Source organism: Oryzias latipes, chromosome 14 (assembly GCF_002234675.1).
Source record: "Oryzias latipes chromosome 14, ASM223467v1".
In the NCBI taxonomy this organism is placed as follows: domain Eukaryota; kingdom Metazoa; phylum Chordata; class Actinopteri; order Beloniformes; family Adrianichthyidae; genus Oryzias; species Oryzias latipes.
In genome coordinates, this window is record NC_019872.2 from 18,666,138 (window position 1) to 18,810,316 (window position 144,179).

General features: G+C 38.4%; 5 protein-coding genes across 7 annotated transcripts; 3 read left to right on the forward strand and 2 right to left on the reverse strand.

Annotated features, from left to right (window-relative positions):
- Positions 1 to 3,584: 3,584 nt before the first annotated feature.
- LOC101164336 (histamine H2 receptor-like) lies at positions 3,585 to 7,472 on the forward strand. Its single transcript, XM_023962908.1, has 2 exons — positions 3,585 to 4,413; positions 5,794 to 7,472. The coding sequence occupies exons 1-2, from the start codon at positions 3,721 to 3,723 to the stop codon at positions 6,247 to 6,249; spliced, it is 1,149 nt and encodes a 382-aa protein (XP_023818676.1). The 5' UTR covers positions 3,585 to 3,720; the 3' UTR covers positions 6,250 to 7,472.
- A 12,820-nt stretch (positions 7,473 to 20,292) lies between these two features.
- LOC101158298 (Kv channel-interacting protein 1) lies at positions 20,293 to 50,765 on the forward strand. 3 transcript variants are annotated; one of them, XM_020709008.2, is made up of 9 exons: positions 20,293 to 20,453; positions 20,819 to 21,062; positions 45,480 to 45,604; positions 45,686 to 45,755; positions 45,828 to 45,898; positions 45,972 to 46,079; positions 46,172 to 46,276; positions 46,722 to 46,784; positions 49,276 to 50,765. In XM_020709008.2, exons 2-9 carry the CDS (start codon positions 20,975 to 20,977, stop codon positions 49,321 to 49,323), a joined length of 678 nt encoding a protein of 225 aa, XP_020564667.1. In that variant the 5' UTR covers positions 20,293 to 20,453; positions 20,819 to 20,974; the 3' UTR covers positions 49,324 to 50,765. The 3 variants fall into 3 exon arrangements, with proteins under 3 accessions (XP_020564667.1, XP_011482000.1, XP_004076617.1); XM_004076569.4 differs by lacking the exons at positions 20,293 to 20,453; positions 20,819 to 21,062 and adding an exon at positions 36,983 to 37,350; XM_011483698.3 differs by lacking the exons at positions 20,293 to 20,453; positions 20,819 to 21,062 and adding an exon at positions 36,971 to 37,350 and having other exon boundaries at positions 45,686 to 45,898.
- Positions 50,766 to 57,324: 6,559 nt separating this feature from the next.
- LOC101158550 (nucleophosmin) lies at positions 57,325 to 63,035 on the forward strand. Its single transcript, XM_004076570.3, has 11 exons — positions 57,325 to 57,488; positions 58,454 to 58,533; positions 59,586 to 59,705; positions 59,943 to 60,036; positions 60,124 to 60,233; positions 60,309 to 60,367; positions 61,589 to 61,640; positions 61,722 to 61,802; positions 61,891 to 61,998; positions 62,084 to 62,158; positions 62,270 to 63,035. Exons 1-11 carry the CDS (start codon positions 57,440 to 57,442, stop codon positions 62,318 to 62,320), a joined length of 879 nt encoding a protein of 292 aa, XP_004076618.1. The 5' UTR covers positions 57,325 to 57,439; the 3' UTR covers positions 62,321 to 63,035.
- A 2,558-nt stretch (positions 63,036 to 65,593) lies between these two features.
- On the reverse strand, positions 65,594 to 68,103 carry LOC101158790 (claudin-7-B). Its single transcript, XM_004076571.3, has 4 exons — positions 67,622 to 68,103; positions 66,625 to 66,789; positions 66,467 to 66,551; positions 65,594 to 66,393 (listed from the first exon to the last, which is right to left on the reverse strand). The coding sequence occupies exons 1-4, from the start codon at positions 67,842 to 67,844 to the stop codon at positions 66,228 to 66,230; spliced, it is 639 nt and encodes a 212-aa protein (XP_004076619.1). The 5' UTR covers positions 67,845 to 68,103; the 3' UTR covers positions 65,594 to 66,227.
- A 7,585-nt stretch (positions 68,104 to 75,688) lies between these two features.
- On the reverse strand, positions 75,689 to 116,867 carry LOC101164584 (fibroblast growth factor 11). The gene is made up of 5 exons (XM_023962578.1): positions 115,794 to 116,867; positions 93,003 to 93,113; positions 89,585 to 89,688; positions 80,669 to 80,867; positions 75,689 to 80,598 (listed from the first exon to the last, which is right to left on the reverse strand). The coding sequence occupies exons 1-5, from the start codon at positions 115,984 to 115,986 to the stop codon at positions 80,462 to 80,464; spliced, it is 744 nt and encodes a 247-aa protein (XP_023818346.1). The 5' UTR covers positions 115,987 to 116,867; the 3' UTR covers positions 75,689 to 80,461.
- Positions 116,868 to 144,179: the final 27,312 nt, after the last annotated feature.

Here is a 144,179-nt window from a genome sequence, read left to right on the forward strand (position 1 = left end):
GATATTTTTTTTTTTCTGTATTGAAAGGACAAAGACACTTCTGGCTGTTGCGGACGGACATCATCACATGAAATTAGCTGTCCTGGAAAATTAGTTTAGTTGCTCATGAACAAACAAGCCATAAAAACTGCTTTGTTTAGCGCAGGCCCTGGCTCTCTGACTTAAGGTTTTATAAAAGCACATCAAGGCAGATCAAAACTGTGATGCTTAGAGCTGGTTTTGGGGTTTCCTTTTTTTTTATTTTCGGCTTAATTTTTGCTCAAGTAAGCTTGTAAAACATCACCTGTGAGAAGCTGTATTTTCAATACAGACCATTATAGTTCATTTAAATGTGTAACTTTATCCCTTTTTGACAAGTTCCAGTTGAGTCTCATGGTATAAAAAACTTGTGAAGGCAAAATGTTAATTATTGTGACACGAGAACAGAAAGCAGAATTTGTATTTTTTCGGTTTGTTGGATCTGACTGTATTAAACTGCCACTCCAATCATATTTGGATTTATTGTAAAAGCGCTCACAATGGCTTTTTTGCTTACGATTATGCCAATTTTAACCAAAATAAAAAAAAGACTGACATTTTCTAAGACTTAGTTTCTGCAGAGCGGTAGTAGTCATAAATTTACCTCTGACTTGTGGTTGGAACTGTTGGCGCGGTGTCACAAGAACAGGCAGACATCTGGATCCAAATGCAGCAGGTTTATTAGCTCAGCTAAAAGTCCATAAAGCAAAATCGGGGTGAGGCAGGAGGGGGTCAATAAGAAGCATTAGAGCATAAGAGAAGTAACAGTGACAGGGGTAATCAGAATCAGAAGTTCTAAAGCAGAAGACCATTTTTGGAGTTAAATCGAAATACTGAATACTGAATTTCCCACTCTACCTGTGGAGTAAATATGGTATATCAGGTGGTCCAGTTTTCCAATCTCAAGTCAGTTATCACATCATTCTTTGTTGTGAGCATTAATACACTGACTAAGTCAGTCAAGATCAATAAAATCAGAATGAAACCCACAAATCCCTTCACATGAATTGCTATGCTTTTTAAGATGTAGATAGTTTTAGTTTCTCAGGAATATTAGGCAGAATCTGAATTCTTCCTTTATCCCTCGGGTTTATGCCTTTCCTTCCAATTGTATTGGCATTTGGAGGGATAAGGGTGTCCGAAATAGTTTTTGAAGGGGAAATCCTCACAGGGACAGAAAGCCCTTGTTGTGTTTAGCAGCGCAGGAAAAATGTTTTTTTTCACGTGAATGTGCTTTGAAGTGGAAAAATTTACATGTAAGTAATGACTTTTTGCTTTGGCATGACTTTTTAAAGTTATATCACTGATGTTGCACTGCAAATTTTGTCAATCTACCTAGGATTATTAATCTTAAAACTAGCTGTAAAATCTTATCGATCTTGATTTTAGATCAAAACAGCAGCACGTGTAAGATTATTAAACTTGTTTTAAGAAAAATATGCAATACCTTTCTTGATCAGTTTTTAAATTTAGATATTAGTCATTTTACATGCAAAACAAGAAAAAATACTGCAGGCCTGGTTTAAGCACAGGTTAAGGTCTTAATTTAAGTTTATTTTAGACGTTACCGAATATTATCTGATATCCAAAAATGTATTTGAATACTGATGTTCAATAGCTCATACAATATTAATAGGATAAACAAAAGATAAGTATTTTTTGTTTTTTACTGCAATATCATCATCAACCTTATATTTGATCAAACACTGATTTTGAAATGATATGATAACCAAGCATGTTTTCAGCATTTAAAAACGTAAGCAAGATTAGGTATAGCTATTTCATAAGCAAGAAGGTCTCTGTTAAAACAGTGTATCATAAACCTGGCTTCAATACATTGTTGTCTGCATAGTCAACAATACATTGTTACCACAAAATCTTTTGTGTAGGTCCAAAAGTAAGTATTGTTTTATTTGCAGAAATGGTCATTAGAGACCTTTCACAGCCATATTTGTAAAGATTGAGAACAAGCCATTTCACTCTAACAGCATGATGATCTGATTAAAATTAAAATTAAACAGTACTTTGCAATCCACAGATGACGCAATCATAATTCTACCGCCCTTGGTTTGGGCAATACCTACTCAAGATTTTGTGCAAAGACCTATTTTGAATCGAAAGATTGTACAAATCAAATAATGATTATCTTGCTTAATCAAATAAGTTATTTGTTATATCAACCAAGGTTTACGTAGAATAGTTGATCTTTTAAAATATGTATTTTTCATGTATTTTCGTAATTTTTTTTCAATGGAACATTCCGGTTCTGAGTGCTGGCAGCTACGTGCTAGCATGGATGACCGGCTAATATTGATGACATTATATTTTTCAACAACTCTCTTATTCTTATTCTGCCTTCAATCTTTAAAATATCACAATGATGTGAAGTTGTGTTGTACTCATGTGAACTGTTTTCATACCAGATTGTGGTTTTAGTTGAGCTATGTAACTAAACTACTACTTGACCTTGCTTTGGGATGACAATAACCAGGAGACTCATAACTTGGTACCAACTACAACATTTAATATTAAAAACAGCTATTTAAAGCCCATGGGGTGACTATGGCGCAGAGGTAGAGCGGTTGACCTGTGATCAGAGGATTGCAGGTTCTGTTCCCACCTGCCAAAATTTTGAGTCAACACATGTAAAGACTTAGAAGTTTAAAAAAAACAACAAATGCTGTTTGACCTATCTGTGTTGTTGGAAATAAATTTTTCCCTTGCAAAGAAAAGAAAAAAACAAACAAAGGGGATACACATTTTATTGGGTTAAAAAAGAAGAAACAGTTTCTTTGATAGGTAAATGTTGCCAGATTATTTGATGCCTATTGATGCATTTTTCTACTAATAGGAAAACAATGACTTTTTGATTTTTGTTTTTTCGTTCACACATTTGGCCAGGAAGCTAATCTGATCATTGCATAGAATTTTAAAAGTGTCCACAATAATTAAACACATTACAAGTGTAGATCGTTGAGAGCTTTTGTATTTTGTACGATAAAATCCATTGGTGAAAACCGATTTCTGAGGCAAACTTGTTACCAGAAAAATCAGGTTTTCACAGGCCCCTATGCAGAGCAAAAACCTGGTTTCCACACCTAAACTAACCTGCATTCGTTATGCAGGGTTTTTTTATTAGAAAAACTTTACATTGGTTCACGGATTATTTCCAAAACCAAGGTGATTGGGTAAAGCAGATTGTAACCAGGTTACTTCAATGTCTCTAAACATACCTACTGTTTCTGTTAAGTAAATGTTGCATTTGATGAAACTAAGTAAAACTGTGATTCATTGATTGCCTCAACTCACAGGTTTTCCTAATAAAACAAATTAATTTTTAAGACCCAACTGTTTTTTCTTCGTTTCAAATAAATGTTCTTTTTAAATGCAGTTTTGGTATCGAACTAGATGTTACATGGATTAACTAACTACATACAGAAATGAAATTTCCCCATTGTGGGATTAATAAAGTCATAAAGTCATCTATCTATACTTCAATAATGACGTGATTTATTTGAAGTGGTTAGCGTGTTTGTTAATTATTCATGTTGTTCTTTTAGCAGGTAGCCAATTGATTCAGAAGCAGCTGCTGTGGCACAATGGGAAAACACACGGCAGGGAAATCCTTTCCGCTTGATTAAGTTCCAAGATCCTGCAATGGCAAAGTGACATGGAAGCAGTGGAGAACATTCAGAAAAGTGAATGAACGACTCAAAACCTTTCCAACTGAAAAACCAGCTAAAATCAACAACAACAAAAACCAAGGAGGCAGCCATGGTGGTCACGGCTCTTCGTTGGCTGGTCCTCGTGTCCGTCATAATCATCACCATTGGCGGCAATGTGCTGGTGTGCTTGGCAGTGGGGCTGTGCAGACGACTTTGGAGATTATCGAACTGCTTTGTGGTGTCGCTGGCGGTGGCAGATCTCCTTCTCGGGCTGCTTGTGCTGCCCCTTTCAGCTGTAGTGGAGCTCCGCAACGGCAACTGGCCCTTTGGAGGAGCTTTGTGTAACATCTACATAGCCCTCGATGTCATGTTTTGTACCTCCTCTATCCTGACTCTCCTGGCAATCAGTGTGAACAGATACCTTGCTATCGCATCTCCTCTCAACCACTCGCGGATTGTTACCCCTCGAAGAGTGGCTTTGGCTATCATTTCCATTTGGGCTTTATCCCTTGCAGTGTCCTTTTTGCCCATCCACATGGGCTGGAATACAGCAGACTACAGGGTGCAGAACTTGGACTGGCTCATGGGAGATGAAGACCAGGAGGGGCACTACTGCCAGTTTGAATGGAACAATAACTATATTCTTATCTACGTCTTTGCCTCGTTTTACCTGCCACTGGTGCTCATGTGTGGAATGTATTTGTGCATTTTCAAGGTGGCGCGAGAACAGGTCAGTGTGTTTTCTGTTTTATGAGGTCACTGCTTAAGGTTTAGGTTACTATTGGGGAAATGGAATGCAACATTATTTCAAATTAATAATCTGCATTTCAGTACAAAGAAAGCTAAACTACATTTGCTGCTAAAGTTTGTAGACCTGTCTTCCAATCCTTTGCGATTTCTGTGTAAAAAAAAAGACTAAAGATGGTGCACTTGTATCTTATTTATATCTTAACATAATCTCACAATGAAAATCATGTATAGCCTATTACTTTGTATGATTACCTAAGATATTTTTGCGCACTATAAGGCACACATAAAAACCTTTTTTTAAAGATAGTGTGCCTCTGAGAGTTACACAGCATTCTGTCAAAATTTCTGGTTGTGTATTATTGTCAATACACTAACGCGGGTAACATGTAGCATTATCAGTGGCTTTTTTCAGTATTGAAAGTTAGCGTAGTCACAGTGACGTTTGTTTGAACGGCATCAGTTTGTTTTTTTAGGTGTAGAAAACAAGATTGGAAATATTGTAAATATGCTAATGTGGCTAACGCTTCTAACATGTAGCTTACTACATAATAGACCATTCATTGGTGGTGCGCCTTATAATCCCATACACCTTACGATGCAGTAAATACAATACTATTATTTAAAAATATAAACTATCAAATAAATACAAGGAAACCTGCCTTTCTGCAGCTTTTTGATCTTTTTGTATATTTTTCCCAGCCTCTGATGAACAGATCATGCAATCTAAAATGTTGTTGGTTTGCTGCTAAGAGGAATTCTCATGTGTCAAGAAAATGAGGAAGTAACAAAATTACAAACTGTAGAAAATCATTGGTCTAAAAAGACAGGATCTGAAACATTATCAAACTATTAAAAGCTCTGTGTTCTCCTTTAAATTTTAAATGTACATTTATTTCATCTGTTGGACATTGTATATTGTTTCCAGAACTGGAAAGTCCAGCAATTGCAAAAACAAACCTCTAAAGAGGCAACATTTACAAAAGTCAAAGTCCAGAACTCCGTTAAAATCTCTGCATAATTGACTTTCTAGAAACTGTGTTGAAATGAAGCAATGCTGTAAGTAAAACTAGGGCAATGATCCTCAACAAGAATGAAGGATAATGTTGCTGTCAAAGGTGGGTCATTCAACTGGGGCAGATACTTCCAACTGTTTACGTATATCTTTCTTGACATACAATTTGTTTTAATGAATAGAGGCGTAAAGAGTTAAAGATGAAAATGAGAATATACTGTACAAACTTTTGCACATGACAGTAAATGTGGCTGCTATGTTTATCTGTACTGGTCAGATCAATGCGGAAATTCAATTACAGTGAATAACCTCTTCTTCCTCCTCTTTCTGTCTCTCGCTGACCTTTAGGTGAGACGTATCCGTGCCACCACGCCATCATTTGCACGGTTAGCGAAAGCAACCATCGTCCGAGAGCACAAAGCCACAGTGACCCTGGCTGCTGTCCTGGGGGCATTTGTGATCTGCTGGTTTCCGTACTTTACCTTTTTCACCTGCGTGGGCTTGATGGAAAAGACGAACCCTCCCAACATAATTCATTCCGTTGTCCTGTGGTTGGGCTATTTTAATTCAACCCTTAATCCGATTTTGTATCCGGCGTTCAACAGGGATTTCCGTCGGGCCTATGCTCAGCTGCTGTTCTGCAGAGGTCCATGGCACAGAAAACAGAGCTTCAGTAACATTTCTGCGCACAAACTACTGTCCTTCATTAATGAAATACGAGGACCCCGAACCCCTGACACACCAACAGACTCTGCTAACATTGAACCCAAGGAGAAAACCCTCCCTGTATGTCAGGGGACATAAAGGCAAGAGGAACTGACAACCTATATAATGCAGCTATATAACATATGTTTGTACAGGACTTGTACAATTCAGAAAGAAAGGCAAAAAAACATGGTTTTAACATAGAGATTTTTCATAAAAATAAAACATCATATCTAAAAATCCAAAATGCAATCCTGTTAGTAAAAGAAAATGTGTTTTTTGTTTCTCATTGCCTTCTATTTTTTACCTAGTCCAGGTAGCTGAACAAATATATCATAAATAATGAAAAAGGTAGTTAAAAGTTTGCAAACTGTTTATCTTCTCTCCCTTCAAGCCTGGAAATGACAGTAAATGAGTTACCAGGAAAGTGATTTTCTATGCAAAATGTCTGTATGTTTGACTTGACCTGTGCAGAATGACCTGGAGAACTTCAGAACATTGAAGCACTCTAACTGAGGAAAACATCTTTTTATTTTCTTCAAAAAAAAGGAAATATATAAGATGTAAGATAGTGTAAATAGCCGTTAAATTACCATTGTAATAACCCTACATGCTACGAACCAAGACTTATGGATCTCAATTATAAACTGCCATTTAATGGAAGCCTATCTAGCTTTTCTAAAAAGATTTTGAAAAGAACATTGACATTAAAATGATTTGTAATTCTTTGTTTGCCTATTAGCCTCCAAAATAAAGATCTAAGCATTCAGTGATTAATTTCCTTGGGATATGCTTAATTTGATCATCACGATCATTTGAAGTCCGTGAACTATTCCTTCTGACGAAACACATGGATAACATGTTTGTAGAAGTATTTATTTTCTTTCTTCAGTTTTAAAAGTCTCTCTGCCTCAATGGAGATGACTGGAGATCACTGCCATTTCCTGAGTTTAGCTGCATAATCCTCCATTTAGAAAAATTATGCTAAACAATATTAAAGAATAGCTGTAACCTGAATAGCCTAAACCTTAACTGCACTTGATTTGCTGCCACTAGCGCCCTCTGCCATGAGGCACAAATACTGCGTGCCTCACCTGGTGTATTTTTAATGCGTAATTTTAGTGGATAAAAAAGACTGGGTCACAAATAGGCACTATAATCAGACAGTTGGTGGGAAATGGAAACATGAATTGATTAAAGATAAAGTGTGTATTTTATGATGACAGAAAGACTGAAACAGTAAAGCGTATGCATCAGCTGCTGCTCAGTCAGTGTGTGTGGCGCAGTCTGGGTGCAGGGAAGGCCCGTTTCTATTTTATCAAAGAAATGTTGAAAACCCACACAGAAAGAAGAAATCCTGTTATAGATAGTTAAGATTTGATTTTTATTTAAAATGACAATTTTTTTTAGCTTTGGAAAAAAAAACTTGAACAAGATGTGAAGACTATGTAGCTTAGTCTCCAAGTCATAACATTCCTTTTTAGCCACAACAGACTAATTGTTAATATAGTACATATATTATACATATATTAGTGAATTATTACTGATCTTATATAATGGGGGCAATTCTTATGTAATATCAGCTGAGGATAGGAACTCGCCATTAATTCTGAGTAGTGTGCGTCATTCTGTACTTCTGTACACCAAGGGTGCTAATACAATATTGTTGATGTAAAGCTGAATGTAAAGAGCAGCTTCCTCTGCTCTCTGTGATTATCTCCATTTATTTGAACACTCTCTGTGCCATAAAAATGAGTGAAATGACACCTGCTGCAGAAACACAAATGGTTTTTATCTGTCTGTCAACAAATGCATTATGAGGTTTAAACCTGCCTCTGACTTCAAAGTCATTTTAACTCATGAAACAAAGATAACAAACTAAGGCCCATAATATTCAGAACCTGAATTTAAAACCAAACATTTAAGATTAGCTAATGCCATAAAAAAAGCTGTATTTATGATTTTCATTTTCCAAAAACAGCAAATAATTAGTGAAAGAAACCATTGATCATTTTTTAAAATTTGAATTAGTATTTAATTAGATTATTTTTTACTTTTACAACAGTTTCAAGTGCACTTTTTAGATTTACTGTAGTTGTAGAAGCTCACTGGTAAAAGATGGGATTCTTGCAAACGGATGCACAGAAAATCCACTAGCAGTATATTCCCTATGAAGTGATACCTAGAAATAATATTTTAATGTATATTATTGTGCAGAAAATAAACCTTTGTTGCTAGTTTGGATTAAAGGAGGATGAGACTACCTTAGATTTATCCGCTCACACAAAAAACACCAAAATTCTGCTACAGTAAGGTAAAAGTGCTGACATTTCAGACAGAGAAGAAACATTTACCAAAGCAGATTTATCCGGTTGCTCATCAAAGTACTGGAAGATTTTTAAGCACCCTACTAGCATCACTTTCCCACCAGATGGCAGTAAAACCAAATGTAATTTCTTTTTATTTAATTAAATGAAATACAAATATGTTTGAATACCTTTTTTCTTGTATGAATGTTACACTAAATGTGATTTTAAGGAACTGTTTCATTCTTAGGGGTCTGCTTGAAAAAGATGAGAACACAACTCGTGATTGCTTGGAGGCCACTCAAGTCGTTAAACTCACAGCCTCAGAAATGTACATCAGGCAAAAAAGAAACAGCTTAGAGAATAGGAGCTTAAAAGCCTCTCATTTCTTTAATTAAGATGTGGTGTGAGGTATTCCAGTCCATAGAGACCCCCTTATTTTAATAATCTTGATGGGGGGGAAGCAAAATTTGGGGGATAGTTCAAATCAATTTCTTTTTATTTTGCCATTATCAATACCAAGCTCTTATTAGTTGCAAGTTATCTATTTATTGGCAAGAGAATGTGAAAGCACTTAAAGTCCTCATGCATTATGCAAGTGAGTGGGATGTAAGGTGGGTGGCGAGGAGCAAAATCTAAAATAAGATTCCTTTTCTCTTTTCTCCCTGGCTGTGTAAGCCAGTATTGTAGGGTCTTAAAGATTGCCAGTGCAAGCTTGTGTTTGTTAAGTCACATATTTTAATCATCCCCGGTAGAATTACATTGGACAGCAGTTGCCATGGATAATTAAAGAAATTTCTTCTGCAGGCTGCAGTGGGAGGATATTGCAAAGGTTTGCCAACTGGTCAGAACAGACACTTGAAAATGAAAGAAGACCTTCATGCACAGCAGATACTTTCGCTTCTTATGATGTGTCTATGTTCATCCCTACACTTGTGTGTTCTCTTAGAACTTCCCTTGAACCTCAAAGAATTGTTTGGTGCACCAAGAACAAATTATTTTTTAAAGAGTGACATTTTTCTATTTTTTTATTTATTTATTTACTTTCAAAACATGGGTTCTACTAAAATAACCTAAAACTTTGGTTAAAGTCCCACTTTGTTTATTTTTTGATCTATTCTAAAAGCATTCACAGTGGTATTTTAATTATGATTATGCCATTTTTAGCCAAAATTTTAAAAAAAAACCAACACGGTGCTGCAGTAGATAATTAGAATTTCACCATTGGGTTATGGGCAGGACTGTTGGTGTGGAGTATACATTGTCCTCACTTCCCATCATCCCTATACGATGCCAGATCTTCTTTTGGTTTGTCAGGGTCAGTTCTCCACTGGTTTTCCTCTTACTTATCTGGTCTGAGTTTCAGTGTCATGGCTAATGTCTAAGTCAGCAGACTTACTGTGTGGTGTTCCTCCGGGCTCTGTTCTGAGTCCTGTCCTGTTTCTGTTATACATGAGTTTCCTTGGAAAGACCATCAAGGAATTCAGTGGTGTCTCCTACCACTTCTTTGCTGATGATATCCAGCTAAATTTTTTAAGCCATCTGAGACACACAAGCTTGACTCTCTGAAGAACTGTTTGATGCGGATAAAACGATGGCTCTGTAAAAAAAACTGCAGCTAAACTCAGAGAAAACAGAAACATTGGTCAAGCCCCTTAACGTGTCTGGCATTTAATCGCTCCCCACAGACCATTTGTGCACTGAGGTCTGTGGATCAGAACCTGTTGGTTCCTCTTTTATGTTTTTATGTATTTTTAACTTTTGTTCTGTGAAAGGCGCTATGTAAATAAAACTTACTTACTTCAGTGTATCATATTGTTCATTCCTCACAAAAATCAACCCCAGCGTGGTATTTTGATCCATTCATGCATTTCTGAGTATTCCTCTAAAAACCTGAACTCTGAGCACCAGCCCCTCCCAACCAACTTACTTTGTGATGTAGATAAGTGAGGAACAGTCCCTTCCAGGAAGAGTCTGCACTGCACCCAGGCTAACACAAACACCCACTTTCTCAGTGGAGCTAGCAGTGACCGGCTAAAACACTTTTATTTTATATGCACAATATTCTCATCCATGTTTGCAAAAGTTTGGATGTTGTTTGAATTTTTAGAGATCGAGTCATCTTACTTCCAGGTAGGAAAATGAGCTGCGAAAATAACTCATACACTCATACACTCATACATTAATACTGTAATTAACATTACAGTTCCAACAAAATGGCGAATAATATTGGAGCTATCCAGCCATACAGTTTTGAGACTGATGTTAGTTTAGACGAGTAAAAAAAGACGTCAATGGATTTATTTGTGGATGCATCAGAATGGAGCAGAGCAGGGAGCTTAAGGCTCGCCGTAATATCTTCTGCGTCACTGCTACAGGTTTTTTCTAATTAAATCTTTTCATCTGCACTTGATTCATTACAATTTGAAAAAAAAATACTCATAAACGCAATTTTAAGCTTACTTTCTCTATAAATGTCCTCAATCATGGGAAATATGCCACATTTTAAAAACACAAAAAATAAGATTTTTTGTCGGAGTGGGTTTTTAAGATATATGTATTATTCACAACCCACGCTTAAGCTTGTCTTGTTTTTCTCCAATTTTCCTTTTTGCACATATAAACTTGATGTGTCTTGTGCATCTTAACAGAAAAAAACAGGTTGTTGTAAGTGCACATTGAATGTGTGAGGGCCTGTGTGTTTTTATGTGTGTGGGTTTAGTTATTTGCCCATTCTCCTAGGGCTCCCATCTCCATGGCTCCCTACAGATCCTGTCACTTCTTGTATATATGTGTACAGATGACTGCTAAAATCCTGTTTGCAAAGACAGAAACAGCTCTGTTGGAGCATACTCAGTGATGAGGTCTGGAAACCTTAACATCCGATTGCGTGAGGTAGAGCGGGGTTGCAGTGGGGAGTCAGCTGTTCTTACTTTTGCACCCAAAAGCAGATGGTTTTGTACTGACAGCACGGAACTAAAGTGCATGTCTGAGACTTCTCTCTATCATTTTTTGTAAATTAGCAGAAATCCTAAAATTAGTCATCCCTGTTCCTTCTCAGTTATTTGGTTATTACTGTCTTTCTTTTATTTCAAGTAGTGTCAAACCCAAAGATTGTAGAATAATGCATCAAAGTGGTTAACAGAGTATTAAGAGGCTGTGCCAAACCTGGAAGTAGTGTTACATTAAAAACAATTGGCATAGGTTTTTAATGCCAATAAATATATACACAGTACTCTGTAGTTTTTGCTGCAATTCCACTGAAACAGTCATCCATCTCTTCTGGTATTGTCCTTCTTCCGCCGAAACACTTCGGCGGTGATTTCATTAATGCTAAAATTGATTCTTGTTTTGTTTTATTCTGGAAAGATGTCTTGTATCAAAGATGTCTGATATAAAAAAAATATACAAAAGGACTCTGGTTTACTTTTAAATCTCTTGCTTATTTTGGCCAAATTTCATTTTTATAAATGTAAATTCTCTGGTTCGAAAACCCTGTTTCATTGTATTCTTTTCTGAGTTAAATCAGTATAGTAATAGTATTCGTAATTCTGAGAAGCAAAAAGCAATAAAAACCTTGTTTGTATGTTATAGATTCAATATTTTCTCGTAGAGTTTAGCCCCCTGGCTTATTTTCTATTTCTATTCTTGTTTTTTTTTATACATATGTGTATTTGATATTTGAAATTGTGTTATTATTGCATACCTAAAAGTGAATCCTACTAAAATGACATAATTCAATTCAATTCAGTTCAATTTTTTTACGTATAGCCCAAATTCACAACAACAGTCTACAACAGATGGGCTTCGTATCGGTATTTGAAAAAGTAAATCATAAAATCAAAAGGATCATGAATACATAGAATTCAATAGGAAAATACTAAATTGAACTGAGAAACTGACTAAACTAAACTGGACATCCCTGCCCTTAGACCCCCCCCTTCGCGGTAAGGAAAAACTTCTTAAAAAAACAGATTCCGGAAAAAAACAAAGAAACCACATGAAGGAGGGATCCTCCCCCAGGACGGACAGGCCATTACCAGAAGAATTAACTTATCCCTATCTAAAACTACATATTTAAAGTCCAGCAGATGAGCTTCATCCAAATGGAGTTGGGGGGACAGTCTGGGGCGCGAGTTGAGCCGGAGTCAGGATCCACAGCCAGGTGTAGGAGCAGGAGCAGAGACAAGGTTCACGGCCAAGTACAGCGCAGAGACGAGCCGGAGGCAGGATCCACAGCCAGGTGTAGGAGCAGTAGTAGAGGCGAGCCAGAGACGAGGTACACGGTCAGGTACAGGAGCACGGATGAGCCAACTGGAATCTGGAAGCACTCCCACTCCCCAGGGAGGGAGTGGGACAGAGGGAGAGTACATGAATCGCTTTGCACCAAACAGAGGCATGGAGAACTAAATAATGAATGATAATCAAGAATAGAGAAGAGAGGGAGGGTAGAAGTAGATGAGAAAAGAGGACAGAACCCCAATGCACCATAGCTACCCCAGCTTCAACTTCTCGCAGCCTACTAAAACTAATTGTTATTGTTATTAAGTTTAATTTAAACACATTAACATTAAGTTAAGTAATCTCAAAATACTAGCTAGTCTGACAATAAACCTGTCCAAAGAGGACTGTTTTCAGTCTAACTTTGAATGTAGAAACTGAGTCGGCCTCTCTTACATGAGCTGGGAGCTTATTCCATAAAACAGGGGCTTGGTGGCTAAACGCTCACAAGCAGTCCTGCATTTTGGGAGCAAAGTGCTCTATTTGGATGGTAAGGGACTAGGAGGTCTTTCCAAGGGGCAGTAACCGTCCACAAGCAATTTATAACTGGCTTGTGAATAGGATTAACAAATGCTAATAGATGTCTTTATAAGAAGCACAATACCACATTACTTATGCTTGTTAAGGTCTTACAAGTAGTTTATTAAGGATTATTTTGATGCATTTATGAACAGCTTATTTGAACTTGTAAGTCAGTTGTAAGACAGTTACAAATGCTGATTAATGTACTTATAAGCAGCTTACTAAAACATTACTAGTGCTTGTTAATGTCTTATAAAGAGTTTATTAAGGACTCTTATCATAAAGCATTACCAAAAATAATTTGTTTCTGTAATTTAATTTCAAAACTGAAGGAAAAAGTGATTATGAATTAGCAGTTTTATATTTCAAGCATTTATTTTGTGTTTAGTATTATAACGAACAGCTTAAACATTAATATACTTAGAAATAAAGATATCTGTTTAGACCAAAAAGTTGAAGTTCTGTTTTGTCGTCTGGCCTTAGTTCTAACTCTTGTTGCATGAATCCCTGCGGTGATGCGGCATAGCATGGAGACGATCTGTCTGTGACTCCGCTCAGCGATTAGACAGTTGCTATGATGGCTGCCTCCAGCTCCACTGTTGGGTCTGATGTCTTACATCTTTTTCTTCAAAACAATCTATAGATCAACTGTGTGCATTAATTTAGGTTAATTTAAGTTTGCTGGCCTAATAAGTCCAGAGATACCGACCTAAAACAAAAGTTGGTACAGTTGTCACTTTGGATAGCTGCCAAGAAACTAAGTTCTAAAATGTATTATTATCAAACTATCAGACTTGCAAAGATTTTAAACCTTGTTTTCAGACATATGAGATATTTTACCAAGTTTTAAGTTGTTTAGTTTATCTTTGCTCTACACTTTTCCAAGACCACGGTCGCATATCCCAAAATGCCACTGCGTGGTAACCTTAATGCAAGTTTTTCTGCAAATTCGGCAGGTGGCTGCACACGGTGGCACATGCAATCAGGAGGTGGCAGTCGCATTTTTACACGCCACGCGGCAACTGCACAGGTTTTAGGAAAAAGTTAAACTTTTATGGCAACTGGACAACTTTTTTGACATCGGTCAGTGGCCTCCCAGGCACATTTAGAAGTTGTGCAGTTGCAGTCAAGTCACAGGCAGGTGGCAGGAAGGCAGCAGCGCCATAGTTGACTGATGGGAGGGTCTCCAAGGTCCCCAAATTTGCCTGATTAGGCTTGCATTCATTGTCATTGTTATGAAAATAAATATTTTGATTTGTTTTCTAAGAATAAGTGCAAGTTTTAGATTTGATGAGGATTTGTCAAGATGGGCTAACTTATTGCACTAGTGACCCCAGATCCTCACCTTTCCAGCCAAAGTTTTTACGGTGGGTGACAAACTCATGAGCTATGCAAAGGAGTGTGAATCATTCCTGGAACAACGCAAAACTCTGGAAGAAAAGATAAGTAATATGAAAAAAAATCTTTGGAATGCTCCTTTTTACTGTTTTGTTGAGAACTTAAAACAAAAGATTGTTGTTTTCCCTGCTTTCTTGTTTCTCTTTAATTTGCCACATGTTACAAGAAGTAATCAGGCCAGAATTAGTTTTTACAATGCAGTTACTTCACCTTTTACCAGCAAGTTAGCATTGTCTCCTTTGGTAAGGTCAGAAGACCAAGTGTGTACCCACAGTGTATTGATGGACAGATGTTTTCCACTCATCTTTGTGTCAGAATTTCACCTTTGATGTAATATTTGTCTTTCCAGCAGATCTGGTATAAGTGTTACAGCTTAAAATAATAACTTATTCAAATCAGTACTTGTATCCCCCACTTTCTCACCTCTTTTCCTTTTACTCTCTTCCACCCCACCCCCTCACATTCTCCCCCTCTCCCTACCCACACACACTTAATGTGACAAATAAATAAAAAATAACACAACAAAAAGGGGTTTATACAAATCTACACCCTGGTTTCTCGAAGCTGTATAACCTCTTTTTGTGATAGTAAAACCTGTCCAACACAAAAAGCTTTCAGCTCTAATCTGTTTCCTCAGCTGTTGGACAGAACAAGTAAAAAAAAAAAAAAAAGAAGAAGAAGACCAAGTATGTATGTACACTGTACGGGAAGGTAATATGTGAACATACCCGGCATTTTGAAAGTACCAAGTAATAGAGTGGAAATAGGGCTGACTTTCTTTTACAGTCCAGTTTGATTGTACTTAAGGGGAAAGTAGCAAGTAATATTTAAGTGAACATACCCAGCATTTACTACTGAAAGTACCAAGTAATATTCATGTGAACATACCCAGCATTTACTCCTGAAAGTACCATGTAGTTGAGTGGAAATAGGGCTGACTTTCTTTTACAGTCCAGTTTCATTGTACTTAAGGGGAAAGTACCAAGTAATATTCATGTGAACATACCCAGCATTTACTCCTGAAAGTACCATGTAGTTGAGTGGAAATAGGGCTGACTTTCTTTTACAGTCCAGTTTCATTGTACTTAAGGGGAAAGTACCAAGTAATATTCATGTGAACATACCCAGCATTTAGTCCTGAAAGTACCATGTAGTTGAGTGGAAATAGGGCTGACTTTCTTTTACAGTCCAGTTTCATTGTACTTAAGGGGTAGTTTCTGTGGTAAATTCATGGTAAATACCATGAAACATACGAGGGCTGACCTAAAGGTCAAGGTACTTTATTTGTACTTACCTTGTTCTTACATGTGGTAAGTACCACAAAAGACACCTTTTTACAACATCTAAATACCCAGTAAGTATATTAAAGATACCTAGTATGTACCACAAAGGTATGAACCAAATAGTACCACACAAATACCCAGTAAGTACCATGTAAGTACAGAGTAGACACAAAAAAATACCAAACAAATACCCAGTTAGTCCCATAAAAAGTACCATGTAAACACCACTTAAGTACACTGTGAGTACTTTACTGTAAAAGAAAGCTAGTTCTGTAGTTACTGAGGCTTTAACTATGACTGCAGCTCTAGCAAAACAAATCAATGCACACTGGCAGGGCTCTTATGAAGAAGAAAAAATCATTCATGCCACAATTCTGCTTACTGGAAACACACCTGTTCAAAAAAACAACAACATTTAACTTGCTTCTATTCCAGGGTTGTGAACAGTGTGTGTGATTTTACTTTATATGTGCTCTCTCTGCATCTTTTCTTCCTCTAGCAGAGGTTGAGGAGCATAGGGCCCATAGGCCCATGAGCAGCTACAGTCAGCAGTCCTCTTTGCTCTTTATTTTCTCATCTTTTGAGATAGACTGTTTAATATTTTATTCATAAAAATGTACAGCTACTGTAGTTTCAGCGAAATGCACTTGAGCATGTACAGTAGATGCTGTCGATGTTGCAGGTAATGGGAGCCCACCTTAATTTATTCTGACCTGATGCAGCATACCGGATTGTGTGTGGCGCCTCAGATCCAAGACATTGTAGCATAAATGAAACATGAATATAGAACTGATGCGAAAACACGTGCTGCTTGTTGAAAATCAGTATCAATGTTGCTCTGACTGCAAATAAAAGTGTTTGCTATGCTGCCTTACTTAGTGCTTGTAAATTTACTCACATGATCATCTGTGTTTAATCAAGGTTTGCAAAAATAAAGATCACTTCTTTACTTTCCTAGAGGATGAAAATGAGATGATCCAAGGATTTGGCAGAAGGATGGTAAATATGGGTTTTGTTTGAAATGACTGAACTTCTGACATGGCTGCACAGTGGTCCAGTGGTTAGCGCTGACGGCTCACAGCGAGAAGGCCCTAATCCTTGCTGGGACCTTTTTATGTGGAGTTTGCATGTTCTCCTCATGCATGAGTGGGTTTTCTACGGTCACTCCGGATTCCTCCCACAGCCAAAAACATGGTTCACTGGTTGATTGGTTACCCTAAATTGTCCCTAGATATGCATGTGTGAGTGTGTGTGGCAGTGAATGTGTGCCCTGTGACAGACTGGCAACCTGTCAGTACCCCGCCTGAATCTTACAAATGCTTCATATTTTTCAATTTCAAAGAAATACCATGTATTCCATGCAGCTCTTCATTTTAAGATCAGGAAACAGGGCAAGAAAAAATAAGACCACTAGAAAATGTAAAATGATTTAACAAAAACTCAGGTTTATTTCCTCCAAGAGCAGCTGGAAACTGGCTATTTCTACAAACCAACAGTTTTATAGGGTTAAACAGAACTTTAACTTGACTTGAAATGACAAGACATTGAGATTATATGACTTTTAAACCCTTTTAAATTATTTTTGGGTTCATAACGCTTCTGCTGTTGGGCGAAGGCAGTGTATACCATGGATGGGTGTTGCAGGGCCACACAACCACACTCAACAATTTAGGGTTACACATTGACCTGACACACATATTTGGACTCTGCAGTGCCCAAAAAAAAGGCATGTCATCCTCATGCATGTCGGCACAGGACAGCACAGGAGTGTATATTTTACTGACTTTCAATGGATGACTCTGATTGTGCGAAATACATCTTTTACCAGAATAAGACCAGCTGTTCAAAGACTTACAATTCTAAAAGAAACGTGGTCATTTTCAGCGACAAAGGGACTATATATTTGCAGATCGAGTGTAAAATAAAACAAAGTACATTTTCTGGATGGTAATGGAAAAACATATACAACTGTCTGGCTTTTATTTAGCAGAGGTTGTCTTTGCCTCAGTGATTTCAATTTTCTCCTTGAGCTAAGTCACATTTGATTATTATTTTTTAGAGAGCCATGTTTTTGTGTCCTTTAGTAAAAATAAGAGTTCTTGGTTTAACAGCAGTGGGTGGAACTGTAACAGAACATAACGTTTTCAGAAGTTCTCCTGGAGCCAACTTTTTGTGTTAGTGTGGGTGGGTTTGTGCACACTTATGTGAGAAACATTCAAGATTGCAGTTCTCCTGCAGTAAATTAAGATGACATCATTTTTTTAAATGAACCACGAAAATATTCCGTTTGTAAGCTGAATGGTGTTGTTACTTTAATAAATAGCAGCATACCTGGAGATTTGCTCAGCTGTTCTGCAATCTCAAATCACAGAAGCAACTCCAAACAGTTGTTGTTTTTTGACTATGTGACATATCAAGCAGAGCCCTTAACAAACTGAGACCTGATCAAATATAGCTGTAGCTGAGAGGATAAATAGAATTTTTGAACATTAAATATAGACAAGAACGAAGGGAAGAAATGGACAGTGTTAGCACTGAATCATTTTCTCCAAGAGGGTTTCCAGAGTTCACTGAAGTGAGAAGCAAAAAGCTCTTCATCCAAAAGCAAATTTTAAGCTTACATAACCGGTTTCACTGTGCCTTTGACAAAAAGGCAGGAACCGTGTGTGATTCTTTGCTATTGCTGGTGAATGATTGATTTGCGTGACTTTCTATCACTTATCACATAGGGCAAAAACTTTTTGATCTTGTTTTGAAAAAGTTATGACGGCTGCCAAACCATGTGTCGATTTCAGCCATAGTTCGGTTGTTCCAAGGACCAGAAGGATGGGAGGTTAAATGAATGATTGAGAAGCATCAATGCACCAGTCTTCCTTATGACCCCTTTCCTTTGTCAAAAGTGTTAAGCTACAAATACCACTGTGGACATTTGATGCACATTTTTGAATGTGGATTTAGCCCACAGAGTTCATACTGAATGAGCAGTATGATTCTGTTTACTAGTGCATGTCCTCCACCTACAGTTGAAAAAGGCTTGGTGCAAAATGCTGAGGCGGTGCAAATCCCGTGAATCTTACGCTAGGCTTTTTCTTTCACAGCTCTATTCTGATATATGAAAGACTTGAAGTCATAGAATTCTGGCCAGGCACAAACCGCAAATATTCATTTCTCCTCACAGCAAGAAGGCTCTCGTTTAAATCCCAGCTAGGACCTTTTGGTGTAAAGTTTCATTGTTCTCCCAGTCTATGCATGGGTTTTCTCCAGGCACTCTGGCTTCCTCCCAATGTTAAAAAAACATGATGAATAGGTTGATCGATTACTATAAATTAGGTGCGACTGTGTGTGTATGGGTGTGTAATTGTGTGGCCCTGCGACAGATTGGTGACCAGGGTGTACCTCGTCTTCGTCAAACAGTAGCCAGAGTAGGCCCTGGCAGACTCGTGACGCAGAGAGGGATGAAGTGGGTTAAGAAAATGGATGATCAATTTTAGCCGCCAAAATTTGTTGGCACATCCATGAATTAAAAAGGACGCCAATGATACGTTACTACCAAATTCGATTCCCTGATTGGTCAAAGTTTAATCTGTGATTAATGACAGCACATTTTATAAATAGAGCCCAAAAAAGGTTGTAGAAACTTGCGTAGCCACACATGAACGCGAGAGTTTTGAACGCGGAAGTCAGAAACATGAATTTACCTGCGTTTACATAGATTTTTCATTGGAAGAGACCGTTTGCCGAGGATGGTGTGAACGAAGCTTTACTCTTCCCACCACTTTAAAAAAGCTTCTGTTCCCTCCCGATACTGTATCTTCCAAACTTGCTGAAATCTGAGTGAGCATCTCAAAGAAGATAAGAAATTACAGAATCCATGAAGACACAGGAACCAACGTGTACGGTAAATAAAACAGTTTCCTGTTTAAACACATCAGTTAGAACAAATGATTATATCAAAGAACAGGTTTAATCTTGATAAAGAAAGAGAGAGTTGCCCAAACTCCTCCTCCCAGTTTGCTATATTTGTTGCAGCGTTGGCCACAGCAATAAGACAGAGTGAAGCTGTGAAGGAAAACATATTTTAAAAACACCATGATGACTACTAAACCATTTCAGCCACAGTAATGGTTGTTGAAAGGAGCGGATGGATGGGAGGTCAAGCAAATGCTTGAGAAGCATCAAGGCTCCCGTGTTCCCTGTGACCTCCTTCCCATCTCAGAAGTGCTGCTGGATCATGCAGCTGCATTTGGGTATGGTAGGTTGAATAGCATCAGCCAGACTGAAAGTGAGGAAGAAGGCACGTAAAACAAGAGGAGGGAGCTTGGAGGAGGGAGGGCGGGAACAAGGGTGGCTGCGAGTGCTCTATGCAGCACAGATCTGCTGAGAGCACCAGGGCAGAGCTCCGTCACAGTCCACAGCTGCAGGGCTGCCACCGCAGTCCAGAGGAAATCCTTGTATACCCACCAAAGGCACACAATACTGCAAGATTAAAAAAGAACACAAAGAGGCTAAACAGGTGAGGAAAAAATGTTTCTTGCTGTCTTTTAACCAAAGAGAACTTCCCTAGGGAAGTGGCTCGCTACATTCTACTTATGGACTTCAATTAATAATTGATACTGTGCTTATTTTAACTTGTGGTACTTCACTTTTTTACTTTAAAAGTTGAATTGTTAGATTTTTTAAATATAATTTGACATCTAAACTAATTGTTTTGATATATGTATATCTGTTTCCTACTGGTTTAAAATTACACCAGGGTATCAAATATAACTAAATGTAAGATTATTTAGAGAATAAACAAAGCCTGATCATTTCTAACTTTTGTTACTAAATCTGTATTCTGCCATAAATGCATTATTTTTTGTTCTTTTCTCCACAAAGCCCACCCAATACATAATGGACCATTTTAAAAGACATTGAGGAAGATTCTACTTTGCAAGGAGGATTACACCCAACATCTGCCTCTGCTGTACTTTCTTTAACTTTTACGATAATTTGGGAAGAAAGCCGCCCCTTCTTTCCTGCTTCCACACAGACATGGCTGGCTGCACCAGGCGCTGCAGGCAGGGCATGCTTAAATTAATCCAGTCCCTGCAGAGACTGGTTTTTGGAACCCTCACAAAAGGTAAGCCTGCCTCAGTTGTAATCAGTTTCATTTTTTTAGATTTGATACTCTAAGAAGTCAACTCTTAGTCTCTCCTGTGCCAAAGGGAATTTACCCTTGATATTTAAAAAGTATCTAGTGCTGAAAAAAAGAAAGTTTACCTGTCCAAACAGTGTCGATTCCACTTCCCACTTCATTTTGTTAACATGGTTGTAAAATTTCTTTGGGAAGTGTCCCATTTGCCCAGTGTTTCCCAACCTTTTTCAGGCTATGGACCTTACAAATATTTTTTTAAAGGAAAATTTTGATGGACTGCCCTGTATGAGGCTATGGTCCGATTATATATGTATATATATATTTTTTTGTCTCCAATTTCCCTGTACATTTAAAGTTTACCTTCATCCTCTGTAATAATTTTTGCAGTTGGTATATTTTTTTCAGTTCACTAGATTTTGTGTAGGAACAATTAAAAAGTGATAGAATAGATAGATTAATAAATAGATTTTCCCTTAACACATAACTGTCAAAGTGGAAGCTAAAAAATTCAGTTGCCAATTTCCAACTTTTAAGGTGCGACTGGTAAATCCAACAATAAATAAATAAATAAATAAAAATAAAGTCACTGAAATTGTTATTTTCTTAATATGATATAAACATGAATCCACTGTTTGTGCATCTTTATTAGCAGCATCCTCGCAACATTATAACATTATATACATAGTATTCTGAAGGTGTGTGGTAACAACTGTCTCAAAAAATCCATATTTGGCGTAAAAATTCCTACTTTACTTCTGTTAAACTGCTTAACCATCTGTTAAATGCAGCTTTTTTTTCTATGAAGTCAAAGACTCTTTTTTCCCAATTGGCTCTTTCTTGTGAAAAGAGACTTTCTAAATATGTTTGTTGTTGGTCAACTTTGCTAGCTTGACGGTTTCCATTTAGTGATCGGAGCAGCTGCTTTAAGAAAGTAGCGGATGTATTTTCAAGATGTGGCTGAGGCATTTGAAATGCCTCAAGAATGTGGTGGAGAATCCAGTAGTTTTCCAAAATCAAACTTCCTTCAGAATCAGATTATAAATATTACAGAAAAAATGTAGGTTGTGTTTTTTTGCTCTGCGGACTGGTACTAACTGTCCCACGGACCGGACCGGTTTGAGTCCTGAAGGTTGGGATCAACTGCTGTAGCCTACGTATTTTGTGGCTTCAAAACCTTTTCAGCAAAGTGAACAGATATACAGAATTTGTGTAACCACAGTTAGATTTATAGCTTTCAATACTTTTCTCGAATTAAGGTCTTCAGCATTTGTTTAGTTGATTTTCTAGGATTAATGACAAACAGATACAGTTCGAAGATTTGAGGTTTTAAAAAATACGAAAAGTCCATGATTTCTGGAAAGGAAAGGGATCAATAAAGTAGTGAATTTGTGGTTTGCAAAATGATATTTTTCTTTCTAAATAAGATGCAACCTCAAAGAATTGTAAAGTATTGATAGAAACCTTAAAATAACCCTCACAATGAAGCTTTTTTTTCTAGCTTCTGTTTGCTTCTGACCATAAAGACTGGACTGTATAGCAACAGAAGATGATCATTTGATTTGATGACTTTTGATTAACCTGCCTCTACAGTTATTAAGCAACGTAAATTGATTCACTCCTTCCCAGTGGAACAAGGTGATTAACTGGTAATGCCCGCCTCCTGCCTTGCAGCCTGTGAGACGATGGTCTGGAAATAGTGGTGGAGTATCTGAGTCTCTAGTTTCAACTGTATAGCTTTAAGCTTATATAGTTTATATTTATCAAGCATCCCTTATTAAAAAGTAGTATATTTAGGTGTCCTACAAGTAGGCTTTACTTATTTTATACAAAAAGTGAGGTATTATACTTGAAGACTTTAAATTTTTCAATTTAGTCTGATGAAGTATTGAGTGAATATACTTCTTACAATGTACATAGTCTATAGTGTACTTGGTATACTTATCCTCAAGTATACTTGACAAAGTAAACTTCAATTTTACAACTTTTTGCTAAAGTAAGTGATAGTTATAAAAAGAGGAAGTCAAATTAAGTTTAATAGATCTCCACTAACATTTTTACTTTTTGGGATCAATAAAAGAGAGCAACTGGGGGGTTATTTAACAAGAAAACAGGCTATTTCCTAAATGAAAAGCCAAAATAACCTTTATGTACACTTTTTACAGTATATTGAGCAAACAACGGTGTTCTTTTATTTGTAGAGAGATATAAAACATGTATTTTATGCAAACTGCCTTTACCATGACTACACTAATAGAGCAACTCAGTTATGTTATTTTGATATTACCATTTTGATATTACCATTTTGATATTACGCATTTGATGGCTTTATGCATCAAATGCGTAATTTCTTTTGTCTAAGAAAAGCTTCTGAATGTTTAAATGTTCATTCCACCAACAGTAATTGAGAGTTAAAGTTTCAAAAAGATTGTCCATCTTTTGGGAAGTTGAATCAGCCTCTATTTGACTTTTCATACGGTCTGTTTACTCCATTTGAAAGTAAATGGTTAAGCTTGCATAAGCATTAGTCATGCTCTCCCCTCAGGCGACAGTTAGGATCTACTCTTAAAAGATCTGCTTCTTTACATTTTCAGAGCTTCTCCTGTCCCACAGTCGAAAGTTTCTTTTTAGCCCAAACCACACAATGTGTCTTAGAGTCAGCCTATAGCTGTAAATCAAAGCCAATAGAAGCAAATACACCTGCTTTTACTTCCAGAAAAGGAAATCTGCAGTCTAACATGGATATAGACTCACCGGCCACTTTGTTAGGTCCTCTTTGCTACCGGTTTGGACCCCATTTGCCTTCAGAACTGTCTTAATTCAGCAAGATTACATATTCAGAAAGGTACATACCTTAGAGAGTTTAGTCCATATTGACATGACAGCATCACACAGTTGCTGCAGATTTGTCTGTGGCAAATCTACCATGTTTTTTCAATCTCCCATTCCACCAGATCCCAAAGGTGATCTATTGGGTTGAGACCTGGTGACTGTGAAGGCCATTTGAGTCCAGTGAACTCATTGGCATATTCAAGAAACCAGATGATTCCAGCTTTACGACATACACACATCCTGCTTGAAGTAGCCTTAAGAAGGTGGTTATAAAGGAATAAACAGCGACAATATTCAGATAGGCTGTGGCATTGTACCCATGCTCAGTTGGTGCTAAGGACCTACACCACCACCACCAGTCTGCACTGTTGATACAAGGCAGGATGGATCCATGCTTTCATGTTGTTGACACCAAATTCTGACCCTACCATCCAAATGTCGCAGCATCCGAATGTCCAAATGTCTCATCAGACCAGACAATGTTTATCAAATCCACTATTGTCAACTTTTGGCAAGTTTGTGTGAATTGTAGCCTTAGTTTTCGGTCCTTAGCTGATGTGGCACCTGGTGTGGTCGCCTGCTGCTGTAACACATCTGCCTCAAGGTTGGATGTGTTGTACGTTCAGAGATGTTCTTCTGCAGACCTCGGTGGTAACCAGTGATTATTTGAGTTACTGTTGCTTTCCATCAGCTGGAAACAGTCTGTTCATTCTCCTCTGACCTCTGACATCAACAAGGCATTTCCACCCACAGAACTGCTGCTCACTGGATATTTTCTCGTTTTTGGAACATTCTCTGGAAACAACCATGCCACGTTCAAAGTCACTTAAATTTCTCAGAGTATTGCTGAGAGGGAAGCTGATCGAACCTATGGTGTAACCTCAGGGCTGCTCTGGAAATAACAGCTGAATGGGTTAATCATGCAAGTCATGCAATGCTTTTTTATGCTGAAACCATAATGTATTTCCCTAATGTTCATTTAAACAGTGTAATTAATTATTTGTAGGACTTGACTGAGAATTAATAAGATTCCTTTTCTTTTATTATTGTTGGCCTTTACTTACAGATGTGAGCAGTTCTGCTCTCTGTGCCCTCAAAGGATAAGCAGCTGAGGAAATGGAGCGTGAATTTTATCAAACATCTAGTCCCTTGATAATATGCCTCTGCTCCTGTTTGCTGCTTTTTCCCAAATGCTTATTTGTGCTTTACCAATCATGATCTGACCTGTTCTGACAGAAGTCTAAGATGCTTATGTGGTGAGCAACACAGAGGCTTGTTGTCTTCATTTAGTATCATAAGAGAACGCCACAAAGTCAATAAGAGTTATTAGTGAAAATCATAAACACGTATCTTTAAAAGAGATAGCTATAAAATTAACCCACACTGAAGACAACATTTAAAATGAAATGTTCAAGTTAATATAGATTTAGTTTTGACCTAATGGAAATGCAAAATTTAAGACTTAGCTTAGCTCACGTTACAGTTTAGTTAAAGACCCACTGCGATGGAAAAAATAATGTTTTTGGTGACATGTATTAAGTACATTAAATTCAGGACTGCATTTCTGGGTATTGCGATACCGCGGCCATCACGAAGATTCTCCCAGGGCTGCCTACTCAGAGTCAATCGGTGGTTGCCCTAACTTCTCGGCTGCCATGGTCCTATTCGTGCCCTACCATGGCTCTTCCAGGGGCGACGCTTGGGGGCGGGGGCATGGGCTTGCTCCTCGGAGCGGCTCTTTCTTGGCTCCTCTCTCTTTGTGTGGGGTGGGGGGCTGGGGGGTCAGCGATGGGACCCCTGGACTGTGGCTCAATGCTGGGGGACGGTTGTTTCACACTCCAACCAGGGGCCAGTCAAGCAGATCTCCCCGATTTATCCTCTTTCTCATATAATCCCTTATTACGGTGAGAGGGGGGAGGGCTCAGCCAGCGATGCACCTCCATGCAGGGAGAGGGATCCCTGAGTTTTCTGGCAAGACCAAGAGCCGAGGATCACATCACATCTGAGCCTGGGGGTGTCTGTGTCCCTGTGATGCGGGTTCTGATCCTTGCCCTTGAGCGCTGGCCTTCCAACAGTGGGTGAGCCTGGTCGGGACATATTTTCAACATTCCTTGGGAACTCCCACTTCTCTTAGCAACAGTTGTGATTTTTCATGTTTTTTTCATACGGCTGTGGTGCAGCGTTAGGGTGGTTGACCTCAGATCAGAAGATCACAGGTTCAATTCCCATCTTGCCCATCCATGTGCACCGCACATTGCCTCTGATGGTTAGAGTTTGGCCCTAGAGTTCGGCAGCAGAGCATCAGTGAGTAAATAGGATTGTAAAGCACTTTAGGTCTTCAAGGAAGGTGTTTTACCATTTCTTTATGATTTCTTTTAAATCCATTTTATTTTCTTAATTATCTGCAAGCAGTATTTAGTTCTGTGAATGTCTGTATTGTGCAACTTTTTTTTTTTAGAAACAAATTGTTTGATAAGATCTGCTTTGTAAATAAAATAAATTAAATTGGACAGAAAGCTGACCTTGACCCTGACTTTTCTGCTGCAGAATGGGCCAGAATTTTATGAATAGAACAGATTTGAAACATATAAGCTATAATATCATCCATACATAAAATCATATAAGTTTAAATTAAAAAATACAACCTTTCCCTCTACTCAAGGTTCTTCTCAGGATTCTTTTTGCAATGTTACCCATTGCCAGCTCAGACTTATATATTTTCTATTGTACAGTATGAAGGATATATTTTTGCCTATTCACCTTTAGAAAATGCATCGCTGTCAGATTCTGCTGCATGTATATTCATTAAAGACCTTTAAAAGCGGCCAGCTGAGAGTCCCACCGTCAGGAAAGTGAGGGTGGTGATGCGCCTCAGGTCTGCAGTAGACTGGCACACATTCTTAGTCACAGACCCCCATGTGTAGTGCTGTACGTTAAAACCTTGTTTCAGTTTGTTATGCATGCAAGAGGGATTTCGTTATGTGATGCTGTTCTTTTTGGAAGCAAGTTTAAAGCAAATGTTGGTTAAGAAAAGGAATCTATCAAATTGAAGGGCCAGCTAAAAGGCAGCTCTTGAAAGCACTGGATTTTATTTTTCTATTTCAGTGCTCTTTTTCCGTGTACTAAGAATGGCTGAATGGCTCAGTTAGCTGTGTGCAGGACGGGTTTATGGGAAACCAGGGTTTGATTTCCAAGGAGGGGATATGAGCTTCATCCAGTGTGGGCCCTTGGGCAAAACACTGTCTGCTGCTGCATAATTATGCACTTCCCACCCCCAAGTCTGCATCTCCCTGTGCCTGTCCCCAGCCCGGCAAAATACAGGATTGGCATCCTGTCTAAAAATCTCTGCCAAACTAAAAGTGCGTATCAGTGAAAGTTGAATCCCTGTGACAAAATCTGAAAGGATATACCGAAAAGTGAAAAACCTTTTTTTTTGTACTAATGCTTCAGTTTTTATATCTTTATGTGAATTAAAACAAAGTTGACAGTCCGGATTTCCAGTCAAGACTTTTCACTCTGAATAATCGAACCAACAAAAGATGAAATGTAGACAAACAAGTAATAAGTACGGTGGCCATGAAGTGCAAATCATATCTATAAATCAAAAAGATTTTGACGTTTGTCCACCATTTCAGGCAAAGGTTATTTGACATAAAGGGACACCGGACATCATCCAATCAGTGACCTCTCTACCTACCTTTTTCAGTCTGTTTCAGTTTTCTAACATTTCATTTTGTTTTATGGAAGTAACTGTTGTTTTCCAAATACTTTGGGTTTATTTTTAGCGTTTTTGTATCTTGAATTTTTTTTGTTTGTTTTCTAAAATGTAAAGCTGTGTTTGTTTATATTTATTTTGCTTTTTTAATTTTCTTTGTGATGTTTAAATTGTTTTTGCATCGTTTGATGTTTTAAGTGACTTGCACTTCAGGGCCACCTTAATTAAGGCTAATAATGTAATCAGATTTTTTTGTTTTATTATTTTGAACGATATCTTTTCATTTAAATCCAGCAGCGCACCATTTTAGGTTTCTTGAGTTTTAACTTATAGACCTGTAAAGTGTCAAGTAGTAATAGCTGGTGTTCCCGAATGTTAAAAAAATTCAATAAAACTTATGTTTTGAAACAACATTCCTCAAACCGGGAGGGTCACCGATTCATTTTGTGTTCTATGATGTCATCAGCTGTTTTTCGAAACTGTCATGTTTCCAGTTAGACTAATTTATTATCCCTAATCTAATTAGTATAAATTCAGTTAATGGAAACACAGCTTTAGATAAGTGATGGAATTATACAAGTTTATTTCTCAAAGACCACTGAAATTTTTAAATTAAATTATGAAATTCTTTGAGGACCTTAACGTTTTTGTAGAGCAGCATTTAAAACTTAGCTAAAATGAGTTATATGGCATGAGCTACAAATAAAGAAAGGAAATGTTTAAAAAAAAAAAGTACAATGTACAATATGGGAAAATTATAGAAGAAAAAAATATTTAAAACAACCTTGAAAAGTGCAAATCCTAATACTGGCATCTTTAGAGATAAGTATAAATAAACTTCTGAAGATAGTTCAGTTACGGGATAAACTATGCTGAAAAAGGGATCTTAGATCTTAAAGGTAAAATCCTTACTTAAAAAACGTAAATATATGGAAAGCTAGTTATCCCTTTCAGCAGTTTTAGAATAACGTTAGGTTTTACCCAATTTATTGTGATTAAAATGCAGATGATTTCAAAAATGTATTATATCCACACAATCAACATTCAGAATGTTTTGATACCAAAATATAGGCTATTTTGATTTTAAGCTGAAGGTTTGCCATGAAGAAGAATACAAAATCTCAAGTGTGAAGGCTGACTCAGTAATTACACAACCGTTTTTTTGGTAGTAAAAATATCAAACTGTTTCTGTCTGGAACGGTACTGACTAATTGCGCAGAATCAGGCACATTTATAAAGCAGTTTGAGTCCAGGTGAAGAAAGTCCTCTTCATTTTTTCTCTTATGCTGCAGCCATCCTTTGCTATTTCAAGTCACATGTGTCCTCTAAGTGCATAACCTTGCAGCACGACTCGCATCACTCAAGACTGCAGAGACAGATTTAGATCCATGATGCAACACTTCATATCTTAGCATGTGTTGACCAAAACGACAGAAGTATTAGCAGACATTACTCTGCATTTGTCAGCTGTGTCATCTAAAAACTTCTCCTTTTAGTTTCTCTCAGTCTAACCCTCTCTTCTCCTGTTGGCTAGATTAGAGCTGACAGTGTGTCTCTGCTTTTAATTTTTTACATCACCTCACTACATGCTTTTACGTAACTACCCCTCCGACATTTATTTTTATCTCTTGCTTTTGCAGCTTCTCTTTCTTATGTTAAAGGCATAATTCTGTCCAGTTACTTTTATTTTTAGGATATTTTTTATTCAAATCCCCAACAGACTGACAAGGGAGATTTATCTACATTGGATGGTGTTTGTGTTTATAGTTCTCACAATTAGCTCCTAATTTTTTTAGTAATGAATGATTCATAAGCAGGTTATCATTTGTTGTGAATTCAATAATAGAGAATGTGGCGGCCTTAACTCAGTCACTGGTCAGCATCAAAAACTCTTGCACTCTGCTGCCACCTGTTGTTCCATGATTGACACCACAGTACTATAGAAATAAAGCTCTTTTTTTTTTACAGGGGAATTAAATATACAGAATTAAAGGACATTTAAAGGGAACAAAATAGCTTTTTTATTAGTCTTTGTGTTGACTCACAATTACCAACACTTTTTGTTAAAAACATGTAAAAATACATAAAAGCAAAACAGTTTGGTTTATTAGTGCATGTTGTGTTTTTTTTAGTTGTTTAGATGCTATCCATGGTTTTATTACTTGTTCATGGTTTTATTTAATATCTTAATGATTTAGAGGATTCAATTATTCTAACACTCACTAACATCAGGCAAGGCACACTTCAGTACCAGACCCCAATATAGTTTATGTCTTACTTGTTGTAAGCACCATTTTATAATAATAATAATAATAATAATAATAATAATAATAGTAATAATAATAATAATAATAATGGATTGGATTTAACTGGGCTTTTCCAGATGCTCAAAGTGCTGCCATTGTGTCCATTATCCATTCACTCTTCATTCATACTTGGTGATGGCAGGGGCGTGGCTGCCAGTCCGCGCCTACGGTCCCTCTGACCATCATATATATATGAGTTACTGATTGTCTTGGACAACATGGAGGGTAGAAATCAAAGACTGTTGTTCCACGGCCCAATTTACACTGATGAGTACAACTTCTGACAGGTGTCAATCAGATCATCATCAAAGCTGCATCTCTTTGGAGGTGTTCTTGGTCTGCAATGGTGAACCAGCAACAAGGTCAGAAAACAAACTGGGTTCCATTTTAAACAGTTTTTGTGTTTGATTATAAAAGAGTATTCACTCGAGTTCAAAAATGGGTAAAATGACATAGATATACAAAAAAGCAAAACGTAAAGGCTAACAAACTGTCTTACTCTCTTTTTCATTTCATTATTAGAAGTGCTTACCTTAACATTCATTCCATAATGGTTAAAAAAATTACAAATGGACCGAGCAGTTTTCTTCTGGAAAAAATAGTTTCTGGTGCCCGTGGTGTGCGCACCAGAAACATATTTTTTCTTTTACTGTGATGTCTCTTTAGGGGCTCCGTATGGTTCAGACTCAGACTTTGAATTCAAAAGTCAGCATGTTTGCTTTCAAGAGATACAATCTTCATTCATTTTACTGGGCAATTTTTGCACTAAAGCCCAAGAAAAACCCTACCCCTCCAAATGCCCCTAGGGAGGGAAGAATTCGGATTCAGTCTAACTCTATCTGTTTTTTATTAGAAAGCTCAAGTCACCATTCATCCTTTCCTAAAAACAGATCCATCCTGTTCTCTTTGTAGAAAAGCATCACCAAACCATGATGTTTCCACCACCTTGCCTCACAGTTGGGTTGGTGTTCTTGGGACTTATCTTCCCCTCCAATCATGGCAAGTGGCGTTTATACCAAAGACTTTTGGACTATTTTGGTTTCATCAGACCACATGACACTCTGGATGAGATACTATCGTGGATGGCGCAAGATTTCTTTACATCTTGACCAAGCCTCTGTTTTTTGAAAAAGTACTAACACAGGTGAAACCAGCTCGATTGATTGTCTGATTTCCTTTTATTTTCAAACACAAAATAAAATTGTTACATAATGATAAATACTAAATAATAAAGGGCTTGAAAAAGGAGTGCGTAAAAGAAATATTTTGTAATTCTCAACCCATCATACAATATTTGAGACATTCATTTTTACATTGTAAACATATAATAATTATTCATATAAACACAAAAGAATTAAATAAATAAGAAAAACAAAGCAGTTAGGTACCAGAACAGCGTCCCGCACCAGCCAGAGTAAATGAGAACAACAGATTCATCATCACAGAGATGCAGCTGGCAGTCAAAATATGTCAGTGGAAATACACTGACATGCTGTGCAGAACCTTTTTCATTAGATCTGTGAGAACAGCTTATAAGGTACAGTAGTTTTGCGAGAACGTCCTGTTTTCACTCAGATACCACACTGCAAAAACAGGCTTCTTTGAAATAAGTCAAAAATTCTTACCCTGTTGGCAGATTTTCTTTAGCCCTTGTGCTATCCTAGGCACTTTAACATTGGGAGTTGGGTCATGTAGACCCACTAGACAGTGCGCTGAACCTTTTTTCGTCAATGATTTGTGATCTTCACTGGTGTCCATGACATGAAATCTTTCCACCTTTATCCACCCTTGTCATGGTAGGGAGAACACGTCAAAGTAAGGGTGGGCTCATCTAAGATAGCACAAGGGTTTTAAATAAGCAAAACAATCTGGCCATAGGATAAGAAAAATGGTCTTACCAGAAACTCTAAAAAGAATTCCAGTCATTAAAACATGTGTTCTCAAACCAAGATGATTTTGCTTTTGAACAACTTTTTTCATAAAATTATTTTTCTTACAACAGGGGGAAAAAAAGACAATTTTTAAAACAAGGGGGGCTTTTTCATATTTTACGATTCAATTTATGCAGCAGACAATTATGTAGAATAAATACAAAGCAAAAGAAAAGAACATTTAACCTGTAGTAACTAAAAATTAGAAATTGTACTTTATTCTATTTTGTTATATAGTGTCCACATGTATGAATGTGAATGGGGGTCATTATTGTGGGTTTTATCAGAGTGTTACTGATGGGATTGCACATCCAGAGGACCCCACTGAAAATTAAAAAGAAATCCTCCTACTAAGTAACAGTTCTGTTAATAATTCTCAGGTGGATTTTTTTATTTTTGATATGTTATCATAGTTTTGGAAACCATCCTGCGATTGCAGTGATCTTTTGGCTGCTTCCCCTTTTTTCCATGAAATCATCTTTCATGCTGATTTGTATGGAAGTGATTGTGTAGCATAAATAAAAAGAAAAGTCAAAACCAGAAATGCTTTTACATTTTCAAAATGAAGCTGCATTTTTTGACTCAAAATTGAGAAAAAATTGAGAAATGAAAAGGCAATCCACCAAAATGCTTTTTCATTTCCTTCCTCAACACAGCTTTTTCTGTCACTTAATTAAAATAATAATGAAAATGGTATTTGACATTTCATTTTTTTTAAGTTCTCTGGTAAATGTGTAGCATAATTCATTAGAAATGCCTAATTTGACAATTAAAATGGATTAATAGAAATGCTTTTTAATTTTCAAATTGAAGCTGCATCAAATGACTCAAAATTAAAATGAAAAAACAATACTTCAAAATGCTTTTTCCTTTTCTACTTCAACACAGCTTTTCTGTCACTTAATTAAAATGATAATGAAAATGGTATTTAATATTTCATTTTCAAAAAGTTATCAGGTAAATGTGTAGCAAAATTTAGAAATCAATTTAGAAATGTCTAATTTGACAATTAAAATGGATTAACAGAATTGCTTTTAAATTGTCAAAATGTAACTGCATCAAATGACTCAAAATTAAAATGAAAAAGCAATATTTAAAAATGCTTTTTCATTTTATACTTAAAACCGCTCAATGTGTGTCATACTTAAAACGAAAATGCAAAGTGAGGATTGCATTTGCATTTTAACATCCACCCTGCAAAATCTGTAGCAAAATTCATTAACAGTGAGCATTTCCAGAGGGCAGGCGGAGCGATGACGTCACTGCTTTCTCTGTGTGTCCGGCTGCTAAGAGACACAGACAGACTAGGAGCAGTGGAGCTTTCTGTTAGCGGCAGAGAAGACGGCTTTGTGTTGGTTGTGAACTTCTGATGAGTTTACACGGCTTCTAAGGACTACATAGCAGCATGTCCGCCTTTTGCGGTGCTCATTCGGACTCACCACGGACAAGCTTTTGTTCTTCGGACCGGCAGCTGCCTTCGCACAGCGGAGCGCGAAGCTCCCGATCATGATCGCCGAAGGTGGAAATGCTGTTATGATCTGAGAAACCATCATATGAATTTGTGTTTCCAGGGGTGTCCAGAACAAAAATAAAGACTGATGTAATTCCCACATATTTACAAATTTATTTGCAGCTTCGCGCTAAATTTGCTGTTTGATGACAGCTGGAGCCCCATCAACAGATAGCAGATTTCACCATGCTAAACGTTAGCTGGTTGGACCAAAAACACACACTCAGCGTGAAGCTGCAGGAGACTATCTTCATAATGTGCTTTTATCACACAGTTAAGATTATATTTAAGGGCCTGCTCGATCATATGTTTTTAAATCTGAGCAGTCAGACGACGCTGAAGTTGGCTTGCAATTCACAGCTTCTGATTCCCTAGGGCACTAAAGGAACATTCTGCTGCATTTTTTGCATTAAGATCACCTAAAACTTGGTCCTGTTCACAAACCGCTGGACATGGACTGCTCAAACCTGGATTCATGGATCTTAATGCGAAAAATGCAGTGGAATGTTCCTTTAGTGCCCTCGCGAATCAGAAGCTGTGAATCGCAAGCCAACTTCAGCGGCCGAACACATGGAGAAAGCAGTGACGTCATCGCCCCGCCTCCTCGCTGGAAATGCTTTTTCTAAATGAATATTGATTATCAAAAAAAAATGTCAAATACCATTTTCATTATCATTTTAATTAAGTGACAGAATAAGCAGTGTTGAGAAGGAAATGAAAAAGCATTTTGGTGGATTACTTTTTCATTTTAATTTTGAGTCAAAAAATGCAGCTTCATTTTGAAAATGAAAAAGTATTTCTGGTTTTGACTTTTCTTTTTATTTATGCAACACAATCGCTTCCATAGGTTTGGGAATAGACTTTGTACTGAACATTGTTCATAAGGCAACTGGAGTTTAGGTTCAAATGTGCTACTTGCTGTTTTATATTTAGTGCTGTACAGACCACTTAAAACGGTCCTACATCACCTGTGCTAAGGCATTTGACACTGCTGATACAACTGGCACTTTACTGTGCTGTTTATATGACGGAATTTGCAAAGTGGCTGTGGTGCAGAGGTAGAGGGATTGACCTCTGATCAGAAGATCGCAGAGGTCATCCCCTTCATTTTTTGAGGATGTAACTACTATTATTTTATATTTTTCTTGTTGTGGGTTTCTCTTATCTGAATCAATTCACCAAAATGTTGTCTGGCAGGTTATTAAAGAGGCATTGAGTTTTGTTTTTTGGTCACAATCTCTAAGGTGACTTTGTCTACATGTAATAAATGCTGAACTCAAATTTTAAAAGAGCAGGACAACCCATTTTTTTAAAAAAATATTTAAGAAATTTTATCAAGACAAATTCTACTAGTCCCATTGGCAGATTTTTTTCACTCCATACAAGGTAAAAAAAAATAACGTGTTCTATACTATTTCACTTGTTTTAAGAAGGACATGTTTTCCAGTGACCACAACTGGTCTTTTTACAGATGGTCTCCAGCTTCCCCCATGGTCTTAAATCTGCTGGAAGTTTACATGATTAAAGGAACAAGACCCTCTATTTTTTTCTGCTGCATGCTCCTGATCGCAAAATAGCTGAAAAGTCTATGCAGTCCGGTTGTTCCCTCTTTCTAAGATTGGCATTTGGTAGATATTATTGAATCCACCAATCCTCTAAAGAAATATCCCCAATCCCACTCAACACTGAAGTGAAGGAGCAGCAAAAAAAAAACAGCCGCCACAGTGATGGCGTGTAAGGGAAACAGATGTGACGACAGACTGGATCTGTGAGCACAGACGGCGGAGCTGTGTTAGCTACAGAGCAGAGAAGAGCTCTGAGAGACTAGCGTGAGGATTTTCGGATAAAACCCGTGCATTTTGACTACAGTCACCTTATTTTTTCTCATTTTTACAGTCACTTTATTTTCAGTGACTTTATAGTCATGTGAAAACATTGTAGAGATTGACAATAAAGTTTACTTTGACTCTGACTTTGATTTTCCAATGCAAAAAACCATTTTGCATTTTCATTTATGACCCCCCATGGTCCGCCATCATAGAAGGATCGGGCGGTTTTTGGTTGGGTCTGACAGTTTTCCGATGACTTTCAGGCTGGAAAACTGTGTCACTATCTAGCAATCCTGCACAGAGAACGAGAGTCTGGAGTATTTCAACAGGAACTTCAAGACGTGGACGACCTTAAAGAAAGCTCCTCTGTGATCCACATGAACCCTCTAGGGATCAGCCAATGTGCGTTTAGATCCCTCCCACTTTCACTGATTGACAGACAAACTCAATCTGCTGAAAAAGCTCTTCATGAAAGTCATTCTAAAAAACAGCAACATGAAATGAAAAGCTACTTTGGAAAATGTTGATTTTGAAATCCAAGGTTCTGAAAAAAGCCATAGAATTATAATAATATTCAACACAATTAAAATTAATATTTTAAAATGCTGTTGTTTTTTCTTTAAATTGACAGGTTTTTAAAGCCAAATGAAATATATTTAATAATATAATGGCTAATTTAAAATCTGTGTGCAGGTTTTCACAACTTCATGGTCTTTTTACATATTTATGAGAGATTGATTGGTTGATTGTGTATTTACACAAGGTCATATTTATTTATTTAATTATGAACAGTTTGGGACTCCATACTGAAAGGTACTCTACTTTCATTTAAGTAAACTTTAATGAATAGATTTTTTTTCTTTGTTAAAGCACATAAAACCATGAACCATGAATGAATCAGATCTCCTTTTTGGGAAACTGATGCCATATGAAAAACAGCTATTTCAAAAACATCGGTCTGCCAATTGATATTGACATACAAAATGCACGGCCACTGAACATGTCTTGAAAGTTGAACCAGTTGAAATCTAACCAATCAGGGGCTCAGATTTGGTAGGGACAAATGGATGACGTCTCTTTTAATTCACGGTAGTGCCAACTGTTTGAAAATTGATCATGGAAGAGAAAATTAATATTTCCAGTCTTTTTTACATTGGAATAGATCTGTAAAAGAAAAAGCCTGGAGCAAGACTCAAAAGATTTACATCGCATTGACATTTTTTTCCAAGTCTCTTCCAACTGTAGGTGGTGAACATGTGCAGGTAAACAGAAGAAAAGGAAACAAAAAAGAAGGCTCTCCCTGCTTGTCCAGTATAAAAACAGCATGGGTTAAATGCACATTGAGCGCGTTCTTCCACACATATCAAATGTCTTCATAGATATAATAATTTTGTTTAGAAGCATCTGCTAAATTTGAAACAATTTAAATCAACAGATTTATCTACAGTGTGAGGGTAATGCACTGATTCAAACTCACACAAGTAAAGCAGCAGCCTTCAGAGCTACAAATATCTACATGCTCATTAGGCTAAACACTGTGATCCAAGGGAGCAAAGTATCAATTTGAAGTGCTATTGAACAGAGGTCCTCATTAACCTCTGGGCTGAGATTCATGGCGTTCAAGATAGGAAGGCAGGATTAGATGGATCCAATGTGAGAAAAGCGATATGTGTCAATCCTAAGTGAATGATGTTCACCTGCCCCCATCTCCCATGTCAGGTAATGGCATCGCTAAATGCATCCATTTACAATCACACCAAGGGCAACGAGGAGGCAGAGAGCTGGAGAGACTGGAGGGGAGGCTGATGGATGAGTATAGAGTGAAGCACAGAAAAGAGGGAGTGGTGCAGAAAGGCGGGAGCTGCCGGTGTCTGTGTTTTGTGATGGGGAGGGGATAGTCAGAAATTCAAGAGTCTGCTTAAGGAAGATAGCTGTGCCCTGGTGAGACATCCAAAGATCCAGTGGAAAGACAGAAGAAACCCGTGAGGAAAAGGGCAGCGAAGGAAGCAAGAGATTGAACAACAGGCTGACGGGGAATAAAACGGAAGACCATTACTCTGCATTGTTTGAACGGGCTGGTTTCCACAGTGACAACATGGGTGCAGTGGTGGGCACTTTGACCATGCAAACCAAACAGCGAAGACCATCAAGAGGTATGTCAACACTAGAAGGAAAGGAAAGATATGTTATACTCAATGCATTTCAGTTTTTGCTTTGTTCAGAAGCAATTAGTAAGTAATTAGGCAAGGAAGTTAGTCTGCCAACTGTTAGAGTTTATTTTTGTAAACATTGTATACATCTGATCAAATTGAAAAGTTCAATAACCTGCTTAGACTAATCAATTTTTCTAAAAAGATAAAATATTGACTATTAAAATTTTTTAATGAAAATTGCAGATGTATTTGTTTTACAGAAACAAGGGTTATGGAGAAATTAACATACAGTTGTATTGAATTGGACTGACAGGACGTGCAATGAAAATAGAACCCTGAATTTAAACATTTGTTTTCTCTGCGGTTTGGACGTGTGACTGAGCGCGTGATGGGTGAAAGGGAAAAGCACCGCAAACGAGGGTTTTGGAGCGAGAGCATGTGAATTAACACGCAGCTCACATATCATACCGTTCCCTGGCCTTACGCTTGAGAAGCCAGTTGTCATGGAGACTGGGTTGTAGGGGCATAAAATGCAAACACATATTCCATGAGGGTGAGCGCGGGGCTTTATGAAAATAAAGGGAGAGATTAGAGGAAAAAGTAGAGAAAAGCAGCACATACATAACGATCAGATAAGAAAAAAATATATTTTCCCATCTCCTTTTACATAAAATCTTTGCGTCAAAATAGAACTTCAGTAGCCTGTAAAGATCCAGGTTGGCTTGTTTAGGTTGGATGTGGAAAAAGCACCCTATAGGACCAGCTGTGCACCATTTACAAAAGATAAAATGCAAGAGATCAAGCTTTCCCCTTGGGGAGAAATTAATATTGGAGCAGCATTAGAAGATAACTGTTTGCCTAAATGTCCATCCAGAAAGCCATCAAACATTTTAACTGCAAAGAGACCTCATCCGTGGGATCTAATTTGCCAGAAATTGCACATAATTAAAAAAAAAAAAGTCAAATCCCTGATTACATTAGAAGGCTAAATGAATTCTAAGAATAAGCAAACAGTTGCATAACAATAAACCTAAATGATATTACAATTTTTTTACCATATTACAGACAGAAAATCCGGTAATTTGCAAGAAGGCAAAATTGCTTTGAATCTTCAAAAAAGTACATCATAAAACTACATTTAAAGTAGTCCAAGTTCAATGACTTTAATAAGTGAAAAGAAATTTGACAGGTACAGTAAGAATTTTAGTTATTCAAGCATAGGAGAATGACTTTCAAGTACCATATGTTTGCGGTATATGCTGTGTTTTTTTGCACAATTTTGCCAGGGGAGCAGCTTATACTCAAGAGTGACTTGTAAATTATAAAAAAAATATATATATATATATATATATATATATATATATATATATATATATATATATATATATATATATATATATATATATATATATATATATATATATACACATACATATACATTTGTACATGCTCATCTACTAAGGGTGCAAATTTGACGCCTGAATGGCGTTTAGTGTGAACGCAGCATTATACCTGGCACTTCTCAATCAAAAAATGTGACTAATACTCCATAGCAACTCAAATAGGTTTTTTATTTATTGTTATTATGCATTTATTGGCTCCTGCAACGCAGGTGGAACTTTTTCTCTGGTACATTAAACATCGACCCTATTGCCAAATTAAAACCCCAGAAAGCTGGCAGCTTTTTTAATTTTGGTCTGCAGGAGTTCTCAGAATTCAGATCTGCCATATTAAACTGTGAAAGTCTATTATTTGAGGGAAAGACGGCAGAGATTTCTAAAGCTTTGAAGTCCTGCTTTTGTAATCTGTCCTTTTAAATACAGATTTTGAGTGAAAGTGTCACACAATGTATCCATTCGCCTCATATCCTGAGCGCTTATGCTGCGACTAACCAAGTGCTTTGATCCTAAAGACACATGTGATGAGTAAAATGTCGTATTTGTATTAAAATAGACCCCTCGTTGTTCATCTCCAGAAAATCCCAGACATGGACAAAATTTGCTTGGCCTTAAAGTAAAGTGTTAACATTTTTTTTTTCTTTAATATTTTTAAATATCAAAGAGATCCTGATGTGATTCAACATGAGGTTACCATTTTCTTGCTCTGCACTTTAGCATTTACAGAAAGGCCAGAAGGTTTCTGGGTTAAAAAGCCACAATTTGTTAAGAAGTAGATCTTAAAGTAGCTTAATGAACATTTAAGCTTGTGAAAGAGAAAAGCAGTCAAACTAATCTCACTTCTGCTCCTAATGTTAAATAAAAGCAGACTCTAAAATGAAATGAACATAAACTTGAACTATTAAAGTATTATTTCTTGGCAAAAGATAAAAGTGTATGCAAATAACATTTGGGGGGAATTCATTAACATAAAAGGATTACTTTTAGCTGATTACTTTTATAAGATTTAACAGGAAGTTGAAGGGTGAAGGGATTTAATGTTAAAGCTACAACATTAATTGCAAACCATGTATTTTTTACACTGCAGTTTAATATTTATAGTTTTCTATTTGGCTTTTTACAAAATGTTGCATTAATTACCATGTGCTTGGGTTTGGAAATGTTTTTAACAATAAAATGTTTCATATATCCTGTGTGTGTATTTTTAAGATAATGGTTTTGTGAACCAGAAAAAGATTATTTTTCTTCATGTTTGTCTAATTTCTAATAGAACAATTATAAAATCCAAATTTGCACCAATAACTATAAGGAAAATTGTAGCAACTGTCAGCAACAATGCAGAAACAGGTTTTCATGGGGGTGTAGCTGTGAGAATTCAACCTGCAGCATCTTTTTAACATTCGGTTTGAACCTGTTGTGAAAGCAGAGTTGAATAAATCATTTATTATGGAATCACAGAACTTGTTGTTGGGTTCCTGCTGGCTCCAAGAAGCCAAAATCCCACAGACATCTTTTAAGAAATAAACAGCTATCACTCAGTTATCCTATAAATCACAATAATCATTCTTACTCTGATATTTGATTTTTTACTTTTTTTCCTAATCATAATTTTTTTAAGATATTTTTTTCTTTATTGCAAGTTTTTCAAGATATAAACTGACCAACCAGATGCCTCAATAAAGGTATGTGGTCTCATGTTGAACGTCCAAAATGTTTGATTGACAGATTCTCCTGAAGACACTTTCAAGTGGTAGGGGTGTGGACTTCCATCAAGCTCCATCCTGATTGAAGAGAGTGGTTGCCATAGAAATGATGACTCAGACCGACTTGGACCAATCACTGTTTACTGACATTATCTGGCCACAACAATATCATGAAAAAAATGGTGACTGGATTGGCTTCATTTGGCTGGATGTTAGCCATTTTCAATGAATGACATCAGACTCACTCAGTCCAGTTCTCGTACACAGTCAATGGTTCAGACAGGCTTTGAATTTGTAACAGTTTTAAATGTCCTCTATACTCAGTCGGGCTCCATTTATTTTTCAAACTAAGTTCCGTAATCTGAATCCAAGTTGTAGAGATTTTTCCTGTATAGATGGTCATTGCATGGTCATTTACCAGCATTTCTTGCATAATTTATTGGAGTGATCACTACTGATGGTGAAACTGGTATTGCAGTAGAAAATGTCGTTTTGGCTTACAGCCCACACTGGAAATATGTGAAGAAATGAGAAAAATCCTTGCTTTGCTGGTGGGTAGTACATCCCAGGATGGCAGTCTTTTGTCTCTAAAGATTCACCTCACATTGATTTCAAGGTGAATGCACCACATGGGACTTGCAGGCACTTCTTTTCAAGGGAAACATGTGATGCCATCCAGAAAGCGCTGCAGGAGCTGAGATGCATGACAGAGCAGTTAACCACCACTAATTATCTCCATCGTGTCATCATGTTACACATCCTCATACTAGGTGCTGGTAAAGTGTAGGGCAGCTGTCACACTATTTATAACAGAAATTTTCTGACACCTCTCTGTGTGTAAGAATGAATTGTCTTGTTTTCATGCTGAGATTTTGCCATCTGGTCAGATTTTTGTATCACTGAATAGTCCCTCTTCTTCATCAGCCTTTGAGAATCAGCACTGCATGTTTGTCATTCATCAAATCTCAGTGTAACAGGTGTTGTTCTTCCTCTCATCACAGCTTTTTTTTCCATCTTGCAGTCTCCCTTCTTCCTTTTTTTTTCCAAAGTCTGAATCTAATCAATCCCTCTGCCTGCTTCCTCTTTTCAAGCTCATTATGTTCCATCTGTTACATTTGACAGGGATCAAAGTAATGAGACAAAAAGGAATAGAAATCCAGCTACACCTTTACTTGTGGTTATGAAATGAACTGTCTTATCTTAAAGACCCAATCCGATTAAAAATCTTGTTTTTAAATTCTTGTGAATCTTGTAAATCAACACAATTTGAAAAAAGAGGGTATTTGTAGAAAAAACACTGGGCAGGGCCACAAGCTCCCTACTCTGCTCCATTGTGATGCATCCACTTGTAGACAACTACATCCATGTATGTCTTTGTTTTCCTCATCTGAGCCGAAATCTGGCTCAAAACTACGGATGGATAGCTCCAATATTGCTCACCATTTTTTTTTTGCACCGCTATAGTTAGGTTTGGTTTGTCAGGGGCTGTAAGCTAGCAGGAGAGCACGTAAACAGAGAGCTGTAGCGACGGGGAGGGGAAGGGGGACCACACCAACAGTCCCGCCCACATTTTAGAGGTGAATTTCTAATGAACTACTGCCGCACTGCAGAAGCTGTCCTAGAAAACGACACAGGTGTTTTGATTTTGGCTGCAAAAAAAAAAAGATCAGGCTAAATTAAGCCATTTTTTTAATTTGAGCTGTTCTAAATCATCAGTGTGATAACTGCATAATAAATTATAATTGCAAGTCAAGTAAATGTGGTGCAGAATAAGTAATTGGCCCTCTTCACGGCGCTCCTGCCACATTTATTTGTTCTGCTCTGCAGTATTTGAGTCACATTCACTTCATAGTAAACAGAAGCAGAGAAGCTATGCCGTAGGCAACAGTATATGCTCTGGACAGTCACAGCTGTTGCGTGCATGACATGAAGACCGATCATCTCTTTTCTAAAAGCACTGGAGCGATGACGAGCAATTGATATAAAGCAATGAAGAGTAGTGAGCACGCAGACACCCTCTAATTAATACTGACGTACATCACAATATAATTTATGTTTGCTTTTTAGTGCGTATTTCTTCTAATGAAGACAAGAAAAGGGCAGTTTAATATGTTTTTTGGTAAAGGTTCCATTCTTTAGTGACAATATTATCAAATAACAAATAGTTTCATTGGCAGCCAAGTAAAGTAACAGAGGAGCCTTTGGCGCAAACCACTGCAACAAGCAAGGGTTACCAGGGAAACAGTCAATTTTATCAGAGGTGGTATTTATTCTGCATGTTTATTCTTCTTATATAAACGTTTTATTGGAGGGGATTAATATTTTCAAAGCTTCAATAGAGTATTTCAGCCTGCTGCAGGTGAATTTTAAAACACATCCTGTTCTGGCTCAACCGTAATGTTATTTAGATGCAAATGTTGACTGTATTTGTGAGCGTGTTTGTAATTACGTCCCCGTCTCAACCTGAATGTCTCTTTGTCTCAACCACAGCAACCATTAGCTGAACTTGATAGGATTTAAACAAAACAGCACCAAAGGGCTGTTGTTAAGAAATGAAACATAGGATTGAAGTAAAAGACTTTGAACATGATTTAATTAGAATTTCCTAAATCCATCTATAAAGACAGATATTAGAGAGAACCACAATATTGTTGTAACAGCAGCTATTTATCTAACAATTTTATTTAAAGGATGGATGGATGAAATTTTAAATTTTGCGTTTGGAGAGTTTATCCCCGAACCAAAATATTATTCTAAAAGAAATAAAATTTTCTGAATGAGACCTAAACTAGACTTGATTTACAATCCAAGTTTTAATATACAATTTTGAATTTTATGGTCAAGTAAAGTCTTGTACAGTAGTACAAAAACCTTAATTCTCATGCACCTTTTTTTTGTTTGTTTTACAAAAAGCCTTCTGCAGTTTCCTGCAAATATGTTAACAGTTGCACCACTTGAAAAGAGGGATTAATGCATCTGACCAGCTCAGACTGAATCCATGCATTTAAAAAAATAGATATTTATTATATAAAACTGTTTGGATCATTATAAAACATATGGGTAAAAAAAAAGCCTTGGTGTGTCACTTTTGTCTACACCAGGGATGTCAAACTCATTTTCACTGAGGGCCACATCAGCATAGTGGCTGTCCTCAAAGGGCCATATGTAACATATATATAACTAAATGTACTGAAAAATAAATGCAACTAGTCCTTAATGATAAATAACTTATTATTTATTTATCATAACTTTTTAAAGTGACAATTACAGTTGCATAGAAAACATATGTTTGCTTGTTATTTTAGCATAAATCCTTTTACATTTGATTCTGTCAGGTTAGGTTATATGACAGTGTTTCGGTCCTAATGTATAGCTGCCCAATCTGATATTTTAAGTCAGATTCCCCCTAGATATGAATTAATACACACCAATTTTTTATTTTATTTTAAGAAATTAAAAACTTTGATGCTCTCGCGGGCCACATAAAATGACATGTTCACGCGCCGTGAACATGAGATGCAAGTTTTTTTTATGTAAGTTTTTCAGTCCCATCGCAGCCCATAGGTACAAATCGGGTGTTCATTGATTGCGCACTGGAAGTTCAACCAGTTGAAATTTTGACTGCTAAATAGCAAAAACGCGTTCAGGGACTCGGATCTGGTAGTGACGTGTGGGTTGCGTCCTTTTCAAAACACGGAAGTGCCAACCACTGTAAATATGACCACGAAGGAGAAATTAGTCATTACGGTTAGCGCATGGCCAGAATTCTATGACACCAAGTCTTTCATATGACGGAATAGAGCTGTGAAAGTAAAAACCTATGGCAAGGTTCCTGAGATTTGCACCGATTTGACCTTTAATACCAAGCCTCTTCCAACTGTTAGTACTTGCGCTAGTATCAGGTAGCGACAGTCCTGTGTGAACACTGTATGCTAAATGTGCGTTCAAGAACCTGCAGTCTGCATATTTTGAAATCTATTAGTAAAACCTTTGGTAAGATGTATTTCTGTGAAGGATCTCACATCACAATCATACCATCTGATTGAGCTTTGAGTCTTCATCCACACATATCATCATCAACAAATGGCCATTTGTACTTTTTCCCCTCTTGCAATGCTCTATAAGTAACTTGTGGACTTTTGTTCAGTTCTCACTAAAATATTGTATGTCACATTTTACAACAGCAAAGAAAATGATTTTCCAAATGTGTGGGAAATTACATAGACAGTTATGGGTAAATAGATATATTGGCATAAGGGCTACAGTCAGAGATCCTTAATGTTGAAGATTAGTTCACATATAGTTTTGGCTTAAATAAATAGTTTTCATCACTTAGTAGGCAACAGAGTAGAATTCATTGAATTTTTTGTCTGAATTATGTATCTAGTTTTGACTAGAACTTGTTAATTTTTCATATAGGAGATTGCTTATGTAAATACATCGCATATCATTTGTCTGCTCCATCGTTTCACATCTCCATGCCCTAAAAGAAATCATCCGTTTTTGTTTGGATCAGCTGCTTGGTTGTGGCTGTTTGCTTGTGTTTGTGAACTCATTGGTGGGCCACTGCTGGATGTTTGGCTGTTAGCACTGTCTTTTCTCCCAGGACAGTGACAAACACTACCCCACAGCAAAGACCTTGCCATGCTCATTTAACTCCATCAGTCTCTACAGAGGCCGATACTGAGCACCACGATGACATTAATAAAACGCTCCGACCCCTGGGGGGCAAACTCGTTTGTCAAATGTGTGCAATTCTGCTCAAATCTTTCTTTCTTTTTTTCTTCGTCGATGCTGTTTTATATATTGTCTGCTTCCCTCTACCTCGGGGAACTGTTTTTTTTTTCCTGTTTTCTGCTGTCTAATCATATTTCAGAAATATTTTCAACTGACTTTACATTTTCCAGCTTCGCTGGGCTATCTTTTTCAGGGATTTTACTCTCTTCATCAAAAAATAAAAAGGAAAGCATGCTAAGCATTGCACACGACAGTGAACACACATGTCTCTCTATGTTGTTTGTCCTTTAAGATAAAACAGAGGATGAGCTGGAGATGACCACGGTGTGCCACAGACCAGAAGGTCTGGATCAACTGGAGGCTCAAACCAACTTCACCAAACAGGAACTGCAGATCCTCTATCGAGGCTTTAAGAATGTAAGTTCAGATTTCAGCTCCAGAAAGCAAAACCCATGTGATCTAGGCGGAGTAATGCAACAGAGTTGTGTTTTTGCACAGGAATGTCCCAGTGGTGTCGTAAACGAAGAGACCTTCAAACATATTTATGCACAGTTCTTCCCGCATGGAGGTAGATTTTATTTTTTGTGCAATTTTTTACTCAATGATTTGTTTGTTAACAGACTGATTGCTGTTGTTGCAGATGCGAGCACGTATGCACACTATCTCTTCAATGCATTTGACACTACAAACAATGGCTCCATCAAGTTTAAGGTAAACAAGGACAAAGACAGAATATCTTGACTGTAATTCAGGTTTCTCCTAAAGATTTACTCCTTTTTGACAGGACTTTGTGATGGGTTTGTCAACTCTGCTGAGAGGCACACTGAGGGAGAAGCTGGAGTGGACATTTCATCTTTATGACATCAACAGAGATGGATACATAAACAGAGAGGTGAGATGGAGCTCCCACTGTTTGAACAGCGTCTCATGTGTTATGTCAACCCTTTGTGCCGCCACACCATGAACAACGGCCCTTTTTTGCAGGAAATGACAGAGATTGTGAGGGCCATTTACGACATGATGGGCAAATACACCTACCCAGCAATAAAGGGAGACGTCCCACAGCAGCACGTGGATGCCTTTTTTCAGGTTCATTTGTGGGAAACGCTGTTAAAATGAATACATTTGAACCTTTTTTTCTACCCAATACCAGTTTGTTTATAGCAAATATTTTCTTTTGACATTTTCCGTACTGTATTTTCCGCACTATAGGGCGGATTATTGGATTATAAAGCGCACCATCACGAATTGTCTATTTTCGACATGGGGCCCCGAACTATAAGGCAAATTAGGCAAGACAGAAACGTTAGAGTTAAACCCGCACGTCCGCACTTGTTTGTAACATGCTACTCATTAGCCACATTAAAAGTGTTAGCTGTGTTGGCGTATTCACAATACCTGTTACTCCCAACCTTGTTTGCATCTATAAAGTTTTTTAGTGTGCCTTGTAGTACGGAAAATACGGTATTTTTTCGGTTAACATTGTTGCAAGTTGCCTTAAAAATATGCTAGTTACTGATGTTTTTTTCAACAGAAAATGGATAAAAATAAAGATGGAGTGGTGACTTTGGAGGAGTTTGTTGTAGCCTGTCAGGAGGTACGTTGCTGCTTATTTATAAAACTATTAAAAATGCGGGAAGAATAACATAAAAGCTTTATCTAGCTTGGAATATGTCATTGTTTTAAAGTTGCAGCACGTTAGAATATTGTATAAAATCGCACGATTTAGTCTATGAACCCATTAAACGGACACATATGTCATCCCTTAAAACTGTGCAAAATTTGAACAATACTGTAACTATGCTGTAACCTTTTCATAGCTGTGTGGAGGCAGCTGCAGGGTGAGTAGGTGCTGGGCTTAAGAAATCCTTAGGACATTTTTTGTTTTTGCAGTTAACTCTCTAAAATATTTTATGTTTTACATTTACATCAAGTCCCCACTCCAATCATCTTCTGATTTATAGTAAAAGAGTTCTCAGTGGTCTTTTAAATATGATTATGCTGTTTTAGCCAAAAATAATTTTTACCCCTTGTGCTATCCTATGACCCCCACCCTTACATTGACATGTTCTCCCTACCATGACAAAGGTGGATAAAGGTGAAGGGGATTTCATGTAATCCATGGACACCAGTGAAGATCACAAATCATTGAAGAAAATGGTTCAGCGCACTGTCTAGTGAGTCTAGATGACCCAACTCCCAATGTTAAAGTGCCTAGGATAGCACAAGGGTTAAAAACTGTTGTTTTCTAGAACATAGTTTCTGCAGAGCAGCAGTAGTTCATCAGAAATTCACATCTGAGTTTTAGGCGGAAACGTTGGTACATGACAACCCCCTTGCCTGACCCCCTCCCTGCTGCTGAAAGCTCTCTGTTTACATACTCTAAGGCTACATTCACACTGCAGGCTGAAACGACCCAATTCTGATTTTTTTGCCCCTACGTGACCTGTATCTGATCTTTTCATGACAGTCTGAATGACACAGATCCGATCCAGGCCAGATCTATTAACTTATTTATTATTACCGTTCTCCTTCCTTCATAACACACAACACGAATGCGTGCACCCGACACACTTCCGCTGCCCCCCCCCCCCCACACACACACACACACTCACTCTCTCTACAAGCTCTCTCCTCTCTCTTACAGACACGCGTGCTGCCCCAACACTTACACATCCCCATTCCACAACAGTGGATACAGGCGATCCCGGCTCCAATGCCTTCTTAAAATGAAAACATTGTAATTGTGCTGGCTCCTTTGTGAAAATAAATGTAATAATACAAAAAGAGCTCCGCCATTGACAACACTGTTGTTGACATCCATTGTTAACGTTAGCTTCTTCCGCAAACAACAATGACGTCGTTCACCGTTGATTACTCTTCTGCACATGCAGGTCACTTCTGGGTCATTTCACGTTTGGATTTAATTGAAAATGGGAACCGCCTTGCAAAAACATCAGATTTTTTCAAAAAATTGGAATTGAGCATTAAGCCCTGCAGTGTGAACGTAGCCTAACACTCACCTGCAGCCCCTCACAACCCAAACCTAACATTACTGGTTCAACAAAAATGGCGAGCAATACCAGAGCTATCCAACCGCAGAGTTTCAGTTTAAAGGCCATCTAACGAAGACAAAAAACAAAGACGTACATGACGTGCATTTGTCTGCAAATGGATGTATCAGAATAGAGCAGAGCAGGAAGCTTTTGGTCCGTCCAATTTGGTTGATACAGATCAACTAGCTTTGCCAATGGCATTTTTTTTATTCGTTTGCTGCTGATTAACCACAATTTCAATAAAGAAATACTCAGAAATGCAATTTTAAGCTTAAATTTCTTTATGCATGTCCTCCGTCATTAGAAAAAAATGCTACACAAACATGTTGAGAACAACAAAAATACAATGTTCTTTAACAAAGACATATACTCTTTTGAAGATGTCTCATCTTAATTATACACATTTATACTGGGGCTTTCTGTTGCATCTGTTCAGAAGGCTCAATTATATCGGAAAACAATCTTTTTCACTTTACACCTCTCAACCCATGTCCAACAATAGTAGGTTTTGGGCAACAAAGTAAAGGGCAGCTTCACGATAGCTGTTTCACTGTGATTTCAGTTACAGATCACCAAGATCCCCCACACTTTTTTTTTTTCTTCAAAATTCCAACTCTATGACTTAGCTTAAAAATGACAAATGACAAATAAAAAAGAATTTGTTTCTTCTTTGTAGTGTTGCACAAGCTGCATAAGAAGTACCAAATAATTAAACTGTTTAATATAAATCAAAATTTCTTCAAAACAATTTTCTTTGCAAATAAAAAATCTTGTACATTTGCCACAATTTAATACTAAATCATGTTTCTCAATAAGGGAACAAAATAGTATATTTTGACTTGTTTGGTGTTTTTCTTTCAATTACTTTTGCAGAATGGTAATGTTTTTCAAGATGACATTTGTACAATAACTTAGGTAAAGCTACTGTTTTTATGCGTCTCTTTATTTCTGCAGCTAAACATGTAAAGGTGCAGAACAGCAGCCACTTTAATTCTTCATTTCAATTTAATTGGATCCCTGTTCTCTCCCCAGGATGAAACCATGATGAGATCCATGCAGCTGTTTGAAAACGTGATGTAGGACGAGTGGAAATGAAGGTGACATGGACATGTAAAATAGGAGGGCTCTTTGTGAGTGCATGTGTGTGGGTGCATCCGTGCTGTACCTCCTCTTCCTCCTCTACCCATCCCATCCCACTGAGATCTGGATCAACCCGGAATCTCCCGCGATGACTCAGATGGGGGGACCAGAGAGGAAAGCTTTTAGCCTTCCTGTCAGGGTTTGACGCACAGTGAGAGAGTCATGTGACAGCCTTGGACTTTTTAACGCTTTTAGCCCTGTCACGATAGACATATAAACTAAGAAAGCCCTGCATTACAAGGCTCCTCCTGACCTTTTAAAAAAGCCATGACTTTCAGGAACTGAACTATTTATTTTTTTGAATCCTTCTTTATCCAACTGTAATTGCATGTGTTTGAAAGTCTTTTTCAATTCAAACATTTGCTAGAAGTGTTTTGGGTGTTCTGTTTCATGCATCTAATATATTGACAGATTTTATTGTCATGTGCTGGATTTATTGATGCAGTGACCCCTGTGATTTGGCTGCCTATTTCTTTTAAGTCTGTCTGAAAACAATATCATTTTCTAGGTGTCTTTTTTGTTTGTTTTTTTAAAACCAGACTGGAGCTCAACTTTTAAAGCAGAAAAATATTTTTTTTCATGCTTCTTTTAGGCAAATGTGTGCGCTTTCAAAGCGATAACATCTGCATTCATTTTGGTCAGTCAAAAATGATGAATCATATTAAAATAAACTGGTACCAGTTATTGAATGATGTAAGTTGATGTAAATGAGGAAAGCCCAACAAACTACAACAATTGTGTCACTCACCAAAGCCTTCTCTGCAGTTTTGGTGGTTTTCTGCAAGTGTGTTCTAAAGCTCCACCATCAACAAAAACTCACCAGGATTAAGTGACTGCATCGCTAAAATATTAAACATTGTTCTTTTTGCAGACAGTGGAGCAGTTTTTTGGCTGTGTGGTTCATCTGCTAAAGATTTAGTTTGAATCTGAAGTGTTGTATCCCTTAAAGAAAACAAAATCATAAGAATAAATGTATACGGTTTTGTTTTTTTTTAAAGTTCAGGTTTTTTATTCTTTTTTTGTAAGAGTCGTACAAAAGTTTTTTCTGGAATGTTTCATGGGTTTCCCCTATAACTGCATTGCTGAAAAGACTGCAGTCTTCTGAAAAAAAAACAAAAAAAACAACACTTGACGAATGAATTATGTATGTACAGTAGCTACAGGGGCATGGATGCCATGCACCAAAGTCCTAAAAGATTTTCATTCATACAATCACATATGAGCAGCAGACTGTATTATGCAGCAGCTCCTGCTTGTTGTAAGTCTCAAAATGTCTGAAGGGGAGATTACTGCAGGTCTTTTCTCGCTGCTGATGTCAGACTTTACAATCACTATGAAGAACTGCATGGTTGCACTCATAGTGCAATTAAACCTAAAACTGTATGTTTTTGATACAGATTCTTTGATGAAATAAATAAATAAATAAATATATATATATATATATATATATATATATATATATATATATATATATATATATATATATATATATATATATATATATATATATATAAAGGAAAAACAGGTAAGATGAAGTGTGGTTAAATAAGCGGCTCTGAAAATGATCATTATCTGTTGATGCAATGAAAGAAATATCTTTTTTTATTCCACTCCAGGGTTAACTGTTTTGTTCCATCATACAAGTATATTTGTTTCTTTTGCCTTCTTTAGAAAAACTTGACAAATTAAAAAAAAGACAGGAGACCCTCCTTGGTTCCTACAGTGAGTGAGCACAATCAATAAATTCCTTGTTTTAGGGTTCATTCAAGATGGAAAACTCTGTTGGTCTGGACCAAATCCACATAATTTGGTCTGGATCGAATTCTGAACTTTGTGCTACGGGAACTTCTGAGAAAGGTTTGAGGAGAAGCCGCCAAGTAGCCGAAAGTTGGCTTCTTGGCTGGCTGCTAACAAATATTTAACAGCGAGGAAGAGCTGGTTCCACCAGTTCCTGAATCAATATGACCAAAGTATGTGCCCCTGCATGGAGAAAAGACATCAGCTGACTCAGAAGCAGCCGGAAAATATCCCGATAAGGATTCTATTTTCAGAGAATAATTATAATCCGGATGAATGGAGGAAACTGCAGTAACGCATTGCATTGAAGTAAAAAAAACAAAAAAAAAACCACAGATGATCTTTGTTCTAATTTTTTCGTGATTTTCGTTCATATATTTTAAGAACTCACTGATTCTTGAGAGTCGGTAAAAAAGACCTATAGAAAAACTGAATCAATTCTATTTGCTCTTCATACAGTTCGAAAAAAATGTTTATATTTTCATGATATTTATTGTTTCATACATTTTTAACCCTCATCTTTAATTTGATATAAATGTTTTCATAATTATAAAGAGTTAATGTTTTTCAATGCTGGTGACTTTTGTGACCTCATGCAGAGGACAAGGGAAATAATAGGATGCCTAACCACTAGTTATGCATTTGAGCAAATATATCTTTAAAAAATGATCTAGGCCAAATCACAACACCAGTATTCACAAGTCCTTTTCTAACATAGTGAGTAAGACAATACATTTTAAATGAATGATTTTTAGACTTTTTTATGTCCCGACTTTCACCAATCAGCGAACTACTTTTACGGTTTTAGTTTCTTTGCTTTTGTGCTTTGAGTTCCCTTCCTGTTTTATTTTGAAAGGTTCCTGTTTTGTATCTTGGTTCAACTATTGGTTTCGAGTTTTACTTTTTCCCCTCTGCCCTCATTGTTTCCACCTGTGTCTCATTTGTCTGTATGCATTTAAGTCTTGTCTTTCCCTTTCTTTTGTGCTGGTCCATATTATGTGTTTCCCCTGTTTTGAGTGCTTCGTGATTTGAGTTTTGGTTTGCCTGCTAGCAGTGGTTTTTTTTGTTTGTAGTTTTGTGACATTAATAAATCTCCTGTTCTCCTGGAACTCTTGCCTCCTCCTCTCTGCACCTGGGCACCCACAATCCCCTTCGTGACAACGACAAAAGCAAAGGACTACAAAACAACCTCATCTCCTCATGAAAAATATAAGATGAGCTGCGATCAAAAGTTAAAAAGTCACAATGTGTCTTTGTGTCAAAGACATGATCCGTTCTGTTAATGTGCTCATCACGGTATCACCAGTCTGTTCTTCCTACTTAGCTTATCCAAAAACATTGCAGAGCAAAACATTGGATGTAGTTGTATTGACCAGTATGAACCGTTTATTTGTGTCTGTGTTGATGCAGAAAATGACTTAGAGCCAGAGTTTGCCTTGATGTGACGCTGCAGAGGCAGACACAGACTGTCAATAAAGTACAAAGACAAACAACAGAGGTTTCTCAATAACTCACCATAAATAATCTCAAAAATATCACAAGTACTTATTAGACTTTTGTTAAAACAAACTCCACAGAAACCCTTAGTATTATTCCTCTTTCTCTTATAGTGAGCCAGCACGTTAAAGTAAAGCAAGTTGTAGACGTGCCCTTATGTCCTTGCTTTAGGAGTATGACTGTCATAGTCCTAAAAGATGTTAAAGTGAATTCTGACAAAAATTATAGCACAAATCAGAAAAAATGATAGCAAAGTTGACCACACTCAACACATGGGGTCCTCAAATCCAGGCCTTGAGGTCCGGTGTCCTGCTGGTTTTACAGAAACCCTGCCTTATTTGCTGCTGATTACCTGGATCAGGTGGATTTAGCCAATAAGGAGCTTCAATGGCAGGTTGGTTGGAAAACATGTAGAACACAAGCCCTTGAGGCCTGGATTTGGGGACCCCTGATCTAGCAGGTTACCCACTGTCATAAATCATATCAGAACTCAGACCAAATCAAAACTCTGTCTCCCCCTCTGGTCACCAGTGGGAACCATCTCCAGAGTTCTAACCACACATCCTGAATGCTGCACATCTGACTCTTAGTCTTATCTACTCAATCGACCACAGCACACTTAAGCACTGCACTGAGCCTCTCAGTGTGTAGTATTGTTTTTGCCACTCTGCTTTCATTACTGAGCGTCATATCTGGGCCTGATCTTCTGTCTTTTGTCGCTGTTTGCCTGCTGCCTACCACCACCCTGGCCTGTATTTTGACCATGCTGTCTCTCCTCTTATGAACTTTTGGCTGTTATCAACCCCTACCTGCCTGACCCTGATTTACCTTTGTGTACTTTTAGCTGAGCTAATAAACCTGCTGCATTTGGATCCAGCCGTCCGTTCCATAGTAACGGTGTCATTACCTTCTCTCTGAACGACTGGCTTCTGCAGCGTTTGACAGTTGTCCCTTTTCATGAGGCTCACCAGGCCCGCTTCTCTCATGCTGCTTCGTTTGAAAGACTTGGAGCAAAGTCTGCATTTTGCATGTTGCTGGTGCAAAATGCAGTAGCGTATGGCAGGCCATTTTAACATTTAAAAGCTAAAGTGATGTCATTTATCCTAGGAATAATATCTTTGAGGATATCTGAAATTACGATTACGGATAGGAAGAATGTAGTTGCAGATATCTTAAAACGTTCTTTTTGACCAGGCAAAACTCAAATAAAGATATTTGCAACACACATCCAGTCTAGCTTTTAAATGTTAAAATGGCTTGCCATAGTAGCCACAGTTGATAAACTACAGTTGGTGGTTCTACACTAACTAACTCCCTGGGCGAGTAACCCCACCACCCCTCCCCTTCCTTCTGACAAACGCGGCTCCGTCTCTATGACAGGAGCGCGCAGCTGCGGCCTAGAGATGATTGTTAGACTGAAAAAGACTCCCAATTACCTGTGTTAGTGTGATTCACCCAGTCTTTGACTTTCTTAGATATATCATTGCGATCATGGAAAATGCCGCCCCCTGTTATGTGCCGCCCTGGGCAACCACCCACCTTGCCCACATCATAAACTGCCACTGATAACTACATTTCCCCAGCATTTGGCTGAGAGCGCCATGCGCTGAACTGATGACAACTCAAACTGCTTTACGGTGTAGGTACCATAACCGTTTGGCCTGGAACTATGGAAGTTTTTCTGGAGCATAATTAAAAATAAAAGTCAAAACCAGAAATGCTAAATGAAGCTGCATCAAATGACTCAAAATTAAAATTAAAAAGCAATCCTTCAAAATGCTTTTTCCTTTTCTACTTTAACACCGCTTATTCTGTCACTAAATTAAAATGATAACAAAAGTGGTATTTAACATTTCATTTTCAAAATGTTTTCTAGTAAATGTGCAGCAAAATTCAATTAGAAATATCTAATTTGATCATTAAAAAGGATTAACAGAAATGCTTTTTCATTTCCACAATGTAAAATGCATCAAATGACTCAAAAATAAAATTGAATGTTACTCCTTTAAAATGCTTTTTCTTTTTCTTCTTTAACATCGCTCTTTCTGTGACATCGTTAAAGCAAAAATGCAAAGAGGGGATTGCATTTTCGTTTTCAAATTCACCCCGCAAAAAGTGTAGCACAAGTCAACACCAGTGAGCATTTCCACTGGGGAGGCGGGGCGATGACGTCAGTGCTCACTGTTCTTCTGCGCTCTTTGTTGCCTAATTGGTCAGTTTTGGTTCTAAATTTTCGGGTAAAAATGGCTTTAGAGGAGTAGGCAAAATTTAGGTGATTTTAGGGTCAGTTTGGCAGTTCTTATTTTCTCATGAAAATATATTACCGGACTGTGTGGCTGTTGGAGTTCTGCGAAGCTTCTATGTACCAGAGCTCCGTGAACGCACCAGGCCGAGTGTGGGAGGAGCTACCAGCTAATTTTTTTAGCCGGATCGCTACATGGAGCGGTGTCTGTGTCACTCACTATCTCATTTACAATGCATGGAAGACACTGAGATTATTGAGAAATCAGGTTTAGTTATTTGGAAAGGTTCTTCATGGCTATAATGTTTCTGTGTTCGAGTTCATCCCAGATAGTCTCTGCTTCAGCTTCCAGCCATGATGGCCACTGGAGGCTGCGGTTTTCCATCTCCCTCTCTGACCGAGTCTGAAAGCTTGCTGTTCTGCGTTAACCCGAGAGGGAAAAAATTAAAACCAGATTTATAATTAGTGTATCGATGAAAATAAAAGAAAATATCATAAAATTCAGGAGAAGTGTTTAGGATCAGGCTAATATGTGTCAACAACAACATTTAGCTTCGGATGCATTTAAAGTCCTTACCGCGGGCAGTGCCACAATGTGCATCTTGGCTGTAAATGTGTGGGAAAAACTTCAGCCTTTATTTTGTCTGGACACGATTTGAAACACAAATTCACATGATTGCATGGTTTCTCAGGACTGCCCGAAGCGGCACTTCCGCCTTCAAAAGACGCCTCAAAGCTACTCTTCGGCTCAGAGACTCGGTTCTCCCGGGAGACATGGTCAGATTGAGGTCTGAAGCGTCCTCCGGAGCGTTGTTCATTACAAAGCACCCTTCCCACGAAGACTCCTGCTGCACTGATCAGACATGCTTGGCTCGCACAGAGCATGTAGCCACACCGAGTGAGCACTGACGTCATCGCCCCGCCTCCCCCCTGGAAATGCTCACTGGTATTGACTTGTACTACTTGCGACATCTGTGGCATTGTGCTGTGTGATACAACTTAAGATTTCAGAGTGGCCTTTTCTTGTGGCCAGTGACACTCTAAGGCACACCTGTGCAATAATCATGCTGTCTAATCAGATATGGCACACCTGTGAGGTGGGATGGATTGTCTTGGCAAAGGAGAAGTGCTCACTATCACAGATTCAGACAGATTTGTGAACAAAATTTCAGAGAACTGGTTATTTTGGGTATGTGGAAAATGTTTCACATCTTTTAGTTCATACTAGAGCCCTGCGCGGGACTATTTTCTTCATCCCGCTCCCGCCCGCGCCCGCTGAATTTTTGACCAATCCCGCCCGCTCCCGCAACGTATGCGTTACACTCCCGCCCGCTCCCGCAATATGTATGTCCACTCCCGCCCGCACCCGCAAAACTCATAGAATTTAGTCCCGCACAGTAATAGAGATGCATTGATTTTGTATCGTCTCCCGTCCCGCAGGAACAAAACACGTATTTGTATTGATATTATTACTAAAGAGATTCATGACCTCCTCCAGACTCATCTTTTGATGCATTCCTCTTTTGTGTAATGTGCAACTTAATTATTAAATATATTTTCACAAATCCTGTTCGGTTAAAAGTGTGCGTGTGTGCGCGCGCAGACAGACGGCCTGAAGCGCGCTCTTAGTAAGAGGCGGGGCGGGGCGCACCCCCAACAACAGGTTAGATGACAGAAGCCATTGGGCGTCTCTACCTGGTGCCTTCACGGAGCTTCAGTACATAAGAATCAAACAGCCGCACAGCCTAACGTAGTCCGCTAATATATATTCATGAGATATTCATGGCAGCACTGATCCCGCGGGGTTTATTTTTTGCCGCCCGCTCCCGCCCGCAGCACAATTCAAACCGCCCAATCCCGCGAGATTTGGGTTGGGTCCCGCGGGACCCGGCGGGACCCGATCCCAATGCAGCCCTCTAGTTCATACCATAAAAAATGGGAGCAATAACAAATGTGTTGCGTTCATATTTTTGGTCAGTGTAATTATGCTCCAGAAAAACTTATATGGAACTTCCGTTCAGAAAGTGAGGTTGAACTTTTGTCACAATTTAAATTCGAATCTCATGTAAAACCTTTTTATTAATGTTTTTTTAATCAAAAATATTAACATTCCATGACTTTTCCAAAACTTTCCAGAAGATTTCGTTTTTCACAAACTGTTCAAGAACTTAAAACATTGCATTTTCAATTTCCAAAACTTTTCTAGGTTTTTCATGACCGTATGAACCCTGTATCAAACGCCTCACAAAATCTGGGAAGAAAATGAAGCTTTCGTCAGTAATAACGTCTGAATAATCAATAAAATCAGAAACTAGCTTTAGATTGTTTTAAATGCATCTGTCTTTCAATATGAATTTCTAACACCCCCTAAGCACTAACTTCCGCCGAGCTGTAGGAGGCGCTCTCACCCACTGGATCACTTCCGTTTCAGCAGAGTAGAAGAACAGCCCCATCAGTCCTTCCATCCACGATCAGTGATTGTTCCCGTGCAGATCAGCGGCGGTCGTGTCAGTCAGCAAAATGAACGGTTTGGACGAAGAATCGTTGGCACCACAGACATTTTTATATGGTAAGAGAAGTTGGTAGGTTTGCTTTTCTTCTTCGTGCACGTTGGACACACGTGTGTGTATAGCTCGTGCGAGGAGGTGGAGCGGCCGCTGAGGCGCGCGCGGTCCATTTTTGAATAAAATTGAATGTGTAACGTTAAAGAAAGGGACATAAAATGTGTAGTCTGTTTTTATTTTATGACTTATGTGTTTTATTGACTGGATCATGACTGGAAATACGGCGTCAGACTTATTACGCACATGCTCCTTGAATATATCAACATGGCGGTCGCCGTGCTTTTTTTCTCCCCAAATGAAAACTACGTTTCTGACAAATACAGCTCATATTAATATTGCTTTTTAATTTACCCTAGCATAAGATATTCGTTGTGAAAAAATAAATAGATAAAAAGCTTTAAATTAAATTGCAAGACCATGAACTAATTTCTAGAAAATTCGACAACGTGGTTTCCAGCGTGCCGTTAGGCCCCTCCCCCTTTAAAGCTGACCTAATTAATTCCCTTTAGAAATATACTTACGTTTATATTTATTCACATTTGTTTATAATACAATTGCATATATTTTCTTTTGTTCTTCATTTCGTGATGTTATACGTTTTAGTCCTTTTATTGTAATCTGTTTCGTTTGCCACGTGGTGCAGAGAAAAAAAAGATTCTTTTTCTTTCATAAAGATTTATTTTAGATGGTGAAACAGTTGTTTAGAAATGAAGTCAAAATAGTTTTTATCTTCCAGTAAGTCATTACAAATTTGAAATTTACTCCTGCCAACACTTAAAAAAAACTATTTAGAGTCTCTAGAGTTTGTTTTTATTTTAAATAAATTATATCCAAGATAAAATATGGGAACTTTAAAACTGTTAAGCGGAAATCAAATACTTTTTTCTCCCACGTGGTGCATCGTTTAGAGCGCCCTCTAGTGTTGAGTTTGATATTTTCTCTCATTTTAAAACCGTTTTTTGTCTTTTAGGATGCACATTGGAGGCTGGGAAGGAAGTGCTCTTCAGTCCTGAAGATGATGAGCTGGAGCATCAGTTAGATCTCAAACTGGTAATTATAATGAAATGAAGACTACAGTTCTGTGATATTCTTGCGTTTGAGCTCTCATGTCGAATAAATTTTTAGGCACATCAATGGAAATATTTTGGATTTTAGCTTGAAGTCCTGTTTGTGGGTTTAAATGAGCGGATTTTTATCATTTTAAACTGCGTTTAAATTTCAGGCTTTATTTAATGAATTTAAATGTATTGAATTATAATGCATTAAAAGTCCCACTTGATCTTTTGTCAAAGTGTTCCCAGTGGCTTTTAAGCATGATAATGCCAATTTATGCCAAAAAAAAGTATTAAAAAGTGGTCTTGTAGGACATAGTTTCTGCAGGCCGCCAGGAAAAATGTGCCTCCGCCCCCTAACTTCATGTTTGAGCAGCCTAACTCAGTAAAACTATGTAAATGTTTTTCGCGCTTCTACTGGAATCTAGGCAGTCAGGGGCTCGGAGTAGCTGGTTTACCAAATGAACCCAGACACTAGGACAGGCCTGATGGTGCCTGCGTTTGTCTTTCAAATAACGAAACACTCTCCTAGCATGGTGGTTATCAGTTTCAATCATTGCAAGGGTGTTGGCAACGAACCAAAATGTTATCGTTTTGTGCCCAAATTGTGAGATTTGCACCGTTTTGACATTTGGCACCAAGCCTCTTCCAGCTATAGGTTTGGACGTGTTGGTGGTCTCTCCTTGCTTGTCCACAATGGGCTATGTGAATCTAGCTCAACATTAGCAGTGCAATAAAATGGTGAGCAATGTTGAAGCTATTCAGCCGTTCAGTTTGCAACAAATCAGCTCAGACGAGGAAGACGTGGATCTAGTAGTCAACAAGTCGACGCAGGATGGACCGGAGCAGGGAACGTTTGGCACGTTCATTGTAGCACCAGCGCCACAAATAGAATTACATTTCTTTCATCTGCTCCTCATTCGTGACTTAAAATAGACTCAAAAATTCAGGTTTAAGCTCAGTTTTCTTTAAATATGTCCTTCATTGTGAGAAGAATGCTACAAGAATGTTTAAAACGTAGCTCAGACCTTGTCTTGTTTGCCCCTTCAGGCTTGTGTTGACCCCAGCACCAAAGACGAGCTTAACATGGTGGAGGTGGAAGGACAGAACGCAGAGGGGCAGAAAATCAAGGCAGCTCTGGTGTCACTCAAACCCTCCACCCTTCCAAGTGTAAGTACACACAGTTCTCCTTCACTCACCTGAAAGGATATTTTACAGTTAGCCTTTGTATGGAGGACTGTACTGACAGATCTCAAATTTCGGAATAATTTTTTTTTTCTGAAGAAAAGATCTGTGACGTTGATGTGTTGTAGGTTAAGTTCCTGAAGCCCATTCTGTTTGTTTCGGCGCATTTAAATATGGATCTTTAAAGCCAGCTTGTGTGACCTTGCATGCTTGATTTCGTAGGTGTGTCTCGGCGGGTTCACGATCACACCCCCAGCAGTGTTCCGTCTGAAGGCGGGTTCCGGTCCGATCCATCTGAGCGGACAGCACCTCGTCAGTAAGTGTTTTTCTGAAGATGGTTCTTTTATCTGCCCTTCTGTGGGTCTGCATTCATCACACCATCTGCTGTCTAATCTGCTTTCAGTGATGGAGGCGGATCAATCCTTTGAAGAGGAAGACGACGAGGAGGAAGAGGAGGAGGAGGTGAAAACATCAAAGAAGAGGCCTGCTTCATCCCCTGCTGCCAAATCTCAGGTTTGACTTAAAAACTTTAACAAATGCCATAAAATGTGATGTGCTGGTTTTTACCTTCTTCTGATCTGCTGACAGAAAAAGATGAAAATGGACTTGGATGATGATGAAGATGAAGACGATGAGGATGATGATGAGTGAGTATTAACATTCTGACGGCAAATGTTTTCTTTTGTGTCTTGGTGTTGTCAGAAATCCAAATGGTGTTTGGGCCCAAAGTGGCGGGTCCTGGATCAGGTGTTTGTCTCTGAGGTCATTCCCAAAACTACATTCATATTTAGAAATTTGACTTTTTTCCTTTTAACATATCAGACTGTGGAGAATACTGCATGTGATCAACTTAAGCTGTTAATTCGGTGGAAATCCAATTCATGAATCCAGATCCACGATTATCAGATCAAACTACAATAAACATTTTACCGTTTGCACACGTCTATTTACTGGATGTAAGAACATTAAAGTATGCATTTAAAATCATGTAAACGGTACTTTTTTTATTTAAAACGGCAGATAAGAATCAATAAATGAGAAAAAAATAAATGATTTTTATCACTCTAAACGCCAAAGTTTTCTTTTTGTCAACTTCCTGGTTAACTTCAGAAGTAAGCAGCGCATAAACATCACTGTTTTGGATAATTCTGTATCAAATCCTGAAAATGTTTACACCTTCTGACCATTAAAGTTTTACTGACAGTTCCAGTAGATGAATGAAGACACAACACCTAAATAATGATCCTGTAAGAGTTAGAAAGCGCACAGTCCTTTTAAGAGTTTCCTAACTAACACTTTTCATTTGTGGGGGAAATGTCAAAACTTTAGATTTCACACGTTCCAGTGTGTCTTCCCCACAGTGCTAGCAGGCTGTGTATGACATCCCATAATTCATGACAATTTGTGATATTTGAGGAAATATATATATATATATATATATATTTTCACATATATACAGATATAAAAGTAAATTGTTCACTATAGTTAAAACAAAATTACAATGTATATATATCTTTTAAAGCTTTGTTTTTAATAAATGGGTAGTTTACCTGCTCATCTAATGGAATGAGGTGTTTACTTCTTTCCATCTGTTCACCAGCAGAGGGCGCTGCAGCCATATGTTTGCATTTATATATTACATGTAATTATTGTTAAATGAGGCATAATCCTTAAGATAACCCAGATATAATTTAGACGCATGATTAAACACCCAGAGAACGTTCAACCAAAAATAAGAGCCTGGAAATCGAGCAAGAAACAAAATATGTTAAACAATGATTCAGGGATCTATTTTACAAAGTAATTGTAAAAATAATTGGTATTTTCCGTGGTATTAAACTCTTCCTTCTTAAAATTTTTCTTTGTAGGGATGATGATGAAGATGATGAGGAGAGTGAGGCAGAGGAATCTCCTGTTAAGGTAAAGCAGCTTCTGCATCCTTGGTTATATCTTTGTCTCTACTGTTAAATATGTTTTATTTATTGACTGGTTTCTTTGCAGGTCAAACAAACTCCAAACAAGCAGAAGGCCCAGACTCAAAACGGAAAGAGTTCTGCGCCCTCCACTCCTGCGACCAAGCAGGTGATGACAGAGTCCTTCCTCCAGCAATAGGTGCTCTGCGGGGGGCTAAAGCTGCTAACCTTTTACTCACCTTTTTTTTCACATCCAGGACAAGACGCCTAAAGGCAAAGGTGCTAAATCACCTAAAGCCCAGACTCCTAAACCAAACCTAACTCTGCCTGAGATCAAGGCCAAGATTATGGAGTCTGTAAAGAAGGTGGGCGGAGTCTGCTCCATGGAACCTTTATGGAAGACGCTTCAGTTTGTGGGGGAAGTTTGACTTTTGTTGTGTACGTTTGCAGGGCGTGGCGCTTCCTAAAGTCCAGGCCAAGTTTGAAAACTTCATGAAGCATGGACAAAATGTCACAGATGCTAAGGTAACAGGGTCTAGAATCTGGGTTTTCCTGTCTGGAGTTGAAAAGAAATCACTACAAGATTAAAAAAAATGTTTACAATCTTAACAGCTGGATCTTATTTCTTCCCTGCAGGTGATTTCAGAGCTGTGGAAGTGGAGACAGACGATCAAGGAGGAGAAATAGCCCACTAGAGTTTTAACTATTTTATAACTTGTTAATGTCTGTAACGCCTCGCAATCCCGTTGAATTCAGTCTGTGCCTCACCTAAAGTTTTCCTCCACCCGTCCGTCTGTGAAGACTTCATCTGACATCTCCATCTTGTTAAAAGAAAAAAAAACAGCATTTGACTTAATAAAGAAATAACAAGGGAATGCAATATAATGGAAATGCAAGTTTTGGGTAAATTCATTCCTTTGGTTGTCAGCTGTAAGCCCCTGACCACACCCTTTCTTTCTTCATTTACCTTTTAAGTTTCTTTTTGTCTACAAAATAAAGCGTGTTGGATTAGGCATCAACACCTGTTTTTAGTCCTACAGTGTGTTGCTATGGCAACAGTTGGCCCCACAGTCCAAAGGTTTATAGTGAAGTTTGTGAGGACTTCATGCATGAGGATGCAAGTTTTGTGTAATGATTCTAAGAATGAGCCGTCCCCCCTCAAGGTTAAGCGTATCCCGCAGTCTTCAGTTTGCAGTTCCTGTCGGTGCATGAGGCCTGTGGACGAGGACCATTCTATGTCGACTGAATACTGATGGAATTATCATTTCCGCTTTATTAAAAAAGGTGAAAAAACATCTCAAAGTTTATGCTGGTGAATTAATTCACTTTTTAGAACTATGCTTTGTTTTCAAGTAAATTCCTCTTTGTTTTGCGTTAATTTACCAATAAAATTTCCTCAATACCTTTTTGTTTTGTTGTCCTTTGTAAAGATTTGAAACTTTACATTGTGGGCTTGTGTTAAACCACTAGAGGGCGCTTTGAGCTTACAAAGCTCTTGAAATGGGTCACAAAAGAGCAGACGGATCCCTCTGAATGCAGAATCCACTGTGACGTAGTGGTCTGTGCTCAAGTGTTGGTGGCTTTTAGTGAAAACCTGAAATGTGTGGGAGGACATTTTACCCTAAAGCAGGGAGTGCCGGTACAGTCAACGGTCACATGCGCTTTATGAGGAAATGTTTTTAACTGGCTTCCTTTCTCTGCTTCTTTACAAGTGGAAACACGATTGTTGTTGGGAGTTCAGAGACTGGGCATTTCCAAATAATCAATTTTTCATTTATAAGATTGTTATTCTAAAACTGGAAAAGCAGTTCATTCCAATCTGATGTCTCATTTGTATAAGTTTGCTTTTTTTTTTTTTTTTTTAAATTTAAACCAGCCATATATGTTGTTGGCATTTTATTTATTCTCTTGCCGATCACAAAGCTTCCCACCAATGTTTAACGAAGCTCAGTAAAACGAATGACTTTATGATTACAAATCCTTGCAACATTGCAAAGAGATTGAAAGAGTTTCACAGGCCTCATGACTTCTGACCTCAGTTTAGTGACACAGTAACATCCATTTGTTTATGTCAGGGGTCGGTCGGCTAACAGAAAGCTTCTGCAACTGTAATTGACAGAAAAATAATTACCAATTTATTATCTAAACCATCACCCTTTTATTTAAAGTTTTTTTGATTGTTTGCTAAAATATCGTTGCCTATTCTATTTACTGGAGCGAAAAAACTTCCTAATTCACATCTTGTTCTGCAAATACAATCCTTTGCCTTCAACTAAAGTGCTTGGATCAGTTTGATTAGATCATGTGAAAACACTGTCCTGTAATGCTGGAGTGAACCTGGAAATTTGGTACAACTTGGATTGCCAAGAAAACAAAACTGAAACGTCTCAGTGACATCAGTCATAACATACTTACTCAAACTCAAGAATAAGTAAGGATACTGTAGTATAAATTATCCTTACTTAAACTAAAGTATGAATAAGGTTATTTTTAATGATACTCAGAACTTTTTGTCTGTCATGTTGGTTTGTGACTTTTGTCTCCTGAGTTAAAGGAGGATTTGTTGACTTCTGATAAACTTTTCTCTATCAACTCCGGCTCTGTTTTTTAGGACTAAGAGTCTCAATTTATTGATTAGATTAGAGCAGCATCATGTGGTTAAACTGACTCCACAGGCTGTGGCTTCCTAGGAAATGAATCAACAGAGGAAATTAGTCCTTCTGCTTTTAACACAGGAACTGTACTTATAAAGTCTTTTCTTTATATTTACTTTTTTTTTATCATGGTAAAATTCCAAAAGGGTTAAAAATATAGTTGAACATTTGGTCCAACAAGAGTCCCACTTCAAAGTTTAGATATGTTTTTGTGACCATTAAGCCATTTATTTATTAAATATAGGCTAAAATGTTCACAAAAGATGAATTATAACTGTTATACTTTCCTATATTTAACTTTTTTTATTTTACTTTTGAAAGCAGAACATACAAGTTCCTTTTAGAATAAAAAATACATCCTGCCAAAATCTAAACCTAAATGACAAAACTTACAAATGAACAAAAATAATTAAAAAAAAAACATTCAAATTATTAGCATTTTTCTTCAAAGCCAAAGAGCCACAAAAGGATATTAGCATGTGGCTATGGAGCCTCAGATCACAAAAATGTGAGTCAATCTCGTGCTTTTCAGGTTGTAATGATTTTCCAAAAGGGGAAAACACAGACGGAAGAACCACAGCAAGACACGGATGCCAGAGAGAATCACACCTCGCTGTTCAGCAGTGGCATGCATGTGGAGGAGGAGTGGCCGCCTTCAAGTTCCTGGGAACCATCATCTGCCAACCACAGCAGCTTCACTTCCTTTGAGTGCCACACAGAAACCACCTGGAGGAGAACGGCTGAAAGATTCGCCCGCAGCTTTCATTGTTGGGATTCTAAATACACTTTGACATGATGGCATAATTCTCTTCCCTTGTAACATGACAAGAAAGCATTCTACTCTAAAACAATAAGTTAAAAAAAAATTACTAATTACTACTAAATTCATTGAATGAACAGTCACTTGTATGGTATTAGTATAAACAAAGAAATCTGGCCAAAATATCCAACCAGGCAGCATCAAAAACCCAATTTGTCATTTTGGTGCAGAAGTAGTTTACCTCCAATCAGGACCTTACAGGTTTGGTTTCCTGCCCATTTGTTGTTGAGCAAGGCACAGAACACACAACTGCTCCTGGTGGTTTTCAGCGAGTGTGAATACGACTGATGTTTGAGTGTTTTGGGCTTTTCTAAAGTAAATATCAGGTTGTGTCCATATTAAAATGAGGGATCATGGGTAATAAGGATGCCACGATGTCTCCAGGGTCCAATATTCTCTACGCATCTGTTTTTTATATATATATAAAAAAAGCCTTTACCTTTATTGAAGCAATTTGAATCACAAAAACAAAATGATTCAAAATTATTCCTTTCAATTTGATTTTTCACTCTTTATTATATACACAAATTTAAAAGTATAAAAAAGGATAAAATCACAAGCAACTTTATGCAGAACATTGATGAAATTTTAGCCAATCCTCTAAACCCAACAACAGCATTAAATGTGGTTTGAGGCTTGGAAGGCTCGACTTAATGTACATTTGGAAACAATCATAACTTTGTTAGATATAGGGGTACGTCTTCACTGATTATGACAATAGCACATCGTTTAGGCTGTTACAATCTGATCTTTTCAGTGCGCTCCATGCTCAGACAATAGCAACACAATGCCACAGTGGGGAAAAAAACTAAAATTGAAAGGATCTGCATTGGTTTCACTGAAGGTGTGCTTTGCAGATATGCCCACAACATGATACAGGGGTATAAAACAAGACGGGGCCCCAAAAACAAAACATTAACAGTAAACTGACATTTAAAAACTTTAATGAGTTCCTTAAGATATACAGTAACATGACAAGAGGAGCCCTGCAGAAACTAAAATGCAGCATTTAAAATCGACTGCATGAGTATTTTCCATTCTCCCCATCGCAGAGCTAAAACTAATACAAAAAAACAAAACAAAAAAAACAGTATTTTAGTTAAAACAAAGTCCGGGTGGTTCAAACATGACTCTTGAGTGGTATGGAGGATGCTGTTGATTGAGGATATCTGCCTTTAGCAGGAATTGATGTCTGTCTTGGGCACGATGCAGCCAACATGCACCCCCCAATGAGACCCAAGAAGGCACCGGCCCAGGTGATGAAGATAGCGGCGCCAAACTCATACCTACAGGAAAAGCAGATTGACCCGTCAGAATGCTGCAAACCTCGACTTTTAGCCAGAAAAGGACGCTACTCACTTTGAATTGACGGGAGTGAAAGGGTTGTAGAAAGCTTGGACGATGTCGTTCGTGTACCAGCCGCAGGCCACGATGGCGCACAGAGCTATGACAGGAAAAGATTTTAGTAACACACCGAGGGGGGGAGGGGCAAGTAAATCAACTAAAAGGCGTCTCACCTCCAACCAGCATGATGATGCCTCCAGCCATGGCAATGCGACTCTTTTTGACTTTGTCGTCTCCACCACAGGTGGTGCACTTCATTCCCATGCAAGCTACACCCAGACCAGCCACAGAGACCACAATGCTCAACACCATGAGGGCGCGTGTTGCCTGGAGAGCACCTGAAGGAAGAGGTAATTGAGGAATTGATCATCACAACGTCACACAGTCTGCACATGCTGGAATCTTTAAGTCAAACGTGGGGAGGAAGTTGGGAAAACGACTTTTGTGGGGCAGGAAAGCGTGAAAAGGCGGTTGAGGGGGGGGGGTCGGATGTGCTCTGGTGCGTTTAAGCAAATCTACAAAAACAGGTTTAACCAGGTTTCAGGTTACAATGTTCCAAGAGGACACTCCCTGTACCTGTTCCTGGGAGACGACCTATAGCAGCATTAACCCTCATCTTTGAATCTAGCCACCACTCCGAAAACTCACAAATCCAACCCATTCAATAAAATCTGTCATTCCTAAAAAAAAAAAAAAAGTCAAAAACCAACAGAATCGAAAATGTATTATTTTTCCTGCACACTTATCATATTTAGGACCCATGCGTCGATAACCTTTAAGGGGAAAATGTTTGCCCAACAGTTCCTCATAAGGGTGTTTAACCTTTAACCACACCTGCTGTGCCAAACCATGGGCCTTCGTTCATAATGGAGGTTTTAACTCTAAAAGGAAAACACAGGGGGGCGGAGCTTAAACTATATCCACTTTCGTAATTATTTAAATGTTAAAAATAAGGTAATAGTTGGATGCCTCATTAAACGTAAGCAAAACTCGAAGAATTTGTACTTTTGTCGAATGAAAAACTGGAATTGGGACCAAAGACAGAGGAAAGGAGGGGATTTCAAGGGTACACAGGTGTTTAACTTTTAAGGGCGTAGGGGTAAATAAAAGGAGAACAAGGAACTCAGGGGGTGAAAGGGAGGGAGAGGGGAGTTTCGGTGGTTTACTCACCGTTGAGCTGCAGGATGGAGTCGTACACTTTGCACTGGATCTGGCCCGTGCTCTGGAACGCGCAGGACATCCATAATCCGTCGTACATGGACACCGCCGTGATGATGTTCGAGCCAACAAAGGCGGACATCTTCCACTGGGGCAAAATGGTTCCAATGATGAGTCCAAACACCGCAAGGAGGCCGAGAGCGAACCCCAAAATCTGCATACCGGAGTGGGCCATCGTTCCCCCCACTTGCTTTTACGAATTAAATATATATGTAAAAAAAAGTAAAAATAAAAAGCAGCTGTTTTCGATTTAAAAAAAACAAAACACGACGTTTCTTTGACAAAAGTTCAATAAAATCACTCCTCTGACAAAATATCTGCTTGTATTCCTTGGTTTAGCGAGAAGAAAGTCACACAACGCCGGTAGTTGGAGTGAATTTAAACTGGGTCGCTGCTCTTGCTCGCACCTGTTCACCTGCCGCACCTTAAATGGGGCGGGAACGGCGGGAGCGAGCTTTTTCAGGCGGTTTCTGCTGCAGGTGGGGGGCGGGTACGCGCACGCAGTTTCGACCCAGGAGTTGTCTGAACGAACACCTGAAGTTTCGTGATGACGTCACTGTTTTTCTTTTTTTTCTACGACGCCGCATACCGGAAATGATTTGGTATCAACAACAGCACTGTTTAAGTTTCATCAATCAGCAAAGTAAATACAAGAATTAAAGTCAAATCCTTTATGCATCCGCTACACATAAACTTCTAATATTTGTAGATTCATATTACTTCTGTTCATAAATTATATTGTTCTTTAAACTGCCAGAAAAATGGCATGCTAGCATTATACAACATTTTATATGTACAACATTATTTTTTATCACACTAGTCAAATGCAGTTTTTTGTTTTGTAAGAAAAATTCAAGCCAGAAAAATATCTTCAAAAACAAATAACTCAGTCAAATAAGTCAAATAACTAAACAAAACAGCCCCTGGCAAAAACCAGTCAATTTAAAGTACTACAATTATACCTACTGAATATGAGCTTACTTTTTATATAATTTCGTAAAATAAAAATGTTTTAGTCTGAAGGAGTACTCAGTTTGTATTCTACACATGCATGGTCCATAATATTATTTTACTTATATTTTTTCAATTCAATTTAAGCCACTTTATTTATCCCTGAGGGGCAGATGAAAAAAAAATGACATCACAAAGGTGCATTAGGAAAAACGAAACTAAACCAAACTAAAACCACAATATTATACAGCACTATAATTCCTCGATATGAGGAGAGGCATAATAGTACACAGGTATACTTATGTACACATAAATATACTGAAGTATAATTAATAAGCAAACGTATTTAACAAAATAAACTTCAAGTGTACTACCATTTGCTAAGGGAGTAACAGCCATTTTAATTCATAAACCTTAGTAAAACAAACTTTTAGTGTACTTTTTGCTAAGTATGCTTCAGTAAAAGTATAAAAAGTATGCTATATTGGCTATTTGCATGTAATGTTGGAAGTATACTGACTGAATACTCCTTCAGACTAAATTGAAAGTTTGCAATATATGGTTAGTACATAAAAGTATACCATCTCACTTTTAGTATAGACATTGTATACTTGTTGCACACTTTAATAGGGAACCCCACAATTTTGTGAGATTTCTAGAACACAGAAAAGATTCAAAAACAATTTTTTAAATAAAAGATTTTGGAAATTGCTTATTAATTAAGACTGAATAATATTATTTGGTTATAATTCCAATTTATTTAAAAAAAAAGGAGGATAGAATAGAATGGCCAAAGTTCATCAGATGTTAATTCAATAAATCTCTTAAGAAGCATTCTATTAGACTTATGAGCTTATCTTTTGTATTTTTATAAGCATTATTTATAAGCATTATTTTAGCGTAAAGCTACTTTTCAAATTAAAAATATTTTTCAGTATCAATTTCTAAAATACGATTGTTTTTCATTTTGTAAACAAAGTTTTTTTTTCCTTTTTCTTTCAATAAATGAGAAAAATTAAAGTCTCACACAGTGTTTCAATATGTATTATGCCTGTGTAATACATTTGTAGTATGCCAAAGATGTTTTTTGTAATATTCATTATTAATATTTATTTTTCTAGTTTTTGTAAACAGGCATCAAGTGAGAAAATCGTTAAAGCCTTGTCTTTTATTCTCTTCTTCTTCTTAAATGTGAGCAGAAGTGGCTTCCCGGAAGGATGTTCTTCATGAATATTTTAAGCCCAAAGTTGAATAAAAGACATTTTCTTTTGCACTTTTACCCACTGTATTACATTATCCAGTGCTCCAGACACCCAAGTCTTTGGGAAATATCAGTGATGTAAAAACGTGGGATTACAAAGTATCTTTATTGTGAAACTAAAAATTAAGGTGGGGATGTAGGGAAGAATGCGGAACTGAGCTGGCAGTTTGTTCTCATAACCACAGAAGCCAACAAACTGTAATCTATGCTTTGAGACCTAAAGAGAAAGTCATCTTGCTCACATTTAGTTGGTTAGTTAGTTAGTTTAGTTTTAAGTAAAATAGATTTTAAATGTAAAACATGGGGAAAAATGATCTCCTGACTGCTCTATGTGTCAAATTTCTGCGTTATTTTTAATGCATAAACTTAAACCGTTGTGGGACTTTGGTGAGCAACGGAAGTAGTCCAACCGGTTGTGTCGTGTACTTGTTGTGGCCTGACCTTTCCTGGAAAAAAAGAACATGGTAGCGAGCAAAAACGATAGGGCTGAAAACAAATTTCAGTAAAAAAGTAAATATCTGTGAATGTCTTTTCTGAATACGAGCCGCCATGAGTGGGTTTCAGAATCTTGCCAAAGTGAAACTTCACAGGCTGATACTGACGGTTGTCGCTGAGTCATGTCAAACCAATTCTGCACACAACATTTCCAATTTCAGGTAAGTTTTTTCACTAGTCACATGACTCATCTCAAGAAAAAAGAAGAGACACTTCCAAAACAGGACATGTTAAAGCTATTTATATTCCACAGGGTGTGTCTACTGTCACTGTTCAAGTGTTGTTTTTGACTGTAATCAGGATCAGGATCCAGCCTTTTCTAGTTTTTCTAATGGGATCTGTGTGATTTAACTCCAATTACATCCCTTTGTGAGTCACTTTAAATGTGTTAATCCTGTGAAAAACACCTGAAATCTTCCTTGTTGCATGCTTTTGATGTTCTAAAGAATTGTTTTTGCCTTTATAAACTTTGAAACCAATATATATATAGAAATATCTGGGGATGAAAAATTGACACTCCTGTAGTCTCACCACAGTGAGTCAATATCCTGTTACCCTGTGGCAAAGTTTTTTTCAAAACATTAGCACAAACCAAATGGAAGGTAACTCTGAAGCGAGAGGCTGCCATCTAGTGGTTAATGTGGTAACACCAAGAAAAGGTACTGTTGCTCCTCATTGGTCTCCACACCACAATGCTTGCTTTTATGTTATCAATTATACCCTTAATAAATAAAGCCTTCTATTGTGTCAAAATAGGAGATTTAATTTTTATTAATTAAAAAAAGAACATAATTCATAATGCTGTAAGAAACTATACCATAGATGGAAGGAACTAAAACTCTTGCCTCAGTCATATTCTCATCTGTGAGTCAGACATCCTTAAAGTTTCCAGGTTGTGAATTTGTCATGAACTTCCTGAGACGCAAGGAAACTTCAAAGGGACTCAAGCACAGTAGGATAGAATATTTTTGCTCAGATACCTGTCAGTTTGGTATGTGTCCAGTGTGAACACCACGGGCTAAATCAAGGATGGGCACACTTTTTGACTTGTGGGCCACAAACGTTTTTTAAATTTGACCAGGAGAAGATGAATGACGTGTTTTGGTAACCCACCTCATAAAAAAAGAGAAGAAAAAAAAAACATGTAATCTGGACGAACACAAGCTTTAATTTCGATTGAAGATAAATATATATCTTTTTAAACAGAACATTTTGGAGTTTTTATTTATTTCAAAACTGTGGCTTTTCTTTTGCTCTCGTTTCAGTACCGGTGCACCAATGGGTTGATGTCCACCAGAGAAAAAGCAAACTTAGAGAATTGCAGCGTTCATGTGCTGTTCAAATGATCGAAAAAATGGCTGTCTGACTCAGAAAACCCACATCATCAACAAATCTTTTCCAGCGAAAGTCAATGTATGTGTAGTGAGATGCCTATGGCCTCCGGGCTGCAGTTTGCCCACCTCTGGGCACCTTTTGCGCGTTCTTGAACACATGTTACATGCCCGGTGTGTCTGTAGCTTCAAGGGTGAATGTTAGTGTTAGAGGAGGTCTAGGCAATTGCACAAAACAGGACATACCTGTCTTGTCATTTCTGGGCCCTTTTCAGGTTTACTTTATCAGTCATATTAACCCTTGTGCTGTCTTAGATGAGCCCACCCTTACATTGACGTTTTCTCCCTACCCTGACAAAGGTGGATAAAGGTGGAAAGATTTCATGTAATCCATGGACACCAGTGAAGATCACAAATCATTGAAGAAAAAAGGTTCAGAGCACTGTCTAGTGGGTCTAGATGACCCAATTCCCAATGTTAAAGTGCCTAGGATAGCACAAAGGTTAATTAGCTAAAATGTTTTAAAGCTTACAAACATTTTAATATTTACATAAAAGAAACCCCAAATGCACCTGTTTTTCAGCAGTTTTTTTCCTGAAATGAATTTTGTTTTAGTTGTATTATGAGCTGAAAAGCTACCACTGCGTTTTTATATTTCTATATTTGTGAGGAGACATTGAGCCCAGTCACCTGAAACCTGCAAAAGAAAGCCATTCACATTAGAAGTCCTGCAGCTGTCTGTGGTGCAAAGCAGAGGTAAAAGAAAGGAGTCACTGTTTTAGCAGAAAGAATGGGATGCCTGTTCTTTCAAAAACTTCTGCAGTTTTCCAGGTTGAAACTACAACTAGAAATCTGACCGGTCAATAAAAATCTACATTCATAGAAAAAAAAAACTGGATAAAAGACACAATGAGTTTATAATTTGTGGGACATTTTTGCATGTTTTTGACAACTACGTTTTTGGGATTTGTTCATTCGCGCAATGACCCACAGATTAAACAAGTCGGAAAACTTCAAATGAAGGATAATTCGCTGAAATGATCTTGAAACGGAGGATTTGATTTAATTGCATCTTTTGTTTCATCGGAAGCACCGTAATGAAAGCCATTTGTCATGTTTGTCACCATCCTCATCTGCGCCCTGGGAACTTTAATCCAGTTCTGCAAAAAAAGGTAATTAACGTAAGATGTAGCCTCTTCTGCCCACATTCAATGGAAACATGAAGATGCTGAGAGTAATTGGTTGACGCAGTTTTCACAAGAACTATATTTGGCTTAATGCCTTAATCTGCATTTGCTGCATTAAGAAACGTAAAGCTCTGTTTAGTCGGCGTGTGTTTACTGCGGTTAGTCCTAAATAAATGCAGCTTTCATGCTTTGCGTGAGTTTTGAAAGGCTGCAGTGAAGCATAAGAAGGATCAGAGAGGGGAAAGAAGGCTGTGTGACCCTGACCGCGACCACGTCTCCACGTCGTAAAAGCAGTGACAGCCCAGAGCTCACAATAATCTGCCAGATCAGATTCGGCTCAGCTAGTTCTGAAGGATCATTTGAAGCCTAATTACCAAGCCTGTCAAACATTAACCAACCACAGTTGTTACAGAGAGATTTAATGAGCTTCAGAGAACTAAAAGCTGCCGTTTACTTGCTGATACTTTTCTAGTAAAAATGCTCTGGTTCCGGGAAACGATTTACGACTCTACAGAGATGCACTCATAAACTTTGCATCTTGTTTCAGCTTTTGCTTCCTTTTGAACTACAAATGAGTTTATTTCTCTATGCATGATTGACTTATGCATCATGCGTACATACTCACTGTCCTCTTTTGAAGCACTTATTGTAAAATAAATGTATTTCTTTCTTTTTCTACAGAGAAATAAATAAAGGATGTGAAACATTAGAAAATCTTACTGTTACAAAACCTTTTGTTCAGTTTATTGTTCAGACTCTATTCAGTAAAATATTTTATATTTCAGTGCAACCAAAAAACATTTCCCAAAAGCCTAAAGGCAAGTATACATACTTTTTGGGATGAGTATACATACTTTTTGGGATGAACTTGGTCAAAAGTTAAAATCCAAACTGATCAAGTTTTCATGTATTTCCTGAAAGAATTCTCCTGCTGCTCCTTTAAATCCAGTCTATTGTTGAAAGGATGATTTCTGAAATGTATGGAAATCAGGTAATGTTATAACTGTAAAGGACCCTGATGCTAAACAATTGAGTTTATGTATCATCTATGCCTGTATGAGCATCAATTTGTTTGGGACAACATTCTGCTTTATTTACTTGTGCAATAAGTAACTTTTGTAACATGTGTAACTTACTTTGTGTGTGTGTGTGAATTTTTAGTTCCTACAGAGGTCAAGGTTCACCATTGTTGCTGACTCCGCCTCTTGTAGAGCTGATTTTGAGGCTTCCAGTTCTCCCAATGACCAGGCTGGGAGCAGGGTTTAAAAACTCCCACAACACACTGCTCCAGAGCGCAACTGAATTCCTGAGAGGAATCTGCTGTCTGTCTGGAACTAGGAAGTGTTTCTCTCTTTTCCTTGGATCAGGGACATGGCACACGTGGGGGCTCGTCCGGGATATTTGTCACCCTTGTGCTATCCTAGGCACTTTAACGTTGGGAGTTGGGTCATCTAGACCCACTAGACAGTGCTCTGAACCTTTTTTCTTCAATGATTTGTGATCTTCACTGGTGTACATGGATTACATGAAATCTTTCCACCTTTATCCACCTTTGTCATGGTAAGAATAACACATCAATGCAAGGGTGGGGTCATCTAAGATAGCACAATGGTTAAGGGGTTTAATGCTCGGTTGAGATCTGCTGTTAACTTGGGTGAAGCCTGAGCAGAGAATAACATCAAAATGCTATTTGCTACATGCTATTTTGGTGTAAGTTGGACAGAAGCAGAACCGTAGTGGTTTAATCTTCCAAACATACTCGTTGCAGCTCATCTCATGAGAGGCTTTCACATAAGCTACAGAAACTGCAGTGCCACCCAAGCACTCAGATAACTAAAAAACACAACAGTTTGACCCCACAAGACAGCGCGCTGAAACTTTTTTCTTTAATGAATTGTGATCTTCACTGGTGTCCATGGATTACATGAAATCCTCTTCACCTTTATCCACCTTTGTCATGGTAGGGAGAACATGTCAATGTAAGGGTAGGGTCATAGGATAGCACAAGGGTTAATACAATCCTGTTCAAAATCTGCAGTTAAGAGTAAAGATGTTTCAGTTTAGATCATTTACATTCATGAAGCCTGTAAGGTAATAGGCCCAGCTCGCACTTTAACGCATTACAACCCACAATCCACTTGAGTCTCAGCGCATTAAAAAAAATTACCATTCAGGCTTCATCTAATTTTCATAAAAGCAGAATTCTTTACAGACTTTCTGTGCCATGGAGTGTTGTTATATGTTTACCTTTTTTTTCTAAAGAAAAAAACCTTTAGGCTGAGTGAACTATGAATGTTGAAGATGTCGCACAATCCTGCATGGAGTCTGATAAACAAGAAGACATTAACACCTGGGACAAACCATTTATCTATCTATCTATCTATCTATCTATCTATCTATCTATCTATCTATCTATCTATCTATCTATCTATCTATCTATCTATCTATCTATCTATCTATCTATCTATCTATCTATCTATCTATCTATCTATCTATCTATCTATCTATCTATCTATCTATCTATCTATCTATCTATCTATCTATCTATCTATCTATCTATCTATCTATCTATCTATCTATCTATCTATCTATCTATCTATCTATCTATCTATCTATCTATCTATCTATCTATCTATCTATCTATCTATCTATCTATCTATCTATCTATCCATGCAGGGGTGAATGAAGGTGAAAAGAAAATAAGATGATGACCTTTTATGATGCCTGGAGAAAAAAGCACTACATTTAAAATGAAAGAAACTGAAAAAAAGAAGAAAAAAGCATCAGGGCCACATTTTACAATCATAGAAATATATGTTTGTTTATTGAATAATATTCCAGAATAGGACTCCTCCGTTGATTCATAGGAGTTGTAGTAGAAATGTACACGTTAAATGACAGACATGAAGAGAGGGCGAATCAAGGGCTTGTCTCTTGAGAGAGAGAGTCAACCTTGAGGAGTCACAAGTGCATGCTTCAAGAAAAAAGAAAAAGATTACAATAGTTGCCTGCAGATTTCGATTGAAGTGAGCCTTGTAGGTTTGTTTTCCCTCCTTGAGTCTGGACTGCTAGGTCTCGTTGCATATTGCTGGCTTTTGTCTTGCTGCTTTTTGGAGTGTTCAGAAAAGCTGCAACCATGTGATCTTCTGTTCAATATTGAGGAGTCCAGCATGTCTTTAAATCCCTGCCATCACTCGTGAAGGCGGGGACTGGGGAGTCAGGCCAGCTCTCAGTGGCTGACCAGTACCAAGGCTCACTTTACTTATGGCTTCTTCTTTTTTTCTTCCTTCAAAAACAGAAAACAATTTTTGTGTCTGGAAGACGAGAGGATTGTTTAGAGAGATGGAGAAGTCAACAGTCTGAAAGAGCAAGAGATAAGCCTTTGTGGAACAACCCTGGAAGACTTGCATGACCACCAAGGCACAAGCACAACTAAGTTATTCTGCTGTTTTCACAGGAATTCATTGCATCTGTCACCAAAAACACAGCGGAGCTGCACAGTGGCATTCTGGCTGGAAGAATTTCACTTAGGATTCGTATGAGAGTGGATATGTTTTGGTGCAGACTAAAGGACATACGGTACTACAGGAGAAAAATAAATATGCATAATCCACTTCCTATAAGGTTTGACACAAACAGTGCACAAATACACTATTAACACAAATGCAAACAGGCAGATTTGAGATAATGAAAGTCCATCTGCAGTTTTTCTCTGGAATTATGGAACTCTCAACCATTTTCTCTATTTGGATTCCATTCCTGAACTGATTGATTGGAAACACAACAGAGTTCCCAGGATGTAAAAGTAAAACTCTTTCCATTCCCTACAAAAGCCCTCTCTTTTCTGTACATCAAACAAGAAAAATAAAAACAGCAATTCAGCAACATACAAACATGAAAAAAACAAAAAAAAACATTTAAATTTTGCGCCACATGATGCAATTATAAGTAAATTTCCATGTATTAAGGTTGTATAAGATTGTAGTTGTATGAAGGAGTCACCACAATGATGAAATTCTTTAAAAGAAAATTAGTAAAGCAATAGAAACTTTTATTTCTCCTCCAACTAATATGAAACCAGTTTGGTGGATTTTCTTAGAAAACTCTCAGAGCACACTTTAACGAAAAAACTACAAAAGAAACAAAGCATAGCTCTTTTTTTCATTGCAGGTTATAAAAACGCCCGTTAAAGTTGTTTGCAGTGACTTATTTGTTAAAGTCGACTCTAAAACACGTTAGGTTGTACTTATTGTAATGTATCTTTGGGTTCTTTAACATTTGGGATGAAATGACGATGCCTAAAATTTGCTAAGACCACCTCAATCCTATTGACTCAACGTTCAAAAGCCTGTCTAAACCCTTTCTCAGGTGACTGCCTGAACACCTGGAGGGTGGAACATTTTTCCAGTTTTTCAAGTTTATGAAAATGTTTTTGTTCCGTCTAAAACTTTTGTATTTTCTTACAAATACGTGTGGGTGCTCTTTTTAATTAATTTGTTTTTTCAAACTATATTTTTGAGTCCAGATATGTTCATAGAGTCTAAAATGGACTTTTAAATGTCTTTTGTTTTTTGCAGCAATAGCAGGGTGGAAGTTTGACTTTTAGTATTGATATTTACTTTTGTTTGAGTCATGTGCTTTTTTTTTTGATTCACACATGCAACTGTAGAGGGTAACAATAAGTGCTGGAAATTAAACCCATTGCAGATTTTGGACCAGAATAACAACTTTAAAAGTCAATTTTGGGTTTTTGACCTCCTACGACAAGACAGCTGCACTTTCCACCTGTTTCACATTGCTTTTGAGTTTTACGCTTCTTATTCTAAATCTTTTTCAAAAGAAATCATTCCTTTTTTCCCCCACATGATTCAATATTTACAGCTTTCCCTGTTCTTGCCTTATCTACTTGCAAAATCAACATGAAACAACTTGCTGTTGCATTCCTTCAGACTGACACAAAATACAGTAAGGCCCGGCAGCTTTCATGTGCGGAAAAACCTGTATTTGACATTAAGTTACATCCAACTCAGGATTACTTTGAAATATGTGCACTTTATTATACGAAAAAAAAGATGAATATTTTTGGTTCAATCTGCACCTTGAAATTCCTGTAAGGGTTTTTGAAAAATGTATATGCAGATTCTTTGATTACAGAACTGGAAAATTTAGATTTTATTTGTCTACAACTTGCCATTAGAATTGGAATATTCTCCCGGCCACAAAAGTGTGCCGAGCCTCACCTTCATGATCCTATCCACACGTTGCCTCCCAACTGCTGAACCTCTTCTCCTGTGTACCTTCCTTATCAACATTCCTGAAGAATTCACCTGCTAATCCCTCACTCTTTCCAAACAACCGCCTTCAAGCCGTAGCCTCTTTGCAATTCTGCTCACAAATTCTGACTTTCTTTCACCCTCGACACATTTGGATAGCCCTCGTTTCACATCCGGTTACCATCACCTCTTTGGGACACAGTTACAAATTCAAATGCAATTCATGGTAACCCCTATTTTTCAACTTTTCTAGGGTTACAGTTTTGGATGTAACAATGAATCGATAAATTGAATAATTGATTTTTGTTTGTCCGATCCAACCAAATTGATCTGTCTGAGACAAGTTAATGAAATCGTATTGACCTTAACCATTATAAAATTGTTTCACAATGAAATAAATTGATTATAATCAATATTGAAAAATACCATTTTCCAATATTCCAATATTTTCCAATAGGCACGGTGGGTAAAAATGACCAACACACATGTCATGACAGCAAAAAATGTTTAAGCCATCATTCCAGTCCAAACACTTTGAATTTAGAAAAGACATGTGACCATACAGTGTGGTAGAATGTTCAAATAATGTTCCTTTTGGATTGTTTTGATTTACACTTGAATATCTTGCAAAAAATACAAGGGAAACTTCTCTTGCACTGTTCAGTAGCCAGGTATTTATCTCTGAGTCACACTGCTGGAATATTAGGCTAAAGATGTCCTGGATCAATTTTTGGTCAGTGAAAAATCAACCAAAATCGACTATGAATCGGATCGGTAACCACAAATCATGATATGAATCGAGTCATTGTTAAAATGAATCGTTACACCCCTAGTTCCAGTGTTATAATTCCTGACAGACAGAAAGAAAGGGGCCTAGTTGCAGTCTTTTTTAATGGTGTCCATGCATGCTCTTTGTTTAATGGGGGAACTGAGTTTTTTTAGTGGTTTTCATATGTGCAGCTCTCACAAACTCTGTCTGACCTGGAATCCCGCCTCATGCTGCACTAAAGCTTTCCAAAAGAAAAAAAGAAAAATAGATGCCCACATTAGAAGAAATTTGTTGTTTCTTTGACTGAAGGGCAAACAGGGAGCGATCTCCTCTTCTTAGTTACTTTCAAGCGAGCACAGACTCTGAATGCACGGCCACAGACACCCACTCACACGAGGTTAAGCACACCCAGACATTCATTCAGATGACTCCATTCTTCATAGCAATTCTTCCAAGGTGATTTAATAAAGCCAGTGAGTGGATAAGCTAGTAGACATTATCAGAATAACAAGTGCAGCAGCTCACAGGCTCTCTGGCTTTGATGTGGGGCTTCAAGCTCGCCTTTATGCTGACAGCAGATGCTGAGTGAAGTAAATGTTGCTGTTCCCTTCAGGTTTCTCAGCTCAGATCCGTCCCGGGCTTGACTTTAGTCCCAGTTGCTTATTTGCACCCTTTATCAAGTCAGCACACACACTCACTGATCTCTTTTCTCCTATTTGAATTGACCTTTTGGAATTGCTTTGAAAAATCCTCCTTATTAAGATGTTTGTTGACATGAATTTACTTGAACCATTTGTAATTCTATTTCTACTTTTTCGTCATTTTTTTGTGAAGAAAATAATCCTCATTTTTAGTGTCATCGTAAGGCATTTTCATGCTCATGCTTTTAGTCATATTGTCATAAAAAAGTCTCCTTTTGAGCATCGTTCTTATCAAATCATAATCAAGGACACAGATGAAAATCAAAACCCAACTGATTGGTTTTAGTTCTAATGCGATTAACTGTAAAAGATCGAGTCTGACTGCAAATTGCTTTGCAGCCTAATCTGGTTCATCTGACTTTGAACTTCACTTGACCCTGATGGTTTGCTTTTGCTGGTAGGTGGATGCTGACAGCTTGGCCACAGGGTCTCCACCTTCTGTGCAGATAAAGGGCCTCGTGGTTAGGGGGGATGATGCAGCAAAGAAATCAATTCATCTGACAGACAAAAATCCAAGATGGGGGAAAAAGGAGCATTAAAAAGTCACAGAAGACACTGAAATAATAAAATGGACTACAGGGGGTGTGGTCCTGGTTGTGATGCTAGGCTGCTTCAGATGAGGGCGGGGTCTCCCTTCCTGCTGATGGACTGCTGACCCTTTTGCTCCTCAATGAATTGCAGTGCACTTGTGGGATGTGGCGTTGGGGATGGGGGGTGGGGGGTTGGAGCACCCTTTCGTGCCATCCTCACTGCCTCGTGGACAGCTGTGTTTCCAGTGTCACTGCTGCCCTTCATCCCAGCCTCCTCCTCCTCCTCCTCCTGTGCTAGGAAGCATCCGCCCTGGGAGCTTCTTTCTGTCCGTTCTTTAGGGTTGGTGAATCTGACGTCCTCACTGTCTTCCGAGGAGGACTCACTGGCTCGGTGGTGAGCTCGTGGAGAGATGGCTCCTTATACATCGCAACTGTATGAGAAAGAGGAAGCCGGTTACCATGGTGATGGTAACCGGAAAACACCCCACAAAGGACGCAAACCTTCTATGACTTTAGGCACAAAGTGTGCCGCTCCCTTGGTCTTCTTTACCCGATTGCCCTTCATGATTTGACCATCTCGGTTGATACCAATATACCAGGAGCGGCCAGACTGGGTCTGACGATAGAGCATGGATGAGTACGTGACATAGTAGTTCTCAAACACGCTCTCTTTGAACTTACACTCGGGGGTGAAGTTCTCCTGGAAGAAAATATTAAAAGAGGAAACAAAGACAAATTATTCTTCAAAAATCCATCTTAAAAGAGCGTTAAGAGCACAAAGATGCTTGTGGTAATAAGGACATAGAAATAACATGAGCTTTTATCAAAGGAAAAAAAAACCTGCAGACAAAATAACTGTTCAATGTCATGTAGGATTTACTGTATAAAAATGCTTTTTTTGGGCTCAAAACAGATTCAAACAGAACATCAACAACTTAGAGAAGCCAAAACAAGAAAGAATTGATTAAGAGAAGCAGAGACCTGCTGAGACAACCAAAATACTGGATTTTCAAAAGTAAAAGGCACATTTAAAAGTCTTCATTTAAAAAATAAATAAAAATAAATAAAACTATACAGCTTGTCTGTGAAGACTCTCATTCATCCAGGTTGATTCCATCACTGTAGTAGGTTTAAAAGTTGTCATCTGGACTTGGTTTTTAAAGTTGATAAAGGCTTTGTCAATCCTGAAATAGCTCTTTTACCAGCTATTTCAGATTTAACAAAGCCTTTTGGATAAGAGGTGAAATGTTTTCAACTTTACAAACCAAGTCCAGATGACAAATTTTAAACCCACTACTGTAACTATACACCTTAAATTCCAAAGCACCTTATACATGGATTCAATCTAGTTGCTGATATTAAAGAGATTTTGAGAGGTAAAAGGCGCTCTATCAAAATTTTTGGTGGGGTGTTTTTGTAAATATACGTTTATTTTAGCTGTATCAGTCTGGTGTTTTACGTGTATGTAGCACTAACTACGGAAGAGGATTAGGGCCGTGGAGAGAAAAAAAAAAGGGCACAAAAAATTCTGACTCTAATCTCAGAATTCTGCCTTTAAACTCAGAATTCTGATTTTATTCTGACTTTAATTTTAAAGTCAGAATTCTAACTTTAATCTCAGAATTCTGGGCTACTGGCGCATGTGAGCCACATCCACCAGCACTGCAGAGTCTGAGGAGCTGCAGGAGTTAAACCAACAAAATTGACATCTGTACATGTCTTTTTACATGATCAAGGTTTACCAGAGGAGGTCATTTCGCTACTGGAAGAACCGAGGGTAAGTAAAAAAAAAATTGTTTTAAACTGGTTCTTGTAAATGAACGGGCAGCAGGCTATGCTAGCATTTTGCATCAGCCATGCAGGGCTTTGCATAGCTGGTGCAAAAAAGGCTTTGTGATATGTTAGCACCCCCATTGTCGTGCCCGTTTATATCAACAACTACCTTATAAGTTCGTTTTTTTATAGCCTTCAGAAAATACTCTCTACATATGTCTAACAGATTGTCGTGTTTTACTATGCATGATACCCACCGATCTTTAGTTTAAACTTTAACATTCAGTTTTCAGCCTTCTCTTCACGTGACACGTTCTCTCTTTTATTATCCCATTGTCAAACAAACACTCTGCAAACGACGGTCCCCCGTCACTGAATCATACCCTTTCATAACATTTAATACAATATAGTTTTTGTTATTCTGTATATGCTTTGTGTGGTGCTATCACTGCTGTCAAGCGATCTTCATTTTTTTTTTTTTGTCTTTTTTTCTTGTTTATAGGTGCGATAGTACATATCTGAGAATACCTGCAGATAACTGACATACCTTTTCCTTCTAATTTGACTTTATTTCTTATTTTCTATTCATCTTCGGAACCCGTTTTGTCCCAAAATGGGTCACAGGGCTGCTGGAGCCTATCCCAGCCTCTTATTTCATATGTGAAATTTAAAGAAATATGTATAATTAAACACATTTTTTCTCATTATTTTGTTACTTACTTTTAATTTTCAGTATTTCCATAACAGATGCATCAAATGATAGTAACCTAAGATCAAAAGTATTAAATCAACTAAAATTCAGTCCCTTGCATTACATGTGTTAGTTCTGCCCTTGTAAACAATGTTGGCAACTCCTGTTTAACTCACCCATATGGTAAAAAAAAAGGTGTTATGGTGCCAACTGAAGGAAGTAGCTCACAGGCCTCCATAGTTCTGGGATTAAAGACAGAATTCTGACTTTTTTCTCAGAATTCTGAGATTAAAGTCAGAATTCTGAGTTTAAAGTCAGAATTTTCTATGCCTTTTTTTTTCTTTGTCCATGGCCCTAATCCTCTTCCGTACACTAACACACACAGCAACCACATCATTCCAAACCTGGATTCTCCTTTAAAGCTCAACACTTTCTATTTTGTGTTCTTGCATACATTACTGAAGGCAATAATGGAGTCTTCTACTTTTTGAGTTTTCTACAATACAAATAACAACACACATGTAGGGTAAAAAGTGCTAAAAGAAAAGTAGTTTTTTTCTATAACACAGAGAATGCAACTTTTGATTAAGTACTGAGACAAATTGAGCTCAAAACAGTCGGAAGGACTCTCCAATCTATCGAAGGACTGATTTGCATTTGTTTGGGCTGTTTAGAATCCAAGTTAACTCTTGTGCTATCCTAGGCACTTTAACGTTGGGAGTTGGGTCATCTAGACCCACTAGACAGTGCTCTGAACCTTTTTTCTTCAATGATTTGTGATCTTCACTGGTGTCCATGGATTACATGAAATCTTTCCACCTTTATCCACCTTTGTCATGGTAGGGAGAACACGTCAATGTAAGGGTGGGGTCATAGGATAGCACAAGGGTTAATCAAACTAAAACCCTTTTTCCTGAAATGTTCTTAAAAAAAGGAACATTTTGGCTGAAGCAGCCGCGTTTTCTGACAGTTATCTATGACTGATTAAATCTGAAATAACACAGTCAAATGAAATGAATTTGATTAAATCCATTACTTAAGACAGGCCTTGTAAATGACCATGCCCCAGCCACACCTTCCTCCCCTCTGTCCAGAGCATTTATTGAGCTCTGCTCAACTGCTGAAATTAACCAGTGGAGACAGATATACATCTCTTGGTGTGCATCAGGGTCTGGTCTCGACAGGTTCCTTCCCCTGTCAGGAAGCAGAGACAATCTCCTGGATTGATTGAGTCAGTGCAGCAGGGCAGAAATGGCTGAGTGCCGAATTTCTCAGGGAGCCAGGAATTCAGAGCTAGGTCCAAGTTTAGTGGAGACTGAACGGTGCAACAGACTTCCAGTTTCACACATACAAGTCATGATTTTATTCATCACAGCGTCCTTCTTAAGCTCAGATGGTGTCAAAGGTACAGTGGCCCTAAATTTAATAAAATTCAATTTTATTTATATAGCCCAATACTACAAGAATAGTCGTCTCAGTGGGCTTCATACCGGTGATTGTATAGTAACCATGAAATAAGTCACAAAATTCAACAGGTAATGGCTAAACTAAACTTAACAGACTAAGCTAAACTCGGCATCCCTGCCCTTAGACCCTCATCTCAGTCAGGAAAAACTCCTATAAAAAATGGATTGGGGAAAGAAACAAAAAAAAGAAAAAACCTCAGGGATGTCCACATGAAGGAGGGATCCTCTCCCCGGATGGACAGACGATGTAGCAGAACTGTTGGAGAAGAATTAGCTTATCTAACTCTACAACTACATGTTTGAATTGTGTAATAGATGGGCTTCATCCAGCCCCAAGCTGAAGTGCAAATCAAACCAACAAATCATTCAATACAAAAACACATTAAAAATAACAACGACAATAAAAAAGCAAAACGCAATTCCAAAACAAGTAGAATAAAAATTTAACATTTCGGAAAACTAAATTAAATTAAAAAAATTAAAGCGAAATATATAAAAACCAAAACACAACAAGAAATGGTTTCTTTTTGTGCTTCATTCTTTAACATTTTATTTTGATATCTGGAAATCAACTTTGCTTTCCAAAATATTTTTTTATGTAGGTACTATAGAACATCAAAGACCGGATCATGTTTGAGCATAATTTTAACTGAAAGTTATTTGGCATGAAGTGACTGGATGTGCTCCGTACTAATCATAAAACTTTTATTCGTAAGCAGACATTAAAGACTTATTTGAAAAAACTCAAATGTTATCATCTAATCAGTAATGCCTCCTAGTACCTACATTTTCTTTATATTTCTTGTATTTTGTTATTTTATTTAGATTTCTTGAAATAACTACAACTTTCTGAAAATTTTCCTTTTTTCTTCATTTAATTGTTTTGGAATTGTGTTTTGGTTTCTAGAATTTTGTTTTAATATCTAGAAAGTTTTTTGGTTTGTTATTATTTTTTTTGTTGTTGTTGTTCTGATCTTTGATTTGTTTTTGCATTGCATGATTTGTTGGTGTGATTTGCACTTCAGGGCCACCGTTCGCAGGACTTTCTTTGTCATCTATGAATGCCCAATTGCTCCTTGCAGCCAATGTTTGTTCCACAAATGTTTTCCCACCCTTTGGGAAAAAAAAAAAAACGTGCCTAAAAAAAAGCACAACACATTCCATCCCGCCAGGCGGGGTTATTTTAAGATCTACTGACAGGTTTGATATCTTCTGCTGCGCTAAGGCAGAGGACGGGATCGATAGATGATCCGTGTCATTCATTATTAATCAGGCCAGAAAGTAAGAAGGGTGGGAAGCGTGGGTGACAGAAGAAGGGAAAGTGGGGAAGACAGGAAGGAGAGCAGGGATCACTCAGAGAGGACACAGGAGTTGCCGGATAATAAAGCCGATTGAGGGGAGAGCAAAAAAGGTGAGGCCTCTCCCGACCTTAAGCTTCAAGGCTGACACTTTTGTCCCTCTTGAAAGAGGAGCCATCACTTCAGCAAAACATCCTTCAGCCACACATCTGACGTGACACCGCAGATAACCCCTCTCCCAAGTCCTCCTATAATTGCCCTTCATAATAACTCTCCTGAAATTAGTCTAAAGATAGACAGATTTGATATTTCACTCCAGGAGTCTCCGAAGGGCTGGAGAGGAAAATCAAAACATTTTGCAAGCATGGAAAAGATAGTAAAATAAATCATTCTTATGATATAGAGCAGACTTTTCGACGTTTCCACCACGCTCACTTGCACAGATGAATAATGGCTGTCGATGTGGGGCACATTTTTGAGATGAGGGACGAGGGAATATTTCCATCCAAACAGTGGACTCTAGGCCTGGAAGTTAATCAAAACCTCCCTCTTTACCCATGTTCTGAGATTCAGGGTAAATGATTTTATTCCCTTCTGCTTGCCTCAAGCCAGAAATTTGAATGACAGTAGATGAGAGAGGTAATGTGTAACGTCCGTGCCGAGAATCCCTAAGACGGGAAAAACCTTTTTGTGATGCAGAGTATTATCTCAATCCTGCCTCCCCACACGCATCAGCTCCCTCTTCATCCCTGGTGCCTGATTACATCTATTCTGCTTCAGGAAGCTTCATGCAGCCATGCACTGGAAGTGTACTTACTGCAAAACAGACAGAAAAGCTCCTAAATTACAGGCAAGGAGCTCCCTGAAGTAACTAACATCTTCAACTAATAAGAGTTTAATGAACAGAAATAAATGTTGTGGCTCTGACTAATGTTCTATATCTTGTTTATTTTCATTTTGAAATGCACTCCCCTGCATGAAATCTAAGCTCCTGAGCGAAAATGTTGACATCCTTGCAAGAATTGGCACGCAGTACCCAATGTGGACAGCAGGGGTCATGGGTTTTCCACGTCTTGCGACTGTCCCATCAGCACACAGTGTGATCTGTGAACTGCTGTGAAATCTGCCCAGCTGCAGTGAAGCCACCACACTCCCAGAGCACGGAGTCACTGCTGCAGCAATCCACAGGGCGACGGGAAGCCTATTCAGTCCTGTCAGTGAAAGGTGGTTGATGTGGCTGCGGAGCCACACGTAAATGCACAATTACATAAGTCAGACAGGCACAGATGTGCTTATGAAGACGGCTTTACCCCGGCTGACACCGGCAATTAATACTGTCTGGCAGAACACATGTATGGTCTGTCCACAGTGCTCTCAAACACGCCATGAAGCTCACATGACAAGGACACAGTGGATGATGATGATGATGAGGTGCAAGTACTTATGGCTTTGCTGAGCTGATGGACAACATGAGGGCTGTGTCAATACAAGGCCTTAGTACCACTTCAGCTCTTAAACATCTCATTTTGTCAACTCTAACAGAGAAATCCTGAAGGAAATGAATTAGATTGATTATTAAAATCATTTATATACTGTAGTAAATAAAACACAACAAGACACAATATTGATCTGACATGGGGACCATTTAGAAAAGTTCAAAGATTTGATGCAAAAATAAAATATACAGAAAAATAATAATTTATCAATAATTATTATTTTCAGAATTTGCCAACATGCTGTTTTAAAAAATTATTTTTCCAATGCCCCCCTTTACTAAAAGTAAGGGCAGAAGACATTAAACATTTAGAAATAAAAGAAAAAAAACAAAGTATATGAACAAAACCTAAATTACTATCTATTTTGTCATGAGTTCTTTCTTTCCGATGATGTTTGCTGTTATTAATTTCTTGTTTCTCACAAATATATATATATATATATATATTTTTTTTTACTGAAAGGAAATATTGTGCTTTATTCATTCAGTCTGTCACAGGGTCACACATATCACACACCCATGCACACTCACATTCACACCTGTGGACAATTTGGAGTGACCAATTAACCTATGAAGCATGTTTTTGGACGGTGGGAGAAAGCCGGAGTCCCCGGAGAAAACCCACGCATGCATGGGGAGAACAGCCAAACTCCACACAGAAAGGTCAGTGTGAGGCAAGAGCGCTAACCACGGCGCCACCGTGCAGACAATACTGTGCTTAAAAAAGTCAAATAATGGGTCAGTTAAGAACGCCGTTCTTTAAAAAAAAAGTTTTACTAAAACCAAATTAACCCGCTATTACTGTCTATGTAGCAAAATGCTATAGCAAAAGAAAATACTTTTTTTTGTAACAACCCATCAAGGACATCTGTACTGTGTTTGGCATGATATTAGTGCTGTTTTTTTCAAGAAAAATATGATGGAAAACACAAAAACTGCCATGAATGGAGTGCACTGTCCTGTGATAGCAAAGTGACATGAGTTCTTATCCAGAGTGCTGATGGGTTTTATTTGATTTAAGCTTTACATTGAAAGAAATTTAAACCTGCAAAGGCTTGTAAAATGTATTTTGAAAGCAATTTTACTATTGACCTTTTTACACCATATGTTCTGCACTATAAAGCGCACTATAAAGCCTTATTTTTAATTCTAAAAAGGGGAGAGGGCCTTTTAATCTGGAGCGCATAATCAGGGCGGTGGCAGCAGACTGGCAACAGCTCTGATTGGACAATATGTAAATGTCTCCGGACATTGGCTGTCCACATAGTGCCACCGGGCGGCTGGGGGGTATATAAAAAGTGGGCCATTCTGCACCAGTGGTCATTCACACCTCATATTTTGAGAACACATTATAATCTTGTCCAGTTATAACTTTACACATTTTTTGACATGCCTCCCATGAAACCCAGCAAGGACAAAGCCCAAGCATCCAAAACGAAGGTCCAAGCGGTCCAAGCACCGCAGGGGTCTTCATCGGATGAAGAGCGTTAATGCATCAATGCTGTCTCACCATTTATATGCAGGACCCACAGTGGCAGGGGATCACCTTTGTCAACAGCCCTCATTGGTGCAGGGGGGCGATATAAAATCGGCCCATCATCAGGCGATTTTGGGGACTTTGGAGACCCTCCAATTAGTCAATTATTGCACTGCTGCCTTCCTGCCACCGACCTGTCACTGGACTGCCATCACACAACTTCAAAAGGTGCCCCGGACGGTCAAAGAATTATCCAGTTGCCGTAAAATTGTACCTTTTTCTTAATACCTCCGAGGCCACCAAGCAGCTTGTGCCTGCGGCCTCCTGGTTACCAATGCCGCCAAATTGGCTAAAAAACTTGTATGTAGGTCACAGCGCTATGGCATTTTGGGATGTGTGACCGTAGCCTTGTCTCTGACTTTTGTCTCACTTAATGTGCCTTATAGTTTGGTGCGTCTTATATTTGACACAAGTTCAAAGACAGCGTATTCATAGTGCGGAAAATAGGCTATACATCGACAGGCACTGCTCTTAAAATGAGCTTTAGTACACATGCCACTGTTTAACAGACTCTGAGGCAGTAGCCAGGGATACTTGTTTTCTGTTTACCATCTGCCAATAAATAAGAACAGAGCCATTTATTGTTATAGGGATTGAATCTTCCATCCTCTGTTTTACCGAGCGTATGACATGTCTTACCTCTGGTCTCTGGAATAATACTGAGCTTTGTTCAGCAATAGAGTTTAGTTGACTGCACCTAAGCGATCACACTAGCAGCTCTTTATCGATCGAACATTATTGGATATGACACTAATGGCCATTAACTGTTATCCTTATAATTTTACAAATATAGTCCTAAGGCTATTAGACATTCATATTCAAATTTATATCAAAATATTTTGTAGACTGAGGCTGATAATAAAACTTCCACAATGAGGATCACTGTGGAAGCTCAAATACATTTAATCTTTTGAAACATTATGACAGAGACATACAAATGAAAAACAAAAGGCCACCTGTAAAGAAAAACATCACTTCTAACATGTCAGCATCTGTCTTCAAAGTCTGTCCAGCCCTGTCCATGCACAGACAGAAGTTTTCTCCGCGAGGACGCTGAACATCAGAACTTTTCCTGCAGAAATGATGAAGCACCAGCATGTTTTTGGACTAGCTTCACTGCCTTATGTGGGTTTGTTTGGTCCATGAGGAACACTTACCGAGGTATAGAGGTATCCTTCACCGTTCATGGCAAGGTACAGCCCTGTTTTTGTCCCTTGAATTGCAACAATCCGCAGTCCCACAGGAATTAAGTTGAACTGAGCTAAATCGGGGAGTAAAGCAGAAGAAGATAACGCAAAGACAGGCATTATTAAGGGAAAGCCAGTTGACTGGGAAATCAAACATATTCTGCCATTTCCGTTGCATTGTCAATGATGTTCTCTCAGAATTAACATTCCCAAAAGTGTCTCACCTTTGTTGTGCTTCCTGGTGTCTCAATATTTGGATAATAAATACAGAGGATGCTAAAGCATGGCTAAAAGAATGGCAGCAAATGTGCGTAGATCCATTATGCCCTTTTATTAAAATAGGATCGTACCACCTGATTTAAGGGACAAGGGCTCAATGGGAAAATATTTAACAATTCTTTTTGGGAAAAAGCCCAGTATCTGAAGGTCAAAACAAATTACACATATTCTCAGCTGATACAAATGATTCCTTTAAATGACTTTTAGATATTGAGTTGGAGTTTGAACTAGAATCAAACTTTAAGATCCAATTATTTCTTCTCTAGAGAGAAAAAAACACTTAATTGCCAAACTTTGACAGCCAGTTTGACAAGAAGTCCCGTCCCATTTCCAACACAAAAATAGCCATGTTAATTCAGGCAAATTTGACAGGTGAGCTGAGAAAGTTTTTACATTGTTCTTGACTCTTCCGCCTCCGTGCTCCATATAAGACTTTAGTTTGGTTTAGTTAAGGCCTTAAATTGCAGGGCTGACTTCACCAAAAGATGGAAGATTTTAGCTAATTTTTAAGGTTTGGTAAAAGTTGCATATCTTTTTTTGTTTTTTCTAGAGGAAACATTCAGTAAGGTATCTAGTCCAGGAGTCTGCAACCTTCAAAACTTAGTCATTTGGTTTAATTTCTCTGTGACCACAACCCAGAAGGTTCACCCTTTAGAAAAATAAGACGCTAATTTGTATTTAGGTTACTGTGACTATTATCATAACTATGAACAAACTACCAGTTTTTTTATGAAAAACATTAATAAGGATAATTATTTTATAATATGAAATAGTTTTGGCAGGGGTTCCCATGACTTCCTTTCAAAATAAATAAAAGACATCCTATACCACTAAGAACATCTCAATGCAGCGAAAGTAATAGCAGGTAGTGTGATGTAAGTAGTGATTAACCCTTGTGCTATCTTAGATGACCCCACACTTACATTGACGTGTTCTCCCTACCATGACAAAGGTGGATAAAGGTGGAAAGATTTCATGTAATCCATGGACACCAGTGAAGATCTCAAATCATTGAAGAAAAAAGGTTCAGCGCACTGTCTAGTGGGTCTAGATGACCCAACTCGCAATGGTAACGTGCCTAGGATAGCACAAGGGTTACAAAGAGAAAAAAAACAATGCACAGTTTATTCTATTTCTGCTGGTGCATCTCAGTCAGAAATTCATAAATTTAACAAATTAAAATCAAATTAGAGCTATTTAAGTTAGCCTTACTGTATCTTTCAGACTATATGGCTCCCTTAAAATCCTTGAATTTTGTTCAATAATATAATGGCTCAAGTATGAATTCTGGTTTTGCTTACTGACCTCAATTTAATTGGAAATCTGTCAAGAAGTTAAACTTTGGTAAACGATAAAGCTGTACCACGATGGACTGTTGGAGCATTATGGCTACTGTAGTCAGGAGCCTGGAGGTGTAGTACATTTTGTGCTTCAACTGTTTTGTTTTGTAGATTAGCCAAAAAAATATGTTAATGTTTAAAATAAAAAAGCATTTTCTTTTTCGTCAACCAGAGAGCAACAAGGGGGGGGGGGGGGGGGGGGGGGCACAAAGAGCCACATGTGGCTCCGGAGCATAAGGTTGCAGACCCCTGATCCGGGCCATACCTCATCTTAACCCTTGTGCTATCCTAGACACTTTACAATAGGGAGTTGGGTCATCTAGACCCACTAGACAGTGCGCTGAACCTTTTTTCTTCAATGATTTGTGATCTTCACTGGTGTCCATGGATTACATGAAATCTTTCCACCTTTATCCACCTTTGTCATGGTAGGGAGAACACGTCAATGTAAGGGTGGGGTCATAGGATAGCACAAGGGTTATAGATGAAAGCTACACCGTTTATACACCTGTAAAGTTGTTTTGTCATTTCTATATTTTTAAGCCTTTTTTTCCCCATTGCCCATGATGTAAGGAAGAAAGAGGCAGCGTACAAGTCATAAGAGCATCACAGGACCACACAACGAGATACCAGCAAGAATTCTAAAACTTGGTCTTAAAAATACATTATTTTATTATGTTCACATTTTTAGGGCACAAAAAGGAGAAAATTTAGAAAAATGCCAAATAACCTCAGCATAAATTTGAATATAAACTCTGAAACTGAATGGTAAATTCTATAAGTAGGACAACATGGAGCATCGTTGAAGGTTGCAAAACCTGCATGTCGACTGATTCAAAATTTTCTTGAGAAAAAACGTCCTTTAGAAAGGCTACTTTTGGCAAAAACCAACTGAACGTATTGAGAACAGACATGTCAGTGCTGATAACTGAGTTAGGTTTTGGTTCAGGGTTAGGGGTATTGGGAGCTAAAGGAATATTGGAACTTTACAGTTACCTAAATTAAGTGTCACAATCCTCAGAGTATAAACAATCCTTTAACCCTTGTGCTATCCTATGGGGTTAAGATGACCATTGAGGTGTTCTCCCTACCATGACAAAGGTGGATAAAGGTGGAAAGATTTCATGTCATCCATGGACACCAGTGAAGATCACAAATGATTAAAGAAAAGAGTTCAGCTTTGTGGGGTTGTTGTTGTTGTTGTTGTGGGGTCTAGATGACCTCACTCCCAATGTCAAAGTACCTAGGATAGCACAAGGGTTAAATCAAGAAAGAAGTTACAATGTATCTCCCCCAAAAAGGAGATGCTGGTAATGAATACACTCAAGCAGTTTTTGGAACATAACCTGTATGTTCAACAACTAAGGTTTTGACATTTACCTGCCATAAAAACAGAAAAGACAAGGTCCTGTTTGAGCTTAATTTAAATATAAATTCAAATCCAAATATAAAACAATATTAGGGCATACAGATATTAGAAATGTAAAGTTAAACCTTTTTACTTTGAAGAGACTAGGAATTGACTTGCAAGTTTAACACATGATTTATTTCATTCAACAGTCAGTTTATTATGTTTTGTTATTATTATTATTTTTTTTGGGAAGAGTAGCTGCATTGTTTTATTTTGAAATTCTATATTGCTTTATTTTGAAACTTTTCAACTTTTTTTTCACCCACTCTTGACATAACTGTTGCCACACCAATCTAACAAGGCATTTTGTTGCTATCTTATATAAGTGTGTCGTCTCAGGGGGGTGAAAATAACTTACAGAAAGAGCTGCCTTCATCCTTTGTGCTGCCAATGGAGCCATCAGGAAGCATCTGCAGGTAGAAGCCATGCTGACTGAAGAGCCGGGTAACAATGCCTTTCAGCTGTGGCTCTGCATGGGTGCACAGAAAAGCAACATTTCATCAGACACATGCTGCTGCCAGAGAACGACAACTTCCAATGATGTACAGAGGCTACAAAACAAAGGTGCATGTAAGTTAAAAACCATTAACTATAAATATAATGTGCTAAATATTATATTCAATAGTGCCCCCTAACCCTATATTTGCGTCAATATAAACATAAAATGCTCAACCAAAAACAAGATCCAGAGAATAGATACAGAATAAATAATATCAACTCAATTGAAGAAAGCTCATGGAGTTCAAGTTTACATTTACCGTAATTTGGTTTTCGACAGATGGTAGAAAAATATTTGTTTTAATCAACATTGAACAACATAGAGCAGGGGTGTCAAACTCATTTTCACTGAGGGCCACATCAGCGTAGTAGCTGTCCTCAAAGGGCCAGATATAACTTACACATGTAACTAAATGGAATGAAAAATAAATAAAACTACTCTTTAATGTTAAATTACTCAATATTTATGAATTATAACTTTTTAAAGTGACAATTACAGTTGCATAAAAACACAGCTTTTTACTGTAGCAACCCTTTTCAATTTTGTCCGCTAATTAAAACCCACATAACTCCATTAATGAAGGATCAAACTGTCCAAGTGAATAACGAAAAATAACATAAAACTGAACTGAAAAGAACATGTCTTACAAGTGTAACATTTACACGTGTAACATTTTACAAAAAAGGCTGCACACAGCCTTGCATTCAATTGATGGTTTGATGACAACAATTTGTCTGCGTACACACACATAAGACCTGCAAATATTGAATAATTACAACAGTAACTACACATAAATAATATGTAATCAACAAAAAAATATATTTCAAGGAATTAAAAACGTTTATGCTCTCGTGGGCCACATGCAATGACATGGTGGGCCACATTTGGCCCGCAGGCCTTGAGTTTGACACATGTGCCATAGAGTATAGCCCAGTGGCTTATGCAGAAGTAAAACTGACAATCCTATGAAAACAAAACAAAAATAAATAACAAAGAACAACATTTTTCCAAAAATTTGGACCCAAAGATTTAAAATTCATGAGATGTTTTGTAATATAAAAATTGATGGAAATTTTCCAAAGATCTTTAGTTTAAATCAATTTAAATTAAATAAACAAACATATAAACTGGCTTGAGGGTTAAGGCAGTTGGAGGGGATTCATGTTTCGAGGCTGTTTGTGGGTTTCTGGCTTTTTCCTGCAGGGGAAGCTTCTGCTTTAACAGCTCTGGGAAAAAAAGGCTGTTCCTTAATGGGTCAAACTACTACATAAGGTGAAGAAAATGAAAGTGGCCACAAGTATTTATTAGACATTACCGGTTTCTGGACTGTTAAGCTACGTTCATGTCACTCTTGTCAATGCCTGTTGCAGCAACCACTTCAAATGAAAAGTCTATGTAAACACATGTAAATCCCCACATCAGGCTTCTGGGTACAAAACTCGCACGTTAATTTGTTGCCACGTACGTTTGTACGACCATTTTCGTGTTTTAAGTACAAAACATGCACATCAACGTGGGTTGAAAGGTAAGCCAGGACTCTGATTTGGTAGTGACATAGATGGATGGTATCATTTTTCTGTAACGGAAGTGCCAACTGTTTGAAAATTGATCATGGAGGAGAAGTGAATAATTGCAGTTTGTGCCCCACTGGAATTTTATGACACCAAGTCTTTTATTTATTGGAATGGAGCAGTGAGAGGAAAAAGTCTGGTGCAAGATTCAAGAGATTTGCACCGCTTTGACATTTCGCACCAAGCCCTTCTGAACTGTAGGTGGTGAACATACACTATTAAACAGTAGAAAAAGAACCTGTCTAAAGACGCGTTCAAGAATGCGTGTCACATGCCTGCTTGAACGTAGCATTACAGCTGTCAAAGTCACCAATGGTCACATGTACTCTCAAAAGTCCCATTTTCACTTTCAGTGGGGAACAAGGCTTACCAGTAAATAAAATAAAATAAAATAAAATACCCCCCTCACCTAGTTTTTGCAAAAAAGACATAGTTTAAAAATTATGTGTTTAACTTTCCACAACTCTAAAACAACATTGCCATGAGGCTCTTCTTTTGTTTTTGGTCTTAAAATAATCTCTGTCATGCACAGGAGCTCCTTTGCACGCCGTTACATCTGTGTACAGAATTTTCCCAGAACACCGCTGGCATGTTAATTAATACCGCTGCCATAATAAAACACACAACACACAATAGTCAGAAGTGTGTTTGCCTTCCACTGCAAAAAAGATACATGAAGAAGTGGACTAAATGAGAGTCATTGGAGCTTACTGTACTTTCAGTGACGTGACTTCAAAATTCGAACAAAGAGGCGTAAAGATTTGGCTTTTTCTTTTATCGACTCCTTCAACTTAATTTTCTTGTAAAAGGTCTAATGAGTATAATGAAAAAGGTCCATCAGCTTCTCTTGGTCTCACCTCACAGTTAGAAGGCCAAATCCCAGAAGGTTCAAATCCCAGCTAGAGGAACTCTGTGTGGAGTTTGCATGTTCTCCATGTGCATGAGTTTGCACTCCGGCTTCCTCCCACAGTCCAAAAACATGCTTCAAAGGTGAATCGATAAGACTAAATTGTCACTAAGGTTTGCAAGTGAATGTGTGGTGTGGCCCTGCGACAGACTGGCGACCTGTCCAGAGTGTACTCTGCCTTTTTGGGTCAACTGAGGCTGGGAAAGCCCAAATCCTGACCCCCAGGTTTGCAAGAAATCCAATTGTTTTATCCCTTGTGCTATCCTAGGCACTTTAGCATTGGGAGTTGGGTCATCTAGACCCACTAGACAGTGCTCTGAACCTTTTTTCTTTAATGATTTGTGATCTTCACTGGTGTCCATGGATTACATGAAATCTTTCCACCTTTGTCATGGTAGGGAGAACACGTCAATGTAAGGGTGGGGTCATCTAAGGTAGCACAAGGGTTAAAAAAGAAAATATGAAAATCGCTTTTTTTCATTTGTGTGAATGAAAAAAAAACAAAAAACAAGGCTGAATCTGAATTCTTTTGAGTTTACATGTAAATGTAAATGTAAATACTGACTTTTAGTTTTAGCATGACTCTTTAAAGATCTAAAACTGATGTTGTTACTCATTTTCCGAGCGCTGGCAGCCACTTGCTGTGGATGACCGGCGACTATTTATGACGTCATCGAGTGGGCGTGACGGCAGAATGAGAAGACACTCTTTTTCCAAAACTTTGTTTTGTTTGGAGGGCTAAATGTAGGGGTAGGGATAAGCTGTAGGGAATGGGGGAAGAATTCGGATTTGGCCTATGTCACAGTGGAAATACATCAAAACTATGATTTTGCACACAAGCCACAACTCCCTTATGTCACCAAGAAGTTTAAGCAACCAATATAAAACCACACTTGTTAGTCACATTGTACTTACACTACACAATAAACTGTTGATTTAATGAGCAATTTTCTGCAGTGTTTAGCTTGATAAAAAATTTTAACTGGTGAAAATTGTTAATTAGCATATACTTATAAAGTGCTATTCTGCGTTCTTTGAAGGTCTGGCACTTTATTGTCCCATTCCCCCATGCACACGGAAATTCACACACTGATGGCAGCTCCGGGAAACTCTGGCGCCAACCTCTAACCACCTAAAGTAATTTGGGGTTCAGTATCTTTCCTAAAGACACCTCGACACATGGACTGGCAAAGCGGGATCCGAACCTGTGATTTTCCAATCAGAGGTCAACCGCTCTGCCCTGGACCAAGGCTGGCCCACTTGGCAAAAAATGTCTTACGTTTTTCTGTCTGTTACAGAATATATTACATCCACATGAAGGTTTGTTATCCTTGGAAGCCAGAACACCAATTTTTGAGCATCTTGATACATTCAAATCTACAGGAAGCACAGCAGACACACTTAAAAATGTCACCAGGTGAGAGCAAAAACAACTAAGCTGTTGGATCAGCCTTGTGCTTTGCTTGGCTTATCACACTCCAGTATTTTATCACAGTAGATGTTCAGAAAGTCTTTTAGAAAAAAAAAATGTGAAGACGTGTATTTTAGAAAAAACATGACTTAAATCTCACATAATCAAATATAGTTCCCTTTAAAGGATAAAGCTCGTGGAAGATTGTAGATCGTTTTCCCTTAACCTCCTTTAAACTCATAAACTTACGTATAACATCTCTCTGCAGGGAGTTAGAATGAGCCACAACATCAGTAGAACTATGACCTACTCCACTTGTTACAGGGATCCATCTGCAGTCCCTGCTGTCCTGTCAAAACATCTCTCTTTATTCTCTATCTCCTCTTTTCTAAAGAATTCTCTTTGAATCGTGTTCACTTTCACCTCACATAATAAATCAATTCATCATTCAATCAGGTCGTTAAAGTCATTCATTACTTGTTCACAAAGATACCAGAGAATAAAGGAGTGATGGCAGAGGCTGGGACAAGGCTAGGACTGACGGGGAACACCAGAGAAGCCCAGAGAATTAGATAATAATGTCAATACAGTTAGTATGAATGTGTTTAAAGATGGTTTTACAGATGATAGATATTTGTTTTCATGTAATACTCCTCTAATTAATACTCTAGGTTATTTTATTAGGATCAATGAAGCCACTGTAAAAGTCCTCACCTGAATGTCCAAAAGAAACATAACCATAACTTACTTCCAACAAACAAAAAAAGTTAGTTAAATCCTTCCTAAAAAGATTGAATTCAACAATTTTTAAAACACGTGTTCAAAATTTAGTAGTTATGTGTCTACAGTCATTTTTTAATATGACAGTTGGCTAAATAAAGGTTGTATAGCTGCAGGGAAATGTAAAACTGGGTTTTGTTACTGTGCAGGGGCGCAGCTAGAACTTGGGGGCAGAAGACTCTGGAAGGGTGGCAAATGAGAACAGAAGAGTGGACGGACATTGCAAATGAAAGGATCCAAACTACGTATTTCAAACAGTTGTGTTTTTCTTTAGCAGTTCTTCAAGATGAGGGTCTGTAACTGATGTAAAGTTGTAGCAGAAAAAGGAAAACTTGTAGAAATTCTTGAAAGATGAATATGGACCTCTAGTATGGAATTCAAGCACAATAAATGATGAGATATTTCCACATACTAAACCCTCACAACAACAGGAACAACATAATTTAAATGTCCGAATATTACACAGTTCTTTTAAATACAAACTTCAGCATTCATTTGCAAGATGGAGTTCAAGTATAATGCTTAAAGAAGCTTGAATCGATGATTTCTATATATAAATATGTTATACCTTTGGCACACTAAAGAACAATCTTTTAAATAAAATATTTGTTGTTTTTGCTGCTCCATTCAGAACCCGAAAGCAAGACCACCGCCTTTCGCTCCTTGTGGGTGCCGTCCGTTTCATGACATCATCATCATCAACAACATTGAAACTTTTGCAAAGATGGATGTGCATATTGCGCATAGAAAATGAAAGCATTTTTTTCCAAAACCGCAAGCTCCGCTGAGAAAGTGGATGTGGCGGGGGCGCTGCTGTCATCGTAGAGTATTCCTGGAAAGGGCAGTTCCTCACTTTCATATGTGAGAATGTGAGGACCCGCTCGTTTTTGTGGATTGGGAGGGGCTGTTGCTCAGAGCGAAGGTTTTTAGAGGAAAACTCACAAATGCGTGAAACAGATAAAAAAACACTTTGAAGTTGTTTTTTGTAAGGGATGAACATTATAAAACACTTAAGAGTTTTAAAAAGTTGTATGTAGGCCGTTTAATCTTTGACTCAAAAGCTAAAGGGGGGGAACCTTTTTGGTGAGTGGCAGCTGCTCCCCCTTGCCCCCTGGTAGCTCCGCCCCTGTAACTGCCTTTCAATAATGAAGCCATTTCACTCACCGACAGTAGTTCTAACCATTATGACCTTTACATCCATTAAACTCTCATTTCAAGAAGGTGAATTGGAATGTTCCAAATCATTGCCATTTATTTTGCCGACCAAAAAATCTGTTTTAATCTTTTTTCACCTCTTTTGCTTAATTCCATTTTCACCATCAAGAGAAGCAGTAAAACTGACCAAAATAATTTTGTCAACCATAAAAACATTGTTTTTCCATATTCAAATGTTCACACAACAACCAGCTTCGAAGGTTTTCCAGTTTTTTCCCCACTTCTGTGGCCGCGTGACGTGTGTGACTGACGCAAAGCCTTCTCTAAACCGGGTCAGTCGGCTGTGGGTCAAAGAGCCCCCTGCGTTTTGTACAGACGAGTGTTATCATCTCACTCAACGGTATGTTGACTCACCAGCAGGCCCACGTCCAACTGACCTCTTCACACATAAGAGGGAAAATCTGATTAGCAGTGGATGCATAGAAGGGTGTGTAAGAAGTATGTGCATGGTGCAGAAAATGATCTTCCCGTGGCAGGAAAAATTGCATTAGGAATAAAACAATTACAAATGCACTTCAACATCTGCATTTTGACTAGATGTAATTATCATTCCAAGAATAGATACAGATGAACAAAAATGGAGATTTTCACAAATATGAAATGACTGCAGAATGTTTTGTTAAAGATCAGAGTCGTGGGGGCGTTTTGTTTTATTAAACCGATCCAGTCCCAGCAGGAAACGGCTGCGGGGTTTACACAGGGATGCCCCTCATCAATTTACAGTCGACACCGATAATCGTTTGGAAAATCACCTGGGGGGGAGAATGGCGCCTAGCCCTTCAGTACAACTGTTCACATAGCAATTATGTGTGTTTCTGTGTAAATGAGGTCAGTGCACATGAAACCCAAGGTAATCACCTCATGCCTTACAGCTGCTATCAAGGACACTTAAACCTCTCCGCGTGGTGTAATTGCTCTGGAAAATAAGCAGTGGTTTTAATGCTAATCAGCATGATGTAAAGCTCGGTGTTGGTTATCACACACTGATGTGTTTATATGGCTTGATTTGAGCGCAATTTGCTGATCTCCGTGTACCTGAGCTCTGCTTGACAACCTGCATTTTAGCAGCCAAGGGCATTTCCTTTATATCAGCTGCAACCGACCCATACATTCAGGTTTTCCTTTTTTTTTTTTGTCTCCAGGATTCCCCTTTTACCTCCCTCCTCTCCTCCTCCAGCTCTCCTTCAGCTGCTCCCCTTTGGCACACATGCACAGGCAAGATTTGTTTGAATTAACATGCATGCATTTTCAGTTTTACCATTCTCTGCTGCAGCATTTTTGTGTCAAATAAAAGTAGAAAGTGGTCCCTCCTTGATTTTCTCTCTTTTTCCTAACTGGGCCATGAGCTCCATAGTGCTGCGATTAATTATCAGGCTTTTTTTTTTTTTTTAAATATAGAGAAAAGCAAGACGCAAATGAAACAGCTAAAGAATAAAGATGGTAAGGTAGGGAGGGCAGGAGTAAATTGCCGTGACGAAGGAATGGAACATCCCTGTATCAGGCTTTGGAGGTAGGTGAAAAAAAAAGATGTAGAGGAGCTAAATGAGGAACCGACATATAGAGTGGGGTTTTGGAAAGAAAGGAAAGAAACAAGGTGCATAGCGTTCCTTCCAGCTTCAACAGTGACCTCCTAATTTGAATTCAAGGCTTCATAAATCATTTAATGGGACAAAGGCAGCGGTTCACATGAGTGAGGTGGAGTTATGGCAGCTTATTAATGGTGCTGACAAGAGCATGTCAAACACAAGCAGGAGCAAATGGGGCTCATGCTGCTTCCCTGACACACATTCAATAATCATATGTGCTTCATTAGCATTATGAAAGGAACATATCAATGACAGCTCACACGGTGAAGAGAGTCCCCAGAGCAGAAATCTTGTCTCCTCCCACTTTTCACGTCTCTCCCTCAAGGACACACATGTTTTGCAAGAGGGTTCAGACCTCTGTCAAAAAGAAGTGATCTGTGTTTACTGAGCACAGCGACGGACAAGAAAGGACTCAGATTGTGACTTTGCATTGATTTACTCCCAAGAGCATCCCCCATACAGCCGCGACACGCTGTGCTTTCCTCACACAGAGCAAGAAAACCCTCAGTTTACGTGCTTAAGGGTAACCGCAGAAGAAATCCATTATTGATTTTTAAAGAGACGTTATCTGAGATTAAGTTTCACTGATGCAGTTTTCACACATCTGCAGCCCATTCTGGATGGAAGCACAGACACACAGAAGTTTAGCTTAACACAAATCAAAAGAATTATTTAAATAAAAGTCTGCTCGTAAACCAAGTCAAGTGGTCAGTTTTACTCTTGCCTGCAGCCCCTTTTAAAAATGTGGTGCAGAGGAAGAGTGGACAGCCTCTGATTGGAAGATCGCATGTTCAGTTCCAATGAAACTATTTTATTTTTACCAAAAGTTGACAGCATAGCTGCAGCAGTACTTCAAAGGCTTGGTCGCACTCAAAGGATTTGGTTCATCCATAGTGGTTTATATATATATATATATATATATTTTTTTTTTTTTTTTCAGCTTCGTCCCACCAAAAACATGCTTCATAGGTTAATTGGTTACTGTAAATTGTCCCTAGGTGTGAGTTTGCATGGGTGTGTGACGTGTGGCCCTGCGACAGACTGAGGACCTGTCCAGGATGTCGCCTGCCTTCACCCACGAGTTGCCGGGATAGGCTCCAGCAGCCCAGTGACCCGGAAAAGGCACAAAATGGGTTTAGAACAGTGTTTTTCAACCTTTTTTGAGCCACGGCACACTTTAACCATGACAAAAATCCCACGGCACACCAGCATCCGAAAATGAAAAAAAAAAAGGAGATCTACAGTCCCTCTGCAATCTCACAGGCATTTTTGTGATCATTTTGCCAGAAAAAGCTGGAAGTTACAGCTGTTTTTTTTTTTAAAGTTGTAATAAAAGTTAAGTTAGAAGATTTAAAAACTGTTTGATGTGTTCGTTGTGGTTTCAAGACGTTAAGAGGAGAGACTCATTGTGCGCTGAGACGCTCTCATTTTATGGGAGATGTACTGTGAAAACTGCCGCAAAAGGGCAGTCAGACTGGCGTCTCTGAGCTTCATTGTTTTGTTCACTTTTTCCACGGTCTGATACCAGATTCTGTGGAAAGCTTCGCCGCAAAAGACGAGGTTAAGCTGGTATTTTTGTTGGAACTGAGAGACTTTATGGGCAGAATCGGAACAAGGAAGTGAAGACTTTAACCACTTCTGATTGGTCAGACTTATGAGGTGTGATTAAGCCACCAAGAATGATTGGCGGAGACGGTTAAAGGGGCGGGACTTTTCAGCAAACAGCTTTAGCTGCAGCTAAATTGCAGTACCGTCATTCTTATCAAATGTCTTTAATAGAATATAATAAACACACAGAAAAAAGTGTTTTATGATCTTTCATATTTATAACTACTCAGTGTTTTATCAGGGCCTGTTTTGGATGAACACAGAGCTGATATCCTGGAGATGGTAAATGTTTTTAGATCAGTGAATGAGGGCAATTTCCTACGGCACACCTGACCATCTCCCACGGCGCACTCGTGTGCCGCGGCACACTGGTTGAAAACCACGGGTTTAGAAGATGAATGAATGAATGAATGAATGAATGAATGAATGAATGAATGAATGAATGAATGAATGAATGAATGAATGAATGAATGAATAAATGAATGAATGAAAGATGAGCACACCATCTGCTGCACACGGGTCACAATTTTATCCTGATGCATTTTAACTCATTTTACTGATATTAGTAAACCCCTTTCTCCATCTAGTGATGTGCTTTCCTTTCTTAAGGACTTCTCTCTAACATTCTTATTTTCACCTTCTCATCCTCTCACTGCTGCCTAAGTGTCCTCGTCCCCACTGTCTCTCTCTTGTTAGAGGCAAATTCAATCTACTTTTGTATACTTTAATCAAAGCAGCCACAGATTGAATTTAGCAGTGTGTGTAGGAGTTTAAAGTGGAATCTTCCAGAGGTCGGGATATGAGGGGGTGTTCTCTGCACAGACTTCTCTTCACATGCAGGACTTTGGATGAAAGACTCTGAACAGTTCAATACATATCTTTTAAATGGAAAATTAATCTATTAGTCCAGTTCCAGTTCCCCAATCTGCAACTGTCCACAGACTTATTTCACTAAAGACGGATAAAGCTTTAAAATGAATCGATGGGGTTTATCTGATCCGCTTTGGGGTTGATCTTAGTTTTAATCTGATGTTTACATCATGATCAACTCGATGATTCATACACAAACATCCCGGTTGATCAGCATCACATATTTTACACCCGTGTGGTAGAAACAATTTTCTTAAATTATCCTTCATTTTATAATCTTTCCATTTTAATGTGATCTTGTCGTTTTAACTCTTTCCAACTTAATGACTTGACTCTATAAATAAGATTTCTAAAAAATATAAATAAACCTGTTTTTAAATTAATACATTTTTGTGAGGAAAATAATATGTTCCTCTCCTGCTGATTTTGTCCTCTGAGAGAGAAATAATCCCTTTGTAATTTAAATGGCAGCTTTATTTGAACAGTGAGAGACTTTTCACAAAAGAAAACATTTTTTTCTATAAATTCATGAACTGATTTGCATTTTGATGACAGAAAAGAGAAGCAAGATTTCTGGCACCCCGCTGTCTTCTATATGGGCAGCGAGCTGGGAGTAGGAGCATCCGTTACTTTTATAGGACACTCGTCTATGGAGGGATTGTCAAGTGTAGTTTGAAATCTGATTGATCCGACTCTTCACCAAAGTTGTCCAAAATGTCAGGGACAAGACTGAAGACGTAGTCTGGAAATTGGTTATCACCAATCAGCTGTGGTGGGAACATTCTCCCAGTTTGTGAGATTATTTCCAAATGGGAAAAGAAAAATCACATAAATACCTGTCAGTCTCCCTCAGTCTGGGGCTCCATGCAAAACCTCACCTCATGGACTGTCGAACTCTAACCACATGGAAACATTTGGTTGATGATTTTAAGGCAGCTAAAACCATAGCTGCATAACAAACAGATGCAAACACTAAACGGCATAGAAATTCTCCATCTAATGCAAGGTCCTCCCGCTCAAATGAGCCCATTAGAAGTTTGATAAGAACATCAAAGTGATTCAGAGGAGAACTGAGTGAAAAAGTTTCACCCTGATGAAACAAAAATCAAGCTCTTTGGCATTAACCCAACAAAAAGGTTGCCTTTGACCCATAAAAGAACTGGATTGACTGAATCTGCCCCCCCTCGCGTTCCAAGCAGCACCTGCTGGCTCAAAGAAGACAAAATCCCATAGACTTCTGTATAGAAATAAAAAGCTTTTATTCAGGCATTCTATTGGTCAGAATAACCTTTCTTGTTCTGATACATTTTTTATAACGTTCTTGCTAATTGTGATTTATTTTCGTTATATTTTATCTGTGGTGCAAGTTATTCAAGTTCTAAACTGACTGATCCGATGTCTCAATAAAACCATGCTGTCTTGTGTGAATGTTCAATGCGTTTGATTGACAGATCCGGTTCTAAATGGTAGGGGTGTGGCCTTCCAGCAAGCCCACTCCTGATTGGTAAGAGTGGTTGCCATAGAAATCTGTACTTAATTCGACTCAGACCAGACAGTGGCACAAACATGACAACGTCTGTATTGCAATAAAATGTCAACTGAATTGACTTAATTTTCTTTATGTGACATCACACTCACTTTGTCCAGTTCTCATTTACAGTCAATGATTTGACCCCAAGAAACACCATCCACATGGTCAAACATGGAAGTCAAAACAAATTGGGATTTTTTTTTACAAATGAAGCGGAACAACTGCACTCCATCAAAGGGAAAACTTAAGGAGCCAAGTCTCATTAAATATTTGGTGAGAACTTAAAAAAAATCATTAAAAATTGAGTATTGTGGGGTTTTCGTCATGCCTAAAAATGCTTACAGAAAGTGTCTCACAGAGTCTTACTAACTTGTAAAATCAGAGTTCCTAAGCCTCATTTCCACTGAGCGGTATGGCCTGGTCTGGTATGGAATGGTACGTCAGTTAATTCTGGACCGCACTGAGTTTCCACTCAGTTAAGCCTCGCTTCCTATGTCTTGGAGCTGCTGCTGTGCTGCATCCCCTATCATTCTGATCACCTGGCAGGTGTGGCCAATGATCTTGATCAGCACCTGCCAGGTATTTAAGTCAGAGGAGCCCTCGACCAGGGAGGCATGCAGAGAGAACAGAGCTGCGCAGGAGGCTGAGGAGCAGTTGGGGTTTGAGCTTGAGTTGGAGCGCTGCTGGTTGGTTTGTTTTTCCTTTTCACCTCTTGGTCCTCAGCAGTCTTATACTGCTGGGTTTTGTTGTTTTAGTTTGGGTTTGGACTTTAGTAGCCTATATTTGCGGGCTTTGTTTATTTGTTTTGAACAGTTAAACCTTGTTAGGCAGCCTTGGGAGCTGCTGACTACGGTGGTCAATGTGGCTAGGTCAGTTGTCTCCCTGACTTTTTTTATGTTTGACCAAGGTTCCAATCCTTCCATTTTGTCTTTTTGTTTGAATCAGCACAGTGATTTCTTTCTGCTTTACAGGACATGGTTTTTTTTTTTTTTGTTTTCCCTAAACTATTCCGCAATTTCCTGGTGTCCAGTTTTCATATGTCATGGCCCCTCTGTGATCCATTACCCTAAACTGAGGCAGGTTTGCGATAAGTCGTTCAAAACTGTGATGGATGAAAACAAGTATTGTTTTAATTTGACAAAAGGGGGAAATTAGATGTCGCTGCACGCCTGTGGTGCAGCTAGACCATTGATAATTCTTTATACTGAGCCAGACTCAAAGATGCATGTCAGAAGACTTTTAAGCAGCATCAAACAAAATAAACATTCTAAAAAGTAAGCAGTTCTACCCTTTTTGAGAAACACATGATGTATTCATGATACAATGTGACATGATCTGTTCATTTCTGAGTATTCCTCTGAAAACCTGCTCTCTGAGCACCAACCCAACTCGCGCAAATGAGCAGGTTCTCACAAGCTGACGTAGAGAACAGCCCCTTCCAGGAACTGTCTGCCGTTAGCCCTGCCCCCAGGCTAAGGCACACACCCACTTCCTCCATAGAGCTGGTGGTGATCAGCAAAATGCTTTCTACATGTACAATCTGCATATCCATCTTTACAAAAGTATTATTTTCTTGGACGACACGCTGCTGAGGCCGACTCCAGGCTGACATGAAATTGGCAGCGCCCGTTTCAGAGATCGAGTCGCCATACTTCCGGGTTTGAAAATGAACTTAGAAAAATAACATTTAATAAAAAACGTGTTCTTTTGTGTGCCAAAGGTATTTTATTGACATACCAAGATAAATGTATACATTTTTGGTGTTTTTTGTTAAAAACAAACTCAAGCCTACTCAGTAAAGCCTATTTATTTTATGTGTTTTGACATAAGTGTCAGCAACCTGCTGTGAAACAAAGCTTGGAAACCACATTATGCCTAATTTTTGTATTATTCTTTCCAGGTGCATGCTGTAGGCAATATGGGGTTGTGCATGGGTAAAAACAAGTACACAAAGAAGCACAATGGTCTCTAATTGAAGACAAAACAGAAAAATAATTCCATTGGTCATATAAGTTAAAAAAATAATCTTTTATCATTGGTCTTTCAGGGCTGTGGATCGTACTTGGGTGGCATTTTTTTCATCTGCTTCTGATTCACAAAACAAAAAATAAACAAGTACTCAAATGAACTTTTGATCTTTATATATGTCTTCCATCAGAAAAATGCCACTAGAACATGTTAAAAACACCAAAAATATAATTAATAGAGTGGATCTTTAAAGCCATAGTATAATTCTCTGAAGTATTTTTTTACTTTACTATGTTTACATTAAATATATGCCAAATCAATGATTTCAGGCACCACAAATATTCATACTTTTTTTTTGTTCTGGAACAGATGACATAAATCACAGTATTCAGATGCTGGTTACAGTCCCAAAACAAGGCTTCGCCTTTTCTACTTGCTGGCACTCAAAGTACTTTCAAATTGCTTTAAAGCTCATTCACACACCCACGAGGGAGCAGCCATGCAGCTTAACCTAATCCATTGGAGGCAACTGAGGGTTCAGTGCCTTGCCCAAGGACACTCAGACATGTGACTGCGCTAGCCAAAATTCAAACCACCAATTCTTCAGCTGGGAGACGATTGCTCTTTGAGCCCCAGCCACCAAACAGTCAGCTAAACTTTCAAAGGCGAGGCGATCTTGTAACGTGTTTACAGGGTTGGTAGCTGCTTTCATTGACTGTAAATGAGAACTGAACTGAGTGACACCTCCCTCCTGGCACTCCACATAGAAGGCACCCTATGCCCAATCTATAGAGAAAGAAAAAGCTATGTTATTCTATTTGCCAAAATCACCATTCTTGCTCTGATACTGACCAGATGCATCAATAAAAGCACAGTGGGGCAAAAAAGTATTTAGTCATCCATTAATTCTGCAAGTTATCCCACTTAAAAAGATGAGAGAGGCCTGTAATTTTAATTATAGATATACCTCAACTATGAGAAACAAAGTAAAACAAAAATTCCAGAAAATCACAAATTGATTTATAAAGAATTTATTTGTAAATTATGGTGAAAAATAAGTATTTATAACAAAAGTCGAACTCAATGCCCTTTGTTAGCAATGACAGCAGTCAAACATTTTCTGTAAGTCTTCACAAGGTTTTCACAAACTGTTGCTGGTATTTTGGCCCATTCCTCCATGCAGATCTCCTCTAGAGCAGTGATGTTTTGAGGGTGTCGCTGGGCAACACAGACTTTCAACTCCCTCCAAAGTTGTTCGATGGGGTTGAGATCTGGAGACTGGTTAGGCCACTAGGACTTTAAAATTACCTCTTACAAAGCCTCTCCTTCGTTACACGGGCAGTGTGTTTGGGATTGTTGTCATAGAGAAAGACCCAGCCATGTTTCATCTTTCATGCCATTGCTGATGGAAGAAGGTTTTTCACTTAAAATTTGCCTTTACTGAAAAACAGCCCCAAATCAGGATGTTTCCACCCCCATGCTTTGCAGTAGGTATGGTGTTCTTTGGATGGAACTCAGCATTCTTTCTCCTCCAAACACGACAATTAGAGTTCTTACCAAAAAGTTCTATTTTGGGTTCATCCAACCACAGGACATTCTTCCAATCCTCCTCTGGATCATCCAAATGTTCTCTAGAAAACTTTAGACGGGCCTGCATATGTACTGGCTTTAGCAAGGGGACACGTCTGGAACTGCAGGATTTGGGTCCCTGGTGGTGTAGTGTGTTGCTGATGGTAGCCTTTGCTACCCGTCTCTCTGCACGTCATTCACCAGGTCCCCATTCTTGTGAACATTTTGACCCTATTGGGTGAGCTCTTGCAGGGAGCCCCAGATGGAGAGAGATTATCAGTGGTCTTGTATGTCTTCCATTTCCTAAAAATTGCTCCCACAGTTGATTTCTTCACACCAAGCTGCTTACTTATTGCAGATTCAGTCTTCCAGCCTGGTGCAGGTCAACAATTTAGTTTCTGGTGTCCTTAGACAGCTCTTTGGTCTTGGCCATAGTGGAGTTTGGAGTGTGACTGTTTGAGGTTGTGGACAGGGAACTTTTATATAGATAATGAGATCTTGCAGGTGTCATTAATACAGGTCACGAGTAAAGAACAGAGGATCCTCTTACAGAAGATATAATGTACAAATAGATTCTTTAAAAATCAGACAATGTGACAATGTGTATTTTTCTCACTTTGTCTCATAGTTGAGATTTTCATATGATAAAAATTATAGGCCTCTCTAATCTTTTTAAGAGGGAGAACTTGCAAAATTGGTGGCTGATGTGGTCTCACATCAAATATTCAAAACATTTGATTGACTGATTCTTCCAAGCCTGCTTTCAAGTGGTAGGGGTGTGACTTTCCAACAATCCCACTCCTGATTGGTTAGAGTGGTTGCCATAAAAATGTTGATTTAGAATGACCTGGACCAATACGTTACTGATGTCATCTGGTTCCAACTTTGCAACATCTATATCGCAAAGAAATTGTGACTGAATTGACTTTATTTAGCTGGAGCCGTAAGTCATTTTTATGTCACACTCACTACCTCACATTCGATCAGTCCAGGTCTCTTATACAGTCAATGGGTGCTACACAATAATGGACAAACTACGCCCGTCACACAACTGTATATTTTAACAAACACGTTTCACTAGTCTTCCATTTAAAATTAAATAAAATGGCCAAAACATTAAATGGTGAAACCCCGCCCACCTCTCTTTTAGTTCCAACAACACTCCTCCTTCCTTTGACATAGTTCTGGTCACTTCTTACACCTCTCTCCGTGAAACATGTACCCACCCTTTGATCCATTTTTTTCCCCTGACATCAATAATGAGCTATATATTTTACCTTGTGTTTACCTTCACAGATAACTGCCTCTGTCTCCTTCTCCCTGTCTCCCTATGTTTCTCTGACCCCTGTCACAGTCAGTAAAGTTCTGATGAGAAGCTACATAACACTGCATTGTCTGATCGGGTGTTGTTGAGTAAGCAGGTTTGCTGCCCTGATCTCTTGGGGTCAGCTTAATGCTATCCTGGCTGGGTCTCTCCTTGTAACCTGGTCTTCTGGAGGCCAGCTGGGGCCTCCGCTCTGCTCCGAGCGTTATCTGGCCTTCTGGCTTACTCCTACAACATACTACTGCTCCCCTATGCCAAAAAGGACACTCAGTTCTGTCACTTCATATGACACGTCACTTGATCTGGCCACGAATTGTTTGTCAGATTTCCTCTTCGTGAAGGGACATGGTTGAAAATATGGAGTGTTCTCAAGTTAAAAGTAATTTTTTTTATCTTTCATGTGCTTTTAATGCATGCTCCTTCTGTGAAACAAGAAAACACATAAAAGGTGATACACAGGGACAGGCAGTTCAATATCTTTCCCCTTTCAAGTCAGATTCCACCTTGAACAAACTAAAGGGTGGTTATTGATTAATTGATGTCCACTAATGAGCTGAATTGATCAGTGGAGCAGATCACTAGCTGTGAAAGGGTCACCCCTTTAAATGGCATGTCTCATCGTAAAGGACTATAGATAAAGGGATGAAGGGAAGGTGGGTGGAAGGAAGTCAAATCAAAAGCAAACTTGGGTTTGTCATTTATCCCCAATTTAAGCTATGTGCCAAGAACACGCAACAGAGTTGAATTACTATTTTGTTGCATAAGAAAACTGTTCAGTGTTCCAAACGTGGCTTAATATGATGAGTAGAACATTCAAAAAACCACTCAGAGCCAAGATTTCTGTCAGGGGTCAAGAGTGTCGCACAAATATAAACACACATAATCTCATATGAAAGGTATTAACTATCTGGTGTTCATGTTACACAGGATGTGTGCCTGTGTTGCATAATATGCTAAAGTAATCTCCTTTCCACATGATCTAATCTCTAAGCTGTTTTGAAATGGTTTACTGTTTAAAGTATAAATAACATCATTCATGTTCTGTCTTTTATGCAATCCTGTAGAAATACGTTTTTTCTGGAAACTAATGACTGTCAAAGCTAAAAGTCGCTAAAGTTTTGATGAAAATGGACAATTTGACCACAATTTTGACAATTTGGACATTCTTTAGGGGGTGTTGTTTAGTGCTTTTAATATGTTTTAACTAGCACAAAGAAGAAAGCCCACATCACTCCTGTCTTGAGTCTCTACACTGGCTGCCTGTCAGCTTGAGGGTTGATTTTAAGATTAATCTTCTAGTCTTAATGGTTTGGGACCCTCCTACCTCTCCTACCTTTTCAGTCCTAACAAAACTTTCAGAACTCTAAGATCTTTAGGTTCTTTCCTTTTATTTCGTCCCACTGTGGGAATCATGCAGAACTCATGGTGAGGCTTCCTTTCAGTATCGTGGTCCTCATTTGTGGAATAGTTTACCTGAGGACGTCAGAGTTTCTGTCCTTGTGGAGATTTTCAAAAGCAAATCAAAGACAAATCTTTTCAATTTAGCTTTTACATAACTCATTTATTCAACGTATCTATTTATGTGCTGGGCTTTTTAAGTATTTTATGGCTTTTATGGTTTTATTGTTTTTGTGTTTTTTACCTTATCTGTCTTTTAATCTATGCAGTGCTTCCTCAACTTTCTGGCCACAGTGATCCCTTCATTTTCTACTTTTATGTCTGTTTTACTGTTGTTGCTGTTATCTGATGCATCTTATTTTATATAGAGTTTTAACTAATGTTAAAACAACAACTAACTAATGTAACTAATGCATTTTTTAGACCACTGTGATACTCAGAAATGTAACTTTAAGCTTGATTTTCTTTACATGTGACCATAATTCTTTATTGTCATTGTCACAGGTGTATGTATGCCGGACTGGACACCATTCTACTATCAATTTATCTAACTTATCTAACTGTACTCTGTTGACAGAAATATTAGTGTAATTTCCCTTTAGTTACTTCAGATTTAGTGTATCATTCTTCTATTGGGGGTTTGTGTCCCTTCTCAACCATAGAAGCTTCTGCTCATCTTAAAAAGCTTTGGACAAGATGTTTGAGTAGGAATTTGTGCTCCTAATGAGGATTTAGTGGTGTGAAAACGAGTTAGATTAGATCCCCTCCTGGAATAATTTAGTCAAACATGTCTTTTGCTGGGTGCACTTCGAGAATGTTAAAGGACTTTGTCCAAATAAAGATTGACTTTCTATTAAGTTGCAGGTCTAAACAGTAAAAAAAAAAAAAAACTCCCATATCATCATTCCTCCCCCATCAAATTGCACATTTTTCACAAAGCAGCACTGTAGAGGCAGTGCATTCGAAAGGCTCACACGCCCCACAGCATGTTTCCAGCGCTCCACACTCCAGTGAGGGTGTCCTATAAGCATTTTCATCCTTCTGTTAGCTTTGAACTCATTTATCTAAAGCTTGCAGCTATTTATCCATTGAAACCCACACCATAAAGCTCCTACCTACAGTTTATGTGAGTCATTGTGTTTAGAGGTAGGTTTCACCGGCTGATTCCTTCAGGGGGGCAAAAGGAGATTTGTAAGTTCACTCATCGTCCACTGTAATTACAGGCCACCCCTAAAGCAGTTCCCACTCTTTGAAAATATCAGGTTCAAATTAAAAGTAACACAATTATCTTTTGTCAGAACATTTTACAAAACCTTTTAACCAAATGTAACAATTTAAGCAAATAAAAAAAATACTTAAATAAAGGGCATGCATGGGGCTTGCTTTTTTTTTTTTGGGGGGGGGGGGGGGGGGTACAGTTTAAACTTCTAAGCCTTAGAAGTATGAGTGCAGCTAAAAACAAGCCTATTAGGTTAAAATAATTTACACCAAGTTTAAATATAATATAAATAATTGTGCAATCTTTAAAATAATTCAATTTCGTCATCACCTTTACTTTAAACATTCTTGTAAAAGCGACTACTTTTCAGATCTTGGTTACTGAATCAGAAAACAGAGAAAGAAGCCAAAGCTTGAAATCAATGTTTTTACATTTTTAAATCACATTTTTATTTTCCTAACTTTTTTTTCTTTTACAAAAGACACAAAAGAGTCCTTCATTAAAAGAATTTAAGTTCCAAGCTTAGGCTTTTGGGTTCAATTAATTTTTTTAAATGTAAATACCGGTAGGAAAGATTTTGTTATATTAAAATGGTAAACGACATGCAGTATTTAACCCTTTATTACCTTCTTAGAAGCCCAAAGGGCTTTACAGTCACAGACCCATTCACCCATCAACACACTGATGGCGGCACTGCTGAACACTGGCGGCAACCTGTGACCACCAGGAGCAATGTGGGGTACAGAGTCTTGCTCAAGGACACTTTGTCGACCTCCACTGGTTTAAAGTTGTCAAGTAGGACCATCTTTGTCACAGTTGATGATCAGTCCTTCTCTTCCATCTCTCTGACCTTTGGTGTTCCGCAGGGATCTCTTCTAGGTCCTGTACTATTTTCAATTGACTTCATTTTGTTGGAGCCGGAAGTACAGTAAGTCCTTTTCATTGGGTGATGTCATACTAACTCATATATATTTAATGTCTGGTCACTTAAAAACTTTCATTTGTTTGTGACTCATGCTTCTACACATTTGCATAACAAAGACTTTACTTTTTCTTTTTACTCAATATTCACATCCATTATTTAATCCCTTCGATTCCTGTTTTACCTGCAGGATAGTTCTCATACATTAATTAACTGTACCAAGGTGAGCCTTCATATGTCAATAAAAAGGAATTATCTGGGGAAATTCAGATGTTCCTTAACAATATTGACATATTGCTTCTTTAATTCACACAAAGTAAAAAAATGGACAAAGGTAAAGTAGAAAAACGTCCCTCCACATCTGTTTTTTTAAGTCTGTTAATAGTGCACAGTTTAAAGATAAATATAAGGACGTTTTAATATTATCCACCCAGTAAAAATAGGTTAAGCTAAAAAGCTATCAATATTTTTTTTAATTAAAAGATACTTTACTATTTCAATGCTTTAATCTCTTTCTTTGCATTAAAACAAACAAATAAAATTTCATTTATAAGTTGGTCGTAATGTTAAACGAATGCAACATTTCAAAATAGAATCAACTGTAAACTTGTATTTAAAAGGACTTTCTTAGTAATGTTCTTATTCCCTCTTTATTGATGTTATCATTACTGTACTGTGTATTTTTTATGGATTTTGTTGCATCAATTATTAGTATTTTGATTAATTTGATTTTTTTGATGAGCTTGTCTTTTTTTATTTTACACAAAATCCTTATTTTGCAGAACTTCTTTTTCATGTAATACATGCCGGATTTTACTTTTCTCTCCAGTTTTTAGGAATCAGGGTTATGGCACTCCCATTACCCTGAGCTCTAATTTGTTGCTAAATCAGGAAAAGCAATTTGCTAAAGCAGCATGGTAACAAGTCAATCTGGCCCTAAATATGATATGAACAAAGATCATGCACACTGACAACAATCTATGGTGCTTCAGCACTAGCATGTCCAACTATTCATTTAATTAGATTTTAATAAAATGGAAAAAGGAAAGTTTCAACATGAAAGCATCTACAAAATGTAGTTTGTAAAGCTCCTTATTTTCTATCAACACAAAGCTTTTTTTTTTTTTTACAAATCCAGATCAAATGCAGAATGTTCTCAGTGGTCATTTTTAAACCTCTAAAGACTAATGGATGTATACCAAATGGGACATCCTAGAATAACCTAGGCTGACTTTTCCATAAAGCCATAATATTAATGATCTTGACAGATTTCGAGCTTTGGACCGTTTGTTTCATGTCTGCTGTGCACACGCCTCAGTGATGAAAAGCCAGACAAACATTTGGTATCATTATGTAAAGAACTTTAAAGCTACTTTCAGGGATTGGAGAGGTCAGGCTTGAACAGATGCAGCATATTCCTGCAAAAACACAATTTTCTAAAGAAGTAAAATTACTATAATTTTTACTTATTTAATGCAAACTGAATGAAAACATGGGTAGGTCAGGAGACTGCGCAAATCATGCAAACGTGTTTTTTTTCTTTCAAATTCAATTATGCAAAAGCTATTATCTATAAAATGCAATATGTCATTGTGGAAATCTCCTACACACAAACATATCATGGATGCTACATAAGAGGCAATATCCTTCACACAGCCAGACACGTTCTTATCTTGGGGCTTCTCTGGGAAATATGTTTATTCAGCAACATTTCTTTAATATGCATAATTTACCTTAAGCATGGTACTCTCCCTAATAGAGCATGCACACGGCAGCACATTAATTCAGTGAATTAAATAATTAAATGAGGGTACAAGTCACCGCAAAGGAGACACATGGACTTCAAAACTGGATGATGAAATTGCATTTTGATTGTGTTTAATTAGTGCAGTCTTACATTTTAGGGAAGAGCGGAAAACTGAACAAGTCAGCACAGGAAACTGCAACGACGGGTTTTAGCAAATTTCACAGTTCACTGTCCATGCAAATATCCATATGTATATGTTGAGGAGTGCAAAAGCCCCTGGGTGTGTATAAAAATTCCATCTGACTGGCTTTATTTTGATTGTGCAAAGCACTGGTAAGTCAGTGCACAACCGGATCCGTGCACAGACCAACTGAACGGCAGTTGTGAGTCTACAAGGCCCCTACCCTTTTAACCAAAATATAAATTTTTTTGTTTTGTTGAACTTTTTGTGAGAGTTTTTGTCACGAATATCTGAACAGATGATTGATTATTTACCGAAACCCAATTCCATTAATAATAATGACCAGTTTGGATTTGAGGGACTTCTGCTTTTTTATCGAATTTTCTGCATCTGATTACAGTCAACGAATGGTTTATTTTTAAACTTACGTCGTATTTGCAAAATTCTACGTTATTGGCTTTTACTAATAAAAAATAGGAGACAGTAAAACTATCTATTGATGGAGTGACAATCAAAAAAGTGTCTGAGTTTAGATACCTTGGGGTAATTTTGGATGAACATTTTTCTCGGATGCCTTATATGTCATATGTTAAAAGTAAAGTGGCCAAAACTGTATTTGTTCGGAATAATGTTGGGTAATATTTATCCTGTAATGTGCTGAGAAAATGTGTATGTTTTTTAGATATAAAAGGTGTTTATATATTAAAGGTGGTTATGCAAGAATGTTTTGTGATGCAGGCCTTTAATTGAAAAAAGACTTTTCCTTCTCCCAATTAAAGTCACAGGTACAAGGTTGCTAAAACAGACCAGAAGACAAAGGCAAAAGAGCAAGCTGTGACTCACCTGGCCTTTTTTCGTTTCGACCTTTTCGACCCCCACATAGTCGAACTTTGGAGATCAGGACCAGGATCTGTTTCTGGCACAGAGACTTGTTGCTCTTAGGACAGGGCTTGCGCTTGTTGGCTACCGGTCGGTTCGCCTGATCGTCCTTGACCGCCCGTTTCTGTCTGATGAGAGAGCTGGCGAGAGCTGCCATCTTCCCCCCCTCTCACTTTTGCGGAGGGGGGTGTCTTCCTGCCCTTTTTTCTGTTGCTTGTTTGGCTTCTCCTCTCAGCAAAAAAAAAATAAAATAAAAAAATTCAAAATTCCTCCCAAAAAAGAGAAAAAATGCTACTATGGCCCAAAGCTTTGGCAGAAGCTCCCACGGGGGAGATCAGGATACTAAGTGGGTTAACAGGAAAGAGTTTAGCTTGATGGCTTCCTTTGAGAGGGAGGATCTGGGAGAGATGCAAGTTCACAAGTAGTCCACTTTAAAAACCTCAACTCTTGCTAAAAATAAAAATCTAGCCGTAAGAGAGTGCAGGGAAACGCGCCACAGTCACATTTTCAGGTGTAAACTAAAACCAAGGTTAGAACGGTTGACTTTTCAAAGATGGAAACAAATATCTCTAACCCTCATCTCCACTTAAATTTCACATCCAAATTTGCTTTACCAGCCTAAATATTGTAGTGCAAAATAGCTGTCCTACTTTAACATTAAAAAGCAGCGAAAACAAGCTCAAAAAATGTTACATATAAAAACACTTTTAGTGAAGAAAAGAGAAACCATGGCGAATGCTAGGAAGCTCTTAAAAGCACAAGAAAAATCAAATTGTTTGTCACCATTTTGGCGGTCCACGGAGGTCCAACTTTGCCTCCCATTTAAAAGCTGCAGCATGGAATAATGAGGCAGGAGTGTGGGGGGGTAATCCAGCGGAGTTAGATCCAGAGGTGGAACAGGCAGGACGCTGACTGTCTTTGACAGAAGAGAGCCGGGAACAGAGTGGAGACATGGACTCGGACGGACAGAGATTCCTCCTCTGCCTCGGGATGCTCCTTTCCCACAGTCCTCACCAAACCCACCTCCCTTTTCCTCCTCCCCCCTCCTCCTCCGCCTCCTCCTCCCAGCCAAAGTCAGCGAGCGCTTCAGAGTCTGTGTGTGTGTGAATTCCAGCAGCTACCATCAGTAGAGGTGACATTCATGAGAAAGAGAGAGGCAAAGAGAGACAGGGGGAGAGAGACAGCAATAGAGGGAGGGGGGTGGGTAAGCTTGGCTGGGGTAGAGATGAAAATATGGGAGGGAGAAAGAGTCAAAGACGGGAACAGCCACTACGCTACGACTAAAATTTTGTTATTTTATGGAAACGTCCACTTAAAAAAAAAGCTCAATCATTTTAACCACTTGACGGAACCAGAAGGGGGGGGGGGGGTCAAGTGCAGAATGTGACTTTTCAGTCAGCATCACTGATGGCTCCCTGTGAACATGTGTTGGTGAGGGATTTTCCCAAATGAAGTCAGTCAACCAAAACACATGTACTGTAGATTGTGTTTATTCACTCACAAGGACTGGAGTAAATGATTCCTACAAGACCCACTCCATGTGTTTTTAACATGTTCTTGTGGCATTTTTCTCATTATGGAGGACATATATGAGCCACAAGCTCCCTGCTTCGCTCCATTCGGATGCATTCACTTGTAGACCACTCGTTCATTTTCCTCATCTGAGATGGCATCCGGCTCAAAACTGTACGGCTGGACAGCTCCAATATTGGTCGCCAGTTTTGTTGCACCCGTAATGTTAGGTCGTGGGCGTGAGGGGCTCTAAGCAAGTGGGAGAGCGTGTGAACAGAGAGCTCCCAGCAACGGGGATGTAAAGGTGGGGCAGGGTTGCTCTGCTCCAACATCCCGCCCACAACCCGGAGGCGAATTTGCAATTAACTCTTGCTGCTCTGCAGAAACTGTGTCCTACCGTGACATGTATAGGACATTTATGTCAAAAGGTTATTGGAGTGGGACTTTGTTACAAAGCTATACAGAAAATCAATGGAGAACACAACTAATCCTGACAGCCTGTTTACGAATACAGTTGGCTTCAACACGCTTTTTGGTATTCAACATGTAAAATAATTGCAACTTAGCTCAATTTAAATGGCAATAAAAAATGATGATGGCTTTAAACATTTAAGTGGCAATAAAACATTAAGTCTCCACAAAAACAGTTCTAGTTTGGAAAGCAAAGTTGCAAAAAAAAAAAAAAAAAAAAGACTTTAAGAAGTGTTTATGGGATGCAAACTCTTAGAGATTGGGTGCACACTGTTGTTGGGTCCAACATACTTTGCTATCTGGAGTAGTCCACTTCACTTGGCAGGTGTGAAAGCTCTCACGCAGCGCTAAAGTGAACTGAGGTTGTAAGTGAACTCTGCATTTCTGTGACAGTGTGAATGCAAATGGACTATCAGGAAGAGAAAAGAGTGACATCCATCTCTAAAATGAGTTAGTGATTTAGGCCTTGGTCCCACGTGTTGTACAGTGGGTTGACCCGTACGGGTGCTGCAGGTTTTGTGGTTGTCAAAGCCCATGGACAGATGTGTCTTGCAGATTCCTACAAAGAATCTGTACGACGTGCCTGCATCTCATCAACTTAACCCTTACTTACCATTGTATTTGTTCAAATGTTTTCCATAACCTGTTGCCCGCGGCATGCCTGTAGAATAACCATTTTGTTATACAGGCTCACTGGGCGGTCTAAAATTCTGTGCAGGCCACAAGTGTGACCTGTAAGGGTTTGCCATTTTTTGCCTGTAGAGAGCCCGTATCCACCAGTTGTGACTGAGACCTTAGTGCAGGGGTGGCGAACACACGGCTCTCGAGCCGCATGCGGCTCTTTGCGTCTCATAATTTTTTCTATATACTGTGCCCAATAATTTCCGCAGGTTACACCCAATACCGGAAAAATAAAACTAAAGATTTGATGTGCGTGCAGATCGTTACACTCATGGTCAAAATGGCAAAATTCAGAGTATAAAGATAAACACAGGACGCTTCTGGAAGAATGGGATTCCTGATCTGACACAAATTGTCTCCTTTATTAACAAGTTGAAGCTTTTTAAAGTGCACATTCAAAACGGCAATCTGTCCCACTTTCTTTCTTTGTGGAGCTCACAGCAGAAAGCTCCAATCCAAATGAATAAAGCGCAGAACGTGACGCTGCTTGCGCAACTGGACGGAAACTTTACTTTGCGGTTTGAGGACCTGCAGCAGAAACGACTGCAGATCACTTTTCTGATCAACCTTTTTAATAAAGAGACTGACTGCCTGAGATCCCCGGTTGACACTGATGAGGCAGTGAGTGAACCGGAGATGATTGAGCTGAAATCTCTGTGAAAGAAGGCCCTGTTAGGTTTTGGAGAACAGAACGTGTAAAAGGGCCACTCTCAAGCTGCTGTCGATGTTCTCCTCAATATATGTCTGCGAGTCACAAAACACATGAAATCAAGGCATCGGTCCGTTCTGACCGACACTCAAGTAAACGGGCTGATCATAGGGGCTACGACTGAATATAAAGCTGATCTGCAGAGGATAACTAGAAACAAGAGATGCCAGAAATCCCACTGAGATCATCATCCCATCACTCCAGCAAGGTAAGAAATTCTGAGATGTAGTTTGGAAAACACACCTGACTGAGCATGCGTGTGTAAATATTTTAATGTTCCATCAATTATCAGTTTTTCGTGTAAAAAGTCAATCATTAGTTTAAAAAAAGTTAAAAAAGTAAAAATTTTTACTGAAAGTAAAAATTAAATGTATGCTACAGACATCTGAAATGTAATGTATTTAATGTGTTTATTGTGAATATAAATTTCTGAGACACAGGAAGGATGTTCTGTCCAGATGTTTGTGTATTTGTTCTTGTAAGGGTCAATGAAAGAGGAATGTTGAGATACAAAGAATTACCAGTTAAATACTGTTGGATGAATGGTGAAATATTGAGTTTTTATAATCGTTAATCGGACTTCAGTTTCAGACTGACCAGCCATCAACCTCACCGCACGTCACTGAGTAGTTTTGTGTGTCAGAGAGAAGCAGAGAAAAGAGTGAGATAGAGAGAGTGTGCATGTGTGTGTGTGTGTGTGTGAGATGAGAGAGAGGTGCCTGTGTGTGTGGAGGGGGTATCTGACCTCCAGGGTAACTCTGGCTAAGGTGCATTTGATGGGTGTATTGAGGGTGGACACTTTCCTTGAAATAAACACAAGTACAATACTTGCTGTTGTGTTGTAGGGAGAGGAGTTTTTTATGGAAAATAGTAGTTTCATTGCGTGTTTGTGTGTGGACGTCTTGGCAGGTTAGTGTGTGGTGTGGCTCTTTGACTCTCACAGTGAAAAAATTGGGCTCTTGGTGTCAAACTTGTTCGCCACCCCTGCCTTAGTTCATTACAAGTAGATTAAACCAGCAAATTACCCAAATCTCAAATCAGTTGTAGACAGTCAGATTTCTTCTTTCCCTTCTTTTCCTTTTGGGTCGGTGCTTGTTGTTGTTGCATAGCATTATTCTGTCAGTTTAGGACGTGTCACACAGCCACTACGTACATGTTGTGCAGATTGCATTGATGAAAATTTGGTGATATGTGAATATTCATGGAAAAAGTGAGAAAAGTTGTGGTCTTTATGTAAAATTTTCAGATGTATCAGGAATGTACCACGTTAAAACAAACGGAAGAAGTACGAATAAACCACTCAAAGAACATGTAAATCATTGTAGAACATGAACCGTGTGTTATTATAGCACTGTTTATATGCAATTCATCAGTGTTTCATGCATCAGTTACGTAATTTTAACATGTTTTGTGCCCCGTACACACGATACAAAAGTTATACATCGGTGGTACATGCGGGAAAAAGTTTGTTAGTGGAAAGCTACAAATTTGCTTACACATCTTGCAAAAAGCATGCACAATAGTGTACGATTTACATAAGAATTGCATATAAAATATGTAAAATACACATAAATTGCGTAATTCTCAACCGACAAAAAGTTTTGAACAGCTCAGAACCTGTTGGCCGAAACTGACGACGGACATCTGCACACATTGACAAATGACGATTCACCTGTATCACGAAAGACCGATAATTTATACATGGAAAATGCACAAAATGTACGTAGTGGCTGTGTGACGTCACCTTCTGGTTCCGTTTTGTCAAAAGCATAACAAATCAAATCAAATCAAATCAAACTTTATTTATAAAATAGCGCTTCTCGTGCATTCTGTGCAGCTCGAAGCGCTTTAACACTAAAAACAGAAAACACACAACATTACAGTAAAAACCCAACCCACCCTTCACCCTTCCCACTCCCCTCCGTTAAAACACATGACCCATGGCCCCCACGTACAAAGAATAATGACTATGTAACTTTAAATAAATAAGCAAACAAACAAGTATGGCTTGGCTCTGCCGTTAGGAAACAGTATTTGGGAATCCTTTCATACCAGGAGCCAGCTTGGCCATTGGAACATCGCCACAGTGCCCACCCAGACTGGGACAACACTGGGGTCCACTTCACAGCCATGAAGCTGCAAAGCTAGACCCCAGCTGCCCCAGCAAGGACGACAACTGGTCATAAAAAGCCAGCTTTGCCTATACAAGCACTGACCATGAAGACCAGCTGTCCTTCTGACTTTCCCTTTCTCATTATTTATGATCAACATTTCCGAATTTTCTTTCTTTGAACTTTTTTTGAATTTGTTTTGAAGGCTGCTATTTTGTTTCTGCTCTTTTTTCCAAAGTGCTTACGTCACAAACTATTTCTTTTTTACTTCGTCCTTTTGATCTTTTGGAGAACTTGTTTGCTATCGGTTCGTTGAACCAAAACAGACGTTCGTCGCAATAAAACGGAAGCGGTCTTTTTCAGGCAGACCCGAGGTCACTGCTTGGTCCACACCATCTTTCACCGGACTATTCAGCAATGAACTTTGATGTGGACAAAACAGCTCTGGGTTAAAGCACCCCAATACTCAATAAATTACCCTATTGAGCAACAAACAATCCACTCTTCTTTGGCAGCTCTTCTGCATGCCAGTCGTTAAGGTAACCACTGGAAAACACAAGGTCAACCGGAAATGCCAGGCAAGGTCCTTCTTTTTCATCAGTGCTTGACTGAGAGATGACAGCAGCTATGAGTTTCCCATGAAAGTACCGAGCCACGGACTGCAGAGGCAGTCACGCATGAGATAATGCAGTTTGTATTGGCTTGAAAACAGAGGAAAGTATTTTTCTCCCCAAAGCATTCAGCCATTGTCGTCAGACACTCACTTGTCTTCTTACTTTGAGTAAGGAATCAATCTGCTAATGGACACCACATTACGCTCACTGCCAAAAGTTGCTCTCCTTTGGGTTTTTTTCTAATCTAAGTACATGCAAAGTTACATAGAAGGAAAACTAAGCAGGGACTCTTCAGACGGTCTGAAGGTTATATAAATGTTTGCATCATTTTAATGAAATGTCCTGACACAAAGTAAGTGGAATCCTTAAGATTGTAATTATTTTGACTTTGGCTAACCTGTTTGAATGCAGCTCTAACAGCTCCTGTCCATTGTGTTCAATGTATTTCGGATTTAGAGACCAAGTTAAGGGGACATTAATTTGTGTTTTTTGGTAATTAAAAGGGGAACACGGTATTGAAGCTCTGGCAATTTATCCTAAAGTATTTTGTTTTCCTAAATAAAATGCATGCACATCTGCCTTGCTCCCTCCACGTGGTTGTTAATCTTCGCTCTGATCACATGCAGGATTTATAACCGAGGCTCCCTCAGCTCTGCATACTGAAGCCTCTTATACTGAAGTCAGAAAATGGAGCACAAATCAAAATAAAGTATGAAGGGAAAAGCAAATGACAATTCCGTCTCAAGTCCCTCGGTGACTTTTCCTCTTCTGAATATTGTCCAAAAAGGGGGATTAAGTGCAGATGTTTTGCTAAAACCACATCCATGCATGCATATCAGTTTACACGCAAGCAGAAGGTATTAGTGGCATATCCTCTTTTGAGGGGCTTTATTGGGAACTGTTTTTCCTCGGATAATAATTCAGAGGCTTTTCTATGTTCTGCGTTACATAATAAAGACTTTTAATATCCGCAGTGAACATTGCAAGCTTCAGTAAATGGATGAAAAACAGATGCAAGAGAATAGTTTGTGGTTAGCAAAGTCATAAACAATTTTATTTTGCACAAATCTCTAATTTGAAGTTATGGGAAGATAAGTTAACTGTGATGAAAAGACAACAACTAAAAATTCCTTCTATAGGATAGAATTCTGATCGCTTGAAGACCTGAGTTGTGTGAACGGATTTCCGGTCATTTTAGCCGCACAACAACTTGATTGTGTTCTATTTTGGGGAGATACACTCACAGAATCCATCTTTCTCTCGGATTGTCTCACATTTTTCTACAAAAATATTTATTGGTTTCCTCATTAACAGCGAGGACCTCAATTGCAGCGCAGGCATGTGTAATCCCAAACCATTATTTTACCACCACCGTACCTCACTTGAGGTATTTTTAAGCATCATTCGTAAATGTGTAAATCAAACAAAAAGGAGAAGGGGCACAGTAAGACTTGAAATATTACAAATTTTCAGAGTTTTTGTTTTTCATTATAGAAGATGCATTTAAAAATCTTTTAGAAACCTTTCCTGATCCTAAACAGTTTTCGGGGCCCTCTGAGTGCTTTTTAAAAAGCAAATCCCATCGCACATATGTTTTCCAAATATTCATACATACTGTTTTCATATTTTTTGAAAGTTATAATATAACTTCGCATGTAGCAGAAGATTTAGAAACCGCAAGGATTCTTTGCTTTAGTTTGGGTTTCCAGTCGTGTTCTTGGTCATGTGAGTTGTTCTCTAACAGTCACTGCAGGTTTATGTAGATCATTCACAGCTGTTTTCATTTCTGTCAATTGCCCTCAGTCTATGTAACCCTTGTGTTATCCTAGGCACTTTAACATTGGGAGTTGGGTCATCTAGACCAGTGATTTTCAACCTTTTCTGAGCCACGGCACACTTTAACCTTAAAAAAAATCCCGCGGCACACCAGCATCCAAAAATTAAAAAAAAGGAGAAACTCAGACTGTATTGATCTACAGCCCCTCCCTCCACAGTCTCACATGCATTTTGGAGATAATTGATGCAGAAAAAGCTGGAAACTGCAGCTGTTTTTTTCTAAAAGATGTAATAAAAGTTAAGTTAGAAGATTTAAAAACAGTTTGAAGTGTGTTTGTTGGTTTCAAGACGTTTAACAACAGATCTCCTTGTGCTCACAACCCAATGCATCATGGGAGATGTACTGCATAAAACGGCCAGCGGATATCGCTTTTCGGAGCTTCATTGTTTTGTTCACTTTTTCCACAGTCTGATACCGGACTCTGTGGAAAGCTACACCGCTAAAGACGAGCTTTAGCTGGTATTTTTGTTAGAACTGAGCGACTTTACGAGCTAAATCGGGACGAGGAAGTGAAGACTTTAACCACTTCTGATTGGTCAGACTGATGACATGTGATTAAGCTCCCCAAGAATGATTGGTGGAGACAGTTAAAGCGACGGGACTTTTCCAAAATACAGCCGGAGCTGCAGCTGAATCGTGGTAACGTCATTCTTCTCAAAATGTCTTTAATAAAATAAAATAAACGCAAAGAAAAAGTATTTTACGATCTTTTCTATTCCTAACTCCTCAGTGTTTTATCAGGGCCTGTTTGGATGAACAGAGCTGAAATCCTGGAGATGGGAAATGTTGTTAAATCAGTTAATGAGGGCAATCTCCCACGGCACACTTGACCATCTCCCACGGCACACTAGTGTGCCACGGCACACTAGTGTGCCACGGCACACTAGTGTGCCACGGCACACTAGTGTGCCACGGCACACTGGTTGAAAAACACTGATCTAGACCCACTAGACAGTGCTCTGAACCTTTCTTCTTCAATGATTTGTGATCTTCACTGGTGTCCATGGATTACATGAAATCTTTCCACTTTTATCCACCTTTGTCATCTTAGGGATAACATGTTAATGTAAGGGTGGGGTCATCTAAGATAGCACAAGGGTTAAGTGTGTGGTTTTCAGTTCATCCTTGTCAGTTCATCTGCTATGTTCTGTTCTGCCTTGCCACCTTTTTGGTTCTCCATAGGTTTCGTCATGGTTCAGGCTATGTATTAAGTATTTTAGTCTCTGTCACCATGTCTGATCTCCTGAATATATCAGGTCAACAGCAAAAGAGTCATAACTTGTAGCTACAACTCACAGGAAACTGGCATTCACAAAATGGTTGATATTTTGGTCTTCTTTCATGCAGAGATCAGATTGCATGAAATTTTTGTTTCCTAAAAAAGGAAGAAAAGAGATTTTAGCAACAGAAAAAAGGGATGTAGTTGTATTAAAGACCAACTAAAATGAAAATTGTGATTTTGGTGTTTTTAACATGTTCTTGTAGCATTTCCCTCATGACGGAGGACTTGAATACAAAAATTAAGATTATAACTGTGTTGCTGACTATTTTTTTATTTAAATTGTTGAGAATCAGGAACAGACGAAAAGATGGAAAAAGCTTGTCGCTATGCACAAACCACAATCGGTAGACCACAAGATCCCTGCTCCAGTTGCAGACAGCTAGATCTTCGTTTTCTTCGTCTGAGCTGGCATCTGGCTCAAAACTGCACGGCTGGACAGCTCCAATATTGGTCGCCATTTTTCTTTCACCCATAATGTTAGATTGAGGGTTGTGATGGGCGGGGAGCCAGCAGAAGAGTGTGCAAACAGATGGATGATGGGAAATTAGGACAGGTTCACTCTGCACCAATGGTCCCGCCCACATCTCAGAGGTCAAATCCTGCTGCTCTGCAAAAACTAAGTCCTAGAAAAACAACACAAGGATTTGGGCTAAAAACAGAATAATCATAGTTAAAAGACCACTGGGTACACTTTTACAAGAGTTTAAAAAATTAACAGAGTGGAAATTCATCAACAAAAAACAACAACCTGTTTTCTCTTAGATTGCATATGCATGTATTACGGGACCAAGAATCTGATGTCACCCATAGCATCTTAAAAAAAATGAATCCTGAAGTGGCATTCATATTTAATTAAACTCTGCCCCTCTGAAAATGCTCATAATGGCAGTAGTCAGATATACAGGCCAGTAGGTTTTGTTGAATTCTCCATTCATTTAGACACATGCCAATCAAAAATCCCAAGCCCCTACTTACTTACAAATTTGTTGAAACCTCAGTAAAACTTATGATCAAACCTTAATGATTTATAAGCAAAAAAGGGTGAAAGGGCATTATAATTAATAAAAACAGTTAGTTTGTGCACACAAGCAAAAGAGCTCAAGCCATCATCTGGATTAATAGATCTGATGCTACCCTCTACTTCAGTCAGTTTCTATGTAGACCAGTTGAAAATAATTTGTTCCCAAATAGAGGCATAATTATTTCAATCCAGTTGTATTTCTGTTTAATTCTCAAGAAAAAACTCAGACAGAATTTGTATTTCCCAACATGTTTTTAAATGTTAGTTTTGAGGAGCCAGCTAAGTTCTTTTTGTAGGAGAAGGCTTTTATTGCCAATGCAGTGACACTGCAGCACTATAAAGGAGATTATCAACTTGTGTATGATGTTTGGGTCGCGAGGTTCCTCTGTATCAGCAAGTGGCGCAGAAGTAATGGAATTGATTCAGTAAATCTGATAACAGTATCATCACACTGTCAGATGCTGGATTGGATTTCTTTCCCCAAAGGCTGGGCAGTTTCAAAAATTTAAATTTCACCCTTAAATAATCAGGAAAAAGGGATAGGAATGCTGCTGGTTTCTACCACTGATGTTACAATTTATTGTTATAGATTTTTGCTGCGGTTTTATTGTGATTTATTGTTTCCTTTTTTTGTATTCGTTTAAGAAAAGCTGCATGGAAGTGGCAATGGGCCTTTCAAAACTTGGCAAATAGGAGCAAAGTTTGAAGATCAACATCTAAAATGATGATATATTTGATCTGATGTGTGTCATTTTTAAACATTCTAGAAAATGCATTTGTTTACATGTAGATCTAAAACTTTTGGTCCATTTTGCTTCATTTTTTCAAAAGAAATCCATTACCCTACTGCCATGACTTCAAGAATACAGTGATGTCTGGATAGATGCTTTTATTTGTCGTCATCACATGTGCAAAGACATTTAAAGTTTAAAGTTCAGTGCATCATTCATTTAAAAGAGAAAATCAAAATAATTTTCAGATACTTAACTGCAATTAATAAACAGAGCATGATTCAGATATTAAAAAGAAATTGAAATAATTGGCAACAAATAAATAAAAAGGGCATCATTTATTCAATAAGTACAAGAAATTACAACTAATTAAAATCATTTACAATAAAAAGGAGTTTAAAATTACAAAAACAAGCACATTAATAATAATAATATATACTCAAAAATAGATATCAAGGCCACAATGCAGCAAGTTTTTAGAAACCTCCAACATTAAAACAATTTCTGTATGAATTTTAACATTTTTTAACAACATGAAAACATTTTACTGTGGTATATGATAACTGTTAATAAGCTGGTAAAATACTGCTATAAGGCTTTTAACAGGAACCATTGAAGGCTCATATTTCACCTGCTTTATCTTTTTTACATATGTTACTCATTAACTTTAGAATTGATTTTAAAATGTTAATTCTGATTTTTAGAGCTTTTAATGGCCAGGCCCCTGACTATGTTCCCCATCTGCTCTAGTTGCCCCCTTCAGTCCTCAGTTTTCAATTACTTAAAGTCCCAAGACTTGTTCCAAAATGAAGGTAAGTAGCCCAGAGATTGTGCAACGCCCTGCCTTTATGCTTCGCCTGACTGACAATGTCGAGTCTTTTAAAAGACCTTTTAGTTCATTGTTCTGTATCTTGTATTATTCTGTTTCTCTCCTTGACTGTAAAGCACTATGTGAAAGGTGCTATACAAATAAAGGTTATTTATTTACTTAATGAATTACTTGAGATTATTCAGATTCAGAATAGAATTTCCAATTTCTTTGGAATCCAATTTGGCAAAACCTGACATCTGGAAACACCAATTAAATAAAATGTACCCCAACTGGAACAAGCAATCACTGTAAATTTTTGTGATGCAGAACTTGTACACTGGGATTTCAACCGAGTTTTTAGTGGCTTTATACTGTTTTAGTGCAAAATAAATACTAATTGGAATCTCATCTTTAGCAATCAGATCGATCTAAGGGAATCAGTTAATAGAATCCACTGTTTTATAAGATTACATAAAAATTGGAAAATACAATTTGAATTGATGCACAGTAATTTTATTTTACTATGATATAAAAAGGACTAACGGCCATAACAGAAAAAAACACACATGTGAAGACAGCAAAAACTAATCAGTCTATCATTCCAGTCCAATGTTTTGAAACACTTTAGCAGATACATGTGACCATACAGTGTGCTAGAATGTTCTAATAATGTTCCCTTTGGATTCTGTGGATGTGGAAAAACAGAAGTGGACTGAACTCTAGGAAACTAAAATGTGAATGGGTTTGACATTAATTCTTGTTTACTTGTACATATATTTAATTTACACTTGATTATCTTGCAAGAAATACAAGGAATATGGAAAACTTCACCTGTTTAGTATATCAGGTATTTATCTCTGAGTCAGACTGGTTGAATATTTGGCTAAAGACGTCCTCGATCGATTTTAGGTCAGTGAATCAGATCTTAAAAATGAACCAATATTGACCAATAATCGGATCGTCAACCACAGATGATGATATGAATCAAATCGAGTCTTTTCATGAGAACATTGAAAGTTCTTGGTACTATCTAGCTCACTTCCAGGCAACTGCATGTGGTTGAGCTCTGTCCCTCCACGACCCTGAACAGGATGAAGTTTGAGTAAACAACAGATGAAAAAGCTACTTTGTACACAAACTTTTAAATGTGTTTTTTTTTCTAGGCCAGCTGTTCCATGTTGAGCATAAATCAGCATGAACCTTCAGATGCAACTGTCCAGATACAAGCAGGAGATTATGATTTCTAATCGTACCAGACTCTTTTTTCTTTTTTCTTTTTTCTTTTTTCTTTTTCTTTCCTCCTCTCTAACATCTTCACTCGTTATTTCCGAGGAGCTGCATCAAAGTGAAAACAAGCCAAAGACAGATTAAGATGACCTTTGGTGTCGTGGATTAGGAATGGAAAGTAAATCTTCCGGCTCAAATGACATCTTTTGAAGACAGATCTAATCCAGCTGCTCGAAAATCACATTTCCAACAATTAAGGAACATCTTGTTCAAATCTAAACTGGTGTGTGTTTGGAACAAATTTGGAAACTTTTATCTGTGAAGGGCTTTAGTATCATGCCAACAAAATCAGGTCACACATGTGACATTTCTCAAGTGTCCCATCAGACTGTCAGGTGTTTCACTAATACAATTCTAGTCCAGTAGAAATTGTTGACATTTTAGCAAAATTGGAATCAAAGAAACCCTTTTTACTATTCTTATTTTAGTCTTTCAATAAAACAATAATAGCTTTTTCTCTTTGACTATCATGAATTATCAGGCTTGTATGTTGTGGAAGTAGATGAAACTGGAATATCCTGGGTGGGCACCTCCCATCACAGCTGTTCTGGTGAATTATGAGCACCCACCCCCCTATCCCTACTACCACCACCACCATCCACTCCTTAGGTTTTGTGTGGTTTGCTCCCAAAACTGTGCTTTTATTTATTTTTTATTTTTTTGCTCATGTGCAGCCAAGCAAACAGTCACATGTTTCTACACATCACAACATGATGTTTTTTCCCACAAATGTAATTCATCCTGTTCCATACTGAGCCTTTGACCTCATTTTCCTAACATCATTCGATGTGCAAAAATGCAGTATTGTTCGAGCCGAGTTTGATTCCCAGAATCACAGGACCAGTGCCTGATCTTGTGCTGAACTGAACATCCTGTGCTGCACACACAAAGCACTGGAGCTGCTAATTGGCTGCTCCAGATTAGGTTTCTTTCGAGAGAAGAGGCGAACGAGGTCTCACTCCCCATGCATCACACACTGTGACTTCCTTCACTACTACGGCACACCGAGCAGTTTCCACTGGGGTCTCTTTTGATCTGGATCCTGATTTTAAGATATCATTTTAGCCTAACCACATGCCTTTTTTGGTTTTTGTGTAGGATTGCGTCTTTTTGTTTTATTTTGTGCATTAAGCTTTTTTTATAGTGTCCGAAACATTTAAAGCGAACATATCCTATGGTAAATTAATACTCATGCAAATTCACAATTTATGACCTTGTCTGTGTTTTTTTTTAAGCTCTTATTTTTCCTTTGGTCTTTTATTTTTAGTGTTTGCTTAGATTTCAATGTGCATCCATGCCTTTGCCTTATTGTTGTTTTGGTGCTTGCTAATCTTAAACCTTGTTGACACAACTTATTTTAAATGGCATGATGTTGATTTTTGGTCACTAACTTAGTTTTCAGCCAAAAATGACTGTTTTTGTTTTGTTTATTGTAAACATATGATATTCAAATGCTTAACAGACTATTTATTTATCAAATTAAAAAAAAAAAAAACTTGTGAATTGTTTGCTGAAATCTTATCTATGGTAAATTTCTGCTGAACCTATAACACTAATGAGCGTTCAAGAACTTGCTGTACGCTGGTTCTTGAATGTGCTTTTAGCATTCGGTGTTCACAATGGACTGTTTCTACCTGATTGAAAAACATCTACTCTCAGTCGGAGCAGGCTTGGTGCGAAGAGGCAAAGCAGTGGAAATCTCATAAATCATGCTCCAGGCTTTTTCTATCACAGCTCTGTTCCATTATATGAAATACTTGGTGTCTTTTAATTGTGGCTGGGCAAAAACTGCCATTATTAATTTATCCTCCATGATCAATTTTCTGACGGTTGGCACTTCCGTTAATTGAAAAGGACGCCATCCTCGCGTGCAAAGTCCAAAACTGAAATTGAAACACTTTTTTTGAATTAAATGAGTCATGTGACCAACAACTGGATGGTAATGGGATTTTTGGTAGGAATTGGCTGGCTCGGGCACTGCACAGCGGGCGTCACAAGAGGTCCCTCAGTATCACAAAGTTAATCCAAAGTTGAGCGTGTCGTGCAGAATTGTTGGATCCACAGTTCCTCTGTAAAATCACCAACCACCATATCCCAAAATGGCTTCATTCCCACTTTTAAGGAGCTTGCCACTCCAAATCCTGAAAGACACCAACGTGTCCCTTGATAGATACTGAAGAGCACTAGTGCTGTGGCAAAAATTTGAATGTATCTGCTGTAAATCAAAGAATTGCGTACATCTGTCGCCATGTTTTTGAATAACTGCGTTAGTTGGTTTGTGTTTATTCGCATAATTAGGATTTACTGGAAACAATGTCATTTTAAAATTGTTTTTTTTTCCAACATTTCTAGAACTTCAAGTTTTGCTTATATGTGTAATTGAAACACAGCTAATAAATATCTGAATGTACATCTGAACAATGTCCATGTGAACAGGTGAATGGAAGCGTGGTTTAAGAAGCACTGAACACGCCCACGCCGTTTACCTGTGACATGTTGAGAGTAAGAAGAAGGTTTTGTCTCTCATATTTCACCTTCATGATATAATTTTCAAGAAACTCTGTGCTTTTTCTTTTTGACCTTTTATAAAATTAATTGTGCTTCTTCTTTGCTTATATTTCTAGTTTACAGCCACACACACTAAGAATGCCGACAAGAAGCATCAGCTTCCTGCACCGTCTTTAGTACATCCAGTCTAAAGAAACCAATCAATGGTGATGAGGGAGATAAGTGCTGGCCAGACCAATGGTTCCTCACTAGCACTCTCAGTAATGAAGCTCCAATCCAGACTTTTGCAGTAATTGTCCGTTTATTTGCAATGAACTGGACTGGATACAATGTTTATACATGTTTTGACGGCCAAGAGAGACTTTTGCCTTCACCCTGATCCCAGCACAATAGATTATTTAAAGGGGGAAAAAAAAAAGATTTTTTGAAAAATCAAGACTAGAACGCCCAGGATTTTTCACTCCCCCTGCAGCGTCCAGAGCACAGCCAAATGGCTGGGTGGCTCGAAATGACTAATTCAACAGCCTTCAATTAGTAAATGCAGCACCAACTACCTGATCATCTGGATAAAGACATGTCTTAGCTAACCACATTCTTTACTCTGATCAGGGTGGGGGAGGTTTTTCTGCTTCAAAAGAGCCTCCAAGCTCTGACAAACTTTGACTCCCAGTATGTCAACTGAAAAACCAAGATGCCTTATTTTTACTACCCTGAGCAGACATTGAAAATGATCCTGGAGCAAGTCAACCCATTTGACTCTGAGGGAGAAGAGATAGTCCTTTAGCTGGACTCAGACTGATATTTCTTTTGATAAGATTTCATGAACATCTTGTTCTCATTTTCTGATTCTAGCAGTTGTCTATCCATTTATTTTCTGTGCCTGCTCATCTTGGTCAGGATCACAGGGGTCTGCTGGAGCACATCCCAGCTAGTCACAAGCAACTGGGGAGGGGTACACCCTGGATGGGTTACCAGTCCATTGCAGGGCCACATAGATAAATAACCAGGAACACTCACATACACACCTATGAGAAATTAAGAGTCATTTAATTTAACCACATGTTTCTTGGACTGGGGAGGCAAAGGAGGCCTATTTGACATGTTTTGGAATTTATAGTTTCAACTAGAATTCAACAAAAAACAAAAAAATTAAAATAAACAAGTGAAACAACATATATCTTTACATTGCTGAAGGTTTTCATTGCTCAGATCTCAGAAATCAGATCACAGATGAGGAGATTTCATTGCCATCAGAAAAGAGAGGACGACAGAGAGGAGACACACTGTGCCAACAGAAAAAGCAAAAGATGGCAGGATGTGGCATTCAGAAAAGGTTGGGAGGCCTCTTCATCACAGCCCAATTGAATGTTACACTGCTGAGGAAGAGCCAACTGCTTTGGTCAGAAGTACGGTGTCGACTCGCTTACAGAGATTCCTGTGTCTCCTCACTCTGAACATGCTTCAGACTATTCGGGACTGTGTTGTTCAGCATGAACGTTAGACAGAAGATGACAGCTGGTTCATGGCCCTCCCTGAACTAATGGGGTTCATTGCCATCCTCCTTGTGAGGGGGGGATAAAACTTCCATCCATGCAAAACGCAAGATGGTTGGCGAAAATGGGAAATCCACTGATCTAAAAAAACTATGGTCAGAAACCACTTCAAAGATATCATGCAGCATTTACACTTTGATGTCAAGGGCACGCGCATGGAACAAGTTGGGACTGACAGGTTTCCTGCAATCTCCAATGTTTTTGGGTTTGTTGTTGCCAACTGCATCAAACTTTCAACCAGGCAAAATTCACTGGGAGCTTCCAGAATCAGTAAAAAACCTTGCACAGGTACATGCGGGAGCTGAGAAGGCGAAAAAGGAATACCGTGTTTGGTGACAAGCTCCCATACCTGGCAAAGGGAAACGGGCAATATGCCAGGTGAATAGTCAGTACAAGAACAATAATGCAGAGTGCGCTTTGTTGATTGCTACATGTATACCTTTCCTTCCACTTTCGGCTTCTCCCATCAGGGGTCGCCACAGCGAACGAGTCGCATGGTAGATTTGGCAATGTTTTACGCCGGATGCCCTTCCTGACGCAACCTTCTCAAACCGGGCTTGGAACCGGCAGAGGTAGAGAAGGGAACAGGGAGCAGCCCGGAGTCGAACTCGGGTTTCACGGATGGAAGGCGCCGCAAACCAGCACGAGCTAAACTGGCTCCCTTGATTGCTACATGTATACCATGTGGCAAATGCAGAAAGGAGATTTTGGGGCAGTACCAAGTATGCGCAGACAAGTAGTGGGTTGAAGATATGACTTTGACCAGATGATTTCTTTGCTTGAACATTTCAGTATTGTGTTGGTAAAGAAGTGTCTCTTGTGCATGAACGATAAATCTCAGCCAAAAAAGAAAAACCAAACTGTGGTGACCTCTTACTAGAAGTGACAGAGGTGAGGGGAAATAGTGAAAACTTGCGCAGCCACTTGGCTTGTCCTTTTTGCATGCCAAAAGAACAACCTAATGGCTGTGCTGTTCATGTGCAAACTATGTTGAAGGCTGCTCTTTGGGCATGTAAATTTTAACTAATCCAGCCACTTGGCTGTCCCTTGGACATTGTAGGTAGAAAAGCCAAATGGCTGCCCTACGGACGTTCTAATGTTAAATGACGGGCTGATCTATTATCAGTGACTCTGTTTACGCCAAATATCAGATCTTTCTCTGATTTCTTGTTGTTAGTTTTTTCAAGTGACCATAAAAACAGATTGATCTGATATCCTTTGACCGACTCCTGCAGTTGCAATGAAAAAATTGGATGAACATTTACAATTTCTCTCCTTAAAGTCAATATTTCCCGGTTTGTATCCACTCTTATTATTTTCTGTTTTTCCAGCTGTGCAAGATCATATGAGTATATGATGTAGTCAAGATATGAGACCAGAGGTAGCGTGGCTGATCCAAATCAGCTGCTGCTTCCTCTGTAGATACAAATGACAAGAACATTGTGGTTTTTTTAGACATACTGGTGAGCGCTACAATCCTCGATGCTGAGACACTTACCAAGAACAGACCAGAAAAAACTTTACAAATAACTGGAAGTTTAAAACTCCGAAACAAACGTAACTGTCCCAAATAAATACATAAATAACTTTTCAAAAAAGCAGACAGATGTTTAGTGATGACTGGATTTCCAAATTATATTTTTGTAAATGTCTGTATACTCCCAGTTGATTTTTTTTTTTTGGCAATAAAGAGGCGGTGTTGTTTAAATCCCAAAGTACGATTGATTGATTTTGAATAACAGTAAATGAATATAACTTTGAATGAAACTTTAGCTGTTGACGTGATTACACTTTTAGTCGGATTATTGTTTAAGATTCCACGTGCTCAAAAGGCAGACTGCTTTTGCTGAATATCAATCCAGTTAAAGGCTATAAATAAGATGAATATTCAAGAAAATCCATGAAATACGTAAAAGATGTCCACATGTCTATCCATCCTCAGAACCCACTTAATCCTTTTTGAAGTCACAGGCTTGCTGGAACCATCCCAGCTGTTGTGTATAGTTGGGGTACATTCTAGGTTGCTGGTCTGTTGGTGTTTTTGGTAAATAAAAACTTTAAATGGCCTATATCATGCAAAAAAAACTTTTTTGAGCATTTAAGTGTGTTATAATGTCAATTCCTAACTTTAAACAACCTCAAAGCGGTATATTGATGCATTCACGCATTTCTGAGAAAAAAAAACCCCTGCATTCTGAGCACCAGACCCTCCCAATACACGAATATGAGTGGGCGCTCACATTGTGTCGTAGACCAGTGAGGTACAGCCCCTTCCAGAAAGAGTGTGGCACCGTCCCCGGGTTAACACAAACTCCCACTTTAGCCAAAATCTTTTCCTTTTATATGAACAACATTCACGTGCGTCTTTGCAAAAGTTCAGATGTTGTTTGTTTTCGTGGGAGAAACGCAGACACGCTGCCGAGGCCGAATCTAGAATGACGTCACGAAAATCGCGACACCCACAAAGAGAGGAAGGCGGAGCCTAAAAGATTGAGTTGTCTTACTTCCGGGTAGGAAATTAGTTGCGAAAATAAATCATATTTTATTAATAAATGTTCTTTAGTGGGCCAAAGATAATATGTCATTGTATGTATGGATATAGTTTACTCTTAAAGGCTTAAGAAATTAATTATCAATATATGAGTCTTTATGCTGACAGAAAAATGCAGTTGGCACAAAAATAATACATGAGAATTTAATATAATTAAAACTAGGTTCTCCCTTCAGGTTTCCAATTGACAAGACACATTGTTTAAAATATTCAGAAATAAAGAAGGAGGATAAATACCGAGTCATACTAAGGCAACATGCTAAAAATAGCAAAATATCTACATTCAGCACTGGCGCACATGAATCTCTTTTGAGGTCTGAGATTCTGCATTTCCTCTGGCAAAAACGACACTCCCAAGGCTTCATCAAAAGGCATCCTGCTGAGTTTCTCCAACAATTCATGAACTGTTCTCTGGTAAAGAGAGCGACTGTCAGCATGCAATATGACGTTTTGTCACCCAATGTTCCTATTAACTTCATTGAAATAATGCAGCTGAAAACACACAAAAAGCACAACATTTGACCACTTTTGATTTTGACTCCACCACGCCTTCCCCGCTTCAGGTCATTTCAGTTAAACCAGACGTAATTGTGTCTCTTGGTGAATTCTGAAGTCTCCTCTGCAGCTTGGTAGATAGCTGAGCTTAGAATTCCACATTTTCCTGCTATCCTTCATAAGAGAGTCCTCTTTGATGTTGCAGAGCTCTGCTGCGAGACAGCCTCTGAATCAGTGGGAAACTGCAGTGGATTAATGGATATTGCAGTCAAGTCTCTTGCTGGGGGCTTGCTTGTGTTTCGTGAGCCGACCGCGCTGATCTTTGTTATCATCAACTTACCGTTAGTCGTGCCCTGCATTTGGCCCAGCAACAAGAAAAGCCATGCGATAGCTGTATTTGTTTTTATGATGCCGCAGGTGGCTTTTAAATGCGGTGCAACATATTCTGCGCTGATTCTGTCTCTTGGGGGTGTGAGTGGCAATCCATTAAAGCGGGGAAGGTGTTCTGGGCATGACAGGCATGTGAGGGCAACTTCCATATGAGGGACATGGGAGTTTGAACACCTTGCTGTCTTAATCCAGGAGCTGCCAGGTCAAGTGTCAATTAGAATTTACATCAGGAAAAGTAAGCTGCTGGCGCACAGACTATTTTTGTGGTGAAGCTAATTATTTCCATTCACCATGTTGGAGTGTGCAGGTGAAGATTTTTGACAAAGCCGGTGACTATAAATGACTGCTTAGCTCGATGGTTAACCAGTCTTCATGGGCAAATGGGCGGGGCAAATAAGGGTGACAGTTGTTGAAACACACAGTAGGGTTGTTGTGTGACTCAGAATTTGAAGTTGACTCCTGTCAATTAAAAGACTACACCCTGATTTGTGCAAAATTTTGGCATTTATAAAAAACTAAGATTAAGATAGAGGTAGAAAAGTTTATAAAAAAACGTAGTGCATTGTATAGGGCAAATTCCAATATCCAGTTTCCCAGAAGTCTGTGCGAAAAGATGGTGTGCATCGGTGCTCACTGGATTGGCAAATATAGATGACAATGCATTGCAGTTGAACTGTTTTTCCATTTAAAAAAATGTAGGTAAAGCTGTTTTTCACGAATCATCTAAGTTTTCATCTTCAGCACACAATAAATTCATAAATGGTCTTTGGAAAATGTTTACACTGTTTGCTTTGGCATATGGGTATTGTCATGTTTGGCGTCTGAAAATAAAAGTAGTAAGTATGGTCTTTGCATGTTTTTCAAATTCAAGACTCTCAATAGTCCCCCACTATATAGTCTTTTAGGGGTTAGGAGGTGGTGAAGGAATTAAAACACAACCCACGTGATTTGATTCATTTTATTTTATTTTATTTTTTTTCCCAAACAGAATTTGATAAGTCCAACCTTTTTTTTTAAGACTCACTCTGAGGAAAATCACGTTTTTGGTGTTTTTTATCATGGTCCTGTAGCATTTTTCCCCTTGATGGAGGACATATATAAAGATAATAAGATTAAAACTGTGTTTCTGAGTATTTATTTGATCAGGGTGAATCGGAAGCAGACGAAAAAAATGTTGTTTGAAAAGCTTGTAGTTGTTATGTGCAAACTACAATCTGCAGGCCACAAGCTCCCTGCCCAGGTCCATTCTGATGCATGGCATTGTAACCATGTTCATTTGGTACAAAGGACCCAAAATGTGCCAAAAAAATATCACCCACATCATTATACCACCACACCAGCCTACCATTCGAATGTGGCAGCAGACTCGTCCGACCAGACAACACTTTTCCAATCTTTTTTGTCCAGTTTTGTGTTAATTGTGGCCTTAGTTTCCTGATCTTAGCTGACAGAAGTAGTGCCCAGTGTGTCCTTCTTCTGCTGCTCTTGCCCATCTGCCTCAAGGTTGGACGTCTTGTTTGTTTAGAGATGCTCTACTGCAGACTTTGTTTGTAACCACTGGTTCTTTGAGTTCCTGTTGCTTTTTTTATCAGCTGGAACCAGTCTGGTCATTCTCCTCTGTCCTCTGGCATCAACAAGAACTATCACTCACAGGATATTTTCTTGTTTTTGGAACATTCTCTTTAAACCCTAGAGATAGTTGTGGTTGAGAATGCCAGTAGATCGACAGTTTCTGAAAGCCCTGTCCATCTGACACCAACAACCATGGTCAAAATCACCTCAATCTGTTTTCTTCCTCATTCTGATGCTCAGATTGAACTGCAGTAGATAATCTTGGCCATGTCTACATGCCTAAATCCACTCAGTCGCTGCCATGTGATTGGCTGATTAGAAATGTGTGTTAACGAGCAGTGGGACTAATAAAGTGGCCAGTGAGTGTATCATTTACGTCTTTATTTGGGTAAAATTTTATTACAAAAATGCCAGAAGTGTCATCCACTACTCTTTTTAACATGATGCAGTGAAAACACAACAATACCAGGATTTATATTTACCTCACATGGAGCAGGTGATTATCCCAGCATGCACTTGGCAGGCTTGCTGTCCATTGCAAGGCCAAAGTAGGTTAACAGCATCTCAGATAAACTCTCACCTGTGAGAAAGCAGCATCTTCATGCTGTGAGACAAAAGTGCAAATTAGTGCCGCGCTGTGTTTAAAACGCGGCTCCGCTTACACCCGTTCTGTCACTAAAAAGGCCAAATGTGCCTTTATTGAAATGATATCCTTTTCTTCCAGACATCCTGGTTGTTCAACACCTATTTGGAGCCAAAGCATGACTCTATGAGGTTATAAAATTGGTATTTAAGGTAGCCTGAACTCGCAGTAGTCAGCATCTAACACGCCACAGGCTAGGTAGATTTTAGCCAAAACCACACTTTAATCCCCAAACTCTGTCCTCTCATTTCCCATGGTGGACAGACAAATCCTTGTTTACCCTTAACCCTCATCTGTCACCACATTAAGCCTTCAACAGAACCTCTGGCACTGATTAAAATACTAATATTATGCCTTTCTACCCTCAGGATATCCTCACAGATGCCTCTCCTTCACACTGTAGCAGATGGGTGTATGATGACTGTGCTATTAGTGCAGATGTTCTTTTATTTTTAATAATTTGTTATTTCTCATGCATGAAATAAAAACACAGGCAGACCAGGCTGGTATATGACAGCTTTACATCCCGGTTTGGATGTGATAATCTAATCCTCAGCAAGACTCTTTCTCCAAGATGCTGATCTCTTTTCCAAATTAGACACATTGCCAGACACTTTAAGCAAGCAATGACTACATTTAACACATCATGGGAAATCATGTATAGATAAACGCTTTAAAAATATAAATTCATAAAATATTAAGTCTTTGCCATCCAAATTTTTCTGTGTATTTTACAACAAAAGGGGGAAAAAACGCTTTGATAAAATCTTTAGCTCAAAGAAGATGATAAAAACTTGGGTAAATTGATTGTTCACTGCCTACCAAGGGGTAAAACATTTAGTGCATGCAATTGCAAAGTGCAGTTTAAGCATTGGTGTAACATCCAGAGTTCCAGCTGGTTAACGCATAATTATGACACAACATTGTGGTTATAAAGTAGTCAGTGTGCTGGCCTGAACGAGGGGTGGAAACACCTTAAAGCAAAATAGTAATAGAAAAATAAACACCTATACACCAATTGAAAAAATACACCAAATGACAATTAGCTGATGGTTTTCTCAGCTAATTTTACAAGGCAACAGTTGTCAAGACTCAAGCTTCAGTTTGCACCTCCGACCACCAGAGGGAGCTATCTCCCCCACCTTCCACCAGCTGTTCTGCACTCAGCAATCACCACAAGTGTATTTCATCAGGTTTTTCCCTGTGTAACATCTTGTTTTGTATTTGCTGACAGTCTGAGCTTAAGAACTCTGTTTTCCTTTGTTGACCTTTCCTGTCGCTCTGCTTTGCCCTTGCCTACTTTGTTTGCCGTCCAACTATTAAAGCTCCTTGACCATCCTTTTTGAAACTGGTTGAATGCAACTAGTGTGAAAGCATTTTTTAAGGCAAAACGTACAAATCACGTGGTCATACACCGCGCGTAGAAAGTAAAACTAGTTGAACTTTGACTAGTTTAATGGCAGTGGCCAAACTATAATATTTTCCGAAAGTTTAAAATTAGCATTTGGATCTAAAATGTAACATTGCATTTAGCATTTGGCAATGATATTATTTATTTTAACTTTATACTAAACAATTCAATCAGCTTTTAAATGAAACCGCATATTTGTTTGCATTCAATAATAACATTCTGCACATATATAAATTGTTGGATAAATCTGACAAACTCTCAGAAAAAGTAGGAATTCAGGGCATGACTGCAGAGTGTTGACAGATAAAATGAGATATTTTACATTGTTTGTCTAACAAAATGACTAGGATGCCGGCTCAACAGCGTAAAGTCTCACATGCAGTCAGATTTACATAAATTCCCTGTAAATGGCAGCTGTGGTTTTCTATGCTGCCACCAGATAAAGAAGGCACTTTTCAAGCCTTGTTTTGGTTTAAGGGAGTCTGAACGTTACCTTACAGCCAAGAACTGCTATTATAAGAAAAACGGAATTTACTTAGAAGTCAAAGTTAAACCTAGTTAAACCTTTTATTGTATTTAAAAATATATTCAGAATAGTTTTTACTCATTTTTTTCTGTCACAGATTGCTGGTGGCACTGAAATGTTCAACAGAGCAAAAAAATGTTTTACATTTGACTTTTTTCCTAAGTTTTTCCTAAATGTCGGTTATTTTTTAGAGTTTTTTTTTTTTTTTTTTAATAAAACTAATGTATTGTCATTCGTCTTCAACAGCTCTACAGTTTACATTATTTGACAAAAATCAAGTTGTTTGATTAATGTCTGAAGCTATGTTCACACCTGGCATCTGTGGCGCATTCAAGAGCGTACTAAATGGGCATTTTTGAACGCACTGTTCACACTGGACGATCGCTTCCCAATACTGGCAATTGTCCGCCACCTACAATTGAAGAGGCACGGTGTGAAATGTCAGAGTGGTGCAAATCTTGTGAATCTTGCTCCAGGCTTTTTGTTTCAATTCTGATATATGAAAGACTTGATGTCATAAAATTCCAGCCCTACAAGAACCACAATTGTTAATTTCTCTGTCATGATCAATTTCAAAACAGTTGGTATTTCCGTGAATTGAAAGGGATGCCATCTCTTTGTCGTTGGTCGTTGGTAAAGTTCAATTGGTTTATCTATCAACGCACTTTTAATGGCTGCTGTTTGGTATGCAGATTTCAAAGACGGACTTGAAAACCTGCGTAGTGACGCATGAATGCAAGACTTTTGAATTCAGAAGCCCGAAACACAAGTTAACATAGACTTTTCATTGTAAGTGGTCGTTTAAAGCCCGGTGTGAAGCTAGCAACAGAGTCTGTCTTTTAATGGAAGTACCCTCTCCAAAAAGGACCTAAGATCTTAAACATAATTCAAATTCCAGGTTTCTTTCCTGTAGTAAGTAAAACTGTACTTGCAGATTAAAGGTCATATACAATGCTTTTCTTAAGCCCTTCAGAGTAAACTATATCTCTATATGCTATATATTACCTTCAACACATTAAAGAACATTTTTAATGAAATATGAGTTTTTGTCGCAGCTCATTTTTCTAGACAGAAGTAAGACGACTCAATTTCTGAGGCCCCACCTTTCTCTCTGTGTGGGTGCCACCCATTTCATGACGTAAATCTGTAGTATTTCTGTATGAGTAACTTGTCTTTTAATCTCTTGATGCATATTAATGCAAACATGCATTAAACCACTTGCAGCATCAACCTGAAATTTAGACATCAAGAGGTTAAATAAATTCCCCATTAGCTCCTTAGTGCCTAAATGTTGCTTGAAGCTTTAACATACAAGCATTGCTTTTAAAAGTCCTTTTATTGAATGCTGTAGATCTTTAAGTAGTTGTGAAAACTAATAGAGAGATATTTATTGTTTAACATAACCGAAATAAATATCTCTCTATTAGTTACCAAAACACTTTTAAATATACCACATAGTCATAATACTTCTTTAATAAAATATGTATATACTATACTATCGTCTATTTCCACGCTCCAGAAAAATTGGCTGTGATCAAAACTGATGCAAAGCACCATGAACGTGGTGTATAATGATCAAAGAAAATGAGCATGAAGTGTAAAACTTATGCAAACATGAGGCAATGCTATTAAACCCATTTAGCCCCAAACAAGCATGTACCATGTGATCCAGTGAAACCATCATTCAACTGTGCTGCATCTTCTGTGGTGCATCACACCTCTGCAGATAATCTCCTCATACACTACCAGTTCAAACACCATGCTGTGTGGTGAACTCCTTCTTGATTTAGTCTGATTTTTTTATGTTTTGTGTTCAGGTTTGCCTAATAGTTTGACTCTGTTCCTGTTTGGACCTCTTCCAGGTTGAAATCAGTAATTGATGTGGAAATGTATTTTTAACAGTCAGTGTTAAAACTGTGTTCATTCTTACTAACATGTGTTTTGTCACCCTTTTTTTTTGGTATAATTTTTTAAATTTTATTCACGTTTTGTTATTGTCTATGGAGGCTTGATGTGTGCTCCATAGACACATCAGTGCACAAAATTACTATTTTGTATACACAAGAGAGCATTACGTGTGCACAAATTATCATTTTCTTTGCACAAGTTAGCATTTTGTTCGTACAACATGCTAACTTGTGGGAAATATATATTTTTTTTTTTCCAATGTCAATTGCAGGGTGTGTAAATGAGGAAGAACACTGACTGAAAGATACACTGCAAAAACTGAATCTTAAGAAAGTAAAGTCAAAAGACCCTTGTCTCAAGGAATAATTTGTTATTTTTTGTCTTGCAAGAAAATTATCTTATTAACCCTTGTGCTATCCTAGGCACTTTAACATTGGAAGTTGGGTCATCTAGACCCACTAGACGGTGCGCTGAACCTTTTTTCTTCGATGATTTGTGATCTTCACTGGTGTCCATGGATTACATGAAATCTTTATCCACCTTTGTCATGGTAGGGAGAACACGTCAATGTAAGGGTGGGGTCATCTAAGATGGCACAAGGGTTAAAAAATGTTTCAATAAAAAACTAACCTTAGTCTGGCAATATGTGTCTATGATTTTTTTTTCTTAAAATAAGAATTCTCAGTGAGACCAAATTTCAAACCCCATCGTCAGATTTTTTCCCCCCTTATTAATACAACTGCTTCCACACGACGGGGGGGTCATCAGAAGAATCTTCCAGATTAGCTGCCACCGCTCAATTTTTTTTTTGAAAAATAGTTTGCAAAGTCACGAATTTGCAGTCAGGTGGGGATGACGTCAGTACACATTTGGACGGCTACAGGGTGGTGGTAGCTGGATCACTGGCCAGCAGCAGATGTGATTGAACGATGTGTAAATGTCTCTGGACAGCTGCCGTCCATATCAAGTGCCACCGGCCGCTAACTGGGTAAATACTGTTGGAGCAGCACTCTGCATTGCGCCTTCCCCAAAAACCTCTTCTTGTTTGCCCTTCCCGTGCACGTTTTCTAGCATGAGTAATGCAGCAAGCACAATGTTTTGTCTTCTTCGCATTCTTCTTAGCATCAACCGCAATTCATGTGTACAGTCTGTGTTTGTTAAGTCTGTGAGTTGCTGTGGTGCTATCAATGCTATGATGAGTTATGTGAAGCATCAATGCCTTCTCTCCATTTGGACCCATGGTGGTCGAGATTGCCAGATTGTCATTTGGTCTTCGCTGGACCCCCAGCCCATGTCAACAGCCCTCATTGTGTGTCAGTGCTGCTACCGTACGATTTCTAACAATCAGATGGTGGCATTGGGCTGCCAGCACAGGGGAAAGAGTGTGACTGGAGGGTGACAGTCTGAAATCGGCCTGTCATCAGACAAGTTTGGGGACCATGGAGACCCCCTCCTATCACTCAATTATGGCGTTGTTGCCTTCCTGTCACTGGACTGCCACCAAGCTGCCTCCAAACGTGCCTGAGCGGCCAATGTCAAAAATTTGACCGGTTGCCATAAAATTGTAAGTTTTTCTTGAAACCTCTGTAGCCACCGCGCAGCGTATCAAAAAGGCGACTGCTGCCTCCCCGTGTGGCCAGATGCTGAATTTGCTGAAAAACTTGCATTTAGGTCGCAGTGTGGTGGCATTTGGGGCTATGCAACCATAGTCTCAAATAACTTTTTT

Coding starts and splice junctions, on each gene's coding strand:
- LOC101164336 (XM_023962908.1), top strand. CDS start 3,721: ATGAACGACTCAAAACCTTTCCAACTGAAAAACCAGCTAAAATCAACA. Junction 4,414..5,793: donor TCAAGGTGGCGCGAGAACAG/GTCAGTGTGTTT, acceptor GCTGACCTTTAG/GTGAGACGTATCCGTGCCAC.
- LOC101158298 (XM_011483698.3), top strand. CDS start 37,293: ATGGGTGCAGTGGTGGGCACTTTGACCATGCAAACCAAACAGCGAAGA. Junction 46,277..46,721: donor ACGTGGATGCCTTTTTTCAG/GTTCATTTGTGG, acceptor TTTTTTCAACAG/AAAATGGATAAAAATAAAGA. Junction 46,785..49,275: donor TTGTTGTAGCCTGTCAGGAG/GTACGTTGCTGC, acceptor TTCTCTCCCCAG/GATGAAACCATGATGAGATC.
- LOC101158550 (XM_004076570.3), top strand. CDS start 57,440: ATGAACGGTTTGGACGAAGAATCGTTGGCACCACAGACATTTTTATAT. Junction 61,999..62,083: donor TTATGGAGTCTGTAAAGAAG/GTGGGCGGAGTC, acceptor GTACGTTTGCAG/GGCGTGGCGCTTCCTAAAGT. Junction 62,159..62,269: donor AAAATGTCACAGATGCTAAG/GTAACAGGGTCT, acceptor TCTTCCCTGCAG/GTGATTTCAGAGCTGTGGAA.
- LOC101158790 (XM_004076571.3), bottom strand. CDS start 67,844: ATGGCCCACTCCGGTATGCAGATTTTGGGGTTCGCTCTCGGCCTCCTT. Junction 66,552..66,624: donor CATCATCATGCTGGTTGGAG/GTGAGACGCCTT, acceptor TTCCTGTCATAG/CTCTGTGCGCCATCGTGGCC. Junction 66,394..66,466: donor TTCACTCCCGTCAATTCAAA/GTGAGTAGCGTC, acceptor CTTTTCCTGTAG/GTATGAGTTTGGCGCCGCTA.
- LOC101164584 (XM_023962578.1), bottom strand. CDS start 115,986: ATGGCAGCTCTCGCCAGCTCTCTCATCAGACAGAAACGGGCGGTCAAG. Junction 93,114..115,793: donor TCGAAACGAAAAAAGGCCAG/GTGAGTCACAGC, acceptor GCACCCATGCAG/AGCCACAGCTGAAAGGCATT. Junction 80,599..80,668: donor TGTGCCTAAAGTCATAGAAG/GTTTGCGTCCTT, acceptor TTTCTCATACAG/TTGCGATGTATAAGGAGCCA.